At 45.3% G+C, this 123260-nt stretch overlaps 6 protein-coding genes, 2 long non-coding RNA genes and 1 pseudogene across 13 annotated transcripts; 6 read left to right on the forward strand and 3 right to left on the reverse strand.

The window, feature by feature from the left end:
* Positions 1 to 8457: 8457 nt before the first annotated feature.
* On the forward strand, positions 8458 to 10129 carry LOC309326696 (uncharacterized protein). Its single transcript, XM_081835572.1, has one exon. The coding sequence runs from the start codon at positions 8873 to 8875 to the stop codon at positions 9536 to 9538; it is 666 nt and encodes a 221-aa protein (XP_081691698.1). The 5' UTR covers positions 8458 to 8872; the 3' UTR covers positions 9539 to 10129.
* A 2297-nt stretch (positions 10130 to 12426) lies between these two features.
* LOC309328218 lies at positions 12427 to 13921 on the forward strand (annotated as a pseudogene). The gene has a single exon. The product of its transcript is annotated as an uncharacterized misc_RNA (transcript).
* Positions 13922 to 16615: 2694 nt separating this feature from the next.
* Positions 16616 to 49941, reverse strand: CALCOCO2 (calcium binding and coiled-coil domain 2). Of its 4 annotated transcripts, none has more exons than XM_081837984.1 (13): positions 49819 to 49941; positions 34432 to 34631; positions 33134 to 33236; positions 32813 to 32946; positions 30181 to 30306; positions 27751 to 27909; positions 27393 to 27520; positions 26195 to 26285; positions 24810 to 24932; positions 23313 to 23399; positions 21151 to 21271; positions 18864 to 18892; positions 16616 to 17071 (listed from the first exon to the last, which is right to left on the reverse strand). In XM_081837984.1, the coding sequence occupies exons 2-13, from the start codon at positions 34621 to 34623 to the stop codon at positions 16895 to 16897; spliced, it is 1470 nt and encodes a 489-aa protein (XP_081694110.1). In that variant the 5' UTR covers positions 34624 to 34631; positions 49819 to 49941; the 3' UTR covers positions 16616 to 16894. The 4 variants fall into 4 exon arrangements, with proteins under 4 accessions (XP_081694110.1, XP_081694109.1, XP_081694112.1 ...); XM_081837983.1 differs by lacking the exon at positions 49819 to 49941 and adding an exon at positions 45451 to 45606; XM_081837986.1 differs by lacking the exon at positions 49819 to 49941 and adding an exon at positions 40985 to 41123.
* Positions 21278 to 23411, forward strand: LOC309328346. Its single transcript, XR_014150801.1, has 2 exons — positions 21278 to 21785; positions 22704 to 23411. It is a non-coding gene; the product is annotated as an uncharacterized lncRNA (long non-coding RNA).
* Positions 49942 to 50158: 217 nt separating the features above from the next.
* On the forward strand, positions 50159 to 56193 carry ATP5MC1 (ATP synthase membrane subunit c locus 1). 2 transcript variants are annotated; one of them, XM_081838319.1, is made up of 5 exons: positions 50159 to 50260; positions 51704 to 51752; positions 52812 to 52889; positions 54544 to 54719; positions 55957 to 56193. In XM_081838319.1, exons 2-5 carry the CDS (start codon positions 51714 to 51716, stop codon positions 56069 to 56071), a joined length of 408 nt encoding a protein of 135 aa, XP_081694445.1. In that variant the 5' UTR covers positions 50159 to 50260; positions 51704 to 51713; the 3' UTR covers positions 56072 to 56193. The 2 variants fall into 2 exon arrangements, with proteins under 2 accessions (XP_081694445.1, XP_081694444.1); XM_081838318.1 differs by having other exon boundaries at positions 50209 to 50347.
* A 5427-nt stretch (positions 56194 to 61620) lies between these two features.
* Positions 61621 to 82363, forward strand: UBE2Z (ubiquitin conjugating enzyme E2 Z). Its single transcript, XM_081835055.1, has 7 exons — positions 61621 to 61997; positions 67525 to 67597; positions 69241 to 69428; positions 74745 to 74856; positions 75450 to 75562; positions 76958 to 77048; positions 79587 to 82363. Exons 1-7 carry the CDS (start codon positions 61636 to 61638, stop codon positions 79755 to 79757), a joined length of 1110 nt encoding a protein of 369 aa, XP_081691181.1. The 5' UTR covers positions 61621 to 61635; the 3' UTR covers positions 79758 to 82363.
* Positions 82364 to 84186: 1823 nt separating this feature from the next.
* Positions 84187 to 95248, reverse strand: SNF8 (SNF8 subunit of ESCRT-II). The gene is made up of 8 exons (XM_081836649.1): positions 95128 to 95248; positions 92056 to 92106; positions 90707 to 90845; positions 89994 to 90098; positions 88849 to 88921; positions 86483 to 86624; positions 85732 to 85806; positions 84187 to 85120 (listed from the first exon to the last, which is right to left on the reverse strand). The coding sequence occupies exons 1-8, from the start codon at positions 95179 to 95181 to the stop codon at positions 84983 to 84985; spliced, it is 777 nt and encodes a 258-aa protein (XP_081692775.1). The 5' UTR covers positions 95182 to 95248; the 3' UTR covers positions 84187 to 84982.
* Positions 95249 to 95311: 63 nt separating this feature from the next.
* On the forward strand, positions 95312 to 98860 carry LOC309328334. The gene is made up of 4 exons (XR_014150787.1): positions 95312 to 95338; positions 95994 to 96078; positions 97989 to 98070; positions 98300 to 98860. It is a non-coding gene; the product is annotated as an uncharacterized lncRNA (long non-coding RNA).
* On the reverse strand, positions 98822 to 105993 carry GIP (gastric inhibitory polypeptide). Its single transcript, XM_081838315.1, has 6 exons — positions 105885 to 105993; positions 105001 to 105090; positions 103679 to 103819; positions 102704 to 102835; positions 101515 to 101607; positions 98822 to 98955 (listed from the first exon to the last, which is right to left on the reverse strand). The coding sequence occupies exons 2-6, from the start codon at positions 105072 to 105074 to the stop codon at positions 98946 to 98948; spliced, it is 450 nt and encodes a 149-aa protein (XP_081694441.1). The 5' UTR covers positions 105075 to 105090; positions 105885 to 105993; the 3' UTR covers positions 98822 to 98945.
* Between the last annotated feature and the right edge of the window lie 17267 nt (positions 105994 to 123260).

Here is a 123260-nt window from a genome sequence, read left to right on the forward strand (position 1 = left end):
TTTGAAAACCAGAACACTTACTTCCGGGTTTTCAGCGTTTGAGAACGAAAGCATTTAAGTACCAAGGCGTTTGAGAACCAAGGTACCACTGTACTGAAGAAAAGTGGTGCCTTTATTCAGCACCTGACCATTTTATCACGACATAAGCTTCTTGTGGACTAATGAAATCTGGCCAGCCCAGGGGTTCCCAGGCTGGTCTAGGGGCCACCAGGGAATCTGCAAGTTTCATTCAGGGTGGGGTGTCTGTAAAAAAAAATACAGTTTAAAATCAAACAGCAACCAGCCAGCACACAACTATTCTTGCTTGAATGTTTAGATACAAAATGTCATTTCACAGCTTTGTTAAACACACACTCCATCTCTTCACTTCCTATTTGTATAGCAAATGTTGGCTGAATGTCCACGTGCAGGACAGAAGGTGAGTAGAGAACAGCCTTCACCAAAAGCCAATGTGAGAACAGAGATTATGTGTGACCCTACACACACACACACACACACACACACACACACACACACACACACTCCTGCGTTGGAGTGCAATAGACGCTTTCCAAGCTGGTCATCACAATTAAATTTATGGTCTGTACTGGTGATGCTGGATTGGACCCAGACCTAGAGTATAGGTCCATTAAGTTAGTTTAAAAATAATTATTATTTTTTATCAAACAGCTCAGTTATAACCATGCCCACTTAGAAATGAGTTCCAATGAATTCAATATAATAATAATAATAATAATAATAATTTATTATTTATACCCCGCCCATCTGGCTGAGTTTCCCCAGCCACTCTGGGCGGCTCCCAATCAGTATTAAAAACAATACAGCATTACATATTAAAAACATCCCTGAACAGGGCTGCCTTAAGATGTCTTCTGAACGTCAGGTAATTCTTTATCTCTTTGACATCTGATGGGAGGGCGTTCCACAGGGCGGGCGCCACTACCGAGAAGGCCCTCTGTCTGGTTCCCTGTAACCTCACTTCTCGCAATGAGGGAACCGCCAGAAGGCCCTCGGCGCTGGATCTCAGTGTCCGGGCTGAACGATGGGGGTGGAGACGCTCCTTCAGGTATACAGGACCGAGGCCGTTTAGGGCTTTAAAGGTCAGCACCAACACTTTGAATTGTGCTCGGAAACGTACTGGGAGCCAATGCAGATCTCTCAGAACCGGTGTTATGTGGTCCCGGCGGCCACTCCCAGTCACCAGTCTAGCTGCCGCATTCTGGATTAATTGCAGTTTCCGGGTCACCTTCAAAGGTAGCCCCACGTAGAACGCATTGCAGTAGTCCAAGCGTGAGATAACTAGAGCATGCACCACTCTGGCGAGACAGTCCGCGGGGAGGTAGGGTCTTAGCCTGCGTACCAGGTGGAGCTGGTAGACAGCTGCCCTGGACACAGAGTTAATCTGCGCCTCCATGGACAGCTGTGAGTCCAAAATGACTCCCAGGCTGCGCACCTGGTCCTTCAGGGGCACAGTTACCCCATTCAGGACCAGGGAATCCTCCACACCTGCCCGCCTCCTGTCCCCCAAAAACAGTACTTCTGTCTTGTCAGGATTCAACCTCAATCTGTTAGCCGCCATCCAACCTCCAACCGCCTCCAGGCACTCACACAGGACCTTCACCGCCTTCACTGGTTCTGATTTAAAGGAGAGGTAGAGCTGGGTGTCATCTGCATACTGATGAACACCCAGTCCAAACCCCCTGATGATCTCTCCCAGCGGCTTCATATAGATATTAAAAAGCATGGGGGAGAGGACAGAACCCTGAGGCACCCCACAAGTGAGAGCCCAGGGGTCTGAACATTCATCCCCCACCACCACCTTCTGGACACGGCCCAGGAGGAAGGAGCGGAACCACTGTATAACAGTGCCCCCAGCTCCCAGCCCCTCTAGACGGTCCAGAAGGATGTTATGGTCGATGGTGTCAAAGGCCGCTGAGAGATCCAGCAGAACTAGGAAACAGCTCTCACCTTTGTCCCTAGCCCGCCGGAGATCATCAACCAGCGCGACCAAGGCAGTTTCAGTCCCATGGTGAGGCCTGAATCCCGATTGGAAGGGATCCAAATGGTCAATTGGACTTACGCGCAGGTAAGTGAGGTTAGGACTGCAACCTTAGTCTGGATCCAACCTCTTCTGGTGCCCATAATTGTAATGTTTTATTTTGAAATCTTTAAGATAGTATTTTAGTTTTCTGTTATGTTGCTTTGACTGTATACTCTATATTTTACTTTCTTCAGATTGTTTTATTTATGTTTTATTTATTTAATATGCTGTAAACCGCTTTGAGGTTTTTCTTAAAAATATAAAGCAGTATAGAAATTTTAAAAATAAATAAACTGTGAGCCCCTTCTCTGCCCTTTTGAGAATAAAAACAGCTTACAGCTTAATATATAAAAGCTATAACTTTTAGAGGGAAAAGCTATCTCTAATATTATTATTTTTTCATTTCATATTACAGGATTAAACTTGAACCAGAACAAATACAAAACAGCAATTGCATGGGATGCACTTTTTGCAAATTGAGACAAGAATGCCACCACATTTAATCAAGAATACTTTACATCAGCCACTCCTGTGAACTGGTTAAAGTTTTTATAGTTTTTGTGAATTTGATGCCAGACTTCTGTTGAGTGATAATCAGACAACCACCACCAGGCTGAAACCCATGGGATTAAAAATAAATAAATTTTTGATTCTACTCTTTACTTGTATGAATGCTAGTTTCTATGATTGACAGCAGAAAAGAAATCAACTATAAAAATGTAGGTTTTGTCTTTGGTCTTTTGCTTTTGTCGCTATATTTCATATGCCTTATTACTAGGCTCTGCAGGCTCTTAAGCATTTTATTTTTTAAAAAAAATTATTAAAGCAGCCTGTTAAAACTGAAGTGAAACTGGTTCCACTTTCCCAAAGAGGCTCTGAGGATCTTAAAGAGTGGTCTTCTTTGTGGTATAGCAAACCTCTTTCTAAACTGAGGAGAATTTTACAAGCAATTTGTGTTGTTGGGGAGTTTCTTGTTCAGGGCGGCGGCGGCGGTTTAAACAGCAAAAGATGCCCAAGCCCACGTAAACTGTGAACACTTAAAAGTAGCTCACTGGATCGTCTTGATCATTAAATTTCTGCCCCATCCTTTGGCCTTCAAAAAGACATATTGAAAAGCAACTTTATACAGCAGGAAGTAAAAGAAAGACGGGGGAAGCATCGCTTTTATCCATAAAGCTCTGTGGTTGCCCAAGATTTACAAGCATGCAGAGTGCGATTGTGTAAACTGTGGTACATTCTGCCTTTATCCCCCTTCAACCTTCCCGGTGATGTTACCCTGCCATTTCCTACTATGAAATCCCCCACCCCCTCTGAAGTATGAAAGGGGTCAGGTGACTCTAACCCGCCACACAACAGCTGCTTTCCCATTACCAACTGTTCAGATTTCCTAGCTCCTGCTCAGGGTCTCCCTCCCCTGTGTGCTACCAATCTATGTTGCTTGATACATGCTGCAGACTCGCGGTCCCCAAGGAGTGATGGAGTGATGGAAATGAGGGAGAGCATGCAAGGCAGAGCTGCACAGATTTACAGTGCTCACAGGGTTTCCATTAAAATCCTTGACAACTTGTAATTGATGAGAGAGCCCTCCTGCTTCACTAATAGCCCAGATCCTACTCCCATGATGCTGTCTTTGGAAGGAAAAAGGCTGGGCTAGACCATAGCAGTTAGCTCTGCTAGCAAAGTGTTAGAAATCTGGCCTGGCTTTCCAAGCCAATTGAGTGTTTGCGAGCCACATGCTTTGATTGAGAAGAGGCTTTGCATTTCATCATGCAGACTCCTCCTTTTGGAACAAGAAATCTACAAGTCCATTGATGAAATAAGGCACAGGTTGATACAGAGTTCTTGCAAAGCAGATCTCTCTCAACAGATTTGTCCTAGTCTAGTGAACCCAGCTTTTTAAGTTTTCTCCATAGTTCTCTGATTCATGCTCTGATATCCGTAGTATAAAACTAGAATCCTGCCAGTGTGCTGCAACACTGTGGAATAATTGAAAACTGCTTAAAGTAATTGGTCTCCGACAATCCAAATCCCATACAGTCACAGGGTACAGATACACAGTCTATTGGGTCCTTAGAGACCTATAAAAGAACATGCTCTTGTTTATGAGGTGTTCCTTGTAACTTTCTATTAGAATTTTTATCTAATAATAAATTAGTATTGTGCTGATAAAGAACATAATTATTCAGAGGGCAGAAATAAATAGTGTACCTAATTAGCAATCTTATTATTTTCCCTTTCTCTCACACTTTTCCTAACACCCAGTTACAGCCTAACATACACAACTTGCGTACTAAATACAGAGTATTTGTGACAAATGAAAGTTAGCAGCTGAAAATTTATTGCCTGGTGGCTGAAACATTTACTGAAAGCAGACATGTACTATGGCCTGGGGATAAATGTCAAAATCAAGCTTCATGTCTTATCATTTCTGTCATTTACTAGTATATCTGAAGAACCAGCAAATACAGTACCCTCGTTAAATGTCCCCATGTTCCCCCTCTTTCCCTTCAAGTATATATGCAGCTAAATGTTTGAAAAGCAGTTCCTTTCTTTATAATTCTGAACATTTGACTATCCTGGCAAATGCTAACATTCAGTCATCAGTGAATTTGCCAGTGGACAGTCAAGTTGGGAAATGTCCAGAATTCTTAAAAAAACAAAAACAAAACACTGCTTTTCTGGCATTTAGCTGTATATATTCTTAAAAAGAAGGAACCAACTGATTTACAAATGGCTGTGTATTCCAAGTCAATGTCAATAGACATGTAAAAATGTAGTAATAATTGACGGACAAGTAACTAAGAACAAAAGGAGGGCTGAGTGGGGCAGTTGCCCATGAATAAACTTGCCTCTGGGTAGGTGTACCATCCTGTTGTCTCAGTGCCCCAACCCCCAACACGCTGAGTCACTCTAGAAGGATTTGCAGTCAATGATATCAAAAGCTGCCGCGAGGTCAAGAAGAATGAGCAGGGCCGTACTCCCTGCATCTCTTTCCTGTCCTGACAAATATCATCAGCGAAGGCAATGAAGGTCATTTTAGTGCTATGAAATGGAGCCACATATTCAGTTTCCTCCAAGCATGCTAGATTGCCACTCCTGTCTCAAGTAAAAAGGTAAAGGGACCCCTGACCATTAGGTCCAGTCATGGCCGACTCTGGGGTTGCAGCGCTCATCTCGCTTTATTGACCGAGGGAGCCAGCAGACAGCTTCTGGGTCATGTGGCCAGCATGACTAAGCCGCTTCTGGCGAACCAGAGCAGTGCATAGAAACGCCGTTTACCTTCCCACCGGAGCGGTACCTATTTATCTACTTGCACTTTGAGGTGCTTTTGAACTGCTAGGTTGGCAGGAGCAGGGACCAAGCGACGGGACGGGAGCTCACCCCGTTACGGGGATTCGAACCGCCGACCTTCTGATTGGCAAGTCCTAGGCTCTGTGGTTTAACCCACAGCACCACCCCTTGCCCCAAAAGAGGATAATTGTCACCGCGTGACACTTGCAGGTCCAGGAAGCTCCTCCTAAGGAGGGGAAGCACCACCACATCCTTCAAGGTGGTGGTACCTCCCTCTCCTTCAATGAAGCATTGCTTACTCCCTGGATGCATGAAATCAATCCTATCTGACTAGTTATAAGAAGCCAAGGTGACAGTGTCAGGTGTGCATGCAGGAGCCAGGCCCTGTGACCAATGGGAGTCTGCAGGACTGGGGCCTTCCTAAGTTTGTTCTGAAGAGGCAAGGTGAGGTTGATTAGTAACCCACAGCACCTGATGGCAAAAGCCGAGAAGGGATATAAGGTCAGCATTTTCCCTTTGGCTCTTTGCCACAGCAACATATTCCTTGCCTTGCTGCATTTGACTCCTTGACTCATTGCTTCTTGATCCTCAGACCCTTAACTTTGTGACTCCTTGCTTCTTGTTCCTCGGACCCCTGACTTCGTGACTCCTTGCTTCTTGCTCCTCGGACCCCTGACTTCATGACTCCTTGCTTCTTGCTCCTCGGACCCCTGACTTCGTGACTCCTTGCTTCTTGCTCCTCGGACCCCTGACTTCGTGACTCCTTGCTTCTTGCTCCTCGGACCCCTGACTTCTTGACTCCTTGCTTCTTGCTCCTCGGACCCCTGACTTCATGACTCCTTGCTTCTTGCTCCTCGGACCCCTGACTTCATGACTCCTTGCTTCTTGCTCCTCGGACCCCTGACTTCGTGACTCCTTGCTTCTTGCTCCTCGGACCCCTGACTTCGTGACTCCTTGCTTCTTGCTCCTCGGACCCCTGACTTCATGACTCCTTGCTTCTTGCTCCTCGGACCCCTGACTTCATGACTCCTTGCTTCTTGCTCCTTGGACCCCTGGCTTTGTGACTCCTTGCTTCTTGCTCCTTGGACCCCTGACTTCGTGACTCCTTGCTTCTTGCTCCTTGGACCCCTGACTTCGTGACTCCTTGTTTCTTGATCCTCTGACCCCTGACTTCGTGACTCCTTGCTTCTTGCTCCTCAGACCCCTGACTTTGTGACTCCTTGCTTCTTGCTCCTCGGACCCCTGACTTCATGACTCCTTGCTTCTTGCTCCTTGGACCCCTGACTTCGTGACTCCTTGTTTCTTGATCCTCGGACCCCTGACTTTGTGACTCCTTGCTTCTTGATATTCGGACCCTTGACTTCTTGACTCCTGGCTCTTGGGTTTCTGACTCCTGGCTTCTGGACTCCTGTTCCTGCTCCCACCCCGCCATCTTGCCTCCCGGTCCCAATGTCCCCAGCCGGGACTTCGATCACCCATAAACCGGACTGTGACAGACAGGTGGTCAGCCACAATTCTTCAAGCAGCTTGTCTATATCCTCAGGTCACTATAATTGAAACTGATTCAGTTCAGATGCAACAAACAATGTCTGGATGAAGTGCCTGGATGACTTCACTGCACTGGCTCTGGCTGTGGCACCCAACTCTGTCCAAATCTGAGTTATGTTGTCCCTAAAGTACATTGCAAAGCTTGTTACATCAGGCTCCTGAGCATGTCAGAGCAACGTTGTCTTGGCCAGATGACAAAAGCCCATTCCCCGCTTGGAGAAGCTCTGCCAGCCAGCTACTTGGAGATGCAATGGTGGCAGAGATATGGTAGGCATGGTAGTGTGACTTCACATGTGTTCGGTCACATACAGACCAAGATTTATGCCATCTGCACACTAGCCACGAAGCCTCCTGTTTCATCACACACAGGTGACTAGAGGTAAGGTAAAAGGCAAGGAACCTCATGGCAGTTCAATCCAGTCAAAGGCGGCTATGGCGTTGCGGTGCTCATCTCACTTTAACGGAACACTGTAACATCAGTTTACCTTCCCGCTGCAGTGGTACCTATTTATCTACCGGTGTGCTTTCAAACTGCTAGGTTGGCAGAAGCTGGGATAAGGCAATGGGAGCTCACCCTGTCGTGGGGATTCAAAGCACCAACCTTCTGATCAGCAAACCCAAAAGGCTCAGTGGTTTTAACCACAGTGCCACCCGCGTCCCACCGACTAGAGGATGTGCTCCACAGCAACAGCAAGCACACTCAGGAGCGATTGTGTAGATGGTTCTATGCATTTTACCATTCCAAATTAACAAGAGCCCTGACAGGAGCACCAGCCATGTTAACTCCCCAGAACATTCAAGAATCCATTAGATTCCTTAAGCCTCCAGGGGCAGAGGAACACAATTGGTCCCTGCAGCTTGAAGCAGTCCAAACCTCACCAGGGAATGTTCCATCTGTGAAAAATGAGCCCCCTCCCCCAATCAACAGAATATTAGCAATCCGCCCTGTGGGAAAGACCAGTTCAAGGGCATCTCCATATATGTTGGGACAGTGATGTACTAAGAGAGCCCCATGGTTGTTACAGAGGCCGTGAAGTCTTGAGCTGGCTATATAGGCACACATTTCACATTTGGGGGTCATAGGACACCGAAGGCTTGTGCTAAATCATTTAATATTAATTAGGTTTATTATATGTACATGTCACTTCACATACCCAGAGGCATCCCATACAATTTACAATAATAAAACACAAAATTATAAATACATGTTCTTTCTTTTTTTAAAAAAAACTGTAAAATATTATAAAATGTGTTCACTCTAAAGAAAAAATATAGACCTCTAAACCTGCACAATATATCCACTCTCTCTGCATAAACAGGTATCTTTGAGAAAGCAGCTTAGGCTGCAATCTTAAACATACTCCCAAAGGAATAAGTCCTATTGAACTCCCAAGTAGAAACACATGGAGCTGAATAGTCAATAAGATCACAATTTTTTAAAAGACAATACAATTTCAATTTATTTTTAATCATCAGTTTTTATTCATCCTGCTGCATCATGTTTTCCACCAGATCAGGATGGGGGGAATTATACATAAAAGGAAAAGACTGTATTCTAAATGCATGGTGCATGTTCGTTATCTGCCAGATTTTGCCTGTGGTTTCAAGAGATATGGGGATACCAACCAATCAAGCCAGAACTTTGTGGGTCTTAAGAAGCTCTGCTTTTCAGATGATGAAAAACTGCCAATGGAATTTTCACATTATTAAAGAAAAGAAAAACACTGTCACCATGCCAAAAGGCTTTGCAACCAATTCAAATAACCATAGCAAAACTGGATTTGCTGATATGCTATTTGCAACACAAGCAGCAGCAAAACTCACTCCATGACTCGTACTGTCAGAATGCGGAACCGGTCCTATTAGCCGTCCAGGTGCTGGTTACATCAAAACTTCCTGCATCAGAGAAGCTACTCTGCAAAACTTCCAGCATGCCTGCTGCCAACAAGACAGTAATGACAGTTACACATCACACCCTCTAGAGTTGAGCCAATGAAACAACAGCCGACTAACTATAAAAAGGAGGGAGATTCTTCCCCACGCTACACATTGCCTGTGTCTGGAGAAGAACGGCGGTGGTGTTTCACCATGGGACTTCTACTCAGCCGGATTCAGAGTGCTTTGCAGAGCTTCTATGGGACGGAGGCTCGTATTCTCCTGCTGGGCCTGGATGCAGCTGGCAAAACCACCCTCCTCTATAAGCTGAAGCTGAACGAAACCGTCACGACCATTCCCACCATCGGCTTCAATGTGGAAACGATTCAGCCCATCAACAACGTCTCTTTCACCATGTGGGATGTGGGTGGTCAAGACCGGATCAGAGTCCTGTGGAGGCATTACCATCCCAACTCAGATGGGCTGGTCTTCGTGGTGGACAGTGCAGATTGCACTCGCTTTGAGGAGGCCAAGTCCGAGTTGGAAGCCCTGCTGGAGACCAAGGACTTGCAAGACGTGCCCGTAGTGCTGCTGGCCAACAAGCAAGACTTGCCTGGAGCGTGGCCCCCACTAGAAGTGGCCGAAAAAATGGGGCTGAGGAAACTGCGAGGGCACCGGTGGCATGTGCAGGGCTGCTGTGCCGTGAACGGAGATGGAATCCCCGAGGCCATGTGGAAACTGTCCGAGATGGTCAAGGTGTATCGCAAAGCCCAGGGTAAATAGTCAACTGGGCAGGCATATAAAGACCCCCATGTTGCATGGAGGACACAAGACATCCTGCTAATCAGTTGCTTCTTCTGCCTCAGATGCTCTGGAGATGCCTTCATCTGTGCAAGGTCTATATGGGACTCTGTCCTGCTTATCCAGTGCTGCCATGGGATTTGGGAGAAGGTGCACATGCCTTAGTGTGCTTCTTGGACACTGAACATGGTATACTATTGAACTATTCACAGGACTTTTGTGATCCACTGTCTGGACTGATACAAAGGCACTCTCTTAATTCAGAATGTTTCTTATGGGCCAACACTGCTGCTTTTCCTTTTGTTCAACACATCGTTAACCAAAACGAAAATTCCTGGACTTTAAAACTTGAATAATCAGCCGCACCACTATAATCTCTGGATCCTAGGTTATCTGAGTGCTGCTGTAATATAATGTTGATCATATTCCATTCTACTTCGCACTTGTGTATTGGAAAAGTCCTTCTTTTCCCTCCTATTTTGTACCCATAGCTCAGCTCTCTTCTCTCTTCTTTAATGTCGTAGGATTGTATTTTGCCACTTCTGTTTTTCAAAATGTTTTATTACTGTTATGTCAAACCATTTTAATTTAATTGAAAAGAAATCTCTGTTTTCTATAAACAAAATGAATAATAAATTTTAAAAAGACAAAATAAAATATCCTGGCATTTTCTTTATCTCCAGTGTGTGGCTTATGACTTGGTCTTTAAAATACGTTAGGGCTGCCAGCGGTTCAAGAAATGGGATTCACAGTGTATTGGAAACCAGATTTGAGGTCTTTATGGTAAAAGCTGCTAATTCATGGGTCGTATCGGATGCTAGTTGGATTATGACTGAAGCTTAGTTATGTCTAATAACTTCCGTGAGTCTACTCAGAGAAGGGCAAGCATTGGGTGCAACCCTAATCTCCATTTCGCTCTCAGAGGCCCCGAGTGTGAATATAGCAATGCTATCTGCTCAACACATTTAGCTCCTTCAGTGTTTGTGTACATCTCCTTCTACTTGATACCCTCGTATGGTTTAGTTGTAATAATCTGGGCTGGCACAGAGTGAGGTGGCAGCTCCCATTCCCTTTCGTATTGTGCTTACAGTGATGAGACTTGATCTTTATTCTCACTGTAATACATTGAGCTGTGCTCCATGGGGTGGCGGAATGAATTAAGTTCATAACTAAAGGTACCACTGTATGGGACTCTATCCTGCTCATCCACTGCTGTCATGGGATTTGGGAGAAGGTGCACATGCCTTAGTGTGCTTCTTGGACACTGAACATGGTATACAATTGGACTAGTCACAGGACTTTTGTGATCCATTCTCTGGACCAATAAAGGCATTCTCTTAATTCAGAATCTTTCTTATGGGTCAACATTTCTGCTTTTCCTTTTGTACAACACACCATTAACCACCACCCACCCCACTCACAGATGAAAACAAAGATCACCACAGCCAATCACAAACAAACAACCACACTCTAGGCCAAGCCCAACCTCTCTCACCACCAAAGGAACACAAGTGAATAGCACAGAACCTGCACAAGCGACGCTGACACAAAACCCCACATATATTAAGTATAATAGAAACATTGCCACCCGACCCCACCCCCACCCATCTCTCCCCCCTTTCCCCTTCTTCTGAATGTCTCAAGAAATGAAACTGATCTGTAAAAAATGTTTCTTGGAGAAATATAGAGAGATAGAGAGACATTGCACATATTTTTGTAAGCTAAGAAAATCTTTAATAAAAACACATTTTTATAAAATCAACCATTAACCAAAACGAAATTTCCTGGACTTTAAAACTTGAATAATCAGCCCTACCAGTATAATCTCTGGATCCTAGGTTATCTGAGTGCTTCTGTAATGTAAAGTTGATCGTTTTGCATTCTACTTCCGCACTTGGGTACTGGAAAAGCCCTTATTTTTCCTCTTAATTTGTACCTATAGCCCATCTGATTTCTCTCTTTTTTAATGACGTAGGATTGTATTTTGCCACTTCTGTTTTTTAAAAATATTTTATTACTGTTATGTCAAACCATTTTAATTTAATTTAAAAGAAATCTAGGTTTTCTAAAAATAAAAAGTAAGAAAATGAATATTTTTTTAAAAGACATATTAAAAGCTTTTTATCTATCACCAGAGTCTGACTTAAAACTTGGTCTTTAAGATACATCAGGGCTGCCAGCGGTTCAAGAAATGGGGTTCATAGACAGCATATTGGAAACCAGATTTGAGGTCTTTATGGTGAAAGCTGCTAATTCATGGGTTGTATCGGATGCTAGTTGGATTATGACTCAAGCTTAGTTATGTCTATTAACTTCCGTGGGTCTACTCAGAGAAGGACTAGTATTGGATATAACCCGTAATCTCCATTTCGCTCTCAGATGCCACAAGTGTAATATAGCCATGCTATCTGCTCAACACATTTAGCTCCTTCAGTGTTTGTGTACATCATCTTCTACTTGATACCCTCGTATGGTTTAGTTGTAATAATCTGGGCTGGCACAGAACGAGGTGGCGGCTCCCATTCCCTTTCGTATTGTGCTCACACGGAAGAGACTTGATCTTTATTCTCACTGTAGTACATTGAGCTGTGCTCCATGGGGCAGCGGCGCTCTTTTTCTTTGTCACTGCTGTGTATATTGCTTTAAGCTGCCAAGCTGCGGCATATTTGAAAATCAATATATGATTCTTCTTTTTTTAAGGAGCAGATGCAGGGCATTTTGGGGAAAGGAGTGGCAGCAATGTATTAAGAGGACAGAGCTGGGCTTGGAGGGGCACTGGGAGACGTTTCCTCATTTGTACCATTTAAATAAGATTGAAAAGCCAAAGAGGTCATGGGCATACCAGGTAATATTGCAACACAAACAGCAGCAAAACTCACTCCATGACTTGTACAGCCAGAATGCAGAACCGGTCCTATTAGCCGGCCAGGCGCTGGTTACATCAAAACTTCCTGCATCAGAGAAGCTACTCTGCAAAACTTCCAGCATGCCTGCTGCCAACAAGACAGTAATGACAGTTACACATCACACCCTCTAGAGTTGAGCCAATGAAACAACAGCCGACTAACTATAAAAAGGAGGGAGATTCTTCCCCACGCTACACATTGCCTGTGTCTGGAGAAGAACGGCGGTGGTGTTTCACCATGGGACTTCTACTCAGCCGGATTCAGAGTGCTTTGCAGAGCTTCTATGGGACGGAGGCTCGGATTCTCCTGCTGGGCCTGGATGCAGCTGGCAAAACCACCCTCCTCTATAAGCTGAAGCTGAACGAAACCGTCACAACCATTCCCACCATCGGCTTCAATGTGGAAACGATTCAGCCCATCAACAACGTCTCTTTCACCATGTGGGATGTGGGTGGTCAAGACCGGATCAGAGTCCTGTGGAGGCATTACCATCCCAACTCAGATGGGCTGGTCTTCGTGGTGGACAGTGCAGATTGCACTCGCTTTGAGGAGGCCAAGTCCGAGTTGGAAGCCCTGCTGGAGACCAAGGACTTGCAAGACGTGCCTGTAGTGCTGCTGGCCAACAAGCAAGACTTGCCTGGAGCGTGGCCCCCACTAGAAGTGGCCGAAAAAATGGGGCTGAGGAAACTGCGAGGGCACCGGTGGCATGTGCAGGGCTGCTGTGCCGTGAACGGAGATGGAATCCCTGAGGCCATGTGGAAGCTGTCTGAGATGGTTAAGGTGCATCGCAAAGCCCAGGGTAAATAGTCACAATCCCAGAATAGTCCGCAACTGGACTTAATGGTCAGGGGTCCCTTTACCTTTTTACAAAGACCCCCATGTTGCATGGAGGACACAAGACATCCTGCTAATCAGTTGCTTCTTCTGGCTGACATGCCCTGCAGATGCCTTCATCTGTGCAAGGTCTATATGGGACTCTGTCCTGCTTATCCAGTGCTGCCATGGGATTTGGGAGAAGGTGCACATGCCTTAGTGTGCTTCTTGGACACTGAACATGGTACACTATTGGACTATTCACAGGACTTTTGTGATCCATTGTCTGGACCAATAAAGGCATTCTCTTAATTCAGAATGTTTCTTATGGGCCCTTTTGTTCAACACATCATTAACCAAAACGAAAATTCCTGGACTTTAAAACTTGAATAATCAGCCCCACCACTATAATCTCTGGATCCTAGGTTATTTGAGTGCTTCTGTAATGTAAAGTTGATCATTTTCCATTGTACTTCCACACCTGGGTCCTGGAAAAGCCCTTCTTTTTCCTCTCATTTTATACCTATAGCCCATCTCATTTCTCTCTTCTTTAATGACTTAGGATTGTATTTTGCCACTTCTGTTATTTTAAAAATGTTTTATTACCATTATGTCAAACCATTTTAATTAAATTGAAAATAAATCTCTGTTTTCTAAAAAATAATAATGCATAATTATTTTTAAAAGACATATTAAGATAATCTGGGCTGGGCTTTCGTATTGTCCTTACACGGAAGAGACTTGATCTTTATTCTCATTGTAGTACATTGACCTGTGCTCCATGGGGCAGCAGCGCTCTTTTCCTTCGTCACTGCTGTGTATATTGCTTTAAGCTGCCAAGCTGCGGCATATTTGAAAATCAATATACCCTTCTTCTTTTTTTAAGGAGTTGATGCAGGGCATTTTGGGGGAAGGAGTGGCAGCGAGGTGTTAAGAGGACAGAGCTGGGCTTGGAGGGGCACTGGGAGACGTTGCCTCCTTTGTACTATTTAAATAAGAATGAAGAGCCAGAGTGTTCATGGGCATACCTGTATATGGGACTGGAGGGCACCCTCTTGTCCTTCTCCACAGGCAGCAAAACATCTTGGGACAGCTTCTTGTTGAACAGATTGTACCTAAATCACACACTTGTATGAGTCTGAAAATTACCAGGAATCACTGGGGGTGGGAGAGGGAGAGTGTTGTTGCGCTCAGGTTGTTGTTGTTATTGTTCTTTAAATTTGTACACCACCCTATACCCGCAAGTCTCAGGGTGGTTCAGAGATTTTATTTGCGGTCGTCACAGAATGTGGGACTAGATGGGCCTTTGATCTGATCCCATAGGGCTCTTCTTGTGATTTTTCTGTCTGTCTGTCTGTCTCTCTCCCCCCCCCCCCCATTACATATTCTAATCACTGGAATCAAAGGGAAAGAGCGCAGAATGAAGTTCCCAGTTGGCTGCTTTGAAATATAAGATGAGAAAAACTGAAGTCCACTTATTTAATATTACACTGCAGGAGGCCAACCAATACAACTTTACATTTTCAGCATTGGAAGAGGTGTTAACATGCCATGCTTTTAAAAAGCAATCATCAAAAGTAGTTGAAAGCAGAACGCTATTAAAACGCAAAATGGATTTCCCCCACAACATTAGAGGTCTATCAGTAATCAATACATAGTAGGCAATTAACCATGTTACAGCTTTTGGTCTTGCATAGGAGAACACATCAACATCAAAATTAAAAAGATTCTTTTGAACAAGTATTCTACATACGTATTCAGCTCTAATCAGCAGGAATATAAGTTTAAAAAATATCAGAGAATCCAAGTTTTGCATCGAGCTCTGCAAATTCCCAAACAGCATTGAAATCGTGAAGATTCTCTTCTATTAAAAGGTGGGTTTTGTTTTGTTTTTAATGTTGTCACTTTAATTCCTGAGTTACCATTTAGAGGCAGTAGATAAATAAGAGGATTAAAAAAGAAATTCTTAGAACAGAACCGTTTCAAGGCCCCGAGCCTTACATTCCATGGGCTAAAGAGACAGGAGGCTTTCTAAGCAGCCTGGAAAGCAGCCATTGCCTCACAGTCTGGCAAAACAACCCAAAGACAAGTGAATGTGGAAGGGACAAAGTAGCCTACATATCACATATTCTGAATTAGGAAAGTTTCATCTCCTAATGTTTACCTGATGGCTGTTCTGGTGCCCATGGGTTCTTTATACCCGCTATAAGGACATGCACAGACTCCAGTCAGATTTGTTGGGCGGGCTCAGAGACAGGTGTGGCACCAGAGTCTTTGAGACTGCCCTCCTATTTACTTGGAAGTAAGGCTCACTGAAATCAGTGGGGCTCATTTCTGAGTAAATGTGTTTTGGACAGCAGTCGTGCCGCAAAATGTGAATGATTTAGGATAAGTCCTAAACATAAAACGTATCACACAGAGCTTGCCACCACAGAATCCATTTGGCCTACTTCTATCCCAGTATTTTCCCCCCTCATGCCACCACTGTTTTGAACAGAGTTTACCTCAGATGACCTGTGTAAGAGGCGCTGTTCTTAACTGCTCCCATTCATTTCAGTGGGGCTGCACAGAAAACAGCTTTCTGGTGGGTTCTGCCTATAGCGTAATGGTGAGCAATAGGAGAACACACACACACACACACACACACACACACACACACACACACACACATCCAGCATGGTGAGTCTGATTCTGTTCAGAGATGCCAAGCTACCACTCTTTTCCCAGTTCCCTGCCTGGAAGTGAAAGATGCCTGGAGAAAGTAATCCTGTGGCTAACTAAACTTGCTGGCATGGTCACTTTGGGGAATGGCGTGGGGAGTTATGAAATTACGGCCCACCAGCCAATCCTCTTTCACTTCTCAAAATGCTTCCACTCCTTGGAAAGCTAGCTGTTGACCAGAGCAACAGCATCTGCAAAGTGGCTTTTTGATGGTGTGAAGACATTTTGACTTAATTTTCACTTGTGCATCATGCTCCTGTTCAATCACAAAGGCATTTTGGACACTAGTATTTTAGTTGAAACCAAGTTTGAGCTCTCTGCTCCCCCCCCCCCCCAAACACCACCATTCAGAAGCACTTTACCCAAGATGTGATGCAATACTGGCGAGCACATAAACTTTCTTCTCTTCTACTACACTTGTGGGGTGTTTCACAATTATCTACTTCCTTTACTGAGAACAGGACACAAAGCAAGCGAAGGTGGAATTTCTATAGTTTAGACAGCTAGACAAACTATTGTTAACGAAACAAATCTCTTCTGCTGTAGGGGTTTCTGTCAATTGCAAACGCATAGGATGAAAATCACCATTCATTTTAATAAAATGTTCATCCCTTTGAAATAACTTGTAACGAGCTTTAATCTGTTGAAAGATGTACTTAGTCAAGAAATATGCGTCCTTTTCCATAGCGGAAGCATAGTGCGTTTAGCATTTAACAGGTGTGGATAACAGACGGAAGGAAATGCTGCAGTCCCAGCAACAAGTTTTCCCCTGGCATGGCAAATCTAACAGCACAGAAATCCTTCTGTGCCAGTCTCTGTCATAACATTAAAAGGGGGGGGGAGTGGGGTAAGATAAAGAGGCACTATCCCTTTGTAGCTTATGCAAGTAGACCAAAATTTAGTCTAAGCCGTGGCAGTAGACATGGTCGTCATACACTTGCTTGTTGGAGTTGTCAAAGCTCTCATCGCAGTACGGACACTCCAGAAGGTGGCTCCGCACATGATCTGAATACTGCTGCTCCCCGATGTCATTAGGGAAGACTTCGTCGCACATGGGACATTTTCTCACAGAGACCTAAATGGAGGCGAGAATGAGAACGTGGAAGCATAATAATAATAATAATAATTTTTATTTATACCCTGCCCTCCCCAGCCAAGGCCAGGCTCAGGGCGGCTAACAAGCAATAATAAAAACAAGCTGAATGACTACAACTTAAAAACAAGATTAAAATACAACATTAAAATATTGAAACATTAAAATATTAAAATGCAGCCTCATCACAAGAGGATAAAGGGGGGGGGAAGGGGGGAGGGAATCAAATTGGCTCCAAGCCAAAGGCCAGGTGGAACAACTCTGTCTTACAGGCCCTGCGGAAAGAAATCAGATCCTGCAGGGCCCTGGTCTCATGAGGCAGAGCATTCCACCAGGCCGGAGCCAGTGTTAAAAAGGCCCTGGCTCTGGTTGAAGCTAATCTAACTTCCTTAGGGCCCGGGACCACTAGGGTGTTGCTATTTATGGACCTTGAGGCTCTCAGTGGGGCATACCGGGAGAGGCGGATTATCTGCTGCAAAAATGCAACTGAGCACGGGTACCTGAGGCTGGCTAGGGCAGGGCAATGAGGGCAAGGGCGACAGAACTAAGGGCCTGGAAGCACCACCTCAATTGCTGCCCCTCCTTCTTATGGGTATTTCCTGCCAAAGCAGCTTAACAGTGGACAGATATATATTTTTTTAACCTGGTAGGGTAGGGTGTGGGGGAAGTGAAAAGTGCTAAGAATGAGAACCCATCTGCAATTGCTTTATTAGGGTTGTAAGGTCTCAGGCTCTTACTTAAGTTTCAGAAGTTTAGCTTCCCTCCTTAAGGTAAAGGTAAAGGGACCCCTGACCATTAGGTCCAGTCGTGACCGACTCTGGGGTTGCGGCGCTCATCTCGCTTTATTGGCCCAGGGAGCCGGCGTACAGCTTCCGGGTCATGTGGCCAGCATGACTAAGCCGCTTCTGGCGAACCAGAGCAGCGCACAGAAACGCCGTTTACCTTCCCACTGGAGCGGTACCTATTTATCTACTTGCACTTTGACGTGCTTTCAAACTGCTAGGTTGGCAGGAGCAGGGACTGAGCAACGGGAGCTCACCCCGTCGCGGGGATTCAAACCACCGACCTTCTGATCGGCAAGTCCTAGGCTCTGTGGTTTAACCCACAGCGCCACCCATGTCCCTTAGCCTCCCTCCTTAGGATCACCTAAAAAAGGAGTTAAAAGTGCGAGGAAGAGAAGCCAGTCCATTTCCCTGCAGATGATCCATCCCCAGCTTTCTCTGCCCTTCTCAAGCTTTCCAACACTTTCTTCCAGGTGGTACATCTCTATTATTCTAAAGACAGGGCAACACAGAGGTGGATGGGTGTTGGATATAATTTTGAAAATGGACAGGAGGGAAAAGTTATAGCTCTAAACTGTAGATCAAACAGAACTAGCAGCCTAAGAGCTTTTAAACCAACCACATGTCTGATTCCATGCTGTATGGCTTCCTCACTAAATTCTGAACCTTGGCTTAAGGCACCCTAAATACCATTAATGTGGGCATTAATGTGGTGTTTACTGTGTTATGTATGCATAACAGCAATCATCACATGTTCTTCCCCTTGTTTAATCCCTGCCTCCAATTCCTTCCCCTTCCTCTGTTGTCTCCCATTGTGTAATTTATAGACTTTAAGCTCTTTGGGGCAGGGACTTGTCCTCTTAAGATTCCTTGAACAAACGTCATGTATCTGGATGGTGACACAGTAAGCAAAAATACTGGGGAACGAATGAAACAGAACAGAACCCCCCCCCCCCGAATCTCATGAAACACACACACACACACAAACTTACCAACTCTGTCTCAGGAATTGCTGGGTTTACTGCAAAACAGATGGCACATCTTAGCCATAACAAGAAAATGTAATGCTCTTACATAAACTGATCTATCTAAAAGTTTGGCACTTTTATTTTGCTATTTATTTTACGTTTTTGAGACTTTTTTGATCAATTTGTTTTTGTGACTGTGTGGAACCCAGTTCAGCTATTGACTGATTGACTGCAGAAATGGATAAAAGCCCCCCATCCAAACAATGACTATTATCAGTGCAGGTAAGAATATTTTTATTTTTTAAAAAAATTATCATCTACAATACTGTCTTATTTATTTTATAGTACAGTACATTGATTATTGCTTTCATTTTATGGATCAATGGTCTCATTAGATAGTAAAATTGATGTTAAATTGCTGTTTTAGGTGTTGTTTTTAAAAGTGTGGAACAGATTAATCCGTTTTGCATTACTTTCTATGGGTAAGCGCACCTTGGTTTTGGAATGCTTTGGTTTTGAAACAGACTTCCAGAACGGATTAAGTTCGGGAACCAAGGTACCACTGTATAGGGAAGGGTTCTGCTTGATCACGGAGGTTCATACTTTGCAAACAGAAGGTTCCATGCTCAATCCCCAGTTGACTCTGGGAAAAGGCTCCTGTCTGAGACTCTGGAGAGGTGCTACCAGTCAGTGAAGGCAGTACTGGACCAATGGTGTGACTTACAATCTGCTGCACAATGTTTCCAGCACTGCAATACATGACTGCATGTGTAGGTCGAGTAACAAATGCACAGAAGATGGCAGTGTATATCTCCTTGCAAATTTCATTTGGATGACAAATCTGTTGCACACAAGACCATCTGATGGAACAGAGTGCATTTCAGGCAAAGGGACTGTGCAGGACTCTGTGCCCATTCCCATTTCAACATATTCCAACTATTCCAGTATACTACTGTTTTCCTGCACCAAAGTTCACTGTGTGCTGTCCACATCGTTCCTTTCTACGCAGGCAAAAAAGCAGTATGGCAGTCTGATAAATATTAAACATGGTTATTAAGTGTCTAGAACAAACCCTAATCACTGTGTAAAGAACAAGCAGGCACAGTCCCTGCCCTTAGGAAAATAAGGGAAAGAAAAGGGTATTTGCAACAGGGGACAAGGTGCCAAGCCCAGGGGAGGTCAAAATCAAAATGCATTCAATAGAAAGGTATGTTTGTAGTTAACCAAAAACTTCTAACCCATGAAACAAGAGAGTTAGAAGTGCCTTATGTTTCAAATTTGAAGAAGCACATTGGGAGATCAGTTAGGGATTTCCCACATAATAACACACAGTTTTGCCCTGAGAGATGTTTGGAACAAGTACAGTGACAGATGGAAAAAGCCGTATTTTAGAGGAAAACTACACAGAAGTGAAAACTGTGGAGTTGAGGGAAGAGTTGCCTCTGAGGAGCAAAAGTTAAAAAGCAAAGATGAAAGAAAGAAAGAAAGAAAGAAAGAAAGAAAGAAAGAAAGAAAGAAAGGCATTGTCCTTGGCTGAAGGACAGACTAATAGGTTGAATTCAGAGAGATGGGTGGAGACAGAGAAATGTGTGCATGTCGATCAAGCTTTCCCAAACTTGGGTCTTCTGCTGTTTTTGGACTACAACTCCCATTATCCTTAGCTAGCAGGACCAGTGGTCAGGGATGATGGGAATTGTAGTCCGAAAACAGCTGGAGGCCCAAGTTTGGGAAACCCTGATGCAGATCATAACAGCACTAGAAGACCCCTGCTGGATCAGGCCAATGGCCCTTTTGGTCCAGCACCCTGTGCTCAAAGGGCCAACAAGATGCCTGTGGAAACTCTCAAGTAGAGGAGGGCTCTCTCCTGCTGTGGTTCCCAGCTAGTGGTATTCAGAAGTATACAGCCTCTGACGGTGGAGGCAGAGCAGTTTGATCATATTTGAGATCAAGGAGAAAACAGCAGAAAAGCAGTTAGCAAATATAGTAAGAACTGATGGGGGGGGGGATGATTGGAAGCATCAGCAGGGGGCAATGATAAAACTAGAGGGCAAGAAGACCAAAACAGATTAAACATATGCATCTGTATGCAATGAAAAGAAGAAGCTCCCTTGTACCAAGTCAGATCATGGGTCCATTGAGGTTAGTATTGTTTATACTGACCTCCAGCGTTTTCAGACTGGAGTCTCTCCCTGACCTACCAGAGATATCAGGGATTGAATCTGGGGCTTTCTGCATGGTAATATCAAGACATAAATGCATGCTCCTTTGCCTCCAGTTGGACTCTTCTAAGTGGATTCTCTAATGCACTCACCAGTATAGGGATTGCCATACACCAGGACTGAGTTTTCTGGTGACTGGGTTAGGACCCCAGGTGGATGATCCAGAATTTCAGGAAGGTGCACCATCAGTTCCTCATTCTCCCGCCTTAATCTCTGCAACGAAACAAATGGTAGAATGAGAAGCCAGGATGACCTGGAGTGACGGTTTGCAAGCAGCTTGAAGCAGTCCCTCAAGTCTGAAATACAGAAAGCCATGGCTAACAATGGGGTCCATATGTTCCTGGACTACAACTCCCATCAGTCCCAGCCAGCACTGCCAATATCAGGACTGATAGGATTTGCAGCCCATCAGCATCTCAACATCCACAGGTTTTCTTCACGATCGCACTAAAGGAAACCTGTTCCTTTCCTATTCCCCCTGTTTTTGTGTTATAATGCCAGACAATTCGTACCAATTCAGGGGAAGGGGATTGGCAAGAATACTTTTGACTGGACAATGCCATTTTTGGTGTTTCAGAAGAAGTGGGAGGCAGGGTGAGAGGCAGGAACCAGCCGTTAATCCAGTGGTAGGGGTTCAGGGAGAAAGGACTACTCTTGGGCAGGGTGCAACAGCTTTGCTGTATTATTATCATCGCTAATTTACTGATGGCTTCTCTTGTCATTCTGGGTCCTTCAAAGCAGCTTCACAAATAAGGCCATGAAAAGTTACAAGCCCATAGACTCTCTATTGCCCCACTTCCTCAGCCATACTTAAATTTGTCCTTTGGAACACACAGACAGTTTCAAAGAACCAAGAGCATTCCAGTTTATGAAAGCTGCTTTGGTTTGGTTTGGTTGCCTGGAAGCACTGCTTGCTTTACATTTCCAGAGGGGTAAACCTGCTAGTCTCTTACAGCAAACACAGCACAGAGACATAAAGTTGCCTGGACTACAGCATACTACATGTGATGGAGTGGATTGTAGCCCATGGAGGCTTATGCTATAATAAAATTGTTAAGTCTTTAAGACGCTGCACATTTTGTTGTTGTTTTGATTTGCTAAAGGAAACCAGGTGAGCAGTTTCTTACAAGCTTGTCTTCATAAATCATTAGACATACCTTGGGTTGAAGTAGCTTCAGGTTGAGCATTTTCGGGTTGCGCTCTGCAGCGACCCGGAAGTAACGGAGCGCGTTACTTCCGGGTTTCACTGCTCACACATGCACAGATGCTCAAAATGACGTCGTGCGCATGCACGGAAGCAGCAAATCACGACCTGCACATGCGCAGACGCGGGCTGCGTTCGCTTCAGGATGCGAATGGGGCTCCGGAATGGATCCCGTTCACATCCAGAGGTACCACTGTATTTATTATTACTAATGTTATTTATTCAACTTATATGCTACCCTTTATCAAAAGATCCCAGGGCAGTGTGCAACATTAAGAACATACTTTACGGAGCATAATAATAAAAACATAATACAGAGCATAATAATAAAACAGTCATAATAACAGTCCCCGTCCCCCCCATTTAACAGACCATAGATTATTAATGGCCAAAGGCCTGGATGAAGAGGAATGTTTTGCATGGCACCCAAAGACATATAAGGATGGTGCCAGGTGAGCCTTTCTGGGGAGAGCATTCCACAGACAGGGAGCCACCACGGAAAAGGACCATTCTTGTGTTGCTACCCTACAAACCTCTTGGGGAGAGGGGACATAGAGAAGGGCCTCAGATGACAAGTGTGGGGTCTGGATCTGTTTGTATGAAGAGAGGCAGCCCTTAAGGTATTGAGGTCCCAAGCTATGTAAAGCTTTACAGGTCAACACTAGCACTTTGAACTGGGCGCGGAAACTAATTGGCAGCCAGTGCAGTTATTTGCTTTCCCAGTGGCCTAGTACAAGGATTGCCAATTCTAGATAAGAACCACCTTGCTGGTTCAGACTTGAAGGTTCATCTATTCCAGTAGCCTGTTTCAGACAGCGACCAACCAGATGCATCTAGGGTGCACATAAGCAGGGCATGAAGGCAATAGCCTTCCTGGCCGTTAACCCGATGCTGTGGGACTACAGCTCCTTCCCATTGGCCATCGTGGCTGGGGCTGATGAGAGTCCAGCAACAGCTGGTTATCCCTGACTTAAAAGAAAGCACATTTCTTTTCAGAGCACTGGAGCATTTATGCATTCCACTCCAACCCCCGCCTAACTAAACTTGTACCTTGTTCTCCTTTTCCATTTCATTCATTTCCTTCTGCAGGGTCTGATGTGAAAGAACTTCCTCTTCCAGTTTCTTCTCCAAATTTTGCTGGGGGGGGGGGTGGTGGTAAAAAAAAATTATTTGTATTTGGACAATGTCGCCTATCATTCTCACACCACACCTCCCTGGAGAAGCTCAGGTTTCCTCACCCACCCCTTAACTACCCCCAATTTTATTGTTAAAACCACCCTATGAGCTAGGTTAGGCTGAGAGATGGTGACTAGCCCAAGCTCACCCATCAGTTTCATAGCTGACGGGAAATTTAAACCTGGTTCTAATCAGTATAAGTCCAAAACTCTAACCACTATAAAGGTAAAGGGACCCCTGACCATTAGGTCCAGTTGTGACCGACTCTGGGGTTGCGGCACTCATCTCGCTTTACTGGCCCAGGGAGCCGGCGTACAGCTTCCGGGTCATGTGGCCAGCATGACTAAACCGCTTTTGGCGAACCAGAGCAGCGCACGGAAACACTGTTTACCTCCCCGCCGGAGCGGTACCTATTTATCTACTTGCACTTTAACGTGCTTTCGAACTGCTAGGTTGGCAGGAGCAGGGACCGAGCAACGGGAGCTCACCCTGTCGTGGGGATTCGAACCGCCAACCTTCTGATCGGCAAGTCCTAGGCTCTGTGGTTTAACCTACAGCGCCACCCATGTCCCACTATACCAAGGTTGGAAACCCTTTTTCATAGCTCAAGGGCCACATCCCCTTCTGGGGAACCTTCCAAGGGCCACATGCCAGGGGTAGGCACAGCCAGAGGCAAAAGTTGCCAGACTGACACATACAATATACAGTAGACTAATTTGCGTACACAGTCACAACCGGCCTTCACTCTATCCCCCATCCAGGCAAACCAAAAGCATCTTCAACAGTTCAAGGACACATTCCAGTCAGGCAAAAACACTCAAGGAGGGATGGTGGGGGGGGGGGTGGCTTGGGAAGGAGATGTGACCTGGAAAAAGTATCCCCGAGGGCCAGATAAAGGCCTGGAAAGCTGTATTTGGCCCCCAGATCTCAGGTTCTCCACCTCTGGAATACACTGAAAAATAAGTCTCACGGAAGAGTAGCAGCCTGCATGAAGAATGTCCAGATTAATATTGCAATGCTCTACTCATTTTCCACACTGAATTCAATAAGACTTGCTTCGGGGTAGACCTGCACAGCATTGCGCTGTATGCTATCTCTGTTTAAGTCTAAATCCATTGGCAGGAGGCCCGGCAGCACAGAAGCTACCTGCTGGTTTTAAAGTCTGAACTTCAGAGAGCAAACCACTTCCTGCATGCTCTAAATAGTCCACCTAAAAGTGAGCTGCTTCCTGCTCAAGAAGTCTGAAACTCTCTCAAGACCTTTAAACATTTGCTTTGGCGGATAAAACTGTGCAGATCCCCTATGTCTGTGTTCTTTCTTTTACCGTCTCCTAAACCACTGTAGCAACGAAGAGGCGGGAGGGAACCTTACCTGTCTAAGCAAGGTGGCATTTAATTGATAATTCTCCTCCTTCAGCTGCTCCAGGTGCCTTGTTTTGTCTTGAACTGCCCCTTGCAGGTCTTCCACTTTGTTCTGTTGACTCTGCACTTGGGACTTAGATGAAAGTAGAGGCACACATGACTCCCCAAACGCAGATGATGCATTGGCTATCAGGCTTAAACTTAGCCCCATCAAGCTTTGTTAAGATTTCTAGCTTTATATTGTAGGTGAGTTAGGTCTGCTTGTGGCTGTCAGCATCTCCAGCAGTCATCTGTCATGTGCATGTTTTGCCCCTGGGCTTAAGGCATATTGCTGTCCAGTAGCTCATGAGGAGTATTTTCTGTTGAATTAACCTCAGTCTAATGTCGTGGGGGGACGCAGGTGGTGCTGTGGGTTAAACCACAGAGCCTAGGACTTGCCGATCAGAAGGTCGGCGGTTCGAATCCCCGCAACGGGGTGAGCTCCCATTGCTTGGTCCCAGCTCCTGCCAACCTAGCAGTTCGAAAGCACCTCAAAGTGCAAGTAGATAAGTAGGTACCATTCTGGCGGGAAGGTAAACGGCGTTTCCGTGTGCTACTCTGGTTCGCCAGAGGCAGCTTAATCATGCTGGCCACATGACCCGGAAGCTGTACGCCAGCGCCCTCGGCCAATAAAGCGAGATGAGTGCCGCAACCCCAGAGTCGGTCACCAGTGGACCTTATCGTCAGGGGCCCCTTTACCTTTACCTAATGTCGTGGGAGGCAGGTGTAATATTATGTACAGCTCTTCCCCATTGTGTAGGTGTTAGATGCGCTTCTAATTCTTTGCCCCACTTATATCTTATTGGGTTCTAGATCTAACTGCTTAGTTAGATCTAGAACATTCTAATGTTCACAGGCGCTCCTTGCATTTTCCTGAGAATAAGGAACTTGCCATTTGAAAGTTTGTCTGCTGCGCTCAGGGCCAATTCCCATCAACCCAAGCCAGCATGGCCAATGGTTAGGGGTGATGCAAGCTGTAGCCCAACAACATCTGAAGGGCCAGAGGTAATCCCACCCTCTAATCCAGGCTTCCTCAACCTCAACCCTCCAGATTTTTTTGGCCTACAACTACCATGATCCCTAGGTAGCAGGACCAGTGGTCAGGGATGATGGGAATTGTAGTCTCAAGACATCTTGGAGGGCCAAGGTTGAGGAAGCCTGCTCTTATCTGAACAAAAACGAATGAGATCAATTATAAATACTTGAATGTATCTGGCCATCTGCTTTTAAAGAACCATTTCATTTCCTGTTTTCCAAAGGACAAATGGGTTTTTAAGAAACCTTCTCAACTACCTATGTTCCCTTCTTGCACTCTCCAGCAGCTTATAAATGCCAAGGAAACATGAAGTTTCCTACCTGAAGTTGATCCACACAATTCAGGGTGTTTCTTAGCTTCTTTTCCAGCTGCTCCTTTTCAGCCAACACCTTTTTGTTCTCTTCTTTGGTTCTGTTTGGGGACAGATGTTGTGGATGAATTCTTGCAGTCAGATGCCAAGGCCCCCTGCCTCCTTGCCACAAGATACATCACCTTGGTGCCTGCTAAATGCCAGCCCACACCTGCACTCTCAGACTCACCAAAAGGCTCAGTTTGTCCCTCTGCAGGTTCAAAGCTTTCAAGACCCTGCAGAGGAGTCAGTGTCCCTGCTTTGTGACTCATACTTGGCGTTACAAGAGAGGTTGCACAGCCTGAATTTTGGCTACCCTCCTGCTACTCTCCTTACACGGAAACATGAGATTCTGTGGAGCCTGAATGGCTTCCAGTTGCTTGTTTTGCTATGTCAACTAAAGGAACATCAAGCACAGAAATGATAATTCTAATTCTAAATCATCCCCTCTATATCCAGCATTCAGGCCTTGGGTGCCATTGCTTCCCTAGCCAAAACAGCCTCTGAAAGAGAGAGGTATCAGCAGTTTGGGGAGAATCTCAAGCTTTGCAGAAGTACTAAAATATATACTGGGGAGGGAGAATAAAAACCTGAGGGAGGAGGTAAACTACACAGTCTAATGAGGTCTGAGCATGCTCAGCAGACACAGTATGTGAACTGTTGGGCAGGGTGGGTGGGGAAATGGTATGTCTGCTATCCTGAACATCAGCATTCCACAATGAAATATTGTTACAGGTCCCACTTGTTAAGAGCTCTAGACTTTCCTCAAGCCCCATTCTCCTCCCCTCATTCACCATCTGGCTTAACTTCTTAGTCCCCATACATTGTTGTAACTAAGCCTAAGTATGCATCTTACTATATAATAAAATGTTAAGACTGTTGACCACCAATAGGCAGCTAAAACATCAAGCCCTGCTTACTCCCAAGTCCATACCTCCACTCTCTCACACTGAACTTAGGGCTCTCCATAAAGGCAGTGACTCCATAAAGTGCAATGAATCTTGATGGTGTTATGCAGACAAACAAATCAGTAATAAAATTACTGGCAGTTGCTTTGCTAATGTTAAGGAACAACTGGGGCCAGGAAAGAAAACTCTTTGGTTTTTTGGAACTGCAAGACTATTGCCATTTAAGCCAACAAACTACAGAAGAAGAAAAAGTGCACTCACTGGAACAGTTCTTCGTCGGTGGAGCTGTTCTGTGTTTCCAGAGCTGCAAACTTCTGTTTGAGAATATTCACTTCTACCTCAAGATTCTCCTTGCTGCTCCTTAAAGTATCTAAGTTCCTCTGCAGATTCTGAAGAGTCAGAGACAGGAAGGTAGAACTGGAGAATCGGAATCACCCAGTTTGCTCTCAGTGTCATAGGAAAACCAAACGTACTTCGCATTTACAAAGATTCAAATATACAAACTCCCACCGTTCACCCGTCCAATTCAAAACTTAAAGCTCATCTCCTCAAGATTTAAATGTTGCCTGCCACCCCCATGGATGATTACCTTCTACTCAACCGGCCTCTATATTTTTACCTCCTTTTCCTTTTGGAGTTCGATACTGTTTTCTGTAACTGCCACCAACTCCGTCTGAGCAGAGGCCATCTGTAAAGCCTGCAGGTCCTGAGCTCTCTGGAGCTCCATGGTCCCAGTCTGCAACAAATGGACTTTATCTTCAAGCTCCTTTGCTTTTTCCTGGACACACAAACACAGGGTAGGGAGGTGAGAACAGCGACTGTAAAATCTGAAGCCGGAGTTTAAATATTTATATGGGTACAACTGCAGCTTGAAGGATTCCTTGAACCAAGGAATGAAGAAAGTTCATCTTTGCAACTAACCATGCATTATTATTATTTTATAAAAAGGAAAATTGCATCATCTGGTGGGTGGTGGTGGTGGAAAGAAGTGATTATAAGCGAGATAAAGAGCAGGCATGTGGGGGGAATTTAACCGTTTCCACCTTCGCTGCTATGACAAGGAAAATCTCTCATCTGAATCTACTATCTACATGGGATATCTGTGTGGCAATAGAGGTTTTCCTCTGAAGCATATACCTGTTACAGAGGAGAAAAGGGTTACATTCTCCCTCCATGCCTGCTCTGATCCCACTAGTGACCACTGCACCAAGATGGTGCAATTTGCAACTCTAAAAAACTTGCAGGACTAGATGCAAAGATGAAGTTAGCCTCATGTGTTGATTGCACCTTCTTCTTCCCCATCCTCATGTGCGTCAACATGAGCAAACGCCTTTGCTTTCTCACCAGCTTCTTGTAAGTTCTGTATCTTTTGGGTTGTATCCTGCTAAGTCATATTCAAAGAAGACCTACTGAAATCAGTGAAATTCGATTTGAGGGGCCATAGGTCCTCCATCTTCAGTCTACACTGACCGGCTGTGGTTTTGCAGGTTTCTCAGGCAGGAATATTTCCTAGTCTAGGGACTGAACCTGAGACCTTTTACGTGCAAAACATTTTGTCCTTTCCACTCAGTCCTTGCCAAAATTACTTCTGATGCACTAAGCAATCAGGATTAACCATACACATTTATCAAAATATATTCCTACTTTGGAGTGTGGGAAGAGCTTCAACTGGAGTAGTAGCCTTACGATGCAATGAAAAACCCATACAGGGGAGAAACCATATAAATGCATGGAATGGGGAAAGAGCTTTAGCTGGAGTAGCAAACTTAGGGTTTAATCACACTTACGTTTTGCCCTGCTCTTTCCAGGAACAGGCCGGTACTTTAAAGCTCTGTGTCTGAGTGCTCTTTTTTTTTTGTGCCCGTGAAAACCCACTCTTTAAAGCTAAAATGCAACCAACAGCAATTCGGGGTTTCTATGGATTGCAGTTTGCTCCAATTCTGCTTTAAAGAGTGGGTTTACGAGGGGAAAGCTCCAGGACAAAAAGAAGAGCATGCAACACAGAGCTTTAAAGTGTGCCTGGAAAGTGTGGAGGAAAGGTAAGAGTGGATAAGTCCTTACTTTACATTGCAAAAACGCACACACGGGAGAAGCCATTAAAATGCATGCGATGTGGGAAAAGCTTTAAGGAGAAAAGCAGCCTCAGCTTACATCTACAAATACGCACGGCAGCACAAACCATTTAAACGCATGCTGTGTGGAAAGAACTTCAGTGTTAGCCTTACTTTGCAACTTCATACTAGACCACTGGTGGGCCGATGCAAAAAAAATTATTTATTAAATTTATATAACTCCCTTCATCAAAAGATCTCAGGGCGGTTCACAGAACACTTAGCAATGCATCATTTAGTATTTACTTTTAACTACTGATTTTATGCATTGTGCTTTTTTTAAAAAAGTTGTTTTTAAATCTTGCCTTTCAGCGACCATTTTAATGTATATTTTATGCTCTTTGTAAACCACTTAAGAAGTTGTAATTACCATTCAGTGGTATACAAATGTTGTTAAAATAAATCTGCAAGTCCTTTATAGCTGCAGCAGTTTCTGCAGAGACTGACTTGCACTTATAAACATAATTCTATGGGAAGGAACAGTGGCGTAGCGTGGGTTGTCAGCACCCGGGGCAAGGCAAGTAATTTGCGCCCCCTAACCCGTGGATTTGCGCCCCCTAACCCGTGGATTTGCCCTAACCCCAGATGTTGCGCCCGGTGCGGCCGGCCCCCCCTGCACCCCCCACGCTACGCCACTGGGAAGGAAGTCTATATAGAGTTATTTGATCCATGCAGAGACCCCAGGCTCAGGGACTGAGTGTGGCCCTCCAGAACACTCCATCTGGCCCTTGAAATTCTCCCCAGGCCACACCCCTCTCTTGCCCTGCTTCACAGCCTCCTTGCCTGGCTGGAATGTGTCCTTGAACTCTGATAATAATGTCTTACTTCCTGAATGGAAGAAAGGGAAAGGAAAGCAGCCCAGGGCACAAACGTAAAATTTATATTAATTGTCCCGCCTACCAATAGCAACCATGCCCTAGTATTTGTGTGTGTCCTACCTCTGCTGCCTTGAGTTTCTTTTGCAGGTCCTCATTCTGGTTCCGAAGGCTTTTAAGGTTTTCCTTCAGTGTCTGGTTTTCCTGAAGCAAAGTTGTGTTTTGCTGCTCGATCTCCTCCACTTCTCCCTGGAAGAGCAAAAGGAAAAAAAGAATGCAGGTTTTTCTTTAGCAAGGTGTTCTGGGAAGAAGAGGAGGAAGAAGAGGAAGAAGAAGGAAGAAGAGAGACCGGAATCCATCTTGGGCAGGCTGGCTGAAGGCTGGCTGCACTGCTGGGAGGCAAGTCACTCTTGAAATAACCATGCTGTAAGATCTAGACTCCCTCCATGCAGGTGTAAATAGGTGAATAAACCATATTTCTTAAAGCTACAACAGTCTTCACCATGTCTTAATTCTCCAAAGGAACACAGACCCTGGGTAAGGGCCTGGAACCCCCTGGGCTCTTGCTATTGCTCAGCAGAGAGTGGGGGTGGCACCCAACTTTTGTAACATTGCTCATCAACAGGCAGCACTTGGGCATCCTGGTCACAGCTTTCCCCACTATTGTGAGCAAATGTCATGCAAAAGCCGTATTTTCTTTGCCTCTCTTGTTGGTGATGTGTATGTAGCCACCCATACAAAACTCTGCGACTAAAATATCAGCACGGCAAAGGCAAGTGGACCATAGCCAGGTTTAATTTCTTTCTCCCTTTTTGTTTTTTAAGGAGGTTGACAGATGAAGCAGCACATGCCTCCGGACATCAGTCTCGGGCAAGTCAGCGTGTGACATAAGGAGGACTGAAAAAGGACCCTCCTGAGATCACAGCTGCTCACGGTGTCAAATGCTTTGATTAAGTCAAGGCACTTGACACTGTGAGCAGATGTGCTCTCTGGGGGCTCCCTTCTTAAAACTTGGCCGACTTGGAAGAGGATGTGTCAGCAGAATTTGATCTTCTCCACAATCTGAAACGTTGGGGAGCTTTGTTACTTTTGACTCTACCCCCTTCAGCCCAAAGGGTTTGGGGGGGGCTGTGTACACACCATACATTCAAAGCATGTAGCTTCCCCCTCAAGGATCCTGAGAACTGCAATTTGTTAAGGGCGCTAGGAATTGTAGTTCTTTGGGAGGGGGAACTACAGCAACCCAGGATTCTTTGCGGGCCACTAAATGCTTTCAATGTATGATGCGTACGCTGCCTTGGCTTCTTAAATGCCTCCGTATTTCCCCATTCTGGCAGGGAAACCCCCTACCTGAGAAAGCACCTCTCTTGCAGCACCATCTCTCCCTGTTCCTCCCGATCCCTCTTCTTCCACAAAGGTAAAGAGGTAAAGGTACCCCTGACTGTTAGGTCCAGTCACGGACGACTCTGGGGTTGTGGCATTCATCTCGTTTTACTGGCTGAGGAAGCCGGCATACAGCTTCCGGGTTATGTGGCCAGCATGACTAAGCCGCTTCTGGTGAAACCAGAGCAGCGCACGGAAACGCCGTTTACCTTCCCGCCAGAGCGGTACCTACTTATCTACTTGCACTTTGACGTGCTTTCAAACTGCTAGGTGGGCAGAAGCAGGGACCAAGCAACGGGAGCTCACACTGTCACAGGGATTCGAACTGCCGACCTTCTGATCGGCAAGCCCTAGGCTCTGTGGTTTAGACCACAGGGCCATTCGCATCCCTTTCTTCGACAGAATGTTAACCTTAATCCAGGTGTGCCCAAACTTTTTTCTAAGAGGGCTAGATTTAATGAAGTGAACATATGTGTGAGGGCCGACCAAAGTTGTTCACTTTTTTAGGATTGAAGTTATTGATATTTTGGGGGGATTTTACCCAAAGGGGGGATTTTTTAAGGATTTGAATTATTGACCTTTATTTTGGATTTTACCCCGGGAAGGAGCTGCCTGTGAGGGCCGTATTAAACCAACCAGCGGGCCGGATTAGGTCCCTAAAACAGACTTTGGACATACCTGCCTTAATCCCTTGGTGTCTTATCCAAAACAAAGCCTAGGTACACAATAGCCACATTTGTGCCTAATCAAACCCCCTCTCCCCATTTGTCCTCTTCAAAGACTGTAAGCTCTTTGGGGCAGGGCCCTTTTTTTTTGCTCATGTGTATTTTCAAGTGCCACCGATACTGGTGGCCTTGCGTCTCAAGTACAGAGGGAAAAAGAACAGTTGCAGGAGAGTACAGAGGCAGAACAGGATTGCTTTTCCATATGGTTTCTTTTCTCAGCTGCTTCGCTGCCTTTTAAAGCAGCGCTGGAGATTGACTCGTCTGCATTAACTACTCACACATAAAACATAAAAAGCAAAAAGCCCTCAGAGAGGTTGGGGCTTCAGCCTGGGATCTTCTACGTACAAAGCACTGTGGTTTTATCACATATAGGAACTCACAGAGATAGTCACTAGAGGTTACTGTAAGGGCACAGATGTCACCTTTAGGATAGCATGGAGCACTCCCTTCCCTGCTCTGAAAATTAGCCTACCACACGACGCAGTGTGAGCCCCATGCAGTGTACAGTGAGGCGTCCTGTTCAGACTACGCATAGTGACAAAGGCAGAAGAAGGGAACAGACAAGGAGCCATAATGGATTGGTAGAGGCTTGGGAATGTCGCAAATGAGCCACTACAAAGCGCAAGGCACAAACGAAGGAAGCGAACCTGCGTGGTAACCACCAACATGTCATCCTCAGTCTCTGCACGGAACTGGAAGGGGACGCTGGCTCCACGGACAAGGCCATCCTGATCCACGTAACAAAACTGGTAATATTCATCGTCCTTTGGCAGGTAGTAGGCTGAAAGAATTAAAAAAGCCACATGTCATTTTTAGCTCCTTCAAGCATGCAAAGCTAACAGAGGAAGTTGACTTCTACCTGGTCAGACTTATTGTACTGAAGTTGAGATTTATTTATTTTTTAGCATGCAAACAATGTCTATTTCAAGAAATAACACCACCCAACTCCTTCCCTTCCTGCCACGGACCTTTAAAGAGCACCTCCTGAAGTTCGTCATCGCTGCTGTCGGGGTTCCTTGGCAAAGGAGCCCACACAAACGTGAAGTATTCGCGAGCAGTCTTCCACCCCACCTGCAACATCAAAATATTTGAGTGGGATCCTTCAACGAACCGAGAAGCAGGCCAGGAGTAGTGACAGTTTAACGAGCTGTCCTCTTTGTGCTTTAATCCAGTGCACTAAAAGCAGCCTGTTCTAAAACAAGGGACGTATTTACATAGCAGGTTTACACTATAGCGTAGCTAGGGGGCAGGGCACCCCTGGCGGCACTTACCTATGGGGCCAGCCTGCTGGAGCCCAAGGTGGTGCGCAAGTCCAGGTGTCCCAGAGCCCAGCATGCCGCTCCTTAAAGTAGCATGGCCCAGGATGGTAGCCGCTGGGTTTATAGGACAAATATACAGTGGTACCTCTGGATGCGAATGGGATCTGTTCTGGAGCCCCATTCACATCCTGAAGAGAATGCAGCCTGCATCTGCGCGGGTCGCGATTTGCCGCTTCTGCGCATGGACGTGACACCATTTTGAGCGTCTGCGCATGCGCAAGCGGCAAAACCCGGAAGTAACGCGTTCTGTTACTTCCGGGTCGCCGCAGAGCGCAGCCCGAAAACGCTTAACCTGAAGCAACTTTAACCCGAGGTATGACTGTATCATGTGTCCACACAGAAGAAGAAAGTCCAACTAAAAATTGTAAGGACATCATCCTTAAACCAGTTTATTAACAACAACAATTTCTCTCTCACTCTGTTGAGATCTCAAACAAAAGAATTCACAGCACTCCCCAGCAGATTATAATTCCCAGGATTGCTTGGGTGAAGCCGTAACAGTGAAAATGGTACAAAGCTGGTATTTGTAGTATACAAACACTTGCAATGTTATGCACACTTGGCTCCAACAAATGCATCATTCTGCTTCCCTCTAGGAAAGGAAAACATTCACGCACAGACACAATTTAATTTCTTAATAGCACTTAAAGGTTTTTAATGCTTTTAAAGGAAAAAAGTGCATATACTACCATCCAAGATCTAAGTTCTCTCAGTGTAGAATACCTTCCTGATAACCTCACCCTGCCTCAGCCAATCAGCTATTATCTCACCTCCTTTTCCGCTCTGACAAACCCCTCAGCTTTCTGGAAGAACTCCGTCCAGAGAACAGTATCTCCTCTGAAGCTTTATAACCCTGCTTTGACTGCTGTGTTACAAAGCAAGAGATTGCAATTTATCATAAGCCAGTTCCAATGTCCACGGTGCACAGCAAATGACAGCAGACTTACCCTGAATATGCCCACCCAGTCCTTCCGGCGTGGGGTGATGTGCCGAGAAATATTGTAATGGCAAGTTATATCTGCTCCAGGGACATAGTATTTGTCTATGTCTGTGAAGATGACCTGATTGAAGGCCCGGCAGTCAAGCAGGACGGCAGAAGTGGGAGGTTCCTCCGAATTGTTACATAATGCAGCTTCCATCCTGGATTCTGTAAAAAGGACAATGAGGGGAAAACAGAAATGGAAAAAAAGAAAACAAAAAAGAAAAGCAAGGGCAGTTAAAAACAACCACAGCTAATTTTGACCTCAGGATGTCATCTCAACTGTATCTTAACAACAAGATATTCATGGCACTGGAGGAATTTTGCCCAATAAAACATTGCTGGCATTGAACACAGGAGCAAAGGAAAGGTTACAGGGCAGGGAAAGGGAACGTTAACCCTACAGTAGGAAAAACACCATTGCCCAAACCCCATCCTTTTTCTTGTAAGGGACCAACTACACATTTGCATGTGGATCCCCAGCATTGTTGAAATAAATAAATAAATAAAATAAAATAAAATAGCAACAACAACAACAACAATAGTAGTAGTAGTAGTAGTTTGGGGAGAAAGGAATTTTGTTGGAGAAACAAAGAGGGGAGGCAGTGTGCTATCCCTTTCCCATCCACCACTCAAAATTACCTTTCCATCAGCTTTCTCTGTGGGATGTATGTATCTCTTCCAGTGTATGTGTTTGATAAAAAGGTAAAGGACCCCTGGGCTGTTACACCTAGTCAAAGGCAACTATGGGGTTGGGGCGCTCATCTCACTTTCAGGCTGAGGGAACTGGTGTTTGTCCACAGACAGCTTTCCTGGTCATGTGGCCAGCAAGACAAAACCGCTTCTGGTGCAATGGAAGACCACGACGGAAACTAGAGCACACGGAAACTCCATTTACCTTCCCATCACAGCAGTGTGTTTGGAACCTCACACGTCTGAGATGTGCATGTATGAAGCACGGTGACAAAGACTGACCTACAAATCAACGTGTGCCTTGTTTTATACCAGGCCTCTGTAATGACGTCACTAGGGCCACATTCACACCATACATTTAAAGGACTAGGGTACCACTGTAAACTTCAGGGCTTCCCCCAAAGAATTCTGGGAGCTGTGGTTTGCTAAGGGTGCTGAGACCTGTGCAGAGCTTGTCTGAGGGATGGCGCGGGAGTCCCTGGTCATCTAGGAGGCACGTGGCATTCTTGGCATGACAGCCAAATTGGGACGCGAGTGGCACTGGGGTCTAAACCACTGAGCTTATAAGCTTGACCATCAGAAGGTCGGCGGTTCGAATCCCTGCAACAGGGTGAGCTCCCCTTGCTCTGCCCAGCTCCTGCCAACCTAGCAGTTTGAAAGCACGCTAGTTCAAGTAGATAAATGGGTACCGCTGTGGCGGGAAGGTAAATGGCGTTTCTGTGCACTTCGGTGTCCATCACAGTGTCCCGTTGCCCAGAAGTGGTTTAGTCATGCTGGCCACATGACCCAGAAAGCTGTCTGTGGACAAACGCCAGCTCCCTCGGCCTGAAAACGAGATGAACGCCGCAACCCCATAGTTGCCTTTGACTGGATTTTTTTTTTTACCCAGCTGCCCCTCGCCCTACATGTGCCTGGGAGACCCCCGTTCCCCTCACAGAGCTACAAATCCCAGAGTTCCCTGGGAAGAGGAATTGTTTGTTAATCCACTCTGGGAATTGTAGCTCTGTGAGGGGAACAGGGGGTCTCCTAAATACGGTTCCATCCTCAGCAACTTGCCTGGGCTACCTGCCAACTGCCTTACGGCTGCTTTCTGTCACCACACTGCAGTTGGCATGGCTGTTTACTGGCGGCCATGTGAACTTCAGTGTGACCACAATTTTTCTCACGGAAATGTAGTGTACGTGAGCACACTTCTTTTGTTATTATTATTCTCTTCCTCCACAGATCAGACTGAAGGCTCGTATTTGAGCATAGCTGTCCACATTCTCGACAAGTCTAACATGCACGCGACACATTTCTGGGGGCTGGCAGTACCAACATGGGAACTGCCCTCATGACTCACCAGACCCATGTACATTTCATTCAGATGTTACTGGAGCAGGATTGGGTGTGGAGCAGGATTGGATGAAACAGCAATATAGCCACATGAATTGGCCTTAAGTTTCTTTTATAGTTAAAGATGGAAAGACAGGATAGTAGTAACATGTCGGGCAATGGCAAACATGAGCATGCCAACTTGGTTATTTCATAATGTCATTTGCTGACCTGAGTAAACAGGGCAAGCCCGTGGACAAACAATAAATTAAATAAGGTTATCTATAATGGGCACCAGTGTACTCTCCAAAGTCCAACTTGTTGAATAGTGAGGTGTTCTATGGAAATGGTTATTACCACAAGACCAGGTGAAACAGTCTCCTCAGGTAGCAGAGTTTAAGCATTATTATAGCAGTGATGTGGAGACAGGTAAATTTGTCCCACAGTGCATAATCCACTGGGGATATCTTAAGCTGGGCTCCCAGAGGAGAATTATCCTGGTGGGTTACAACCTATTCTTCCTTTACACTAATTGAAATCTTCAGTTCCCCAAACACCACTAACTGTTTGTCTAAAATAGTATCACAGACAACAAGGAGCATATTCAAGGGAACCTCCAAAAATTGCAGAAGTACATAGAAACCCACACAATTCTGGAGAGGGGGGAGCAGGGGAATCAAAAGGAGCCAAATTACCCCTGAACAGCCCAATGAGGACTGATTGAATATGCTCAAGAGGGCACCGAATGTGGAAAGTGTCAGGAGTGGGGGAAATGGAAAACCCAAGAGAAATGGAACAGAGTTTCTAAGAAGACGACACAGCTGATTGCCACTGTTAAATGCTCTACACAGCAACATTATGATGCAGGCCCTATTTCCCCCCTCTATTTCCTGACTTCAGGGCCAATGTTTATTTAGCCAAAATGGCACCACCCATGCACTGTGGGGAGGCTTTCCTCCTCTAAGCAGCCTCCGCTCCAAAGAGGGGGGATTTTTGAAAGTGCAAATCAGCCCAGTTGATAGCTAAGCCATAATTTCAAAGGTCCCCCCTCTTCTCACACCCAATAAATGTTTTGTTACACTTGCAGACCTTCCTATGAAAGCTTATACCAAGAACAAACTTAGTTGGTTTCTAAGGTGCTACTGGACAATTTTATATATATATTTCGACTGCATCAGACCAACACGGCTACCTATCTGAATCTAGACCTTCCTTGTGTTAATTAGCAGAAAGGGAGCGTCTTTGGTGCACACCAGCTAAAATGCTGACTCAAGCCAGGGTAGCCAAGATGGAGCCTTCCAGGTGTTGTTGAACTACCAACTCCCATCATCCATGCTGGCTGGGGCACATGGGGGCTGGAGTCCAGCATCATCTATAGGCTACCAGGTTGACGCCTTCTGTCTTGGGCCAATCCAAAATAAAATATTCTCTCTGGTGCTTCAGGAGCAACCTGATCAGTTCCTGGCCAGTCACCAGAGAGGAGGAGCTCTCTCCCCAGACAGCTTTCCTGCTTTCCCAATTCCAGGAAAGCAGAAGCTCGAGTTCCCTGGCTGATCCTCATAGCAGCGGAAGAGCAGCAAGACATGACTGCTCCAGATAACAGAGAGAGAGGGCACACAGGGTGAAGGAAATTGGTGGGGATGCCAGCAGCCAAATATGCATGATTTGTTTTTGATGCTCCGCTTTCTTGCATCACAATCAAGCCATGCTGGTCTTGATGACACCAATATTTAAATACTTAAAAAGGGAGAGAGAGTGAGGGGTTTTGGAACACTCACAGATCTCAAGTTGCACAGCACAGATCCATGCAAAAACGTTGCTTTTACTTTTAAATGTGGTGGGGATGTTTCTTAAGCTAATGTTTATGGAAAGAGAATACGGGAAGCTCTGAAGATTTCCAGATCTCTGTGATCACTTTCCCCACAGCTCCAACAAAGGCAACATTCCAGATAAGGCAACTTCATTAATCTTTTCAGAAATCTGTTCCATCTGCAGGTTCCCTGGTGTCTGGTGGTAGGATTTGGAGTTATTTATAGCAGAAATCTGAATAAACTGAGCCTGGAGGCAATATGCTTAGGGGACATTCTGTTCCACAAATCTGGGGATGAAGGGAAGTCCCCCATCTCAATTTGATGTGGCTTCAAGTTGTAATGCTGCTCCTTTTCCCTGCACACCCTGGAAAAATCCCCTAATAAAAGTCACAGGCAGCTGTCGACAGAAGCAGCCCTATGAGGAAAACATCTCCTCACATAGCCCCGCAGTGTGGCAGACCTTGGGTATCATCAAGGGCAGCAGAACAGCAGATGAACTGATTTGACCCACAGAGGACAACTCAGGGGACGTTCTCCTCCACAAGCTCTGCTGAAATTAACCCAGGATGTGATAAGAGTGCAGTAGTCCTGTTGCACAATTCCATTTCATTACAGTAGGAGTTGTGCTACTGGATTGCATCTTCATGTAGATATGTGCGCAAGGGTAACGTGTGGAGGGGAAAACAGCACTGACGGCCTCTTCACATCTTTAGAACTCCTGCTTCCTCACCCTAAGGGAGGAGTAGACAATGTAGTGCCCTCTAGTTGTCGAATTCCAACTCCCATCAGCCCCAGCCAGCATGGCCAATGGCCAAGGATAATGGGAATTGTATTCCAATGTCTGGAAGGCACCATGTTGGCTACCTTTCCCTGAAGAAAAACTGCCTCCATGAGCAGCTCTTAAGTCAAGGCAAGGCTGTAAGCCATGGGTAGGCAAACTAAGGCCTGGGGGCTGAATCTGGCCCAATCGCCTTCTAAATCCGGCCCACAGATGGTCCGGGAATCAGTGTGCTTTGTGGTACCTCAGGTTACAGTCACTTCAGGTTAGACTCCGCTAACCCAGAAATAGTACCTTGGGTTAAGAACTTTACCTCAGGATGAGGACAGAAATCGCGTGCCGATGGCGGAAGTGGGAGGCCCCATTGGCTAAAGTGGTACCTCAGGTTAAGAAGGGTTTCAGGTTAAGAACGGACCTTCAGAACGAATTAAGTTCGTAACTGGAGGTACCACTGTATTTAAAATGCATCTCTGGGTTATCTTTGGAGCCTGCCTGGTGTTTTTACATGAGTAGAATGTGTGCTTTTATTTAAAATGCATCTCTGGGTTATTTGTGGGGCATAGGAATTTGTTCATTTCCCTTCAAAATATAGCCCGGCCCCCCATAAGGTCTGACGGACAGTGGATAGGCCCCCTGCTGAAAAAGGTTGCTGACCCCAGCTAAGCCCTCCAGACATTGTTGGACTTCAGTCCCTATCAGCCTGAGCCACCACGGCCAATGGCTAGGGATGATGGGAGTTGTGGACCAACGGTATCAAGAGGGCTACAGGTTTCCCACCGTTGCCTTAGGTAATGGAAGGAATGAAGGAAGGGAACAAAGAAGAAACCCCTGAGTTCTGGAAGACATGGTTTGCCAAAGAAGTCATTTCCTCAGCAAGGTTGTTGATGTTTCCTGTGCATTGCTCCTGTGCTCTAGTAAGCATTTGTTGGCTTAGCCAGGGGAGCCAGCATGGTCTAACAAGTATAGAGGGTCAGGCTAGGACCTGGGAGACACAGGTTCAAATCCTGATCAACTACAAAACTCGCTGGGTTGAGTTGCTGCTTCTCAGCCTTACTTACTTCACAGGGTTGTTGAGAGGATAAAAATGAGGAGGCGTGGCATATACACTACCCTGAGCTCCAGGTAAAGGTAAAGGTAAAGGGACCCCTGACCATTAGGTCCAGTCGTGACCGACTCTGGGGTTCCGGCGCTCATCTCACTTTATTGGCCGAGGGAGCCGGCGTACAAATTCCGTGTCATGTGGCCAGCATGACTAAGCTGCTTCTGGCAAACCAGAGCAGCGCACGGAAACGCCGTTTACCTTCCCTCCGGAGCGGTACCTATTTATCTACTTGACTTTGACGTGCTTTCGAAGTGCTATGTTGGCAGGAGCAGGGACCGAGCAACGGGAGCTCACCCCGTCGCGGGGATTCGAACCGCTGACCTTCTGATCGGCAAGTCCTAGGCTCTTTGGTTTAACCCACAGCGCCACCCGTGTCCCTAAGCTCCATGTAGTAAATAGATAATAAAAAGAGAAGCAGAACAAAATAGAAAAAGGAGACAAGATACAGCACCCATCCTGCCCACACCTGTCTCTTGCTGAACAGCCTCTAGATCTCTTCCTTCTACTATCCCAGGACTTGAGAGCTCCCTACAAGAGAGATTCAGATGCGTAACATTCTTCAGCACAAAGCAAAGCCAGTCCTTCTTTATGTGCTGCTCATTTTCATCCTCTTCTGAATAGGCAAACTTTGAGATAAACAGAGCCAGCAGCCAGCTCTGCCATTTCCTGGAATTGAGAAAGCATTTAACAGCATAACCTGCCTAGAGCAGAACCACAATAGCCTGCAGCTTTCACTTTCCATGTGTCACTGAGGAGCCGCACCCTATACGAGTTCCAGCAATTGTCTCTGCTGCAGGGTTTAGGAGACACACCTGCCACCTACCTGTGCCATAAGGCCATCAAATGCCGAGTCCAAGTCAAGTGGCAGAGCTTGGCAGAAGACAGCTGCGTACTTGTTTACTGCTCCAAGTGTGCCATAACAGCAGAATGGCGGGCGCAGAAATGAAGCCGGTGAAGCTTTCCCCATCCATGCCAGGAAAAGCTTCACTGGCCCCGTTTCTGAACAACTGCGCTTCAATATTTATAGAGCTATTGGGTGTTCAGTGAGGCAGAGAGATGCTGACTGACCGATCACTGAATGAGCTGCATGCCTGAGTGGGAATTTGAAACTGGGTCTCCCTGGTCCTAAACCAACACTTTACCTTCTAGCTCACACAAGCTATACTACTTGTTGGGGCTTCTCTTAAAGGCACAGGAGCAGATCCACTGAAATGCCTTAGCGATCTTACTGGAGAACAGGCATCGTCCCTAGCTAAGAGGATCAGTGGTCAGGGATGATGGGAATTGTAAATAATAATAATAATAATAATAATAATAATAATAATAATAATAATAATTTATTATTATTTATACCCAGCCACTCTGGGCAGCTTTCAACAAAACATTAAAATACAATAACCTATTAAACATTAAAAGCTTCCCTAAACAGGGCTGCCTTCAGATGTCTTCTAAAAGTCTGGTAGTTATTTTTCTCTTTGACATCTGGTGGGAGGGCGTTCCACAGGGCGGGTGCCACTACCGAGAAGGCCCTCTGCCTGGTTCCCTGTAACCTGGCGTCTCGCAGCGAGGGAACCACCAGAAGGCCCTCGGCGCTTGACCTCAGTGTTCAGGCAGAACGACTGAGGTGGAGACGCTCCTTCAGGTATACTGGACCGAGGCCATTTAGGGCTTTAAATGTCAGCACCAACACTTTGAATTGTGCTCAGAAACGTACTGGGAGCCAGTGTAGGTCTTTCAAGACCGGTGGTATATGGTCTTGGCGGCCGCTCCCAGTCACCAGTCTCACTGCTGCATTCTGGATTCATTGCAGTTTCCGGGTCACCTTCAAAGGTAGCCCCACGTAGAGCGCATTGCAGTAGTCCAAGCGAGAGATAACTAGAGCATGCACCACTCTGGCGAGACAGTCTGCAGGCAGGTAGGGTCTCAGCCTGCGTACCAGATGGAGGGCCAAGTTTGGGGGTGCCTGCTGTAGAACAAAGCATGGATTGTGAAGTAGCTTTCATATACCTAGACAGCTGGTGGGGGGGGGGGTCAATCCAGAACTAGTGTAGAGAAACCAAAGCATCACTTGCATATTGCTGTGCTGGCACATCAAAAGGCCACACAAGGAATTCCAATCAATCAACTGCTTTGCAAAATCAAAAATTCAGACATCTGAATAATCTGAGCCAGCAAGGGACATGCTTGTAGGACATACTGTTCCACCAATTTGGGATGCATGGAAAGTCCCCATCTCAATTCAACTTGGCCTCTAGTTGTCATGTTTCACATTTTCCTGCACAACCAGAAGAAAATCCCCTACTAACAGTCACAGGCAGCTGTGGGCACCATCAGCCCTATGAGGATGACTTTTCATGTAGCCCCATGGTGCAGCAGATTTTGGAGATCATCAGAGGCAGCAGAGTGGAAGACAGAGCAATCTGTCCCAGGGAGTACAATTCTGCAGAAGCCCTGCTAGAACCAGCAATTAGAGGACTCAGCCTTGTAAATATCCCCGCAAAAATTATTAGCCTACAAGGCTGTTTTTATTACTAGCCTTCTAGTAAACTGTATCTCCATGTTGGCTGCAGAGGAAGGAAAGCCACCTTCTTCCATGGCCAGCATGGAAACATAGGCTGTTGGATTCCATTTATGGCTAGCAGGTGAATTGCCAAATATAAGGTTGGCTCCACCTATATCTAAAGCAACCCTGACAAGCATTTAAGCTTTCTAAGTTCCTTCCTAAGTTTCCAACAGCTTCCCTTTCAGTAGCTGATTTCATTGCCCGAGCATTCTTAGAAATCTCATTTTGAATGGTGTTTGGGGATTTATTTGGATGTATGTCTATAGATGGGGAAACAGAAACAAGTTCTTAGGCCAGCCAGGAAACAGCCCAAATGCTCTCTTTTCCCAAGCTGCCAAGTGGGCTTCCCCACGCTTTGCCTGCGTGGCCTGCTGAAATAAAGCATGCTGATTGTTTTGGTCAACAGGATGTCACTGCAAACAAACACAGGCCAAGGATGGAGGAACATGAAAGGGGGAAGGTAAACAAAGAGGTCTAGAAAGGGAATAAAGGCTATGAGAGAGACCGTGGTTTCAGTCTAGAAAGAATCCAGAGGATGCAAGTAGTTGCGGGGTGGGGAGGAGAGGTCCACAACAGTGCAAGCTGAAAATATGTTTGCTAGTAGTGGTTAACAGCATCACTGCTAACTTGCAAGCATCTATAGTTGTCTTATTTAGCTACATTAGCATCAAGCCTTTATTATCATGCTCTATGGTATTCAAAAGTAATTCAAACAATCCCAGCCACCCTTACAAAAAAAGATAGTACTATCATATACATATTGCAGGTGTGCGGGGTACAATATAAGCTACGAGAGTGGCTTACCTAATACCTCATGGAATAGCGAACTCATGGAAGAGGTTAGATTTTAACCAGTGAACTTAACCACTACATTATAGGAAGTAACTTATGCAGTATATGAATGATCTATGAAAGTGCCGTAGCTTCATAATTGCTGAAATTGTAGGTGGAAAGAATGCGGAGGGCAGGGACTTGCTTTGCTAAATATGAAAAATGTTTTAGGTAATCACGAGTTACACATCCTACTATACTGGCCGTTGGTCCTGTGTGTTCTGTGCTGACCAACAAGGAATCTCTGAGATCTCAGGCAGAGATTTGATATGTGGGATTAAGCCCATGTCTTCACACACACGTACGTGCTGCTTCTGAATTCACAGCCCTCCTCATAATGCTTCATATATATTCTTGCAGTAAAACAACAGTACTGCGAGACAGGCAAGACTGAGGGTCGATGCTGACACATGGCAGCTTGCAACGTTTACAACGGAAAAGATATTTGACCCTGGACTTTCCAACTCATATGCTTATTCACTACGCCACACTGCGTCTTATACATTCTTGTTTCTGTTTCTTTTCAAGTTGCTTCCAGATTACCAGCTCCAGCACAACCAATGTACTACTGCAGTAACACACCATCCCAATGCTTCTGTTGGGGGACATTACATATTTCCTGTGCTAGATGCCTAATTTTTTTTATAAGTGGGGGGATGAATGCTTCCCCAGAAAGCATTTCCTTATAACTTTGCAACTTGAGGCTCAGCATGCAAGTTACACAAAGGCAAAGTTACACAAAGTTACACACTGTTTAAACATGTCACAAGCTGTTCTGTAACGCGACAGAACCAACACAAATATTCCATTCCAAACGCCTAAACCATGTTGTGACTGTAATAATGTATTTAATGCCTTACAGCAGGGATAGGCAGTGTGGTGCCTTTCAGATGTCAGGAAACACCACGGGCCTCCAGCCAATGGCCAGAAATGATGGGAGTTATAGGGTACCACATTGCTACCCCTACTTTGGAGGCTGGATACCACTCATTGACAATTTAGATGTGGGGTCCAAGTGCATGCCCTTATTTCTTCTCACAGAACTGAACAGTGTGACATTCACTCTTATGGGGAAAAGAACGTCATGCTGGGCAGCCTGGGCCTCACGGAAAAAGGACTTCTAACACGGCTAAGATATTTACAAGCCCTTCTTCACCACCCATCATAATGATGGATATTTTGCAGGTAACTTTTTCCAACACTACCTTACTTTAATACAAACAAACAATCTTGTTACCCCAACCCACAACTTATTTTATCCTAAATAATTAGAATGGGAAGTAGAGGTAGAACACATGCTTGTACAGTGTGGATCTGTTCAGTGTCACTCAGAATAGTGACATGTTGTTGTAGGCTGAAGCTCCCATCAGCCACTGTCAGGGCTGGTGAGGGTTGCAGTCCACAACATCTAGAACAGAGCTTTCCAAACTGTGTGTCGCGACACGTTAGTGTGTTGGCTGCAGTGTGTAGGTGTGTTGCGCAAACCCTCCTCACGCTTCTCCCAGGACTGGAAAGGGCTTAGTTTAACCTCTGGCTTGCTAGTAAAACCGAATTAGTGCATCGCGAAATGATGCATGTCTAAAAAGCATGTCACCGACATGAAAAATTTGGAAAGCTCCAATCTAGAAGTAGCCTGATCAAGTGAAAGATTGCTTCCTCTGTGTACTGGCAAAGCAAAACACAAGGCAAGCGCATGACTTAAGATTGCAACCGGTTGCCATCACCGCCTGACCTCCTTCCTGCACTTAGCACCCCCAGTGCGCAGCTAGCTCTCTTCCTCACTTTATAAAATAAATCAAACTACCCCCTTCCCAGTCACAGTCGGAAAAGGGTGTCGCTCAGGAAAGAGATGACTTGTTGCTAAGAGTCGGGGTAACTCTTAACTGCCTACTCACCCTTCCAAGTGGAGAAGAAGCCAAACAGCCCCCTTCCTAGCGATGCGAGAATCTACAGGACAGATCAGTTGCTACTTCCTACTAAAACAGAGAAGCTGACGCCGATTAGCAAAGGGGAGAAACTTGATACTCTCAGTCATCGGACAGCCCCTAGCCTGGAAACTTACAGCTGAAGGCACCACCCTTTGCAGGGAATGCTGGGAAGTGTAGTTCTGTGAAGCAGTGGCAAGAGAGAGCTCTTCAACGCCTGAAGCCCTTTGCGAGCCAAGCTGCTTTCCAAGGCTTATCCACACTTCCTCTTGCCTTGTTGCATTCCTCCAGGGAAAACCGTGCTTTAGTATTCAATTGGAGCAAAAGGCAGTTCAGCTCATAACTGAGAGTGTCACTGGTGAATATCGGTAGTCAGTGTGGGGCAGAAAGGAGAAGGAACCAGTTTAAAACCAGGTGCCCACCTTCACAAATGTAATGTGCTTCTCAAATGACATTGAGTGAGTGGCATTTGCTGGTTGTGCGTCTAAAGAGAATGAGGAACTTCCACTGAACAGTTGTGGGAAACTGCCTTACACCCAGTGCTTTATCTGGTTCAGTATTGTCGACTTTGGCTGGCAGCAGCTCTCCAAGGTTTCAGAAAAGGAGCCTCTCCTTGTCTTACCCAGAGATGCCGGATACTCTACCAACGAACTATGACTAAGCCTGCAACTAGATAGCACATTTATCTGGAACGCAGTGCGATTTACGGTACTTCTGAATAAATGTGCACAGGATTACTCTCCTTAGGACATTTATGAAGTCGAATAGACATTTAATTAAAAATAAATCTAATTTAATTAAGTGGGATTTCCTTCCCAAGTACATATGAACAGGTTCTGGTGAAAATGCCCAAAGGCATACAGCTTTTCATTGGCTTTATAAATGTGAAGAATTCTAATGAGGTTTTTATAGGCCAGTCTTAATTACATTTACTCAAAAGTAAGTCCCACTGAGTTTAATACACAGATTAAAAAACATAAATGGAAAGAGGCATTAACTTATTGTCTCTATAGTCAATTAATGGGGTTCCATTGGCAAATGCATTTTTACATCCTCTCCCCTCACCCTGGTGAAAGTGAGGGCAGCCCATAGAAATCAATGCAGAAACATAAGCTTTTAATATAGCTGTGATTATATAGCAGTGTGATCTTCCATGAAAAGAAAGGTCCATGAAAGACAGGAGCTGCTGCTTTTCCTCACTCGGGAATGGTTTGGCGTGAAATATGAACAGCAAAATCCTATGAATACCTACTGAGATGTAAATGCAACTGAATTCAGAAGTAAATGAAAGTGGAACTTATTCCCAGGTAAATGTGTACAGGTTTACAACCTACATTATTTTTTAAAATCCTAAGTTTTAGATAATAGCCACGCCTGTGCAAATTTCACGGCCAATTCAGTCCATTTCCCACCATATAGCAGGTTGTGGGAATAGAGGCTGTTAACACAGTGGCAATGTAAAGCTATGTTAATAACACAGGTTGGTACTGAAGCTAAGTGATTTACAACAACCCGGCGGCACTGTCAGCCTTGTTATATCCTTATTGCAGGTTGGGGGTGGGGTGTCAGGCTGAGGCAGAATACAGTGGTAGCTTGGTTTACAACCATAATCCGCTCCGGAGGTCTGTTTGTAAACCAAAACAGGTTTTAACCCAAGGCGCGCTTTTGCCAATGGGGCCTCCCCAAAAAATTGTTCATAATCCAAAAAAAAGGGGGGGGGTGTAATCCAAAAAAAGGTTGCAAACCAGGACACACACTTCTGGGTTTGACATGTTTGTAATCCAAAACGTATGCAAACCAAGACGTATGCAAACCAAGGTACCACTGTACAACAACTCTGCAAAACAGTCCAGCTTTAACACTACAGATTGAAGTACTTCGAGTCAAAAATCACCCATACAGAATGCCAGTCAAGCTGTAGCAAAGGTCAGTCTCCTTAAATTGCGCACCCAGACTTGCACCCTGCCAAAATTCAGCATTCAGTTGCACAAAGAAACCTTGTGTTTCATGACCTTGTGTGCAGTCATATTACAGCTTTAAATGTCCAACACACAAAACCCACATTTTCTGTATTTATTCCTAAGGGCAGTTCTTATTTCTATCCTGGAGAAGAAAAAAGAAATGTTCCAGAGCTGGCCCACCCATGAGGCGTACCGAGGCAGGCGCCTCAGGTGGGGACAGCTGGGAAGAGTGGCAAAGGCCTGCCCTGAGGAGCTTGCCACCTCCTGCATTTGTTGCCTGCCTTCTCCACGCTGGCCTCCTTTTTCTCCCCCACCTGTCTTCAGCACACTGGGGCTTTCATGAGCCACCAGTTGCCTCAGACGACTGCAGTGGAGAGCGAAGGTGGCAGGGGTATCATGCTCTGTTTTGTCTCAGGTGGCAAAACATTCTGAGCCAGCCCTGAAACATTCTATTGGAAGTGGAAACCAGACCTGTGTCTCAGTCTAGTAATTACAAGCCTGTGGTTAAATGAGACTTACTTTCTCACAATTATGCTTATGGTTACAGCCGAGTCTTACAGACGTCCACTTTAAAGACATGCAGAACTCAGAATTGCAGCCCCAGTGTCACCTGTGGAAACAACTTCTAAACTATGTATCTACCTTGGGCAGCCATTCTCAAGAAAGGAGTTAACATTAGCTGTTTCCAAAGAAGATAGGTTAATGTCTCCTCCTGCTGGTAGGTGAGTGGACTGACATATCTATCAATAAGATAACTATGGGCATTTAAATCTATGCCAAATAAAGTAGGAATGAGGAATTGGGCTTGACAAGGGTCTCAATTTGGCCTGAGAAGGCATTCCTAGGAAACCATGCCCACCTGCCCTACACCTGATGTCATAGGTGAGGTATGGGGCAGGTACCCAAGTAGCTACAAAGGAATTAGAGGCTTAAAGAGAGTTCCTGATTGCTCTTTTGCTGGAGCAAGGTATATCAACTGATGGGGTAAGTGGAGAGTTCAGCTTGCTCTAGGTTTGTACTGTACAGCAACCGCTCCTGAAACAAAACTTTTAAAACTATGTACAAGGAGATGACGGATCTTTCTTCTGGAGATAGTATCGGTTTGACCGCTCTTTAAAGTAACATGGCAAATCTAGTTGCCAGCCAGGGTAATATGGAGTAAGTTGGGTGTCTCCATGATAGGGATGGAAGTGCAGGGACAAGAGGAGAGTCAGCTTAAACAGAAAACAGTATTTTCAAATGAATTTACATTTTCAAAACTAGTTCACATGCTGAGCTCAGGTAGACTGAAGGGAAACAATAGGCTTAATTACATTCCTCCAATGTGAGGGGAGAGGAACTACCTAATCAAGCCTGGCAGGGCAGCGTACTCTATGGTGCTAACCCCTTCATGCCTTAATTACCTAAGTACAGTACTTTTCTTCTAGAAAAAAAGGTGCTGATACTCACCATGAAGTTGTTATAGTTAAGTGCCACCCTTTTAACTAGTGCTTTTCTTCTAGAAAATAAGGTGCCGGTACTGTGTGACCTTGAGGAGCCTCCCCCCCCCCCCCGCAAGCACTGCTTACATTGTTTAGGCTCCAATCCTAGCCATGGCTACTCGGAATACCTCCCATTGAATTCAATGGGGCTTATTCAAAAACAAATGGGGTTGCAGTCGAAGACTGCGATCCTATCTGGGAAGCAAATCCCTCTGGAGACTATGGGGTTTATTAGACAGCCTGGCTCGGGCATATATCAAGCATCCCTTTGAGAACTGAAGAAGTGATCCTCGTGTGAATGGGCCGCCGAGGCTGCAACACCACCGATAAAACGTCCGTTTCGACTCACACACAATTCTCTTGTGGAGAAACAGCGCTCCACATTCACCAGAGCATAAGTTAGAAAGAACTAAAGCAGGCATAGGCAAACTCGGCCCTCCAGATGTTTTGGGACTACAACTCCCACCATCCCTAGCTAACAGGACCAGTGGTCAGGGATGATGGGAATTGTAGTCCCAAAACATCTGGCGGGCCGAGTTTGCCTATGCCTGAACTAGAGAAAACAAAACAAATTCCTTCCAGTAGCACCTTAAAGACCAACTAAGTCAGTTCTTGGTATGAGCTTTCGTGTGCATGCACACTTCTTCAGATACACTGTGTGCATGCACACGAAAGCTCATACCAAGAACTGACTTAGTTGGTCTTTAAGGTGCTACTGGAAGGAATTTGTTTTGTTTTGACTATGGCAGACCAACATGGCTACCTATCTGTAACCTGAACTAGAGAGATCAAGCCGCGTCCACGTTGGAGGGTATCATCCCTAAGTGTGCACTCATTAGGAGCTCACAACCAATTCCCAGCAACGGAACACCGAGCAAGGCAGACACAGGACGTGCCTGAATCTCTACACACGACACGGGCACGCGCAGTTTCTTCCACGTCACGAGCTGAGGCGCGCCGCTCTCCGCCCCCCCCCCGACATCACGTGACTCCTCGAGCGCTGCTTCGCCGCCGCGCAGTCACCTCCAGCCTGTCAAGAAAGAACAAGAGCACGTGACTCATCCCTCTCGGGTCTCCTTCCTCTGACGCGCTCGGTGGAACGCTCCCGGGAGCAGTGGGGAGGAGAAGGGGAGGGTTTTGCGGCCGGCCAATGGGGGACCCGCGACCCTTCGGAGTTGCCCAATCCGCACGCAGAGGGGCGCGAGCGCGAGGGTCCGGGAGCCAATAGCGGGCGGCGGCGAGGCTCCGTCTCCCGTGAGCCACCGGGGCCCCGCCGGGCAGCGTTCCTTGCGTCGCGGCGGCCAATAGGAGCGGAGGACGCTGTGGTACATTGGCAAGGTGAGCGAGGGCGGGAGGGGCTTGGCTGGGTCCAGTCAGGAGAGCCGCGACTTTGAGGTTGGGTGCAGCCCTTCTTCGTCCCCGAAGGTGAGTCTGTGCAGGGGAAGCGGGGAGGGCGCCCGCCTGGTCCCGGGGCCTCCCGTGAGGGTGAGGCGGCTGCACGGGGAGGCCCCGGTGCTCGGGTCTGCTCCCACGAGCACGCCCTTCGCGGCTGCCTTCATCCCGAAGGCCCGTTTGAATTGGGAACAGCAGTTAAAAGGCGTCCCGTCGGGATCCTTTGTCGCGAGTGAATCACTCGCGGCTTCTTAGGGGCGCCTTTTGACGGCTGACCGACGTAGGTTGCTGCAGTCGCGGAATCGTAGAATTGGAAAAGGGACCGCGAGGGCATCTAGTCCGGCCCCTTGCAATAATGCAGGGATCGTTCGCGCAGCGTGGGGCTCGAAGCCACGACCCCGAGGATGGAAGAGTCTCGCTTGCCCCCTCAGCTCATTGGCCTGCTTGCTAACGGACATGCGAGACTAGATGGTGGACCAAGTCCTCCTTGTGGGCTAGAAACTCCAGGGCGAGGTGGCTTCTAGGGCAACCGGCCTGTTAGTTACCGGTTTTGTCTGCCTGTGAATGTTTCTCTGCAAGGGCAGGGCGAAGGCATAGAGGAAAGACTAGGGGAATCCTGTGGAGCTAAACGGGGTGTGTTTGCAGACGGCAGGTGTTCAAAGGGCAACTAACATGAAGAGAACCGGCCAATGGCTTCTTCAGTGCTGGATGTTAACGAAGGTGTAGATGGTGGAGGCGGTCATTGGGATGCCACCTACAAAATGGGAAAGGATTTGGGAAGCTGGTAGATTCGGGATGGGGCAAAAGGCTTTGTAGCCCACAACGATCCGTTTCCAGATGGGGTTGTTTTCAGGGGGACAGCTGCAGCTTTGAAATATTGGCTAACTTTCTGCAAGTCCTGTTACCTAATTGTGCTTTTTTGTGGCTCCTAGCTAACAGGGGTAGGCACAGTTTCTCTTAAACACCCTTCTTTCAATCAATTACAAAGTCAAATGCCATTTTTGAGTGCCTAATTGCTGTAAGAAGCAATGTTGTATTGGACAAACATAGCTTAGATTGTCATCTGTCTTTCCCCTGACAAGTTTCATGTCTGTCACCTTATCTGTGGTGTCTGTCCATAGTTGGAGGTCACTGATGCACAGTTGCAAGCTATCTGGTTCTTCCTTGCTCTTTGTGAATAACTGGACTCTCCATTAATAGTGTTCCTTCAAGGCCATTCTGCCCTCCTTCTTTAATTCTGGACTTAGTTTGCAAAATCTTAATAAAAAGCTATACCTGAAACAGATAAGGAAATGTACTCCATTTTGTCCACACACTGGGCTTTCCCTCTTAGTTGTGAGAGAATTCAGTGGGTGTTTGTGTAAAATGTGACTTTCCCCCTTTATTCAGGATCATCAGAATGCAGACTCCAGTAGCTCTCCTGGCTTCGCCAGCTCTGGTAAGGAATTTTTGGCTTGCAATTGCCTTAGTGTATCTTGGATTACTTTAGTATGTTACACTCCTTATATTATTCATTGTTACAATGAGTAAAATCTCTAATATTTCTCTTTAAAGAGGAAAAACTAAGAGTGAGCTGTTTGATATGTCATTTGAACTCAGTCAACAATAGTTTCTGAAGGGTATGTTAAACCAGACTTACAAATAGGTTAATAAAAGTTACAAGCCAATAAATCCTTAGTCTTCCTGCCCATGCATTCCTATAATAGTCCTCGGTGAGTGACCAACTCTGTTCCACTTTAGAAAACAAAACAAAACATCTCTATTTTGGAAATAATTCAGACTCTGTAAGGGGAAGCAGCAAATGGTTTTTTACCTATGAGAATGAATTTATGGTAGGTATGGAGGAACTTGTGACCCTCCAGATATTTTTGGACAACAGCTCCCATCATCCCTGACCATTGGCCATGCTGGCTAGGGCTGATGTGAGTTGATCAGAAAGACCTGTTCAGTTCATTGATATCAATTCATGTGGACCCCCAAAGCAGCTAATGATTGTTTTTTTAAAATGGACAAAAATATTTGAGTGCACAAGTCCTGATACAAATAGTATTAGGAAGACTACTGCCCATGTCTAGAGTCTCTAGCTAGGTTTAATAGGCAGCAATGAATACTTTCCCTCTTGCACATATATGTCCTTTCCAGTATGAGAGAAGCTGTGTATTCAAGCAAGATCTAGAATCTCCTGCCACAGAGAATTTACATTACATGATGAATAGGCATACCTGTCTTGAAAGAGAACTGCCTTCTGATCAGCACAAAATTGCCTCATCACCAGTTGGGGGGAAGGCCTTAGCTCACTGATGTAGGATAAATCTTGCAAGTATCTAATATCAAGTTAAATCCTTAAAATCTACCATTTGAAGGATCAAGTGGGATAGCTAGGAAATATATTTGGTTATGATGCTGAAGAGCCACTGTCAGTCAGAACAGATTGCATTGGTCTCTGAATAGAGCAGTTCTTTATATCCTGATATGAATTTAATGTTTTTCTTTCCAGTTCCGCTGCTGTTCTCGAGCTCTAACCAGGCCAGCTTCCCTGTCTATATTGAGCAGGCCAGAGACTCAGACTCTGCAGGTAGGAATAAACAGCATGACTCCTCATTGCTATCTTCAGGTTTTGTTTGCACCTTGATTTTCTTTACAAAAAGGAGCAAAAAAATGGTTAACAGCATCATGCAGTGATACCAAACTACAGCCAAACAATAAAACTCTATGCTAAATAGAAACTGTTTTCTATTAATTATAACTCTATACATTATTTTCTCATGATGTGGGAACAATATTAACTTCTTTGCTTTCAAACTCAAAGGTTAGCACTAGCTGCCTCTTACATTACACTGACAGCTTAGCTTCCATCAGAGTATCTAGAAGAGGAAGCAATGCTGCCATGCGTAATTAAACCAATTTCACCCCTCTGAAAAAGTGTAGTAGTGCTGGTGTAAGACGTCTCTTTCCTTGTGACCTAGAAAAGGTGTGGGGAAACTGTGGCTCTCCAAAAGTTGCTAAACTTCAACTCCCATCATCTTTTGCCATTGGCCTTGATGCAAGTTGGAGTTCAGCAACAACTGGAGCATCTAAGGTTCCCTGCACTTGGCCTAGTGTGAGCAATACTGGAATAAATCCTGCAGAAGCTCTGCAGGATAATATAATATAAGAAGGGACATTTTTTTTCTGGCAGAAGCTACTGTCTTGTTGATTCTTTTAGAGTCCGTTAATATTTTAAAAATTCAAAAGCAAGCAGTACTTCAAAACCATTATGTCCTTCATTAAAAAAAAAAAAGCATGCTGTTACACAGGGTTGAAAAACTTAACTTATGTTTCAACTGGTCACCCTCCTTGCTCATTTTAAAACACCTTTTGGATAGGAAATGGCATAAATTTAACCCTTCATGAACCTTTTGTTGCAATTCTAATGTTTACATTGAGTAGTTTCCCCCAGAATTCCCTTTTACTCCTGCTGGATTGGGGAATATTAAGAATTGGTATTCTTTGTGTGCGTGATAAGCATATCTCTGTTTGTACATCAAACAGATTTTCAGAATCTGCATAGTTGTGGTTCAGTGGTTGCTACAAGGGAGGTCATTTCAAACACACCCTTAAGGTTTCAATAGGGTGACTGAACAAGTTATGTCTGTTAGAGACCTGCATTTCTGTTCCAGCCCATGACCTGGCAGAGACACCTGTGGCATTATTTGCTGTTCTCTCTCCCCACTCCCCCACTGCCAATGCTTAGAAAACTAGTAGTCTGGGTCCAAGGCCACTGCCTCTTCCCTTCTTTCTTCTCTACCCCGTCTTGGGTATGTCCTTCCCCTGCCCTGGAGGTGGGCAGAAGGCAGCCTGGGATCTGTTTGGCAAGGATTCCGGACTCTCTAAACAATATCAGCAACTGTAAAAAGCCCCACCCACATTAGCTTACTGGGAAAAGATTTATTTTCTGAAAGAAATTGCAAGCTTGATTCTCTTGCGGATCACAAATCCATAGGTTGAGCCAGCCCTGTTCTTCATTCTTAGTGATCCATCCAGCTGAGCTGCTATTTTCCACCTGCCCCCAGTGGAGGCCCTGGTTGGCTTCAAGGTTCTAATAAAGAAACAAAGTAGGTCCTGCCAGCCTGATGTCTACCCACCCATTGTTTGGGAACATCTGGATTAAACGCTGTTAGGAAGAGAAAATGATTTGGAGGCTTCAAGTGACTGATATAAATCATGCTAATTACTTGCTTCCTCCACAGCCTTTTGGAGTTTTGAATCGTCAGCTAGCTCATCGGGAATTCCAAACCAGTGCTGTCTCCCGTGATATTGATACTGCTGCTAAATTCATCGGTGCTGGTGCTGCTACTGTGGGAGTAGCTGGTTCAGGAGCTGGGATTGGGACAGTGTTTGGCAGTTTAATCATTGGTTATGCCAGGTAAGTTAGCTGGGGAAAGCATTTCTGCTTTGTTTTAGCAGGCAGTTTAGATATTTTTGTGAAGGCTTTTACCACAAATTCATTCCTCTTGGGAGAAGCAGTTTTTTAAAGCAGCTGACAGTAATTGGAAACTCCAGCTAGGAAAAGCTGCAATAGAAGAGAATTGGTGGAATCTGCATGGAATTTTCTTGTCAAGTGTCTTGATGAGAAAAATACCTTTTTCAAACTAATAGTGTCAAAGGTGTCACTGTTAAAAAGATCATAACCAAAGTTACCTTCAATGTATGAATCAGCTTGTATTGTACACACAGTGCTCATACCAGCTGGGTTATTGTCTTTCCATTCTCAATGTAATATTTTTTGTGTTAAAGAAGCAATTATTGTCTATGTATGGATTAGGGCGCGGGTGGCCTGTGGGTTAAACCATAGAGCCTAGGACTTGCTGATCAGAAGGTCGGCGGTTCGAATCCCCACGACAGGGTGAGCTCCCGTTGCTCGGTCCCTGCTCCTGCCCACCTAGCAGTTTGAAAGCACGTCACAGTGCAAGTAGATAAATAGGTACCACTCCGGCAGGAAGATAAACGGCGTTTCCGTGCACTGCTCTGGTTCGCCAGAAGCGGTTTAGTCATGCTGGCCACATGACTGGAAGCTGTATGCCGGCTCCCTCGGCCAGTAAAGCGAGATGAGCGCCTCAACCCCAGAGTCGGTCACGACTGGACCAAATTGTCAGGGGTTTTACCTTTTTATGGATTGAAGAATATTTTCTCTCAATGTTCCTGCTTGGTAAAGTGTGTCCATGGTTCGAAAGTATGTGAGCACATAAATGTCTGTATTCAGACAAAGTATCTTCACAGATTTTGGAACATAGTATGATTTATTAGAATGTACCCATGTATTTCAAAATTTAAATTAAGGGATGCTTCCCCCCAGTCTTCTGTCTTGCCTCTCCTTCAACTCTCTAAGAACTACAAATTACTAATTACAAGGCTTGAAATATATGGTTCTTTGTAAAGCAGATTTCCATGGTTGTATACCTTTAATCCGAGAACAATCAAAACACCTTTTAAGTGAGATGTGGATATATCTGTGACTGATAGTTAACACAGCTTTCTCCGTGTTCACTCTGAGGTTCTACAAATACATTTTCAAGTGTGGGCTTGGGAAGCCTATTGCAGCTTTTTATTTTGGAAAAGCCAATGGGATTTTACCTTACAGATTTCTTCTGGTCTACCTACAGGAACCCATCCCTCAAGCAGCAGCTGTTTTCTTACGCTATCCTGGGTTTTGCCCTCTCAGAGGCCATGGGGCTCTTCTGTTTGATGGTGGCATTCCTCATTTTGTTTGCCATGTGAAAGCCTTGGAGCTACGCTGCAGCTGCTGTCTGTCTGTGTCCTCTCCAGTTTGAGCCTGCCTCCCTTGCCAGGGTGTTAACAGATTTAAACAAACTTTCTCTAAATAAATAAGATTCAAGTTTTTTGTTTTGTGCTTTTCATCCTAAAAGCTTGCTCGTAATTCTTAAATATACACATATTGAGAAGGGGAAGGAAAAATTATAATGTGCCAAATCAATTTGGCACAGAGTCCTTTTGTAATATACAATAAAATATAGTTGGCTAAAAAGTCAGTGCCACAATTAGCCCCCAGACACTAAGAAATATTGTAGGAAGAGAACAGTTCTACAGCCTGCTTGAAGGATACAACTGGAATGCCATCAGGTCCACATTTCATGAAGTGTTTGCCTAAGGAACAGGAAAGATGATCTATACTGAAATTGCATGCAGGGGAGAGGCATACCTTATTTTCAAATAATCTGTCTCTATACTACTGAAGCAAGTTTACTGCCCTCAGCAACTGGAAAGGGTATGAAAGCCCAGGACCTTTATACTCTGGTTTCACCTAAGATCGTATAAATCTTTCGCCTTTTTTGAAAGCCCAGGACCTTTAAATACATGGTTACAAAAATTAAACAAGCTTATCTGCACCCTGAGAGTAGTAAGTTCCAATCTCTCAAAGTTGGCATGCCAATGAGAATCTCATATTTGAAGACTTTTTAGATCTACAGTCGTACCTTGGTTTTTGAACAGTTTAGTTCTTGAATGTTTTGGCTGGCTCCTGAACGCCGCAAACCTGGAAGTGAGTATTCCAGTTTGCTAACATTCTTTTGGAACCCGAATGTCCAACACAGATTCCACACATTCCAATTGGCTGCAGGAGCTTCCTGCAGCCAATCAAAAGCCGCACTTTGGTTTCCAAATGTTTTGGAAGTTGAATGGACTTCCGGAACGCATTCTGTTCGACTTCTGAGGTACGACTATTTCTAGTCAGGACAATAATTCACTTTAACAAACTAGGCATATTTAAAAACCATGCAGCAGTGGGGATCTGCAGCAGAATGTGCTGCATATCCAGCTCCCAATATCAATGTTGTTAACACTGTCATTTTGAAATACTGTTTGAGGCTTCTCGGGAAGATTCAGAAGAGACTGGGGTGGGGGGTGGGAACCATCTTTCAGAAATGTTAATCTATGCTGCCGTATAGTGTTAAAGGACTCATTTCAGTCTCGTTTTGAGCCCCCAAATTCTGTGTTTTATGACAAAACCTGGAGGGTTACAGAAAACCCTTGTTCAAAACCTCCCCGTATTAAGGCAGTGAGGGCAGTCTGAACCTTAGGACATATAACCCCGTATTTCCATTCGAGGAGTCCTGGCAAGTACCAAATGTGCAGGTTATATCTCCTATGGCCTGATTTTGTATAAGCCCATTTCCTGTTCCTCCTTCAGTCTGTTTGAAATTAATTTTTAAAGTGATTCTCAAGGCCATTGGTTGGAGCCCTTACCTTCGGCAAAAAAAGCTCCTGCACTGCAGGGGGTTGGACTAGATTACCCTCGTGGTCCCTTCCAACTCTACAACTCTATAATTTCTTAAAGCTACAACGAACATACTTTATTTAGTGCGAGGGGTTCCGTTTGAACTTTGCTAACCCTTAAAGGGCAGAACTTCGGTGACCTTCAGAGCTTTCCTGGACTTACTTGGTAAGAGTTCCCATAAATAGTGCAGAGATTTAACTCGCAACAACAGAACGTCACCCTAAAAAGGGGTCCTTTTTCCTTCAGGGGTTTTTAAACCCAGGCACCCCGCCACTAAACACACCCCCAGCCACACCCGGTGCTTCCCCAAGTGCCTGACTACATGGGCGCCGCTGCTGCTTTTGATACCGACGTTTCCGGGAACGCTCTAGGGCGCTCTATGGTGGAGCAAGGATACGCTCTAAGGAATGGAGGACGTGCAGTCTCTATGGTGAATGGCGGTTGAGAGAGAGAGAGCTCTACGTAAGAGGGACGTGAAGAGGTTGTGGGAGGTGCTGGTGTGGAAACTCGAGAGGGAAAAGGGCAGGGAGCGAGGGGCGGGGCTGTACCTCGTTCACGGGGAATTTCCCCGGAGGGCCTAGTTGGTTGCTGCTGCGCATGCGCGAGTCTGAGCTTAGATCCTTTAACTCTCGCGAGGAAAAAAAGTCGCGTGGAAACTCGGCTTTCGAGTACAAATGCGTATAAGGCTGAAAGAGCGGCGCGTTTGAGGCGCAGTGAAATAACGTTTATCAATCCAAACGAGGCGCTCTGTCCCTGAAAGGAAACACTCTTCGGCCACTTCCGGTGTGACGTGATGGAGTGACGTCAGGAAAAGGCGCTTCTGTGGGCAGAGCTTAGAGCTTTGTTGTGCCCCACCCCTCGAAAGCAGATTTCCAATGTTGCTCCTAGATCCAAGAATTTGGGAGGCCCACATGAATTATTACAAAATGGCCGATAAAGTGGGCGGCGTTGAGCCTTTGCCTCCCGCTTTTGCCACAGTACTTTGGGTTAGCCATGCCCAGTCCATCCAAAGTCTCTGCAAAATAAGCTATGCTACAAGGATGGGACCTTAGAGACCAACTAAGTTTGTTATTTGGGGACGCGGGTGGCGTTAAACCACAGATCCTAGGACTTGGTATCAGCAGGTTGGCGGTTCGAATCCCCGCGACGGGGTGAGCTCCTGTTGCTCGGTCCCTGCTCCTGCCAACCTAGCAGTTCAAAAGCACGTCAAAAGTGCAAGTAGATAAATAGGTACTGCTCCGGCGGGAAGGTAAAAGGCGTTTCCGTGCGCTGCTCTGGTTCGCCAGAAGTGGCTTAGTCATGCTGGCCACATGACCCAGAAGCTGTATGCCGGCTCCCTCGGCCAAGAAAGCGAGATGAGCGCCGCAACCCCAGAGTGAGTGACGACTGGACCTAATGGTCAGGGGTCCCTTTACCTTTAAGTTTGTTATTGTATTGGTATGAGCTTTTGTGTGCATCCACACAAAAGCTCATACTAATAACAAACTTAGTTGGTCTCTAAGGTGCTAATGGAAGGAATTTTTTTTATTTTGTTTCAACTACGGCAGACCAATCTTACCTGTTGCAAGGATGGGATTTATTCCCCTGGAAAGGACTTTGCGCTTTTGACAGCGTAATCTTATGCTCTCGTTTTATTGGCCGAGCGACCCGGCGAACAGCTATTTATCTACTTGCACTTTGACGTGCTTTCGAACTGCTAGGTTGGCAGGAGCAGGGACCGAGCAACGGGAGCTCACCCCGTCATGGGGATTCGAACCGCCGGCCTTCTGATCGGCAAGTCCTAGTCTCTGTGGTTTAACCCACAGCGCCACTCGCGTCCCACAAGTAAATGTACGTAGAACTGCAGCCTAAAAGCCTGGTGCCTGGCTGAAAATGAACAGATAGCAATTCAGTGATGAAAAGATTTGCCTGCTGAATTTCTGCCCAGTACCCCAGTCGTAAAGGATTGTATAACATACGAGCTAAGATCCCTTGTGTTGCAATTCTCTATTTATCGCAATTTCCAGCTCCCCTCCTCCAATTAAAGACTGACGGTTGTCAGCGATAAGACAATTTCTGCTTACAATCTAAAAGGCACAAAGTGAAAAGACTGATGGGGGAAAGCAAAGTTGAGCACTATCTCTTAGTTACTTTGTGAGAGAGCAGCTGTAATGGAAAGATTTCAAGTGGGGGGGAGTATGGTCTGTCAGCAATACAGATGGGGCATTTCTCACCCTCTCCTGCAGCCTCATGGAATGGCTGCTGCAGTAATCAACAGCCAAGAGAGGAGCTTGATGGAGATTTGAAAACACCCCACCCTTTTAACACCATCACCCCCGCCGGAGTAGAAAGCAAGCAGCGCGTGTTGGACAAGAGCAGGGCTCCGGTGTGTCTGAAAAGCTGTGCGACTGACAGAAATCCAGCGACAACAGCCCCCACCATGGAGGCCCATGAGGCTGTACCTGTTGAATTGCTGCCTGCTGTGCAGCTCTTTTGAAGCCCTGGAGATTTCTGAAATCTGTAACCACCCTGAGATCTGTGGGTATAGGGGTGACATACAAATTTTAATAGTACTAATCAAATCAAATCAATCTTTATTACGGTCCAGAGACCCAACAAATCATTACAAAGCAATACACAATTCATACAGCCTGTTGTTGTTTAGTCGTTTAGTCGTGTCCGACTCTTCGTGACCCCATGGACCAGAGCACGCCAGGCACTCCTGTCTTCCACTGCCTCCCGCAGTTTGGTCAAACTCATGCTGGTAGCTTCGAGAACACTGTCCAACCATCTCATCCTCTGTCGTCCCCTTCTCCCTGTGCCCTCAATCTTTCCCAACATCAGGGTCTTTTCCAGGGAGTCTTCTCTTCTCATGAGGTGGCCAAAGTATTGGAGCCTCAGCTTCATGATCTGTCCTTCCAGTGAGCACTCAGGGCTGATTTCCTTAAGAATGGATGCGTTTGATCTTCTTGCAGTCCATGGGACTCTCAAGAGTCTCCTCCAGCACCATAATTCAAAAGCATCAATTCTTCAGCGATCAGCCTTCTTTATGGTCCAGCTCTCACTTCCATACATCACTACTGGGAAAACCATGGCTTTAACTATACGGACCTTTGTTGACAAGGTGATGTCTCTGCTTTTTAAGATGCTGCCTACCTCCAGGTTAAACAAGCAATTTGTTCAAAAGATAGGGATCATTGGTTCTTGCAACCACCGATAAAAACTTTGCCACTGCTAATGTTCTAGTGTTTGTCCAGTCTTCTAATAGGAACCTGACATAGTGAGGCTCTGATTTTCCCAGGAAAGTTACTAGCAAGGGTAATATCAGTTCAGCCCTGGCTTGCTCATATTTTGCACAGTGCAACAAAATATGTTTTATGGAATCGATGTCTTGAGCACACGAGCAAAGTCTATCCTTGTAGGGAACTCCTCTCAACCTGCCATCCAACACTGCAGAAGGAAAGACGTTTAGTCTGGCTTTGGTGAAAAGCCTTCCATAATCTGGTACTGTCAGGTTTATAATGTAAGATGTTAACTTAAAGACATGCCCATATTGTACTCCTACTGCCAGCGGACCACAGACTGCGTGTGATCGAGATAGCAAGTCACTGTGTGCCTTATCCCATTATTGTTGTTGTTGTTGTTGTTGTTGTTAATAATAATAATAATAATAATAATAATAATAATAATAAAAGATTAGAATCTTCCCTATGCAGGACATTCGAAAACTCGAATTAGGGTTAATAATAATAATAATAATAATAATAATAGAAAATAGACACCTAAGACTTTAAATCCAAAAGGCGGCATCCAATCGTTCCTAAATCGAGTTTTCGAATGTCCTGCATAGGGAAGCGTCTCATCGGCGCCGGAAGTGGGGGCTTTCGCTGCGTTACCCCTTTGGTTTCCGGGTCTTCCTGTTTCCCGTAGGGGCGCTCTGGGACTCCCCCGCTCTGTGGCCGCCGTGCGGCGGCGCCGTCGACGACGCGGGGCGGCGCTTAGAGGTCCGCTCTGCCCGCCCCTGTCGCTGGCGTCGGAGGTCCCGGAAGCGTAGCCGGGGCTGTTGGCGATGATGGCGGAGAGTCCGGCTGCCGAGGAGGCGGCTGCGGCTGCGGTGCTGGCGGCGGCGCCGCCGTCGAGCGCGGGGCCGGGAGCTGGAGCGGGCGGCGGCGGCGGCGGCGGCGGCGGGCCCGGGGTGTTCTTGCCGGCCGAGATCTGGGCGGTGGCGGGGCTGGGCTCGGCCGGGGCCGCATCCGGAGCGGGTGCGGGAGTCGGGGCTGGCGGGGCCTCGGTGCCCGGGATCCCCAGCTCGGCCGCCGCGGCTGCCGCGGCCGGGGTGCTCCTCTCGCACTCGGCCTTCTGGGACCCCACCACCAGCGGCGACTGGGACGGCGAGAGGCCGAGCCCGGCTTGCCTGCTCCGCATCAAACGGTGAGAGACTTTCCGCTCCCCGGGCGAATGCCGAAACCTCCCACTTTCCAGATTTCTGGCCCGGAAGGTGTGGGTGGGGTAGTGTTCCTGAGCGTGTGCAGAGTGCGTAGTACGCGCCTTAATTCCCCGGGCATCTCATCCTGTCTGTGCATACATCTGAGGGCGGAACGGGGCAGGGAGAGTTTTCCTTCTCCATCAACTCGCCCAGGAAAGATTTAACTGCCCCACTTTCTTGGCAGTGATTCAGCGTCTGCAAGGAATTCCCCATAAGCGAGGGTGGGGGACCGGAGGCCCTCTGGGTGTTGTTGTAACTCCCATCGGCCCCAGCCAGCATGGCCGGTGGTTAGGGATGATGGGAGTTGTAGTCCAACAACTGGAGGGGGGGGTATAGTGTGACAACTGGTGCGGCGTGGCCGGTATGCGGGTGCCGTAGCGGAGGGGACCTGCAGCACCTGTTGCATTTCCATATGGCTTGTAGCTCTTAAGGGAGTGGTGTTGTGCATCTGTTAAGCAAGAGTTTGGGGGTATAAACTCCCTATTACAACAGCCCAGGTAGATTTAAGATCAACAGTGGCTTTCACAGCCCTGAAGGTGATATAACCTTATGCTCAAGCATCCCTGTAAGGAGGATATCCTAGATTGTTTCCACCCTAGGCTCAACTTCCTTGTTCTGTATCAGATTACAATTGGCATATAACATATTTAGAGCCTCGTTTTCAAAATATATATATATGCCTTGCTAGTGTGTAGCATCCAAGGATAAGGCAACTCATTTTTAGAAGTTTCTTTGGAATTAGAATTATTTGGAATTGTTGTTTAAGGTCCCAAATTTTGGCGTTGGCTTTCTCCTTTGCTGAAGTTGGCTTGCTTGGTTTACATGTGATGGAAAGGTGTGAAGTTTTATTTAGGCTGATTTCTTTCCAGCTCCTTCTCCCAGTTCAGAGATCAGGCTCTTTCCTGCTGCTAACCATATAAACTTGGGGAGTGAGAGACATCCCAGTATCTCCCACTATGCTGCACAATTAACAGTGCATTCCAACACATACTCACTTTATTTTATTTAGGACTCGGTCACAAGTTTAGGTTTGCATTCATAATCAACAATAATGTAAAAAAAATTGTTTTGTACTCATAATCAATAACATGACTAAAAATGTTCCTTTAGCCCACCATGCTGTAAAGGATTTAGGGTTAAAGGGGCAATGGGACATTTGAAACATATAAAAATTGTGGAAGTTAAAAATAGCCCTGTTAAATCAGACCAAAGGGTTCTGTTCTCCTTATGGACAGCCAAGAAGCAGGACTGGCTCAATAGCATTCTTCCCCTCATAAGCCCCAGCAGCTAGTATTTTGAGCCGTGCTGCTACTGGAGGTATTGCAGCCATCATAACTAGGAGCCATTAATACCCTTGTCAGCCATGAATTTGTCTTACCCTCTTTTAAAGCACTCCAAATTGGGGACCACACCTGCATCTTGTGGGAACCAGTTCCCTAGTTCAGCGATGCCCTGTCTGCCTTGGTCTTGAATCTTCCACCACTCAGCCCCAGATTCTATCATCATGAAAGAGGGAGGAAAACTGCTCATTTTCTCCATAACTTAATACACCTCTATCATTTCCCCCTTACTTGCCTTCTTTCTAAACCAGACATATCCAAAGTCTGTTTTGGGGGCCTAATCCAGCCCGCCTGTCGGTTTAATCCGGCCCCTGTGGCAGCCTATCTCCTGGGGTAAAATCCTAAAAAGGATGGCCCTCACTCATGTTCACTTCATCAAATCCGCCCCTCTTTGAAAAAAGTTTGTGCATCCCTGTTAAACTAACAAGTCCCAAATATTGTAATTCCTTGATTATTTGAGTTGCCCTTTCCTTTACCTTTCCCAGCTCTTTTTTTGAGGGGTGTTAAGCAGAACTGTACCCAGCTGAATACGATTGTTGTACCCTAGGTTTGTCAAAATGCCTGATGCAGGCAGTTTTATTTTGGAACCCTTTCCTAGCGAACTGTGATATGGAATTTGCCTTTTTCACATCTGCTGCGCATGCTAAGTAATTCTCACTAGGCACCCATAGACGGTAAGCTCTTTGGCAAAGGCTGTTATCAGCAGCACGAAAATACGTCCGTAGCAGCAGCAGTTATTTTCCAGAATGCTTTCCACCTTTGTGTTCCCTGTATCTTGCAATAGCCCTGAGAGGTAGGCGGTTGCCATCTCCGTATAGCTGGTGTGGAATTGCTGTTATGGCCCAAGGACATAAGCTGTGTCCTTGGCAGGCGTGGAATTTGAATGCAGGCCTTGAAATGAACTTCTCTGTGACCTGGGTTACATTTGTTCAGTACTTAGTGTGCTGTTAATTAATGCTTTAACATGTTGTTGTGAGAGGCTGTTCCATCTGCCCAGAAGCTCTCTTCTGGGTATAGCAGAGAAGGAGAAGGCCAGAATGCACTAGCAGTAAGAATTCTTTTAGCGTCCCCTCGGCTAACGTTTTTGGATAATGTGAGGAACTGCAAGGGGAAGGAAAGTCCTCCATTGCAGTCAACAATATCTCCTTTGCGCAAACAATACTCTGTGTTGAATCGTTGCCATCTCCAGTCAGCACAACTAGGTGAGGCCTGCGTAGCAGATTCTGGAGATCTAGATCTTAGGTACGCTATCAAGCAAGTGTTACTAGGCAGATGTTTCGGGTGCTCTGGTAGAAGGAGGCTTCCCAGGCTTGTTTTAAAGCTTGGAAATAACTGGGGGGTGGAGGGAGGGACAGTTTGGGTTTGTTCCTAGAGCTGAACGCAACCACTTCAGGAGCAGTTACGCCAGTTCCACGTTTAATCCCAGGAACAAAAGCCTTATTGTCTGTGGCAAACCAAAACGAAAGTGAACTTGTAGCAGCCTTGTTTCCCAGAAGTGTGCTAGGACTCCTCCCTCCTCCTTCCTCCGCGGAGTGTGCTGTTTGTTATATGCCAAAACAGGTGTTGGTGTTATGGGCCGAGGGCTGCAGTGAGCCTGAGAAGGACTGCAGTTGTTATAATGTGCTGTTGGCACAATTTATATGTACGGCAGGAGATGCCAATTCACCCTGCCTGCTCTTTAACAACTGTCTATTGTTCAGTGAGAAGAAGGAAGTGTGGTCTCCCCACCCACCCACCCCACTGCCGCCCAGCTAACTTTGAGTCCACAACCTCTGACTTTTGATGTAGGTGTGTTCTCGTTAAGCAGAGTTCAAACCAAGAACATTTTCTGTTGTTAGTGTACAGTCATGGGGGAAAAAGAAAGTGCATCCTCTTTGAATTCTGTGTTTTTACATATGAAGACATAATAACAATCATCTGTTCCTTTAGCAGGTCTTAAAACTAGGTAAATACAACCTCAGATGAACAACGGCATGGCATATTGCACTATGTCATGATGTATTTAACAGAAATAAAGCCAAAATGGAAAAGCCATGTGTGAAAAACTTAAGTTCACCTTATGATTCAATAGCTTGTAAAAAGTTAAAGGTAAAGGGACCCCTGACTATTAGGTCCAGTCGCAGATGACTCTGGGGTTGCGGCGCTCATCTCGCTTTATTGGCCGAGGGAGCCGGCATACAGCTTCTGGGTCGTGTGGCCAGCATGACTAAGCCGCTTCTGGCGAACCAGAGCAGCGCACGGAAATGCCGTTTACCTTCCCGCCAGAGTGGTACCTATTTATCTACTTGCACTTCGTGCTTTCAAACTGCTAGGTTGGCAGGAGCTGGGACAGAGCAACGGGAGCTCACCCCGTCGCGGGGATTTGAACTGCCAACCTTCCAATCGGCAAGCCCTAGGCTCTGTGGTTTAACCCACAGTGCCACCCGCGTCCCTTCAATAGCTTGTAGAACCACCAATAATGTGAAGCAATTGTTTCCTGTAGGACTTTTTCTGTCTCTCACATGGTTGTGGAGAAATTTTGGCCCATTCATACTTGTTCAATCTTTTTCTAATTGTACTGTCGCGAACTTTAACATTTAACATGCTAACTGTAGGGCCTGAGATGTACCATAACTTTGGTTTTTTTTTTTTTGCGATTTCTCTGAGCATTACACGGTCTGACCTTGGCGTGAATTTGCTGGGACGTCCACTCCTGAGAAGATTGGCAACTCCAGTTTTGAATAATCTTTCCCACTGTAGACAATGGACTTAAAGTTGGTTGCAAATGGGCAGCAGTACTTGCTTCTCTAAGAGCATTGTGTCCTCTTTCGTCCTTGGCACTGTGTTAAAACACACCTGAATGCTCCAGACCAGCAAACTGCTAAAATTTTGTCTTTTATAGAGGTGGGCACACTTGCTGATGATCAATTAAGCAAGGACATTTGATTAGCACCCCCTGTCTACTTAGCCTCTTAATTCCTATGGAAGCTGTAATGGTGTACAGTGGTACCTCGGTTTAAGAACAGTCCTGTTTACGAACTATATGGTTTACAAACTCCACAAAAACCGGAAGTAGTGTCCCGGTTTGCAAACTTTACCTCAGTCTAAGAACGGAAGCTGAATGGTGGAAGGGCACCGGCGGTGGGAGGCCTCATTAGGCAAAGAGCGTCTTGGTTTAAGAACAGACTTCCAGAACGGATTAAGTTCGTAAACCAAGGTACCACTGTACTTAGTTTTTCACACATGATTTCTTCATTTTCGCTTTATTTCTGTTAAATAAATCATGACACGGTATAATATGACATGTGTTGTTGTTCATCTGAGGTTGCATTTACCTAATTTTAAGACCTAAGGAACAAATGATTGCTATTATGTCCTGATGTGTAAAAGCACATAATTCAAAGGGGGTGTACTTTCTTTTTCCCATGACTGTATGTGTGTGGTAAGAGTTTGAGGAAGCAGTTTCTCATAGGCCAGAGAGGGTGATGAAAATGTGTCTTTTCACGATTGAATTGCCCCTCCCTCCCTCTTCTGGTGTCCCAGCCTAAGCTGTGATATTCACAGTGTTTCAAAATCCTGGGCTTTCCCTTTTCTCTTCATTTCCTTTGATGGGCTATATTGTAATATGTGCTTGATTTGGAGGTGCCCATGTAATGTGCCATGCATTTGGAAGGTAATAAGTTGTGACATAGGAGGAAACGAATATGGATTAAAATGGGACAAAGGAGTGAGGAGGGAGGAGGGCTATGAAAAGCACAACACAACTTTATGGAGAGTCCTTTATAGGGGAGATCTTTATATTTGTTTTCAGGAGTCTTTTAAGATTGACTGCCTGCCTGAAGCCATGAGGACAGAAACTTAGGTTTCTTTCTCTCTCTCTCTTTTTAAAAGCAGGGCTGTTTCTCAAGAATTCAGCAACAGGATTTGGGTACAAAGCTGGAAGCTCCAGCAGTGTTTCTCAAACACTGTTGGAGGTCCCCAGCTGTTGTTGGACTACAACTCCCATCATTCCTAGCTAGCAGGGCCAGTGATTAGGTATGATGGGAGTTGTAGTAGTCCAACAACAGCAGAGGACCCAACTTTGAGAAACGCTGCTCTAGAGAAACGCTTGACTGAGTAATCCATTGCTGCTATTATTATTTTTGTTTCCCAGAGATATCATGTCTATCTACAAGGAACCCCCTCCTGGAATGTTTGTAGTGCCTGACCCCCATGATATGACCAAGGTAGGTGGTATCTGAATGCCTTCCTCTGTAGTGGGTCCTGCCTGAAGGGGTTTCCTGCTGTTTTTAGGAGGGCTGGCATACTGAAGTTCACCTTGCTATGACTTGAAATTTCATTTATGGCAGCAGCCTGTGGGAAAGGGTAGCAGAGCGATTGCCACAGGGGAAATTAGGCAAAGTGAAGTTTGCACAAAGCTTCTTCATCCTTAGGCAAATCTTTTCAATTCATGATCTGCTCACCCTGATAAATGTGTTAGAATGAGGGTTTTGGGTGCCTTTTCAAAAAGGAGAAGGAAGCAATCTCCAGCTCTGTTTCTGATTTTTATTTTATTTTTTTAAAGCGTTTATTAATTTTCCAATTAAAACATCTAATTAACATATCAAATCAAATCCAATGAAAATAAAAAAAAACTAAAATAAAATAAAGTCCAATTGTCTTCCAAATTGTAATAATTTTTGTTTTGGCTTCCCACGGTCTGAATTCCGAAGCGCTTTCAACATCATAGTCCTGCCTCTCAGCATCAATGTTTTCCATAATTCCATATCCGATTTTTTCCTCCACGTTTTGACTCTGTTTATGTGATCCTCATTCATGTCAGAAAACAGATACTTTTTTTCCTATGGAGTGCAGATTTGTCCGTATATTGTACTTTTTCAACTGTTTTTGTTTTTTCATCGCACCGCTTCATTTAATTGCATCCAAATCCAGAGTTCTGTCCAGCTCTTTGAGAATTGTTATTTTGGCAGCTCCCAAATCGTTCATCTTTCCCGTCCAGGTGTTATCAAAGAAACACAGAGAAACCTCCCTCTGAAACTCCTTGTTGATTTATTCTTAAGCATTCTGAATTTTAAGGAGGTCTGCCCCTGAGTCACAATATTTCACTGGCTCTCTTGGTATATCTCAGGGATCTGTTCTTTTTTTTTAAAAAAAAAAGTAGATCTCACATGCCTGAAGTTTGACCACATTGAGTGGCCATTTAGTTGAAGGTCAAATGAGGCCTCGTTCATACAGAAGATGTGGTATACACCCTGGAACAGTTTTTATCACTCCACACCACAGGTGGGGAAAGCTCCTCCATGAAAAGAAAGCCCATGTACGCCTGAGACTGGGCCTTGTGTTTCTTGTCTGCTGCTGTGGCCAAGTGGATAGGAAGCTGTTCTGTGGGTTCAAAGCCCAGGAGTTGTATCTGTTGTTGCCCTTGTTGTGACTGGGGTTCTTATTTGGGGGGGGCGCGTCCGTGCAAAAGGTAAGTGGGAACATTTCTCCCCCGTCCTCCTGATGGTGCTCAGCCCTCACCCCTCGCTCTGCGGAAAGAGCCACTGGGCGCTGCTGCTGTTTAATGGGTGCCTGTCCTTGTGGGGCAAAACCACAAAACCAGTTGCTTTCGCAGTCCTCCACCTGTAGTGTGAAGAAGTGGTGTGCTCCAGAAATAATTTGGGCCTCCTCACCTGCTACCTGTGTGAATTTGAGCTTGATACTTGAACCTGAAGGGGCAATGAGTTTTCCCTAATGCTTTGTAGAGGATCTCTGTTCTCTCCCCCCCCCCCCCTTAACTCTCTTAGCGGCCGGCTTGCGTCCCGCGCAGGCTCTGCCGACGTTGCACCCAGTTGGAAGTTTTTGCGCGAGCTGGGCTTTTCTCTTGCAGATTCATGCGTTGATCACAGGCCCCTTTGACACGCCTTACGAAGGGGGTTTCTTCTTGTTCCTGTTTCGCTGTCCTCCAGATTATCCCATCCATCCGCCGCGGGTCAAACTGATGACAACCGGGAATAACACAGTGAGGTTTAACCCTAACTTCTACCGCAATGGGAAGGTCTGCCTCAGTATTCTAGGGTAAGGAGCTGAGCAGCGTGAGCTGCTTCGGGGAGGTCCACACTTCTGCATGCAATTATCATGTCGATGAAACGTGTGTGTGTGTGTTTCTGTTCAGAGCCAGGTAGGTTGATGATGATCATCTTGCGGGAACGAGAGGGGCAGGCTTTTTCACTGGTAGCTCCCCTTGCTACAATATGGGAGGCCCCCAAAGGTATTGCCACTCCGCCAGCTTTTGAAGTCACACCTGTTTAGACAAGTATTTCCCTGCTCTTCCTAACTTGGATCTCCCAATTTGATTGTTTTTAGCTGTTACGCTTTTTGAAATGGGCTTCCTCATTTATATATATGTTTCATTGCTGTTGTTATGCTATGACTAGCTTGTATTTTTTTTACAGTTGGCTTCATTCTTGTTTTGCTGTTGTCTTTTATTTTTCGTGAACCACGCTAGTATTTCTTCTTAAAATGCGAGGCTTCGAATTAATTATATTCCTATCATCATCATCATTTCCAAAACAGGGCACACTGGGACACATGCTTGTCTGGGCAGAGGGGTCTTCTTGGTAGTGCTCCCTGCCTTGTGGAACGCCCTCCCACCAGATGTCAAGGAAATAAACAACTATCTGACTTTTAGAAGACATCTGAAGGCAGCCCTGTTTAGTGGCTGGCTGCCTTCAGATGGCATAGAACAGGGATGTCCAATAGGTCGATTGCAATCTACTGTTAGATCCCCAGGAGGTTTTAGTTGATCGCGGTCGATTGCTGGGTCCCTTTCCTTAGCGTTGGTAAAATAGAATCCGGCCCCGCCTTCCATTGTTGCACGATCTGCAGAACGGAAGACTGAGTTTACTCAGTGAAGCTGTTTGTTTTCCCAGCGATCTGTTGTTGAGAGACTGTTCCCCTTTCTCCCTGAAAACGGTCAGCAGCTTAGCGTTGAACTCCCCAAAAACGTGGCTTTCCTCCTCCCGTTAAAAAAAGCTTAACCACTTTAACCTGAACCCCCCGAAAACAGGGCTAGATCACTGCCAGTTTTGAATTCTGTGAGTAGATTGCAGTCTCTTGGGAGTTGGCCACCCCGGCATAGATCATTTGAGCATCTCTGGACATTGAAAGGAGTCTCTGCCATCAGCCAGATGCGCGAGAAAGTCATGCACATGGTTGACAGTGCTTCCTGTAACATCCAGAGCTTCTGTTCATTTGGCTCAGCTATCAGCAGCATTTAGTTTTCCTTTCTATATTTGCATGGGTTTTTTGTGGGGGGGAAAGGTTGGTTTCAAATAGCATTACATTTTCAGAAACCACAAAGCATTCTCTTGAAAGTTTGGGGCGTTGCTTTTTCCTGCTGATCCTGTGTGGTCTTCATTTCCAGCCCTCCAGCTGAGAGCTCTTCAAATCAAAGTACGACAGGAAGCGGCCATAGTTGCAGATTTTATACTCTGCCCAGTCGCTTGTGCCCTTCGGCCTGTTTCTGTTCGCAATGGCCAGAGGTTGACAGGCCCCTTGCTTGCGTCGTGCATCGTGGGGGCAGCGCCGGTTTGGGTGGTTTTCTGCCTCTGACTTGGTTCAAAAGATGGTGCTTGAAAAAGAAAATGACGGGAGCTGAATGGAGCTGCTGTATTCAACATCCTTAAGAAAGTTAGATCGGGAATAGAAAATGACCGTCTATGGCAGGCTTCCTCAACATTGGCCCTCCAGAAGTTTTTAGCCTACAACTCCCATGATCCCTAGCTAGCAGGACCGGTGGTTAGGGATGATGGGAATTGTAGTCTCAAAACATCTGGAGGGCCGAAGTTGAGGAAGCCTGGTCTATGGCAGGCATAGGCAAAGTCGGCCCTCCATATGTTTTGGGACTACAGCTCCCATCATCCCTGGCCACTGGTCCTGTTAGCTAGGGATGATGGGAGTTGTAGTCCCAAAACATCTCGAGGGCCGAGTCTGCCTATGCCTGGTCTATGGGCTTCCAGGCTTGAGAAACAGCATCATTTTGTAATATCCCATTGTAGTCTTTCTCAACTTAATGCTTGACAGACGTTGGGCCTTATCTCCGATCATCACTGACAATCTGCTGCGTTGACTGGGGCTGGTAGAATTTGCGCCTGGGCAACACCAGTTTGGAGAAAGCTAACATGACTCAAGCATGAAGATTATGATCTTCCCTAGTAATACTGTCTTGTGTACGAGCTTCAAAGTAACAAAGCATGTATAGAGAGGAGGAATTGGGTATCCCACAGCTAAGCAGGGTGGATTTGATTTAAATCAAATCGATTTAAATCACTAGTAGGTAAGACTTGATTTAAATCATTCTTTGACAGACTCATTCTTACTGGTATAATCTTAATATTTACAACCAGAGGAAGGTTCCGTCTTTGGAATAATAAATTTTCAGAGTAGGTTTTTTTTTTTTACAGTTCTATCAAATATTACTGATTTCGTTATACTATTAGAGTTACATAGACAGATAATTATGAAATTATTGTGAGGTTTAATAAGTTAACTGTTTACATTTGGACAAGTTTTCTGCTGTACTTTATTGGAAGGAGAAAAATTATCATTTCCTTAATAACAATTTAAACAATTTACGTAACAAAAACAGTATAGCATATGTATCCATGTTTGTCAACTGATGTGGGTGAATAGTTTAAAAAACATACAAACAACTTAGACTGAGTTTTAGCACACATTAAAAACTTCAAACAAATCCTTATTTCCTTATGAGTAGCCTTTGAACTATAATGTAATTTAAATAGAAAAGTATCTTTAGAAAGATTTTTCCTCCAAAAGCAATTTATTTTTAAAATCCTATTTAAATTTTTTTTAAAAATCTGGTTTAAATAAAAAAAAATCCTGTTTAAATTTTAAAAATCTTACTTTTTAATTTTTATTTTAAAAAATCATTGATTTTTATCCACCCTGCAGTTAAAGCGTTCTTTTCTTTGTAGGTTCACTAATGTTCAGACATGGCCTTGGGCAAGTAAACCAGATTTACTTGCTACACTTTGTCTGTTAGCCACAAGTGCTTTTTAGGATATATATGGATTTGGAACCTTTTAGGATCTAATTGGATTCGGGGACGCAAGCAAGCACCTTTTACATGTTATTTGGGAAAAATCAGGAAGACCCTCTTGTACTGGCACCCTGAAAAAGCAAGGGGCAGGGACACCGTGCTATGCAACTTCATTATCCTGTTTTGTGTTTCTGGATTTTTATTTCCTGTTTTCATAGTGGAGCTTTTTGCCCTTCATCTCTGGACAGTGGGAATGCTCCAAATAGAATTCCTCAGATATTTCACACAGCTTCTACGAACTGAGGTTGTAGACACAGTGTGTAGCTGGTACTTTGAAAGAAGATGACAATGCCAAGAAACAATGGAATTTCCGACTTGTTTATCACAGACGTTTGCACGCATTTGCTTGATTGCCATGATTTATTCTGTTTCTCCTAATTACGGAGACTTGCCAAGGAGATGCGTGGGGTGTTGACGCCTTGAGCCCTGGCCACTGGGAATCCTGCCCCCTTGTCCCCCTCACTCCCCTAATCAGCCAGCTCCCAAGGTTTCAGAATTCCAGTACGTTTGATAAGAGCTAGACATCTAAACAGAAAAGGAATGTGAATACTTAGGAGGCTGAATTCTCCCCTCACTGCCAGACTATGTGTGTGGCTCTTGTGTGAGACTGAATGCACACAGCCCTCAATTCAGATTGTATACTGGAAAGATGCATAAAAGTTTGGAATGGTTTTATCACAAAACAGTAATTATCCATCTTCATAGCATGTGTGTGTGCGCGCAAACGTTTTCACAACTACCTTCAAAACAAATACAGTCGAACCTTCGTTTACATAACCCTCTGGTTACATAAACTTTGTTGTTGTTTTTTAAAAAATAATATTTATTACTTTTAAACACTACAAAAAAGGAAAGAAAAAAGAAAAAAAGACAATACAATACAATATAAAAAGATTACAGAACACTAACACAATAAACAAAACAAAAACAGTTTTAACACACATCATACAATTTCAATATCTTATCTTTCATTCACTTGTTTCAATGACCTCCTCACACCTCCCTTTTTGTATTCCACTTCTATTAATTGTTTCAGCAATTCCTTTCCATCTTCCTCTATTTTCTGTCCTATAATTATCTTAACATATTCTAACCTTATTTTTCCTTTAATACTCTAATTATCTATTTATACCCAATTCCTTATAACATTTCTACTAAAGCCATATAACTTCATTCCAACATTTTTCTAACATTCATTAATTTTACAATATTTCTATAAATAGTCTTTAAACTTTTTCCAATCTTCTTCCACCGACTCTTCTCCCTGGTCTCGGATTCTGCCAGTCATTTCCGCCAGTTCCATATAGTCCATCAACCTGGTGATCTTCTGTCCGATGCTCTTAGCTCTTTTCCAAGTCCCTTCTGCAGATCCTCTTCGTATTTATACAAAAACTTTATTTTGTCTTCTACTGATCTTATTTTTATTTTCCTTCCTTTGAAGCTGAAGAATAGACCTTGAGGAAACTCCCACCTAAAGATGATTTTAAAAAAGTTTGGAATGGTTTTATCACAAAACAGTAATTATCCATCTTCATAACATGTGTGTGCGCGCAAACGTTTTCACAACTACCTTCAATACAAATACAGTCGAACCTTCGTTTACATAACCCTCTGGTTACATAAACTTTGGGGGGTGCGTGCGGCAAACCCGAAGTATTTTACTGGGTTTTGCCCCCACGCACATGCACAGGTTACAGAAACCTTGGGATCTGACCGGACCTCCAGAACGGATCCCATCTGCAACTGGAGTATTCATAAAATGACTTCCTACCCTCACCTCCACAGTGCTTTTACTGAAACCTTTTTTTCTACTGCATTACATCTTTTTATCTATTGCAAAAAAGTTTTTCGTGTTACAATTATTTTGCTGTCTATCTGCTGTTGATTTTATCTCGAATCCTGCCTGCAATTTCATTTATACCTATACAATTTATCTGCTACATGTGTCACAGAATTGGGCTTTTCTATCTTCTTTGCTTGTTTAGTGGTTCTTGCCATTACGTCTTCAATTTTTTCCCCACCACCCTGAGGCCTGGAAACTGTTTGGTGTTTTTTTACTACCTACCTTACCTACACTGGAAACTGTCTTTTTTTACTACCTACCTACCTACCAACCTACCAACCTACCTACACACACACACACACACACACCTAGGCCTCTCACAAGTTACAAATCGAAGTACATTGAAAGCCACACATCATCCACTCCACTTTACAGAATTGTGTTTGTTTGGCTGTGTGAAAATAAACTCCTGTTTCTTGCTGTCTGGCAGTACGTGGACTGGTCCGGCCTGGAGTCCTGCCCAGAGCATCTCTTCGGTCCTTATATCTATACAGTCCCTGATGACTGAGAACCCTTATCACAACGAGCCTGGCTTTGAGCAGGTAAGTAGCCTGAATAGTGGATTAGTGCCCACTTTACGGAGCTCTTGGTTACAGGGACAGGGAAGTGGCCGTCCCATAACAAACTGCTCTCTTAGAAACGGGAATGTCGGCAGAGCAATAAGACCCGTTGAGGTTTGATCTCCAACCCCTACATCCTTTTAAGTAGACCCTCCCAATTCAGAGGTTTGGCATGTTGCTGCAGGTGGGGCCTGCTTCCCTGTTGTGTTAAAACAGCTGACTGCATTGGGACAGAGTGGAAAGGAAGAATGCCTTGAGCAGCCCTGGATAACTCCATATGCTGCAATCCGTATACACGTATTCGCAACTTGTCTGCAGAGCAAGACCATGCATGGAACCTCTTTGGGATCTTTCATGGACCATAGCTCTGGTTTGAAATAGGATTGTCAATCCACTTTTATCGGCGACTGGCCAATGTTTCCAATGGGTATTGTCAGCCATACTAATTGGAGGCATTCCCAGTCTCTCTCTTCTCCCCCCCCCCCCCCCGCCCCCGACAAGACCAAAGTTGTGGGCCGTGTGTCTTGAACTTCGTAAAAGGTGACTTTTGTTTTTTGGTCACCGATCTCTTGCAGGAAAGACATCCGGGAGACAGTAAAAATTACAACGAGTGTATTCGGCACGAGACTATCAGGGTCGCTGTGTGTGACATGCTAGAAGGAAAATGCCCTTGTCCGGAGCCTTTACGGTATGTTTGGGAGTCTCAATTCATGGGTTTCAGGCATTTAGCATGGAGAAGGGGAGAGGGAGGTACCCCTTAGTCAGACTTCCTGTGCTGTTTGGAGTTTACAGGGTTAACAGCTCTGTGTGTGTCCTGCATCTGGGGAGTTGTTTTTCTCTACATCCGGGGAAAGCTGAGTCCTTTGTCTGTGAGTTACTTTCACTTTTTTGCCGAGAGAGAGAGAGAGAGAGAGAGAGAGAGAGAGAGAGAGAGAGACGCAGAGACACCAAGCCTGCCGTCTCCGATGGTCTGTTTATTATTTTAGCGTTCCGATGTAAATAAAGCTGTTAGGTTAGAGGAACAAGAGCGTGTGGACTCTCTCTTCTGCAAGCTCACTCACACCAGAAGCACGCGTTGTGCTGCTCTGCTGCAGGTCCAGGAATTCTGTTGCTGTGGAAACGTACAGGACCTGAACACTCCCCCCCCCACTTAGAAAAACTGTTTGCCAGCATGAAACCCCTAACTCGGCATTCAAGAAGAAGAAGAGTTTGGATTTGATATCCCTCTTTATCACTCCCCTTCAGGAGTCTCAAAGCGGCCAACATTCTCCTTTTCCCTTCCTCCCCCACAAAAAACACTCTGTGAGGTGAATGGGGCTGAGAGAGTTCAAAGAAGTGTGACTGGCCCAAGGTCACCCAGCAGCTGCATGTGGAGGAGCAGGGAAGCGAACCCGGTTCACCAGATTACAAGACTACCGCTCTTAACCACTACACCACACCTTCATTCATTCATTCATTCTTGCAGCTGCATGATCATTGTCCGCATTCTGTTCCTTCCACTCCAGATTACCACTATGTACCTTGTTAATTCAGACCTTTTGCTGAGGGTATTTGTGCAAGCAAGGCAAACTGCAGTACAGTCGGACCTTGGTTCTCGAACGGAATCCGTTCCAGAAGTCCGTTCGACTTCTGAAAACATTTGAAAACCAAGCGTGGCTTCTGATTGGCTGCAGGAGCTTCCTGCACTCAATCTGAAGCCGCGTCGGATGTTCGGGTTCCAGAGAACGTTTGCAAACTGGAACACCCGCTTCCGGGTTTGCGGCGTTCGGGAGCCAAAACGTCCGAGTTCCAGGGCATTCGACAACCAAGGTAGAATTGTATTCATGGCTCCATAGAAGCTCTCCCTGCTGTCCGCCTCTTAAGGTTGTTGTTTTTTATAGTATTTTGGTCAGCAGGTCATGCATGAGGGAGGGAACCAAAGTACATTGCACTGTGGGGAAATGTTAGCTATTGTGGTTGTTTTTAAGAAATGTGCACGTGACAAACTAATTTTCAAGAGCACGAACTATGGCAGTAGCCCTTTTGTTATAAACCACCTGTCACATCCTTGCTCTGCGGCCTTACGGTTTGTTTTGCTTGCTAGGGGTGTCATGGAAAAGTCCTTCATGGAATATTATGATTTCTACGAGGGGGTATGCAAAGAGCGGCTTCACCTCCAAGGACAGACGATGCAGGTAAGGATCAGATAATGTCTATGACTGCCCACTCCGGAAGGCAGCCTCCGTGTTTTTGTTTTAAATTAAACAATTTGGATTGCCATATTTCCTTCCCTCTTGAGAAGTGGGCTCGTTTGCTCAGCTGAGGGTTTTCCCAAAGGGCAAATTGAAAACCTGAGGTATGGGGGACAAATTAGGAGAAATGACCAATTGCTGGCATTTCTGAAGCACCAGGAACTAGCTGGAAGTATATTGTGGGATGCGGGTGGCGCTGTGGTCTAAACCACTGAGCCCCTTGGGCTTGCAGATTGGAAAGTTGGTGGTTCGGATCCCTGCGACAGAGTGAACTCCCGTTGCTCTGTCCCAGCTCCTGCCAACCTAGCAGTTCGAAAGCACGCCAGTGCAAGTAGATAAATAGGTACCACTGTGACAGGAAGGTAAACGGTGTTTCCACGCACTCTGGCTTCCATCACGGTGTCTTCTTGCGCCAGAAACAGTTTAGTCATTCCAGCCACATGACCCGGAAAGCTGTCTGTGGACAAACGCTGGCACCCTCGTCCTGAAAGCGAGATGAGCGCTGCAACCCCATAGTCGCCTTTGGCTGGACATAACTGTCCAGGGGTCCTTTACGTTTCACCTTTTTTATATTAACGTGAGCAGAACGTTGGAACGAGGGGGTGAGAGGCAGGAGACTTGAATAGATCCTGGTTATTGGGAAAAGAGCATCCAGCAAGGGGGTGGGGATGAAAGATTTAAATTCTCTAATCCAGGAAGTGAGCTTCCATGGCTGTGCTCTGCTTCCACAGTCAGAGGCATTCATGCTTCTGAATACCAGTTTCTGGAAACTACAGGAGGGCTTTTGTGCCCGGATCCTGCTTGACAATTTCCCACAGGCATCTGGTTGGCTACTGTGCAAACAGGATGCTGGACTAGACGGGCCTTTGGCCTGATTCAGCAGGTTCCTCTTAGGTTATAGATAGATGTCAATATACAGTGGTACCTTGGGTTACAGACACTTCAGGTTACATACGCTTCAGGTTACAGACTCTGCTAACCCAGAAATAGTACCTCCGGTTAAGAACTTTGCTTCAGGATGAGAACATAAATCGTGCTCCTGCGGCGTGGCGGCAGCAGGAGGCCCCATTAGCTAAAGTGGTGCTTCAGGTTAAGAACAGTTTTAGGTTAAGGACGGACCTCCGGAACAAATTAAGTTCTTAACCCGAGGTACCACTGTAATAGGAAGCTATTTTTGGAAATTTCAATAAATATATATATATTTTTTTTAAGTAATAGGAAGCTATTTTCCCTTTACCGAATGTCATTTTTCTCAACTGAAGCACATGTTCCAGTCTGATTTGCTAGACTTGGGTTTCCAATCTGATCCAGCAGTAGTTGCCCTGCTCCTCTCGTGGCTTCGGGGTTGTTAAAAAATACTTGCTGCTTAGAATAATATTGATCTTGTCAAGCGTCTATTACTTGAACTGGTTACAAAAAGCCTTGGCCACCCTGTTTCCAGTCCATGTGCAAAGTAACCCTGGCAGATCTTGATGCAAGTTGTTTTCACCCCGATCAGACAGTTTAACGAACTTAAGAAAATGTTCAAATGCTCTTTCCCTAAAAAGCCTGAAGCCTTCCTGCTAGGAATTGCGGGCAACGAAATTCCAAAAAAGCTCAGGAGAGTCTTTATGTATACTACAGTTGCTGCCAGAATTTTATTCGCAAAAGGTTGGAAGGGAGAGGACAACCCATCCAAATTAGACTGGCAAAATAAATTAAGAGAGCACGCTGAATTGGCGAGGCTATCAGCAAGGCTACGAGGCGTTACAGATGAAAAATTTATCAGAGAGTAGGGCATATATATGGGACGCGGTTGGCGCTGTGGGTTAAAATACAGAGCCTAGGACTTGCCGATCAGAAGGTCGGCGGTTTGAATCCCCGTGACGGGGTGAGCTCCCGTTGCTTGGTCCCTGCTCCTGCCAACCTAGCAGTTCAAAATAGGTACCGCTCCGGCGGGAAGGTAAACGGCGTTTCCATGCGCTGCTCTGGTTTCGCCAGAAGCAGCTTAGTCATTCTGGCCACATGACTCGGAAGCTGTACACCGGCTCCCTCGGCCAATAAAGCGAGATGAGCGCCGCAACCCCAGAGTCGGTCACGACTGGACCTTATGGTCAGGGGTCCCTTTACCTTTACCTTTAGGGCATATATATAGAATTTTTGTAAAAGAACATTGTCAAAATATTAATCCGTTGGCAGGTTTCGATTGACTTCTGGGTGCAAATAGGATAAGTTTACGAAATTTAAAGTAAGTTAAATAACAGGGAGAAAATAAAGATAAGTGCGTAATCAGGGAATTTAATCTGGGAACTTCATGGGAAGATCGGAGGTCATGTTAAACTTAATTACAATATGATGTACAAAACAAGTATCAATTAAGAAAAGAATAATTGTGTTTTTTATCATGTCTTTTACATCTGCTGATTATTTCTGTTATACAGTTTTCAACCGATAAAGCATTAAAAAAAAGTAATTTTCATCCCGTCTCCTCTCCTCTCGCAGGATCCCTTCGGCGAGAAGCGAGGGCACTTTGACTACCAGTCTCTTCTGCTGCGTTTGCAAGGAATCCGCCTGAAAGTTCAGGAGAAACACCAGCAGGAGAACCCAGAAATAGACTCAGAAAGCAGCTCCTCTGAGACAGAGACAGACACTCAAGGGAGCATTAAGGCTTAGGTGCCTCCCACCTGACCACTTGAGAACCCAAGATGTAGGGGTGGGATCTTCTGACTCCAGGCACTGCGGAGGAACCCCGGAGAGACCCAAGAACCAGTCCGGTTCTAGAGCGGGGAGAACCTGGGCTCAGCAGCCACCCCTTCATTGCCTCCTCCAGTGCTCTGGTACACGCTGTTTAAAACAAATGAGGATTTGATGCTAAAACTGAACCGGGCTTGTGACAAGCTGTCTTTTGAAAGTGGCTCTTTCTCTGCCGGAGACCCGTGAGCAAAAATGGCATAAAGGCATTCTGGAAGAACCCGTGACGGGTTGGTTTCTGTCCTCCCCATGTTTCTAAAAGAGCAGGAGGTAGAGCTTCCCTCTACACCCCACCGTCTTTTGTTTCAAAACATGCCGCATATACCCTCAGCGCCTCCCTCCCAGCGTTGCCGCCTCGCCCCACAACGGGATGGACTCCCAGCTCTACCAAGTCTGTAAAAGCACCTTTGACCATTTAAATAATCAAGCCCTGTTTTCATATTCACTCTGTTTCCCAGTTGGGTTGGTGTTGCCTGTCCTAGACAGACCAAAGAGGAGGAACTTTGGCCGGAACTGGGCTTTTGTGGCGATTCAAAACGACGACGACGAAAAAGCAGTTTCCAAAGCTTTATTCAACTCTAGAGCTCCTTTTAAATAACCCCTCCCCAAATTCGGAATCCCGGCAGGAAAGAAGGAAGAGACAAAACTGGGAGAGATCCTAAATTGTTAATGTGTCAGCATTGTGAGCAACCCAGCCAGCGGCCTTCAAAAGGTGAAGTTGAGCAGGTTTCATGGCCAGTGTTTTTGTTTTTATTTTTTGTGATCCTTGGAAGGAGTCATCATTCTGGCAGTTCATTTCCTGCAAGTGGCATATAAAAATTTTTTGGAAGGTACAGTATTAGAATTTAGTGAAGACAGGTGATTCTATGCAGCCATTGATTTTGTTTCAAGAGAGAGAGAGCAAATATAAATTAACGCAGCACCAAGAGAGAAAAAAGCAATGCTAATCTTAAGCTTTGGCATAGCAGACTTCTCTGTTCAAAGCAACTCAGATCTGCAGCTTTGGGGGACAGAGTTAGGAGTTCAGTGATGTAGAGGAGGATACAAACTAATGGAAGGACAGCAATAAGCATCAGTCCAAGGCCAGGGCAGAAAACCAGCTGTTGAGATCTGTCGAAGGATTGGCTCTCGTCAGGAGCCTCTATTGAAACCGAAGAAAAGTTGCACATGTGTAAGTCTGCCGAATCTGCCGTAACTCCCTTCTCTCCGAATCACTTTGTCGTGCTACAGACCAAGAAGCACATGCCTTTTGAGGATCGAATTGCGGGAGAACGTCTGGCCACCCTCCCAGCTGGCAAAGTATTTTATTTTATTTTTTACTTTTGAAAGTTCAAGCTGGTTTCTACGTAGAAAGGCTCGGAAGCCTTGTGAGCACCTTTCACTTGCTCTCCCCCCCCTTCTTCTTTTAGAGACCCTTTAAGACTTTTTTTTAAATGGGGGGGGGGGAGCTCCTGACCTACAGATGCACACCCAGATCAAAAACTTGGCAGGGGGAGGTGAGCAGATGCTAAAAGTGGCCAGGCCAGTAGGACGCGTTTCACTCAATAGGTCCAATCCCAGCTGTAGGAACCATGCAGTTCCTACCTGGCCTCTGAAAGGAAGTTCATGTGTGATTATAGGCACTGTTTATCTGCAAGCACAACACCAGTCTTGCAGCTACTCCTGCCTCTCCCATGTAGAGTACGATGTGCTGCTGCTTAAAACTAAAAGTAACCCCCCATACCTGCTTTTTGGAGTGGAATGCCCTATTGTTTCTCTCCCACCCGCAAGGAGACAAGACACTCCCATGGATTACGAATAGCCGGTGGAATCAAAAGCTTTGTAATGCAAGTTTGCATTTAGATGCCTTGTGGAGGGGGACCTGGTGAGGACGAAGGCAATCTTATCATGTTTGTGTTGATCTCATTGGGTGCAATCCAGCAAAACGAAAACAGAAATCAGTCGTGCTTCACCTCCACTGAAATCAAAGGGACTTGAGTGCACATTTAATGTTTTAAGTCTCACCGAAATCAGTAGGACCTAGGTAGGACTTCTATTCTCCGAACTCTGCCGATTGTGTAAGTTTGGCTTTCCCCCAGTCTATAGTCACCAGGACCAGAGGTGTTCCGGAATCAGAGTACCCGTTAACTTCAAGAGACCTTAGCTCCAGATGCATGTTGGCTGTCGAACCATTGCATTACATTTCTTTTAAGAGACAAAACGAAAAGAAAACATGAAAATGCCTTATGTGGTTATTTCTTTTTCACACGGCTCGCATGTGGATGTAAGAAAACAAAACAGAACAAAAAGAAAATATGGTTTTCTAGCTGCCCATAGTCATCTGTTTTCTGAATGTTTTCCATTTCAAAAGTGACAATCCTAGATGACTGATCTAGACAAAATGTTTAGTGACGAGACTTTTAGGCCTAACAAGCTAAACACACTCGAATGCACAAGGGTCTTAAGAAAAATAAGAAATCCTTGTTTATATACAATTGTACATAATTTTTTTTTTTTTTTTTGGTGCAATAAAGTTTGTTTTGGCAGGATCTTTGTCCTTTGTCCTGGATTGGTAAAACAGCGGGGAATACCCAAAAATGGGGTCTTGTTTTCATAAGCAGCTTACTTCCAGGCCCCACATATGCCATTGGTTGGTGGGACCAGTGGCAAAGGGGGCAGGGAGCAATGATTGCTGTACTTCCTACAGAATAAATCAAAAGTTTATGCACACACCTTTCTCCCGGTGTTAGGTAAAGGAACCCTGACCATTAGGTCCAGTCGTGACCGACTTGGGGGTTGTGGCGCTCATCTCGCTTTATTGGCCGAGGGAGCCGGCGTTTGTCCGCAGCCAGCTTCTGGGTCATGTGGCCAACATGACTAAGCCACTTCTGGCGAACCAGAGCAGCGCACGGAAATGCCGTTTACCTTCCCGCTGGAACGGTACCTATTTATCTACTTGCACATGACGTGCTTTCGAACTGCTAGGTTGGCAGGAGTCTCCCGGTGTTAGAAACTCATAAATATAAGCCAGGGGCCAAATGGCTCCTTAAACCAAGGTTGTAGTCACCAAAACAGAATGTCTAGTTGCCATTTTGGGGCAAGACTATATATATATATACATTATATATATATATTTCTTTTATTACTATACTGCCCTATACCCGAAGGCTAGTTGAGCTAGATGAAGAACTTTGAAAACTTACAAGAAGAAAAGTCAATTGATTCAGCGACAGTCCACATATATATAGGCCTATTCCTGCCTTTCCCCCCCTTTCCAGGTCATGTGGCCAGCATGACTAAAGCGCGTCTGGTGCAACGGGACCGTGATGGAAACCAGAGCACACAGAAACTCTGTTTACCTCCCTGCCCCAGCGGTACCTATTTATCTACTTGCACTGGTGTGCTTTCGAACTGCTAGGGTGGCAGGAGCAGGGACCGAGCAACGGGAGCTCACTCTGTCGCGGGGATTCGAACCGCTGACCTTCTGATCGGCAAGCCCAAGAGGCTCAGTGGTTTAGACCACAGTGCCACCCACATCCCTTTACTCTACAGTGGGGTACTAATAGTTCAAAGTGCAGCTCTGAAGCAGGAGTAGGTAAAATGGCAGGCTGCACCCGCAGTACTGGCACCTTTTTTTCCTAGAAGCACTGGTTAAAAGTTTGGAACTTACTGTAACAACTTCATGGTGAGTACAGGCACCATTTCTTCTTTTAAGAAAAGCACAGTACAGTGTTTAGGAGTGTCGGAGGCCCATGTTCAAATTGCCACTGAGACGTGCAACCCACCCGGGTGACTTGGCTCATCTGGTTTCTCAACCTGACTTTTTACCTTACAAGGCTGTGCTGAGGACACAATGGAGAAAAGCAGGATATCTGCTGCTATGATATCCAAGCAGACACCCAAAGCATCTCATTGGAGGGTTTGACCAGCTGCCTAGAACTGCTGAACTTGAGGCCGAGTCACCCAGGGGGACTGCATAAGCATTTCTGCCCAAGTCAGGTCTGTGGTTGATGTTGCTTACCACAATCTATGGCTCAGGATTCCCTCTGTATATGTGAACAGCCGGCAGTTTTCTGTAAGCTGCCTTAAGGTAATTTTTGTGAAGTTACCGGAGGCAGTTCCTCCTCACTTGCCAAGAAAAGCAAATCCGACCTGTGGAAATGACTCCTTTGCTCTGCTGACTCACATGCTTTGATCTAAATGAGCAAGTGCGCACACAGGTGATTTTTATACCTGTAACCACAAAGCCTAAGGTGGAATCTTGGCCCTAGGTGTTTCTCTGCGTAAGTGGATGAAAGAGCTCTTCAAATGCCCAGTCAGATTTCTAGGTTGTTCACAATAATGACACAGGGAAGAATCTTAAGGCAGTTTCGTGAAATCCACATTACTGCATTTGCAAAGAATAAAAGTGAGTAGATTTCACTATACAAAGGTACAAATAATTCTCTTCCTGTCCCCATCCTCTTGTCTTCCCAGTTGTGGAGTTGACAGAATTTGAAAATACATCTAGCGCTGCTAGACTCCAATAATTCAAATAATTTTAAAGCCCTGTCATCGCAGGACTAGAAACTGGCTTTTTAAGAAACACAAACTGAGGACGATTTCAACACTGTAATGGGGCATGAGAGAATGTACAGAATAGTAAAATTATTTGGTCCCTTTCCCAAAGCCCCAGTAAGGAACAGTATAGAATCTTGGCTGTTTCACCATTTAAAGATGGGGTTCTCTCACCTTATTGCGAGATAGACAAAGAACCCTTACTAGGGAAGGCAACCAGTGTACACAGAGTTAAATCAAGTATACAACGATGTAATTAGGAAATGGGGGAAAGGAGGGAGAGACGCTTACAATACATACATTGACTCCAATCATCTCCACTTTCTAAGTCTTCAAGGAGAAAAAAAACCCACATCCACACCTTTCCAGTCATGAGGACTAATAGCTTGCTAACGAAATAAGTCTCTCCATCGTGCAGAAGCCCCAAAATCAGTGTCAAATATACCTGCTTGGCAGTGTTTGGTAACACAGACGTTTTCTTCTAAAGACTTGGGGCAGGGGGAGAGAGAGAATATAGGTATTCGATGTGACTCAGCTTTATCATGTTAATGCAAAAAGTGTCATCCCATTTAAATGAAAATGTTCAGATAAATAAGTCCCCTTTTCGGCTGTCAAGGCAAAGCTTCCTTCGCTTCTTCGGGTGTGATTTCCTGAGAGTAAAGCTCTGTGAAGAGGGCAGGTAGCCAGTACTGTGGTTCCACTGGAGCCTGGGTATCGAGCCACGCCATGCCCTCTTTCAGCAAGTGATCCTGCAAAAAGCCAGAGATTATTATTTGGAGAGGAGGGCTATCACAAGTGGTTTTGCACTCTCCCCCCAACACAATGCAGGCAGGAGAACATACGAAGAACTAAGCCCATCTAGTCCAACATTCTGTTCTTACAGTAGCCAACCAGATGCAGGAACGGAGTGCAACAGGACTCTCCCAGCAGCAGGCTTGGGGAACCCTGAGCTTTGTAGTGGGGAAACCCTAGAACAGGGGGAGGACTGAGCATGCTCAGTGGCCACAGAATGTTGACTTACTGTTGGGGAAGAAACAGAAATCTGCAGGGGGGTTCATGGAATGGATAGCTTAGAATCCTCAACAGAGAAGACTCCATGCTGCAACATTTAGTTTCAAGCAAACATGTATAATGATAGTTACAGATAGGTAGCCGTGTTGGTCTGCCATAGTCAAAACAAAATAAAAAATTCCTTCCAGTAGCACCTTAAAGACCAACTAAGTTAGTTCTTGGTATGAGCTTTCGTGTGCATGCACACTTTTGCCTAACCTACACAACTTCTAATGCAATATTTCACTTTCCTAGCTGCCAAGAGGTGGGCGCTCTTTTCTTTTTATAATGTAACTCGTTGTTGACATACCAAAACTTGCTTCGCCCGTTCCGCCTCCCACTTCAAACTCGACTTGATCTCGCTGATGGTCACATACCCCTTTTTCTGAAACGGAGAGTAAAGAAAGGAGGCAATTTCAAAACAGGTCACTCATCAGAAAAGCCCAGCCAACACTAAAAACAACAAGGAGACGTTCAACGCACACCATCTTGTAGGCAAGGACTTAAGACTTCAGGGGTAGATTACACCTGCAAAATGACCCAGGGTCATGCCCTCAGCATGGGGGGTTGGAAAAGAAGTTTAGGAAGGGCTCCTGACTAGGGAGAAGCAATGTCCGCTTGTCAGGGACTGGACTGAAGAGGACCAGACTGAGGAGAAATGGTGGAGCTCCCCCCGCCCTTCTGTCTCCCAACAGAGGCCAGTGAACTATGGGTGGCCATAAGGATGTCAATGAAACACACACACATACAGTCGTACCTTGGATCCCAAATGCCCTGGAACTCGGATGTTTTGGCTCCCAAACGCCGCAAATCCAGAAGTGATTGTTCTGGTTTGTGAACGTTCTTTTTGGAACCCGAATGTCTGATGGGGCTTCTGCGGGTTCTGATTGGCTGCAGGAGCAAAGCCGCGATTTGGTTTTTGAACGTTTTGGAAGTTGAATGGACTTACAGAATGGATTCTGTTCAGCTTGCAAGGTAGGACTGTATAGGCAAGGAAGGACAAGAACTCTGAATCAACCCCTGGAATAATAGCAGAAACTGAGTCAACCAGGCATGGGTACCTCAGCAAGTTGTATCACAACCGTATGGTCCATATTTAGTTCAGCCGGCACAGACTGGATCAGGTAGGTCCCACCAACAGGAAGGATCCCAAAGCCGTTTCCTAGAACTTTCAACTTCTTAATTGCCCGGATGAGGTCATCTCTGAGGAGCCAGGGAAAGAAGAGTCAGGGCAAAGGATGGTCTCGGTGCATCAGTACCTTCAACAATGTCCAACAAGGTGTGTATTATGCTGTGATTCAGTGGAAGCACAGAAAAGCTATAAAACATAGCACTGGGTGCAGAAATGAGTTACCTGAGAAACATAGTTTTCTTATCTTTCCAAGCACAATTCAAAGTGTTGGTGCTGACCTTTAAAGCCCTAAATGGCCTCGGTCCTGTATACCTAAAGGAGCGTCTCCACTCCCATTGTTCAGCCCGGACAATGAAGTCCAGCTCTGAGGGCCTTCTGGCGGTTCCCTCACTGTGAGAAGTGAAGCTACAGGGAACCAGGCAGAGGGTCTTCTTGGTAGTGGTGCCTGCCCTGTGGAATGCCCTTCCATCAGATGTCAAGGAAATAAACAACTATCTGCCTTTTAGAAGACATCTGAAGGCAGCCCTTAAACAGGTTTGCACCAACACTTTGAATTGTGCCCGGAAACGTACTGGGAGCCAATGTAGGTCTTTCAGGACCGGTCTTGGCGGCCACTCCCAGTCACCAGTCTCACTGCTGCATTCTGGATTCATTGCAGTTTCCGGGTCACCTTCAAAGGTAGCCCCACGTAGAGCGCATTGCAGTAGTCCAGTGTTTCCCAACCTTTTTTGGGCAAAGGCACACTTGTTTCATGAAAAAAATCTCGAGGCACACCACCATTAGAAAATGTTTAAAAAATTAACTCTGTGCCTATATTGACTATATATAAAGTAACTCTCTTTAATAGGCATCAAATAAACACAAAGAAAGTACCGTATTTTTCGCCCCATAGGACGCACTTTTTCCCCTCCAAAAATAAAGGGGAAATGTGTGTGCGTCCTATGGGGCGAATGCAGGCTTTCGCTGAAGCCTGGAGAGCAAGAGGCATCGGTGCGCACTGACCCCTCTTGCTCTCCAGGCTTCAGGAAGCTGTCCGCAAGCCTTGCGCGCCCGGCAGGAGTTCCCGCCCAGCGCGCAAGGCTTGGGGCGGCAGCCTGTTGCCCGAAGCACAGGGAGCCCTCCGGAGGGCTCCCCGTGCTTCGGGCGAGTGTCTGCAAGGCTTGCGCGCCCGGCGGGAGCTCCCGCCAGGCGCGCAAGGCTTGGGGCGGCAGCCTGTTGCCCGAAGCACACGGAGTCCTCCGGAAGGCTCCCCGTGCTTCGGGCGAGTGTCTGCAAGCCTTGCGCGCCCGGCAGGAGCTCCCGCCAGGCGCGCAAGGCTTGGGGCGGCAGCCTGTTGCCCGAAGCACGCGGAGCCCTCCGGAGGGTGCCCCGTGCTTCGGCGAGTGTCTGCAAGCCTTGCGCGCCCGGCAGGAGCTCCCGCCAGGCGCGCAAGGCTTGGGGCGGCAGCCTGTTGCCCGAAGCACGCGGAGCCCTCCGGAGGGCTCCCCGTGCTTCGGGCGAGTGTCTGCAAGCCTTGCGCGCCCGGCAGGAGCTCCCGCTGGGCGCGCAAGGCTTGGGGCGGCAGCCTGTTGCCCGAAGCACAGGGAGCCCTCCGGAGGGCTCCCCGTGCTTCGGGCGAGTGTCTGCAAGCCTTGCGCGCCCGGCAGGAGCTCCCGCTGGGCGCGCGAGGCTTGGGGCGGCGGCACGGGGCGGCCGGCCGAAGCGAGCGGCGATGGGATTTGGGAGGGAGCTCGCTCGCCGCCCCGCGTGTGCTCGCCGCCGCCGCCGCCCCGCCTCTCGCCGCCGGACTCGCCCGCCTCCCTCCCACGGCACACCAGGCAACGTCTTGCGGCACTCTAGTGTGCCGCGGAACACCGGTTGGGAAACACTGCAGTAGTCCAAGCGGGAGATAACCAGAGCATGCACCACTCTGGCAAGCAGTCCACGGGCAGGTAGGGTCTCAGCCTGCGTACTAGATGGAGCTGGTAGACAGTTGCCCTGGACAAAGAATTGACCTGCGCCTCCATGGACAGCTGTGAGTCCAAAATGACTCCCAGGCTGCACACCTGGTCCTTCAGGGGCAGTTACCCCATTCAGGACCAGGGAGTCCTCCATACCCACCTGCACCCTGTCCCCCCAAAACAGTACTTCTGCACTTGTCAATGTGCACAACTGATTTAATTATTTCCGGTGGGCAGCTCTGCTCCATCACCCTAGACATTGCCAGTGAACCTTCGGCAGCCACAACGAATTACGCAAAATGATGCAAAACATATTACACCCCCCACTGCAGTGCAGTTTCAACGCAAGGCTTACTGGCTGACATCTTGCGCAAATTTTCCTCTCCCCTTGAGCACTTGCTGGTGAAGTTCTTCCAGTGTTATCAGGCCTAGCGGGAATGAGGAAGCAAGGTGCGTGTTAACACACAGCCATGTATACAAGGAATTTGAATCCAACCCAATATGTTAGCAGGCTAAGGTTGCAATCCTAGACTTAAGTTGACAGAATAGGCACAACTTGTAGACTTAACATATAGAATAAGAGAACGAGAAGAACATACGTTTTAAGAAGATTGGAAAATGTTTATTGAATATATGGGAAATAGTTGTGCACAGCTGAAAACGCTGGCAGCGTTAAGATAAATTCAACAGTGTAAACAAGTTTTGATGGAGGCAATAATGGAATACTGAATGGTATAGTTTTTGTAAAACATGCAGGGATTTATGATATGTAAAATGAACCATGGAAAGAGAAGAATGGAAGTCATTGATATCTTAAGGATGTAAAGTGAGTATTTTAAATTGTAAAACAGAAAATTCAATAAAATATAGACATACACACACAGTCGTACCTTGGTTTTCAAACAGCTTAGTTCTCAAACATTTTGGCTCCCAAACTCCGCAAACAGTAACTGTTCCAGTTTGTGAACTATTTTAGAAGCCGAATGTCCGATGGGGCTTCCGATTGGCTGCAGGAGCTTCCAACAGCCAATCGGAAGCCACATTTTGGAAGTCGGACAGACTTCCGGAATGGATTCCGTTCAACTTCCAAGATACAACTGTATATATAGAGGGTTGCAATCCTATACACTAGTTTTCCCCAACCTGGTGCTTTCCAGGTATTTTGGACTACAATTCCCATCAGCCCCAGCCAGCACAGCAATAGGTCCCTCCCCTGAGTTCAATGCGGCTTCCTCCATAGTAAGAGTCTTACTCTTACTGACGCATGAAATTCTATGCACAACTACCAAGAAATAAGACCCACTGAACTCAGTGGGATTTACTTCTGAGTGGAGACGCTCAGGGTTGTCTTAATGTTTCTAGGGGGCTGGACTAGCATGGCCAAGAAGCTCACAGATACCGGCCACACATTCAGAGAGTGGCAGGCAGGCAGGCATTAGAGAGAACAGCAAACACACACACACACCCCTGCGAAGATAAGAGATTGGAAGCTATCCTCACCTCCATTTCTGTGCTTTAGAGCTAGACAGACTTCAATAATCTGAACACCGAGCTCGTAGTAAAAATCTCCAACACCCAACATTTCTGACCAGAATCCTTTGCCAGCTGCAGAAGAGGGAATGAAATATGGATATGATTTTATGAAAGACAAAAAAAGAATGCTGCATTATTATTATTTTAGACTCTCAAGGACCCAATTTTGCAAGTTTAGATTTTTTAAAATAAAGGCAAAGGCAAAGGAACTTCCTAGTTTGGCAAGTGTCAAGAATTCAAAGGGGACAAGACCTGTTCTCTGCCTTCCCTATCCATGATTTTTGGAACATTTCCTTGGAGTGATTTTCCATTTGGCAGCGAGAAGTCCACGGAAAGTTCTTTATGCTCATCCAATTCTCCTTCTTACTGACTGTAAATTTAGCTTGCCTCTGAGCAAGGACAGGTTGGGGATAAGGAGATACAGACAGGCCCACCATCCACTCCCAATGGCTTGGGAAGGCAGGGCATGGATAAAAATGGTCCGTCCTCAGAGGGCTTACAACTTACATTATAATGTGATAACTCGTTTTTGATTTGAGAAACAATGCCACTCCTTTTTTTTAATTTTTAACACGGAAGATCGAACTGAAGCGCCAATGAAAGACCAGCAGATTATGCAGAAACCCTTCCTCACCCTGCTTCTCCCCACCCCCTAAATCCCTGCCTCCCCCATTTCTTACAGGCTAGGGGATCAACCCCGATCGTTGCACACATGTCCTGGAACTGGACTCTGAACTGCGGGTTTTTACGGATCTCTTGCTTGTGTTTGCTGGCAAACTCTTCGAGGTTAGTTTTAAATGTATCCAGCTGCTTGGACATCTGTAAACGAAGCCAGAGGATAGAAAGAAGAACCAGATTTAAAACGATCTGCTTGGAAAGGCTACTAATTCGAAATACACCTTTGAGACCCAGAACAGACTGATGTTTCATAAGGGACAACTCTCTGTTGCCATTACCACAAAGAAACGATTTATGGCAAAGCTTTTTTTCTCCAGCGCTGTCTTCTTAATAGGTTGAAGTCTAATGTTGGGATTAAGCCAATGGATTATCCATCTCTGTGTCCCATCCACTGGCGAAAACATGCTGTATATCATAGGGAAGCCGGAAATTATTACTATCATATACCATCAATACACACATATTACCTATGTGTTTTTCTATTCATTTCCCCAAGCTGTTGGTTCCCCCTGATCAGCGCAACACCCTGTGACAATGGGAACCAATGGGTTGATAATGTGCACCGTGTATAGAAGCCTAGGCTCATACAAGAGCTTTTCAGATTCACACATTTTGCAGTGGCCCTCCTTTTAACGCTAAGATCAAACCTTGGTGTTTCCTCATTAAATCTCTGTAGATGTAATGAGGTTGAGGGAACGTTCTTTCATATGTGGTGGACCTGTAAAAGGGTAAAAGGGTACTGGGAAATAATTTTAAATGAACTGAAAAAAATGTTTTAAAGCACCTTTCAAAAAAAAAAAACAGAGTCCTATTTGTTGGGGATAATTCAGATGGAAATTCCCATATGTCAAAAACGGTTATTCACATGTATGCCACTATGGCGTCCTGTGTTTTGTTAGCCCAAAAATGGAAAGGTCCCAGCTAAAGAAGAATGGCAACTTAAGCTGATGGAATATGCAGAGTTTGTGGATCTAAATTACAGAATAACAGAACGAGAATAACACTCGTTTAAAGAAGATTGGGAAATGTTTACTGAATATATGGGTGGATAATTGTGTACATTTGAAAACGTTGGCAGCATTAAGATAAATTCAACAGTCTAAATAAGTTTTGATGGAAGTAACAATGGAATACTGAAAGGTTTAGTTTATATAAAATATGCAGGGATTTTATGCTATGCAAAATGAACCATGGAAAGAGAAGAAGGGAAGTCATTTATATCTTAAGGTTGTCTAAACGAATATTCTAAATTGTAAAACAGAAAATTTAATAAAAATTATATATAATAAAATAATAATAATAATAATAGTAATAATAACAACAACAAGACCTTGGTGTTTCCTCATCTCACCTGGACTAATTGGTCTTCAGCCAAAACTGTCCCACGTTCCTTGTATTTGGCCTACAAAGGAAAAAAAAGTGGTGATAAGACACACAGTGATATATAAGCCATTTCCCCACCCCACCCCCGGATGTGCATCTCTGATTCTTAAACATCATTATGAGAGCCACAACGGCTACATTCTCCTTCCACTGTCAGAGGAAGGATGCTTCTAAATGCCAGTTGCTGGGAATTGTGGCTGGGCAGAGCGTTGTTGCGTTCATGCCCTGCTTGCAGGCTTTGCACGGGCTCTGGTTGGCCACTGTGAGAACAGGATGCTGGACTAGATGGGGCATTGGCCTGATCCAGCATACTCATCATGCTCTTATGAGAATACCCTGTCCACGGGACTGTTTGGCAAGCACCCAAGACTCGGCTGTCTTAAGTTGTAGCATCAAAGTGGTGCAACTCTCCCTTCTCTTGAAGGCCAGCAAGCTGCCTTTCTGCCTACATTTACGCAGCTTTCTAAGAACACAATTAAAATAGTTTCTGAGTCCAACGGACCATGTTGGTGCTGACCTTTAAAGCCCTGAACAACCTCGGCCCTGCATATCTGAAGGAACGTCTCCACGCCCATCATTCAGCCCAGAGACAGAGGTCCAGCTCTGAGGGCCTTCTGGTGGTTCCCGCACTGTGAAAAATGAAGTTACTGGGAACCAAGCAGAGGGCCTTCCTGGTAGTGGCACCTGCCCTCTGGAATGCCCTCCCATCAGATGTCAAGGAAATACAGTAAGTAACTACACAACCTTCAGAAGAAATCTGAAGGCAGGCCTGTATAAGGAAGTTTTTAAGGTTTTATTATGTTTTTATATATGTTGGAAGCAGCCCAGAGTGGCTGGGGCAACCCAGTCAGATGGGTGGGGTGTAAAAAATAAAATTATCATTAATTATTTATTATTATTATTATTATTATTATTATTATTAAATACGACGTCCTTATTTTCATCGGAGAAATGTTGGAAGAGATGCTCCATTAGCCTCTACTGGAACCCACAAATAACTGACTGCACAAATTGTCAAGAGCTGGTGTAGCTTAGCTGCTAAGAGACTGAGCTACGAACCAGGAAGTTTCAATCTCCCTTCTTCCACACACAAGGTGGCCTGAGGCAAACCGCTCTCTCCTAGCCTCAGTCTCCACATCTGCAAAATGGAGAATAACGCTTACCTTACAGGAGCAGAGGGGAAACCTGTGGCCCACCACATGACGTTGGACTACAATTCCCTTCATTGGAGCATTTGCTGGTGCCAATGGGACATGCAGTCCAACAACATCCGGAGGGCCACAAGCATGGATTTTTGTTAGAGGGAGCAGGCTTTAGTTGGGGGGGGGGAGGCAGAACCTCAAATTTGTATTGGTTTTTATTATTTTGGAGGAGGTGCAGCTGCCCCCCTGCACCCCCTCGGCTACGCCCATGGCCACAAGTCTCCCGTCCCTGCTTCATCGTTCTCCTGAAGCAGGGACACATATCTTCAGTACATTTTATTTTATTGCTATGGCTAGTGGCTGATGCAAATAAAGATTCTTCTTCTCTTCCTGTCTCATCAGACAAAAGCGCGAAGGAGGCAAATTCCAGCAAGGGATTTTAAGAAGTCAGGCAGCCCTAGTTTAGGCGAGAGGTGCAGCAGATCGTGAGAAGCAGCAGCAGCGAATGCCTGGGGTGATCCCTGCCAGCTGCAGGATACAATAATGGGCAATGGGACTGAAGATAAATGCCTCTGAGCACGTGCAAAGTGTGTTTCTCCACCACCACCCCTTGCCCAGTCTGGGGTTGAAGCAGGGCCGGGTTGAGGTTTGATGAGACCGTAAGCTACTGAAGGTAATGGGCCCCTTTATATGTCCAGCTGCCCTTTGTCAACAACAAACTGTCGCTGTTTTTTTTGTTGAATATATGCTATATGGTAATTTATGGACCTCACAGGTATCTAAAGCCATTTGTACGTAACAAAGTATGTATTTTATCAAAATAATTGTTGAAATACAATTAAGAAGTATATTCATAGTGAAAAAATTGTTAAGCTCTAACATAAAATGATTTTTCATGCATAACAAACTTAATAATGCAAACACATGTGGCAATAACAAAAGTTTCTTTAGAAACACAATTTACATCACAGGAGCCGACACAACACCAAACACTGTTGCTGTATGTAGGCTTTATTTTATTTGTTTTTTATCTTATATCATGGGTAGGCAAACTAAGGCCTGGGGGCCGGATCCAGCCCAATCGCCTTTTAAATTCAGCCTGCGGACAGTCTGGGAATCAATGTGTTTTTACATGAGTAGAATGTGTGCTTTTATATAAAAAGCATCTCTGGGTTATTTGTGGGGCCTGCCTGGTGTTTTCACATGAGTAGAATGTGTGCTTTTATTTAAAATGCATCTCTGGATTTTTTGTGGGGCATAGGAATTCGTTCATTTCCCCACCCCCCAAAAAAAATATAGTCCGCCCCCCCCCCAAGGTCTGAGGGACGGTGGACTGGCCCCCTGCTTTAAAAGTTTGCTGGCTCCTGTCTTGTATTTTGGAAATGCACATCCAGGTGTGTGTTTTTCCCCCTTTAATTTTTTTGGGGCCCCCAAGAGAGTGGGGCCCTAAGCTATAGCTTCTTTAGCTTATACAGAGTTGTTCCACCTGGCCTTTGGCTCAGAATCTGTTTGATTCCCTCCCCCTTTTTCTTTTTCTTTTTCCTTTCTCCTCCTATGATGAGCTTGCTCCCTAATTGTTTTAATGTTGTATCTTAATCTTTAAATTGTATTTTAATCAACTTGTTTTTATTATTGGTTGTTAGCCGCCCTGAGCCCGGTCTTGGCAGGGGAGGGCGGGGTATAAATAAAAAAATATTATTATTATTATTATTATTATTCGTAAATCCGACACTGGTAAGGGCCAAAGAGCTTACTGGGGAGTGGCAGGAGGCGCAAACTGCAGCCCCTTCCCCTCCTACAAAGGCTGGGCTGGCGGTGGGGGGAAGACAGCAAGCAAGCAATATGGGAATGAAAGGAAGACCAGCTGGAGGAGGAGGAGGAGGAAAAAGAAGCCTGACCTCGGCCAGCTTCTTCTTGGCGATGGCGCCGGCCCCGACTCCCCGGCGGTGCATTGCTGCCAGCGAGCGGCGTCCGGGCTCGAGCCTCTTTAGGGAGATGGTGGAAAGGGAGTGGATTTGGGGTGCGGGGGGGGGGGAGGGGAGGCGGTATTAAGAACATTAGAGAAACCTCTACGTCATCAGCGCGCGACAGGAAGGAAGCTTCTTTTGGGTCGGGGAGGGTTGCCACCTTCCTTCTAGGAGAATGCGGGGTGGGGTTTTTTTGGGGGGGGTGGGGGCATTGCCCCCTCCCATCTGGTGCTGAAATGTCCCCAATAATTAGAGACGTAAATTCACAAATGAGAAACAAACTAAAAAAATTCCTTCCAGTAGCACCTTAGAGACCGGCTAAGTTTGTTATTGGTATGAGCTTTCGTGTGCATGCACACTTCTTCAGAGACTTCTTCAAATTCTTCAAACGAGAATTCGCATATTTTCAGGGTGGCATAGCGGATGGAGTGCTGGATTTGCAATATTTGAATCATAGGTTTTTTGATACCCCCCCCAAAAGAGGATATTGTATTTCTTTTTTAAAAAAGGGAAATGTTTAATGCATACTTTCTAAGGGTTGTGTATAGATTTTTACACTAGTAGAACTTTCAAAAGTCACTTGCATTAAGATGAATAAGGTTTTAAGATTGGACTATTAACAATATAAGGTTTTATGAACAAGCTAGTACAATGGAACCAAAATGGGGAGTGGAGGGAAGTCAATTGAGTTAAGATTTATTACTGTATTTGAATTGCTATAATTGTATTTTGCTTTGTTTTTCTATTGTTTTTTATTTTTGTTTTTTGAAAAAATTAATAAATTGTTATCAAAAAAGAGAGAGTCATAGGTTCAAATCCCTGCTGAAATGACTTCGAAGCAACCCGTTGGCCCCCTCTGGGATTTGTTATACACGCATGCATGTACGTGAATTTGTAAATCTTGTCTCTGCTTGGCTACCCAGAGCTATCCATCCACCCATATAAACACGTGCATTTGGGGAGGATCCCAAACTTGGCAGTGGGTGAGCACATTTGGGCAGCACTCCTAGCCTCACTTAACCTGGAAAAAAGATACCTGACACCCCGTTCTTATTCTATGCAGCTATGTAACCTCATTTATTATTATTTATTTATTGAATTTATATACTGCCCTACACCCAGAGGACTGGGCGGTTCAAAGAAAAGATCAACATAAAAACCACAATATATATAATCAAATAAAAAACAACAACCCAATAACACCCCCCCCCAAAAAAAGAACTGCAACATGGGAATCTGATATTAGGTCAGATAAGCTGCATTGAGTATTTAGGTCCAAAATTTCCGTCGTCAGAAATAGCCCTAAAAAGGAAAGGCAGGATAGCCCAGAGTTTGGAGCACTCCTTAAAAGAATTACTGTAATACGGTAGTGCAATACATGACTTTCTTCTGAAGTCAAGAGTGAAAAGTAATATGTTGACTGGCAAAATTAAAAACCATAAACCATACACTTAACAGTGCTTTGTTTATTAAAACATTTAACATGTATTTTTGCCTGCCCTCATTCATAAACAGATGAATATATCGCCAGAACATTATTTCAGAAGGGGTATTTAAAAGATGCTGGAGAAAGTTATATAATCATTTGCATTGGATGGGACTAAAATAGCAAGATACTCTTTAAACCAGTTCTCTTTCTTTTGAAACTACTGAATATGGGCATTGCAACAGGCTGGGAGGAAGCCCCATTAAATTCAGCAGGACTTGCTTCTGAGTAAGTGAGGTTAGTTTGTGCTGTTAATAAGGCCTAAGTCCCACTGAACTCTGCAGGACTGACTTCTGAGTACAGTGGTACCTCGGGTTAAGTACTTAATTCGTTCCGGAGGTCCGTTCTGTTCTGTTCTGAAACTGTTCTTAACCTGAAGCACCACTTTAGCTAATGGGGCCTCTTGCTGCCGCCACGCCGCCGTAGCATGATTTCTGTTCTCATCCTGAAGCAAAGTTCTTAACCCGAGGTACTATTTCTGGGTTAGTGGAGTCAGTAACCTGAAGCGTCTGTAACCTGAAGCATATGTAACCTGAGGTTCCACTGTAATATACTTAGGCCAGCACTATAAAAGAGGGTTGTGTTTAGATGATTCATTCCCACCTCTTTTCTGGAAACTGAGTTAAATGCGCTGTCATATTGCCCTCTAGTGGCACACTGCAATAACAAATGGACTCAACTTGTGTGATGGTGGGGAAGAGCATGGGCAGGCAAACTAAGGCCCGGGGGCCGGATCTGGCCCAGTCGCCTTCTAAATCTGGCCCACGGTTGGTCCAGGAATCAGCTTGTTTTTACATGAGTAGAATGTGTCCTTTTACTTAAAATGCATCTCTGTGTTATTTGTGGGGCCTGCCTGGTGTTTTTACATTAGAATGTGTGCTTTTATTTAAAATGCATCTCTGGGTTATTTGTGGGGCATAGGAATTTGTTCATTCCCCCCCCCAAAAAAAATAGTCTGGCCCCCCACAAGGTCTGAGGGACAGTGGACCGGCCCCCTGCTGAAAAAGTTTGCTGACCCCTGGTGAATAGCATTGGTCAGTCTTATCATTAGGCAGAGTGCAGTGGCCCTGCAGAAAAAGGCAGCAAATTGTTGAATTTGTGGTTATTGTGTTGTTAATGACAGGGAGCGAAATATATCCATAGACATGGCATTTTCTGCCTCTAATACCAAAATAACTTGGGTGTTAATGCAGCTTGACTTGTAGGAGGGGAGAGAGACCCTTTGCCACTACTCAGACAGCAAAATGTACTTCATCAGTTCTTACAACCACCGAGTAACATCATTATGATTTCACCTAAATTGCAGGTGGGCAGAGTGGGGTGAAGGCTGAGAGACAGCAGTCAACCAAAGGCTAGCTGCAAAGTTCCTGAGCTGAGCTAGGAACCAGGTACTGCCAGGCTCATAGGCTCACATTCTTTCCCAATCACAAAAGTATTCCAGTGGTTGTTGCATACCAGATTTGCACTTAACACTAACACACCTTCTCCAGATGTATCAGTTTGGCTGGCAGTGTACTTAGTTTGCCTCTGGGCATATTAAGATGTGCATGGCTACAGCACACCCATGTGCCCTGTAAGCAAATAAAAATAACAACTATTTGTTGTTGTTTTTTAAAGTGGAAGCGATGGAAATCCAGGACCTGCTGGGGAGGGGGGGAGACCAAACTGCTCCTTTGCATGGAAAACCCACCAAATCTCAACTATCTTCATCGAGCCTTTGTGAACTGCGTTAAGATATACTGGTATTTTATGGAGCCCTTCTACAGCTGAAATAAAGGTTCTGCTTTTTAATAAATATGCAATCATAGTTATGTTTTAGATTTTAAAACATCCTTTTTACTATTGATGCTGGTGGCAATGTTTCACTGTTGTACAACAGCTTTTTAAATCTTCAGGTTTTGTATCTTAAAAATAAATAACCATGCCTGAGCAGGAACCAAATCATTGATCTCTCATGACCCCAGTGCAGCTGTGTGGGGCTGCCCTGAGAACGGATTCTGAATCACCTCCCTGTCATGTACCATACCAGACTGACAGATTAGCACAACCTGTAACTTCTGTTTCTGATGAGAGCACTTACGAATTCTGTTTGGGGTGTTGTTGTTTTAAAAATTGAATAACACTCTTAACACTCACGTCTGAACTTGATAATAAATTGTTTTATTGCTGCTGTCATAATTACTGTTGACACTCATTAGCCAAAGGTACAAAACAAGGAGAGTACAGAAGTTAGTCCATCTTTTCTCCTCAAGGAAGCTGTGAGCTATTGAAGCCTGGAAAAATAGAGGAGAAAAGATGGTGAAATATGTAAAGTTTGCCAAGGAGCCTGGTTTTTTTTGGGGGGGGGGTGTGAAAAATAGAGAAGGGGGGCAACTTTCTGTAAAGCTCTGGGCTGAGCATTCCTAGCTCAGCAATGGTATTTTATTTATTTACTTGGGAAACATATGCCACTTGATTACAATCATTTCTAAGCAGGAATGATTCAAACATACATTCAATGGTATGTGTAGCCTGGTAAAGAGGAGACTGAGAGGAGATATGATTGCCATCTTCAAATATCTAAAGCAGGGGTCAGCAAACTTACCACGCCTCGGGCCGGTGTCTCCAGCGCTGACTGTGTGGCGGGCTGGAGGGCAGGGGAGTGTGTGCCCATATGCACACGCTATTTCTGGAGCACTTCCAAGTCGGAGGAGCACCAGAAATAGCTTGTGCGCATGTGCACGGGCCTCCTCCGACCCGGATGTGCATCGGAAATAACGCTTGCACATGCGCACAAGCTATTTCTGGTGCTCCTCCGACCCGGAAGTGGGCAGCCGCACAGCGCAGCGCCGGTAAGAGCAGGCGGCGGCAACAGGGGTTGCCACAGGCCGGATAAATGAGTCCCTCAGGCCTTACCTGGCCCACGGACCTTAGTTTGGGGACCCCTGATCTAAAGGGCTGTCAAATGGAGGATGGTGCAAGCTTGTTTTCTCCTGCTCCAAAGGGCAGGATCCGAACCAATGGCTTCAAGTTACAAGTAAGGAGGTTACGACTAAACACCACAAGAGCTTTCTGACAGCAAGAGCAGCTTGACAGTGGAACAGACTCCCACGAGAGGTGGTGGACTCAACTGCCTTGGAGGTTTTTAAGCAGAGGTTGGATTATGATCTAGCTGAAATTCCTGCATTGCAGTGGGGTTGCACTAGACCATGGGTAGACAAACTAAGGCCTGGGGGCCGGATCTGGCCCAATCGCCTTCTCAATCCGGCCTGTGGACTGTCTGGGAATCAGCGTGTTTCTACATGAGTAGAATGTGTCTTTTTATTTAAAATGCATGTCTGGGTTATTTGTGGGGCATAGGAATTTGTTCATCCCCCCCCCAAAAAAAATATAGTTCGCCCCCCCCACAAGGTCTGAGGGACAGTGGACCGGCCCCCTGCTGAAAAAGTTTGCTGACCCCTGCACTAGATGGCCCTTGGAGGTCGCTCCCAACTTTACAGTCTTATGATCCACCTTGCGTGGTTTTGTCTATACTGCAGGGCAGTGGCTTGTCAGAGTTTCAGGAAGGGGTCCTTCCTCCTAGCCGTACCTGGAGATACTGGGGATTTGATCCTGGGACCTTCTGCATACTCTTACCACTGAGCTATGGCCTTTGTAAGCAGCGTATGAGAAACTCGGTGCAATTGGGGGGGGGGGGATAGTTAAAGCTATAGAATCAGAATTCAGTTATAATGCCTGCTGAAGTTCAAGAGGGATGGGGTTGTCTGTCTGTCCTCACCTGGAAGGGAGCTCCATAAAACTGATCCCACAATACTGAACTCAAGGGCTCCTACTAAATGCAAGATGTGCATCTGAGCCATGGGGGAATATTTAGCAAGCTTTATATACTGCTTAATCCCCAAAACCCACAAAGCACCTCTCTAAGCAGCATACACAAAAGAACATAAAATATTCCAAGATAATAGCAGTGGAAACAGACACTGCAAACAAGTAAGCACAATAAAATTACCCAAATATAGATTAAAATTCACAGTTTTACAAACAAGCACACATGCTAAAATGACGTGTCTGGGGAGGTGTGCCTAAAGGGAAAATGGTTTCAGCTTCAGAAACTACAACAAAGGCATGGGGAATTGCAGCATGTAACTAAAAGATTGATTTCTCACAAGGGTGGATCAAACATTTCTTTGGCATTTGTAAAAATGCCGGTTCCGTAGACTGATGTGGCCAAGTGGGCATATATGGGGTAAGAAAACTGGTGCAAAGCTGTAGCAGCGTTGATTTACTAATTATAACACTGCCATCTCTTAGCCAAAAGAACCTGAATTCCCACAGGCATCTGGTTGGCCACTGTGAGAACAGAATGCTGGGCTGGATCCTGTTCCTTGTTTAGGGAAGCTTTTAATGTTTAATAGACTATTGTATTTTAATATTATGTTGGAAGCCGCCCAGAGTGGCTGGGGTATAAATAAATTATTATTTGCTATGATGATGATGATGATGATGATCCAGCAAGATTTTCTTATGTAATTATGTAAATGAAACCATTTTTATAGCTCCCAAATTTCCCTTGGATCAACCTTCTGTGGCTACTTCATATTCAATATTAACATTTGCCACCCACTGATTCTGTAGTAGCAGTCAACAGCAGATAAGGAGCAGCGATCACTATTCTGGAGTTTCTGGCATATAGCCATCAACACCGGACCTTGCAGGTGACCAGCTGCTTCTTTGGCACCCATAAAATACGGTTGCCCAAACCACCACGTGGGTTGTCTGTGGAGTCCCAACTCTTTCTTGCCTTTGGAAGGGAAAGGGAAGAGGGGGAAAGGGAGAGGAAGCGATTCACTCACATTGGCCTGCAGAGGTCAGCAGAAATCAGCCATGCCAGATGTTCTTGCCTCCGGACGTCCTTCCAGTCATCTGAACCTTTTGGCAGAGCCAGGCTAGAAGAAAGGGACTGTGAAGTAGACATTTGCTGCCACAGGGATCCCAGAGATTGAGATGGCGGGGGGCGGGGAGCAAAGTTGCAAAAGAGTCATAGTTGGTGGGGAGGAAAATCCCAGGTGCCCAGTTGCCTAGGCAACTAAAAATTTGATGCTGGTAGCTAGGAATTGGAAACAGCTTTCTTAATGCAGTCCTTGTAATAGACCTCCATAGGAATTTCATGCCTGACAGCAATTCCCATCTATATATAATGCAGAAGGCGTGTTGGAATGAGAAAAAGTTGGGTAGACATAAGCAGGTTGGCATTAGTCTGCAGGCGCCATTTTCTAAAATGGCCACGAGACATTTTCCCAGAGCAGCTGTTTATAGTCATACAATTTCTGTCAAAAGATATTTTAAAAAACACCAGCGGTACCTACAACTCCACATAAACTAAGCATTATGTAGAAAATATTTGTTGGCAGGAATGTTCTCCTTGCATATTTTGCTGGCATTTTAAGATTGTTTTGCTTCTGAGCTCTTCAGTTTTATATCTACCCTGGCTTTGTAAATGCTGCTATTTTACTGTTTTATTGTAATGTAGAGGCTTTTTGTACACCACGTTGAGATTCTTGAATGAAAGGTGATATAAAAAATATTTTAATACATTTTTGGCTTTGGCCATTTCTTTTTTTAAAAAATGGGAAGGTATCTTATTTTTATTATATCAAAGTAAAGGCTAACAGTTTCCATCTGATCTCAAAATTACTTTATTACAATATTTAAAAGGCGAGGTAGTACTGGCGCAGTTTTAAACTGAACATTATTTTATTATGTATAGCAAATGTTTGCAAACATCACTTTTTCAACAGATTTTAGATTGACTGAACTATAATATTACCTGAGGTGTATATTTTTAGGGCAACATAACTTATTTTTGTAAGTTGTTTTAATGTTATGATCCACCTTGGGATCTTAGGGTGAAGGATGGGTAAATAGTAGTAGCAATATAATCTGGAGGAGGAGAAAGAGATCTGATTTACTTTGCAGCTGAAATACTTATTCTATGCTGAAATAGGATCTTCTTTTGCAGACCAAACAAGTTGTTGAGCTCACCTCTGTTTCCCCATATTTTGCAGAATGCATTTGATGAAGTCCATTGCCTCCTGAGATACAGCTTCAATGCCTTGATTCCATGTATCTAATTCTGTGGGTTCAGTATCTCTCCTGGACGGGTCAATTCTGTTACTGGGGGAACACACACAAAAGTCATCTCCCTGGGAATCTGGGATTCTGAGGGGTACTATAATGCTTCAGCTCTGTTAAGACCATTTCATCTGCCCCCTGTTTCTCCCCCCACAAACACATTGCTTTTCTTTTATCCCAAGGTATGGCAACAAACCTTGGGCGCAGGTGGCGCTGTGGGTTAAACCACAGAGATAAGGACTTGCCGATCAGAAGGTCGGTGGTTTGAATCCCCACAACGGGGAGAGCTCCCCTTGCTCTGTCCCTGCTCCTGCCAACCTAGCAGTTCGAAAGCACGCCAGTGCAAGTTGATAAATAGGTACCGCTCCAGCGGGAAGGTAGACGGCGTTTCCGTGCGCTGCTCTGGTTCGCCAGAAGTGGCTTAGTCATGCTGGCCACATGACCCGGAAGCTGTACACTGGCTCCCTCAGCCAATAAAGCAAGATGAGCACCACAACCCCAGAGTCGGTCACAACTGGACCTAACGGTCAGGGGTTCCTTTACCTTTACCTTTTATGCCAACAAAGCTGGTCAGAGGCGTCCCAACTACCTAGGTATAACTCAAGAGCAAATAAAAAGCCTGATAAAGGGTGGGGGGGAGGTTATTTAAGTCAGGCTTCCTCAACCACATCCAAACTGATCAGCTCCATTGGACTTACGGTACTTTAAGACTGGTCCATGTTTGAGAATGCTAGCCCATGGAGCGGAACAAGGCAAGATCCTGGACCAGAAAGAAGTGTTCCCTTCTCGTCTGCATTCCTCCATTCCTACTCAGCCTTCCAAACACCAGTTTGACCCAGTGCTTCCCCCAAAATCCTGGATGAACCACCTGTGCTATAGACTTACTCAATCATGCTCTCTCTCCTGTTCAAGAGCCACTCCACAAAGTTCTTCTTCATCATGCTGTCCAAAGTTCGACTGTAATCGCTTGCTAATGTCCCCTCTGAATACCGTCTCTGCAGAAACCTGGAGTTCTTTGTGTTTTCCCTAAGAGCAAAACAGAAACACATAGGGAAAATCCTCACCTCTCGTTTCGAACAGCACTCTAGCTAAAGGATGGGGAATTCCTTTCGGCTCATGGGTCAGATCCCATTGTGGATAACTCTCTGCGGACTATGTGTGAAAGGGGACGGTTGAAATTTGCTGCCAAATGCAAGGCGCACAGCTGATTGGGAGCAAGTTGCACTGCTTTTGGAGACCTCAGATTCTATCAGGAGCATTGATCAGAAAGTCCCGGGTGGGTTTGACTCTGGTAGTGTTGCTTGCATTTGTCATCAAATGTAAATGGCACCAATTGCAAGCCACAGGTGCAAAGGAACAACCAATAATGTTCTATAAGGTTCCTGATTGCGCCTTTGCAACTGCAGCTTAATCTGTGGCTGGTTGGAAATTAGGACAAATTAGGAATATTGGTGGGCCTAATTTAGTCTGTGGACCGGAAGCTGCTTTAGCATAAGGAAACACTTTAGCTTAGCAAGACGCTCAGTTCAGATACAGTGGTACCTAAACAAGAAAATCTTTTTAAAAAAGGAAAAAAAGATACAGTGGTACCTCGTGTTACATCCGCTTCAGGTTACAGACGCTTCAGGTTACAGACTCCGCTAACCCAGAAATAGTACCTCGGGTTAAGAACTTTGTTTCAGGATGAGAACAGAAATTGTGCTCTGGCGGCATGGCGGCAGCGGGAGGCCCCATTGGCTAAAGTGGTGCTTCAGGTTAAGAACAGTTTCAGGTTAAGAACAGACCTCTGGAACAGTGATACCTCTGGTTATGTACTTAATTCGTTCCGGATAACCAGAGGTATCACTGTTCCAGAGGTCTGTTCTTAACCTGAAACTGTTCTTAACCTGAAGCACCACTTTAGCTAATGGGGCCTCCTGCTGTCACCGCGCCGCCAGAGCACGATTTCTGTTCTCATCCTGAAGCAAAGTTCTTAACCCGAGGTACGATTTCTGGGTTAGCGGAGTCTGTAACCTGAAGCGTATGTAACCCAAGGTACCACTGTAAGTTCTTAACCCAAGGTACCACTGTACATGTTTCTCCTCATCCTTGGGAGAACCACGGATAGTTAAATTTCAATCCACACATTTAACCTAAAAAGCACAGATCAGGTCAGTTCAGAACTCACAAGGACTGACTTCCTCAGGTATCCCTGTTCATACACTTACCTTGAGTCATTTTCTTCCATCAGCACAAAGCTGACAGAGACCAAAAGGAGGAAGAGAACTTTGAAGGACTTCATGTTTGAAGCTTGAGTTCTGTGATTTAAAAACAGTACATGGTGTGTCAGATGGGACGGGGTGTGGGGGAGTCCTCTGAAGTGGCACTGAAAGGATTTATTTGATGGCTGTGCTTTAGTGACTTGGGGTGGGGTATCAAATGTTAGTCATACTCAGACACACGGATTTCAGTGTATCTGCTCTGAGTATGACTAATTTTGAGGCCACTTGCGGATGAGCACCCCTCCTGATTTGTTTGCAGGGATATTAGACGAAGTGGGTATTTGAAGAGCAACCATTCTGATGTGTTTGTGGGGAGGTTAGATGATGTTGCTATCCCACAAGTTCCACTGCATTTCCCCATCACTTTACTTTCAGCAGAAAATCTGAACTTTTGGGGGAAGTGTGTTTGTTGCACAAGAACTCCCAATCAATTATAGTGGTGCAATCTGGATTGTGATTCAATCCCACCCCGAAATAATGGCAACCTACAAAGGTTAACACATTCTTCCGGCCTACTTCTTTTCAGCTTCCAGATCACCCCCTCCAGGTTACAGTTATAGTTATTTCATTATTATTTTAATTTTTATTATTTTTATTAATTTTTATTAATTTAAAATATTTATAATCCACACTTTACCCAAAGGTCCCAGGGTGGTCATATACATAATTCAAACAAAAAAATTACACAGTAAGATTAAACAGTGATTAACAGAAAATACGCAGTCCAGTTACAAATAAAACTGGGAGAAGTGATGGAAAATTGGCGTGTTAAGTACATAAGGTGTAGTTCACTTCCTATGCAGTTGAAATAAATTTTAAAGGAGACTTACCTTTTGGATCTGTCAAAGCTGTTCTTGAGGAGCAGAGAGCATATGGCATCCAACAGGAGCCTTGAGGATTCCTTATATATACCCAAGGGTGTGACAAAGCAAAGCCATTTCTGCGAAGCAAAACAGGATGCCCTGCACCTAATCAAACCAGATTAAAAGCTACTCTGGGTTCGTTGACCTTTGGAGCAGGAAAATGCCATTTTAAAGCATGTTTGCATTCATGGCAATTAAACTTTTGCTGTGTTGCTAAAATGAAGATCCGGTGCATTTTCTATAATTAAAGCCATTAAGCATCCAAATTTCCCCAAGACCATTCCTCTGTTAATTAACAGTCCAAAGTAGGCAATGTCCATGCAAGTTGCCTTGACTGTGACCTGCCTCTCATGTTGGCTACTTTTAGAGCTGCCACCTTTTCAGCCAACAAATGATGGACAACCCACCAGTGGCAGACCTACATTTGGGGGGCCCTGAAGCTTAAACTGTTATGGGGGCCCCTTCGCAACCAGCAAACGAGGTCTGGGTAACCACTGTTAACCCCTTCAGCGGAGTTGTTCCACAACAGATCACCACATTAAAAAAACAAACAAAAAACTCCCCCCCTACATTTCAGATTTTGATTAAAATTGCTGTACAGTATTGGATTATCTCACATGTCAAAGTCACTGGTGTGAATCAAATATTTCCTGTGCTTTCTAGTTTTCAAATTATGTGGGGGATGAAAATTAGGGAAATGTTATATACATACATGAATAAGGTTGCTTAGGGGGCATCAGTGCTAACTTGCCCCCCGGCCACATGATGTGTCATGTGACGCACCCCGTGATACTGCCCAGAATGAGAGGGCAGGCGCAGGACACACAGAGGGCGATCTTTGTCTTTGCCCATTCCAGCTTCCACCCAGCTCCTGGGCTCCCCAGTGAAGGGATGAGCGAAGGCAACGTTGGGTTTGGGGTGACCTTTTGACCCCCAGGTTTTCTGTATCAATGACAGTGGAACCTCAGTTTAAGAACAGTCCTGTTTACGAACGATTCGGTTTACGAACTCTGCAAAACTGGAAGTAGTGTCCCGGTCTGTGAACTGTACCTCGGTCTAAGAACGGAATCTGAAAGGTGGAAGGGCAACGGCAGCAGGAGGCCTCATATGGGAAAGCGCGCCTTGGTTTAAGAACGGTTTCAGTTTAAGAATGCACTTCAGGAATGGATTAAGTTCGTAAACCTTGGTACCACTGTACTCTGTTTGTGGGGCCCTGCAAAATGTGGGGTTCGCTGCAAAGCGACTGCAAAACTTTGGCACCAGTTTTGAGGGGATCCCAGATTTGGGGGTTCATAGATAATGAAGCCCCAAGAATCACTACACAGTGTGGATGGTTTAATTTTTCATTTCATCAAAACAGAAGTAACAGGTCACCTAGTCAAACAGAAACAACAGCTACGTAGAACATTTCTGCCTCAGAGTAGTGGGACAGATTAAACAGATTAAACTGTCAAGAAGTTTGCTGCCAGGGAGCCCTGTGGAGGAACCCCAATTTCTCCTAGGAAAACAGCAGAGATGGAAACACAACAGAATGCTAACATTTCACGATGACAGAAAAAGCTATACTGGAAGCTGGATCATTCAGAAGAACTGCCCAAGATTGCCCCATTTCTCCCCACTTTTAGGTTGTCAGGAGACTAAAGTGTACAGTGGTACCTCGGGTTAAGTACTTACGGTAATTCGTTCCGGAGGTCCGTTCTTAACCTGAAACTGTTCTTAACCTGAAGCACCACTTTAACTAATGGTGCCTCCTGCTGCTGCCGTGCCGCCAGAGCACGATTTCTGTTCTCATCCTGAAGCAAAGTTCTTAACCTGAAGCACTATTTCTGGGTTAGCGGAGTCTGTAACCTGAAGCGTATGTAACCAGAAGTGTAGGTAACCCGAGGTACCACTGTATTTCAATTTTTATTTTTGTAAATGCAGAACAGGAAGGTGGACCATGCTGAAATCATATCAAACATCAGTATTCCATAGTGGCAGGAAGATGCTAGAAATTGAACCTAGGCTCTTTTGTGTTCAACACACACGCTCCACCGTTGAGCTGTGGCCATTCCTCTGCATGCGCCTTTTGGCAATGGCTTCCTATCATCATTAGCATGACCACATGCCATGACAACATCTGGCTTTCATTGTTTTTGACACCAATGGCCATGGGAATGATGGGAGCTGAAATCCAGAAACATCTGGAAGGACATTCACTGGCTGCCCCATCCCTACGCTAGAAGTTAAAACTCCAACCGGTGAGAGAATGGACCTGTGACCAATGCATGTGCCTAAACTCTAAGGGTTCACACAGCATGCAGCCTGCCATTTTACCTACTCCTGCTTCAGAACTGTACTTTGAACTATTGGTATCCCACTGCAGAATAAAGGGATGCGGGTGGCGCTGTGGCCTCTTGGGCTTGCCAATTGGAAGGTCAGCGGTTTGAATCCCTGTGATGGAGTGAGCTCCCGTTGCTCTGTCCCAGATCCTGCCAACCTAGTTTGAAAGCACACCAGTGCAAGTAGATAAATAGGTACCACTCCGGCGGGAAGGTAAACGATGTTTCCATGCACTCTGGTTTCCATCCTGTTGCGCCAGAAGCAGTTTAGTCATGCCGGCCACATCATCATCATCATCATCATCATCATCATCATCATCATCATCATAAATTTTATTTATATCCCGCCCTCCCCAGCCGAAGCTGGGCTCAGGGCGGCTAACAACAATCAAAATAATCCAACGATTCTAAAAACATTTCATTATAAAAATCAAATTGATGGCAACCATTAAGCAAAATTCTGTGCAGATTGCCAGAGGAGGGGGGTCAGGCTGCGCCCTGACCAAAGGCCTGGTGGAACAGCTCTGTCTTGCAGGCCCTGCGGAAAGATGTCAAGTCCTGCAGGGCCCTAGTCTCTTGTGACAGAGCGTTCCACCAGATTGGAGCCGCAGCCGAGAAGGCCCTGGCTCTAGTTGAGGCCAGCTTAACCTCTCTGTGGCCTGGGATCTTCAAGATGTTTTTATTTGCAGACCGTAAGTTCCTCTGTGGGACATACCAGGAGAGGCGGTCCCGTAGGTACGAGGGTCCTAGGCCGTATAGGGCTTTAAAGGTTAAAACCAGCACCTTAAACCTGATCCTGTACTCCACCGGGAGCCAGTGCAGCTGGTATAGTACCGGATGAATGTGACCTCGCAGTGAAGACCCCATAAGGAGTCTCGCTGCGGCATTCTGCACCCACTGGAGTTTCTGGGTCAGTCTCAAGGGTAGTCCCACGTAGAGCGAGTTACAATAATCCAGTCTGGAGCTCACCGTCGCGTGGATCACAGTGGCTAGGTCAGGGCGAGAAAGATAAGGAGCCAACTGCTTAGCTTGGCGGAGATGAAAAAATGCTGCCTTTGTTATAGCTGTAATCTGCGCCTCCATAGAGAGGGAGGTATCGAAGATTACACCCAAACTCTTAACGGACGATGCTGGCACTAATTGCACCCCCACAAGAGATGGGAGTTGCCCCCTCAATCCCATATCGCCCCGTCCCAGCCAGAGGACCTCTGTCTTCGAAGGATTTAACTTCAACCGACTCCCACGTAACCATCCAGCCACAGCTTCCAGACATCTGGTCAGTGTGTCTGGGGCCGAGTCAGGATGGCCATCCATCAACAGATAGAGTTGGGTGTCATCGGCATACTGATGGCAACCCAGCCCAAAACTCCGGACAAGCTGGGCGAGGGGGCGCATAAAGATGTTAAAAAGCATCGGGGAGAGAATCGCACCCTGAGGCACTCCACACACCAAGGAGTGGTGCGATGACAATTCCCCCCCAAGCGCCACCCTCTGTCCCCGACCAGAGAGAAACGAGCGCAGCCATTGAAGGACTGTGCCCTGAATCCCCACGTCGGCAAGGCGGTGGTCCAGGAGTTCGTGATCGACCATGTCGAAGGCTGCTGACAGGTCTAGAAGAATCAGCAGCCCCGACCCGCCTCGATCCAGCTGCCTGCGGAGATAATCTGTTAGGGCGACCAGAGCCGTCTCGGTCCCATGACCAGCGCGGAAGCCGGACTGGAATGGATCCAGAGCCGATGTTTCATCCAGAAACCTACCAAGCTGTTCAGCAACCGCTCTCTCAATCACCTTACCCAGGAATGGAAGATTCGAAACCGGGCGGTAATTGGATAGATCTAAGGGATCTAATGTCCCAGAAAGCTGTCTGTGGACAAACACCAGCTCCCTTGGCCTGAAAGCGAGATGAGCGCCACACCTCACAGTCACCTTTGACTGGACTTAACCGTCCAGGGGTTCTTTACCTTTACCTATTCCACTGTAGGACCACAATGTTTTCCTGAGGTGTTTGGAGAGTAAACAAATGCCCAGCACATAAGGCCCAGATGACGCTGGAATGATGCCACGATGCGAAACACTAGCAATGTGCAAATAGCCAATCTAGGTGCAGTAAGCAAGGCTGGTAGTCGGTTAATGGGAACTGTTTAGCCCAATGACTTTATGGCCTGTGTTCCAGGCACTGCACCTCAGGCCAAGCCAGATATCATATCGCGTTTCCGCAAAGTGCTACTGCTTGTGCATTTGCTTCTCCTTCATTAAGTGCTACTGCAAGATGTGGAGTTAATAGCATGAAATAAATATCTAGCCATATTACAGACCTGCTGCCGTGAGCAAGCGTTTGCCCTTTCGTCCTATCAGCTGGGAGGTGGGGTGTGTGTGTGTATGTGGATTTGCTTTGGGAAACACAATATTGCTCTAAAAACATCTTATCGTGCCCTTTTAATATAATGCCTGGGGGAAGGAAGCCACACTGGCAACCGTGAAGTGTTTGGCTATACACCCGTCTAAATGCTCCTATAACTATTATTATTATTATTCCATTTCCCCCCGTCCCCTGGCTCTGCTGTTGGGGGGGGGGGGAATGTTGATGGATCATCATAGGAACATAGGAATAAGCTTTCAACCAAGGCCATGTTCACATCATACATTTAAAGCACTATGGTGGCACTTTATTCAGCCAGGGCTTCCTTCAAAGAATTCTGGGAAGCGTCTTTTGTTTAGAAAGTTGAGAGCTGTTAGGAGACCCCCTGTTTCCCTCACAGAGCTGCAACCGGCAGAGTGGTTCAATGGTCAATCCCTCTTCCCAGGGAACTCCGATGTTCCTCCCAAGTTTTCTGCTTTGCCAGAATTCTGTGGCTGCGTGCTGAACATGATCGGTCTTTATTGGGCTATTTCCAGGAAGCCTGCTGAAGCCTTCCTCCTATGCATAGGAGGTGCTATTTTGGCCACCTGAGCAGTACTGCTCCCTGGATTTCTACAGGTGGAGACTGTGGAGGCAGATCACTAGGGGAAGGTGGGGCAAAGCCCTATCATTCTTCTTTCACACCCTAAGATCCAAAGCTAGACTACAGCTGCCACCTTCATACATTTTCTCTCATTCAAAAACTCCCAGGTGGCTTTTCCATCTCTTTCTCTTGGTGTAAGCAGAACTGGGGGGATGGATCACAGCGTGGTGCTGTGGTCTAAACCACTGAGCCTCTTGGGCTTGCCAATAGGAAGGGTGGTGGTTTGAATCCGAGCGACGGTGATGAGCTCCTGTTGATCTGTCCCAGCTCCTGCCAACTTAGCAGTTCGAAAGCATGCCAGTGCTAGTAGATAAATAGGTACCACTGCGGTGGGGAGGTATACGGTGTTTCCGTGCACTCTGGTTTCCGTTACGGTGTTCTGTTGCTCGAGAGGTGGTTTAGCCATGCTGGCCACATGAGTTGGAAAGCTGTCTGTGGACAAACACTGGCTCCCTCGGCCTGAAGCGAGATGAGCGCCGCACCCCTATAGTTGCTTTTGACTGGACTTAACTGTCCAGGGGTCCTTTCCCTTTTTTGCCTAATGCTGACACCTAGAAGTGGACATATCTAGGGGTTGGTTAGGCTGGCTCCCGCCAAGGGCGCAGACCCGGGGAGGCGCAAAAATTGTGCCTATTCACTCTTGTCTCAGAGTGACTGATGGTGGAGGAGAGGAGGAAGGGCAGAGGAGACGCAACCTCAGTGGCAGCGGAGGAAGTTACTGGCAGAGTGCGAAAAGAGACAAAAAGCAGGTTTTTGAGTTTCTGGTCCATGGTCTCTCCCAGCTTCAGGGGCTGTGATGAAGCTCCTTGCCAAGAGTGCAAGGAAGCCAGCCCAGGTACACCTCGGCCTAGACATTCTAGGTATCCAACTTTTCTCCTCAGTGGCTGGGTCTGAAATATTTGATGTTTGTGTTTGAGAATAACTTTTAAGTGCCCACTCTATATTTGCAAGGGATGCGGGTGGCGCTGTGGGTTAAAACACAGAGCCTAGGACTTGCCGATCAGAAAGTTGAGAGTTTGAATCCCTGCGATGGGGTGAGCTCCCGTTGCTCGGTCCCTGCTCCTGCCAACCTAGCAGTTCGAAAGCACACCAGTGCAAGTAGATAAATAGGTACCGCTCCGGCGGAGGAGAGTGAGTTTGATATCCCGCCTTTCACTCCCTTTAAGGAGTCTCAAAGCGGCTAACATTCTCCTTTCCCTTCCTTCCCCACAACAAACACTCTGTGAGGTGAGTGGGGCTGAGAGACTTCAAAGAAGTGTGACTAGCCCAAGGTCACCCAGCAGCTGCATGTGGAGGAGCGGAGACGCGAACCCGGTTCCCCAGATTATGAGACTACTGCTCTTAACCACTACACCACACTGTAGTGTGGGAAGGTAAATGGCGGGAAGGTAAACGGCGTTTCCGTGTGCTGCTCTGGTTTGCCGGAAGCGGCTTAGTCATGCTGGCCACATGACCCAAAAGCTGTAGGTCGGCTCCCTCGGACAATATAGCGAGATGAGAGCCGCAACCCCAGAGTTGGCCATGACTGGACCTAATGGTCAGGGGTCCCTTTACCTTTACCTATATTTGCAAGGGAGGAGGATGGGGAGAATACCAGAAAAAGTCACCCCTGCCTCCTAACTGCTCACCACCATACAAGTTCCAGCATTTACCAGCCACCACTGAGCAGAGCGAATGATGAGATATTTTACTCTCCGGCTTGACTTTTTTCTTTTTTAAAGAGTTCTTAGCTCTGGCTAAGTCTCCAAAATGTCTGTGCCCGACAGTTCTTTCTCCAAAGTTATTATGTGTTATTTTCTAAAACAACTGATAAAACCAAACTTTTAAAGTAGGGTGTGTGTGTGTGTCTTGATCTTTTAGATCAATTAACCAGGTCAATTAACCCGATGCAGGATAGGATTGCAGAGAGGCTAGATTAATTGTTCGAATTAATGGAAAACGTTGAAGGAGAAAATGCTCTGTGGGTGGGAGTGTTCTGAAGAGCTGTATGGGGGGAAAATTGTGATAAAAGAGGATGTTTTAGAGCTAACTGCCAAACTACGATCTTAATTAGAGCCATATGCCATTGCTAGAGAGTTCAGAAAAATGTGTGGGAGATTGCAGTCAAATACAACTAGCAAGCATAGGGTTATTTTGTGCATGAAGGGTGAGAGTTGTATTGCTACATAGACTCTGCTAGGTCACATCCACTCTCCTCTGGAGAGGGAGGAAGTGAAGACTTTCTACTTCCTTTCTCCATCTCTCTGTGCATCGTGTAACGAAGAAAGGCATGTGTAAGCTTGCTCCTGAGTTTACAGCACGCGTTTGGAAATATATTCTGTATTTGCGACCCAACAGTGTTCTGCCTGTGTTTCTCCTTGAAGCTGCATGGAACAACACATGTATCAGACCTATTAATCTGTAAGGAAAGCATTTTAAACTGTGTGGTCTGTTCCTTTCAATAGGGGTAGAAAGATGAGAGCACTGTAAATGGTATAAAAAGGTCTAACAACATATATTCAGGCATCTGAAGGCAGTCCTGTTTAGGGAAGTTTTTAACATCTGATGTTTTATCTTGTATTTAGTATTCTGTTAAAAATGTTGTTGTTGTTGTTGTTTTCCTAATGTTCTATTGCTGTTCAACATTTTTTGAGTTTAATAATCTGCTACTGACGCTCTCTGTATGCAAGCCCCACATTTTGAATCCAGGCATCCAGACGTTGTTGCTCACCCCACAAAATGAAACTCTCAAACATTTAAGAAAATTTGAAGGACGGAATTTTAAACAGAAATATTCAACCTAGATACAATTGGCCCTTTCATCTGAGTATCAGAAGACTAACAATGTAAGATGTTTTTTTTTAAATGGGGATTTTGTATTTTTATGTTGTGAATCACACTGTGATCATCAGATGAAGAGCAGTATACAAATGTAATTAATGATGATGATGGTGATGATGATGATGAAATTACAGATCTGTCAAACTAACCAATCCCAGGTCAATTGACAGCACTGCAGAACATCCCAGGTCCCACTTCTGGCATCTTCAGGTAGGGATGGGAAAGACACCTGTCTGAAACTCTAGAGAGATGCTATTTTACTGGCAGTGGCTTTCTAGGGTTTAGACAGAGTTTTCTCCCAGTCCTGCCTGGAGATGCCAGGGACTGAACCGGGGACCTTTTGCATGCAAAGCAGATGTTCTACCACTGAGCCACGACCCTTCTGCCAATGTTCAACTCTAGTTGCTTAAGTGCAGCTCCTGTTATCCTGGGATGCTGGCTGCGGCTGATGGGAGTTTGAGTCGAGCATCAGGGTTCCCCATCCCTGATGTAGACATAGACAATTCAGTTGACATATAACCTGGATTTCCAAAAAAGAAATGTTTGAGGAATAACTCAGGGAAATTAAACAATGTTGGGACAAGAGGATTGGCAACTGAATAGCGTACTGAAAGCAGACAGTAAGGAATGGTCATATATTTATTTTACAACAGAAGGAAGGAAGCAGCGGGGTGTTCCAGAGATCAGTATTTCTGAATGGTGCTAGACAACATATTCATATATCTAGACAGTGATAGAAATGCACGATATACAAGCTTGTTGCTAAATGGCTTCTTAAACCAAGGTTACAATCACAAAAATGGAATATTTAGTTGCTGTGATTGATTCTCAGTTAAACATCTGGCTAGTTCGGATGACAACCATGAGCTAGGTTAAGAACTCTGAGAACTTAAAGAAGAAAAGTCACTTGATCCAGGGACGGTCTACATATATATTGGCCTATTCTGACCTCTCTTTCTTAATGATGGCACAGATTATTAAAAATGTGGCTATAGTCAAGTGCAAAATGCCTGGCGCCTGCCTAATTTCCAACACTGTTCCTAGAACAGCGAACCAGTGACCCTCCAGATGTTGTTGCACTATAACTCCCATTATCCAGAACCATGGATGGGTCATCGTGGCTGATGGGAGTTGGAGTCCAGTAACATATGGAGGGCCACAGGTTCTCTGTCTTTGTCATAAATGATCTGGTGTCAGAGGGGAGCGGTGAGACAGTCAGATCTGCAGATGACACTAAATTATGCAGGATGCTGAAATCCAAAGCAGACTATGGAAAACTCCCAAGGATTCTTCTAGTCTGAATGAATGGACAACAGCATGGCAGATGAGATTAGCTAGAAGGAAGTGTAAAGTGCTACACAAAATTAATAATAATATTAATATTAATAACCAGAAACTGAATTTGATATGAAGAAAAAAGTTTTAGGATAGTGGATATCTCAGTGCAAACAGCATTTCAAGTGTTCAGTTAAAAAAAAAGAGGCAATTGTTGGGAATGATAGGGAAAGAGATTGAAAATGAAACTGCCACTATTGGTAATGCTTTTATATAAATCTACAATGCATGTTCATATAGATTACTGTACACAGCTCTCTGGTTGACCTATCTCAGCAACGATGTTTAGCAGAGCAGAAAGAGGAGAAACTGAAATCATTGAGGGGCTGGCACACCTTTTGTATTTTAAAAAAAGAAAGGCTAAAATGTCTAGTTACTTTATGGTTTGGTGGGGAGAACATCATTACAAATGGGACCAAGAGAGCAAATAAGGCTTTTTCTCATATTAGATGGACCCAATGAAGAACAGAGAAAAGGACATACTATTTCACATAATGCATAGCGAACTGGAGAATGCAGAGATAGCGACTCACTAAAATGGTAAAAAACAACACACATTATCAGACAAATTCATGAAAAATAGGTCGATCGGTGGTTCTTGGTGTGATGATAGTTAAATGGAGCCTGCATGTTTAGAAGCAGTATACAGTGGTACCTCAGGTTACATATGCTTCAGGTTACATACGCTTCAGGTTACAGACTCCGCTAACCCAGAAATAGTACCTAGGGTTAAGAACTTTGCTTCAGGATGAGAACAGAAATTGTGCTCCGGCGGCGTGGCAGCAGCGGGAGGCCCCATTAGCTAAAGTGGTGCTTCAGGTTAAGAACAGTTTCAGGTTAAGAACTGACCTCCGGAACGAATTAAGTACTTAACCCAAGGTACCACTGTACCTCTGAATACTGGGTGCTGGTGGGACATACAACGGATGGATGTTGCCTTTGCGCTCTGCTCAGCTTGTGCAGGTGATAAATGTTTGGGCACTGGAAGAAATGCTTCTCTTGCATAAATAGCAGTGGAGGGGAAGCTACCCATCTACCCCGTGGGGAGGCAGGTTTAACTCTTTCCCTCCTTGCACACAGCCTCAAAATAAATCTCTCTGCAGCTGCTGTCCGCATTTCCAGGAAAGCTCCCATTGGTACCAATGGAGGCTTCCCTAGAAAAGCAAGCAGTGGGGTGGAGGTATTTTTGTCCAGGCTGTGGCAGGGAGGGAAAGAGTGAAACCCTTCTGCTCACAGGATAACTTCCCCTCAGCCTGCTGTTTACTTTACACGATTTACCTCAGGTCTAGTGTGGTCTCAAGTTCCCCATGCCTCAACAGGGAGTTTTTGAGTCGCCCCACCCATGAGGGGAAGCTGTATTGCCACAGCAGCTTGCCGTCAGGTGGCAGCCGGCTGATGTTTCAGTGTAGGTGATGGGCAAAAGAAAGATGGGGGCAGACGAAAGCACAGATGTGCTCGCAGGACTTTTTCTTTTCCATTCTCTTCTCTCTCCCTGCTCTGTGTTGTTTTTCTCCTCACAGACATTTCAAGTAGCACCGGGTGGGAGAAAAACAGCCACCGGGGTTGGATAGTGGACCACTCTGGATAAGACGCTGGGCCCTCACCTCCTGTCTCACAAACGAAAGCAGACTGCTTGTAAAACAGGGGTATAAACTCACCATACAATACATATAATGGGAAACATACCACACTTATAAAACATTAAAAGGGGAGGTTAGGGGTGATGTTGCCTTGCATTTCAGAGGCATATCAGAACTCCTAAGCGTAATGATGTTAGGATATATGGTACCTGAGATTCCCACCTTCCTGCTTGCATTTTCCTACATTTTCGTTTGCTCGTGGGGAAATCCCTAAAAATGCTTGTAGGAATTCTGCCGCACGTGTTTACAGTTAGGCTACTGAACATGCGCAACCACAAAACCGTACCGTTGTCAACTCTGGGACTTCCACAAATTAAACAAGGTTGTGGTAGGTTTTATTGCCGGGTTTGGGGTGGGGTAGCTAAATCATGGCAGGCGTTAAGATGCTAATAACATAGGCAGGCTCTCTAAGATGGAAGACACACCAGGGACTGTTGCGCTGCTTAGATCAGCCGATGCTGACAGGGTTGGTAGAGGGGAGTGGATTAAAAGCAGGACGCTGGCATTGGGGAATTTCTTTGCCTTGGTGAATGTGTGAACATGGGTTTACAGGCTGGGTTAATGAGTAAAAGTCGCAGAATCCGATTCTCTCTAGTGGCATCAGTCATGAGGACTACAAGCTTGGTATCTTGATCCCATCTTATCCCACGCCAGGTGAACGTGTTGGAATTTTGCATACGTTTTGAAGTGTAGCCTAAACATACACACCATACATTTAAAGCACCCCCAAAACATTTGTTTAAAAACCTGAGGCATTTTTGTTGGGGATTGTAGGGAAAGACCTGCCAAAAAAGCTGGAAAACATCTTCATGTATGCGACAATGGCCGCGAGAGTTCTGGTAGCACAAGGATGGAAGACTGAAGAAACCCCAACTAAAGAATCACGACAAGAAAAATTGTTGGACTATGCAGAACTGGCAAAACTGACATATAAGCTACGGGACAAGGCTAACTGTGACTTTTGAGATGAATGGGAACCCTTTACAAAGTATCTGAAGATGCAACAAAGTGAACTGGACTCCTTGGCAGGTTTTGAATAAACATTCACAAACTATTTATTGATAATAATCAGCTAAATAGTTTGAGGATCTATACAACTTTGTAACATGCAGAAAACAGCAGGCTCAGAGAAACCAAAGACTGGAACTGAGGGAAGTCGGGGGGGGGGGGTTGTGTGGGAGGGTGGGGGGAGGGAGGAAAAATGGGGGGGGAACAAGGATGATATGTTTTTGGGTATGTCTTGCTTAATTTTGAATTAAAAAACTTTTTTTTAAAAAAGCACCCCCAAAAGAATCATGGGAGTTGTACTTTGCCCCTTGCAGAGCTCCAGTTCCAAGCACCCTTAACAAACTACAGTTCACAGGATTCTGTTGGGGGGCAGAATGCACTTTAAATGTGCTTTACATATATGATGTGTATGAAGCCTTATCAAACCTATGACTCACTAGGAATCTCAACCTGTGTGGTACCCAGTTTCAATTATATGTTTGCATACGACAATTTCCTCCTCTAAAATGACCAGCTACAAAGGACTTCTTCAATTTCAGCAGTGTTGTAGAAGAAAAAATCTCAGGTTCAGTATTACCAATCAGGAATGGGAAAAGCTGTACTGTTTAAAATTTCCTTGGCTACTATTAGAGGGAAGAACTTTTAGAGGGAAACAGAAGCTCCTTTCTAGCCCACCAGTGTGTCTGTATTTTAAAGCTAAGCAATAAAAAGAAAATTGCTACAGTGCCATTGCTTTGACCCACCAAAAGTCACAGCACAACATGCATCTGGGGTCCTGACCTACCCAACGGTCTAGTAGGGGATCTTTGAAACTTGTTTTCGAAAGCTTTATAATGATAAGAATGCTGCCCACATTTTCTTTGAGATTTAATGCCCTCATTTCAATGAATGTGCCCCATACAGAAAAACTTTCTTCAGTTTTTAGAGCAGTCAAACTAGTTCTTTGAAAAAAAAAATCACTTAAGTTGACCAGCAATCAAGCCTATTAAACACAATATAATCAAAAACCTGTAATTAGTGGCAAAACATGAAGATCAGAAGGTGATGTTCATTGCATGGGAGGAGGGAGATTTCCTATTATAGTGACATATTTATTCAAAACGAAATAAAAAAGTCCTTTGTCAGATACACTGAAAACCAGTGGTTTTCAGTGTATCTGAAGAAGTGTGCATGCACACGAAAGCTCATACCAATAACAAACTTAGTTGGTCTCTAAGGTGGTACTGGAAGGATTTTTTAAATTTTGTTTTGACCAAGGCAGACCAATACGGCTACCTACCTGTAACTATATTTATTCAAGGTGTTAAAAACTCTGCTAGTTACTTCCTTTTTTATTTTGAAACATTTGAATAGCTTGATTTAATTACAAAATATGTGCAGTTCTAATTTTAGATCACGTTTTTGGTTTGGCAATTCCTATGTTCTAGCAAAATGTTGACTTAAATTTTGTTAACTTATGGAAGGGGGGAAGCGGGGGGGGGGGACCTATTAAACAAAGTTACCAATTCCATAAAGAGGGAGATTTGAACTAAGCAGACTGCTGCCCTAAGAATGGGTACCTGGAAGTCCAGTTGAAATGAAACAAACATGTTTGGGATCAGTGTGTCTCACAAATGTCTAGAATCAAGTGATGTAATTCTGCAAATTCCAAGCATTAACCCCTTATGTTCCATGCAGAATGTAAAACAAAATGTCTTTGTGAAGCATTTCCTAATAAAAACACTTCCTTTTCTTGTTTTATATCTGAATTGTTGAAATTCAGTTTGTAATCAAATTAACATTAAGGTATGTTAGAGCTTAAATGCCTCATTAGAGCAAAAAATACTATGTTTTATATAATGGGTATTTTAATGCAGTGTACATGTTTTCCTCAAACTCACAGCAAATGTTTTGTAATTAGAAAGTTACTTTTTATAAATGTTGATGAATTTATACCTTCCAGTGGGTCAATTTCAAAACAGTAAAGGTGAAAGCAATGTGCTAGAAATTAAGAACTCTTTGGAAAATCAGTTAAAGGTAGCTAAAATATAAGCAGGAATATCTGATTTGTAATAAATTTGCACCTTTTCCCATTGCTGATTTGTTATGACAAACTCCTAATGGCTTATTGTGAAGGTGGTGAGAAAACAGTTTTGATAATAACAGCCATGCCATGTTTATGAAATATGGAAATAAGTTGTTGACACCTGAAAACCAATGGGGACAACATGGATAGATGGTATTACGAATAGATATAAAAAGAAACCAGGAAAGAAAACATCCTAATGGAAAATGGTTCAAAATAATAATTTCAGTAGAAAAATCACCCAGGGTTTTCCACTTGAAGGCATTCTCATTTAAATGGACTATTCTCTTTCAGCTGTCTAGAGGGACTTTCAGTAATGTAACCAAGTTAAAATAACTATGAAAGGAATAGAGGAAACCCTGAATTAAACTGAGGACAAGAGTGAAATCTGTTTATTGGTTGTAGTATCCAAAACTGGAGTTCTGGTTCAGTTAGTGGCAACATTGCTCTTTAAGGAAGTGGGGGGGGGGGATTAAAGGAAAGGGGAGGAGGGATATTAATTCACTAAAAAATGCAGTGATCAATTTTTAAGCCTCCACCAGTATTTCTGAGCTACTTTTTTGCACTTAATGACTACAGATTGACTCTCCTCGAAAATGCTTTAGCTGCCTCTTCTCTGAGCATTCCCTAAATATCATGTATTTGGAAGAGACATTGATTTCACCCCCCCCCCCAAAAAAAAACTGTCGTTCCTCTTTGGTTGGAAAAATAAGTATTTAAGCATCTTAAAAGGCCAGCAAATTTATTGCAGCATAAGCTTTTGCAATTGACATCTACCGGTATATATGGATTTTAATATTTTAACTTTTAAGAAACAGTTTTACACATTTGGGTCAAGATGTTAAGATTCTTTTAAGGCTGTATACTCTGACTTCAGAATATATGCAATGACTTCAGAATAAATGCATGGTGCACACACATTAAAACAAACCAAAACAATCAAGAATCTTAAATGAGCATGTATAAATGACTTTTATTTTAAATTAGGATATGTATTCCTCTAGTGTGTACTTTTTTTGTCTGTACATTTAAAATCTGGTGTGTATTTTTTAAATACAGATTAGTAACTTTTGTTTGACAAAAGCAATTAAAGATAGCTTAGATTATGCAGTTGAAAGGACCAACAGGCATGTAGATAAAATTTCTCTTGATTACAAGCAACTGTTCTTTAAAGGGAGGGAACAATGAATGATAGAAAAATATTTGAGATTTTAATCAGGAGGGTAAGGCTGGTTTTGGTAGTTTATTCAAAGATAGGATCTCCGTGTTTTCATGCTGTAATGTGCATTTTAAGGGGTCTGCCTACTAGAGCCGGGAGAATATATAAACTTCATTCTATTTTATATTTTTAACTGGGTTGAGAAAGTTGCTAGTTTTCAAGATTTCTCCAAACAATCTTTAATATTTGCATGTTCATAGACATTTCTGAAGTAAAACAATTGTAGAAATAAAAGCTTTTAGGGAAGTTGCAAAATTGCATTGGATACTCATTCATAAATATCTATACTAGTTAAGGACAGAAAAAGTGCATCTATCCATCGAACAATAACCCCCAAGAGAAAAAGTTTAAGTATTTCTTAATATATCTTTATCTCCAAGCCTTGGAACGATTTTGTTTGTTTGTTCTTTTTAAAACTAATCAAAGGAAGGTTTTCATTTTAAGCACATGACCTGGGCTGCAATCGAAACCTGATCTGGTAGGTCACTCTGACTTTCTTAAAGGCTCAAAAACAAATAAATGGCTACGGAAGATCTCCGTGCAAGGAAAACACGTGGCATTTAGGGGATTATGCTTCTATTTACACACAACGTGGGTCTTGCTAATAATGTATCTCCGGAATGTTTTTAAAAGATCAAAGTCCAGCGACTACCATTTCCCCCACTTAAATGGCTAAGTACCTATTTTTCTAGAGCAGAATTTAATTTTAGCAGTGGTGGCGTGCCTCACATTTCTCGTTCGATCAGGAGAATCGATCTTTCCCACTCACTTCACGTTTGTGATATGTGTGTGTGGATTTTTAAGTAATGTTTGTTCTTAAGAAAAGAAAAACGGGAGGGGGGGGAGAGGAATCAGAAACCTGATGATGCTGATAACTCAAATCCTTCCATTCACAACTCTGTGCAATGCAAGCTTCCGAACGAAATAGTTCTGCTCCAGCCGGCTTTTCTTTTCTCTTTCTTCCTTTTTTTTTTTTGGCCATGCACACGCGGACACTCCCCCAGCAGCCATTTAAAGGGCCAGCGCATTCCGGCGAGGCCACCTCTCCCGCCCCATCCCCCACCTTGCCATTTCCCTCCCACCCCCTCCTCCGCCCCCCAGAGCTCCCTTGGATTGGTGGGTTGTGACTGGCATGCTTTAAAGATTCCTCCCCCCACCACAACCACCTTCCGCCCCCCCCCATCCCTCCTGGATAATGGCAGGGACCAGCGTTGCAGAGGGACAATTGGCGCCTCTTCACAGCCAACTTGGCTATTACGCACACACACCCCCCCTTTAATTTCACCCCCCTCCTCCTCTGGAAAGGAGGCATTAAAAGTGAGGGGGAGGCGGGTGGGAAAGGGCTGCGAGCCACCATCTTCCCCTTTGTCCCCCACTCCCTGCTCAGGAAACCATCCTTCGGCTGCTGATCCCTGGCAGAAATACGATTTTGGCGACTTCGCGCGCCTCGCCAAAGGCGCACCACTAGCTATCCATGCCCCGTTTCGCACAGGGGGGACTTACTTCCGAGTAAGCGTGCCGTAGGATCGGGCCGTTAAGAAATAGGGGGGGGGGTTCCCCTCAGATCTCCAGGGTTTTAAACCAGAGCATCGGACTGAGGGGCAATAAAACCAAACTTTACCCCCCCCTCTTTTATTTCAGTAAATTGATCCAGATCTTCCCCCACCCCAAAAAGAACGCACATGGAAGGATGACTTTAAAAAGAAGAAGGAAGAGGAATCGGGGGAGACGGGGCGCACATGTTGCCTCGTGCGAGACAAGGGTTAAGCGGAAGCAGCCGTCCAATCGGCGCCCTTTTGGTTGGTGGAGAAATATATATTTAATTTCGATGGCTTCCCACCGATGTCCATTCATGGAACCAAATGCCTGCTCGCGCAATATTGCAGGCACCGTGTCCAACAACCGCCCTCGCCCTTTCCTAGATCCTAAACTC

Source organism: Podarcis erhardii (genome assembly GCF_964252035.2).
Source record: "Podarcis erhardii genome assembly, chromosome: 13".
Lineage (NCBI taxonomy): Eukaryota > Metazoa > Chordata > Lepidosauria > Squamata > Lacertidae > Podarcis > Podarcis erhardii.

Bases quoted from the DNA above. Each gene is read 5' to 3' on its own strand.
- ATP5MC1 (XM_081838319.1), top strand. From the start codon at position 51,714: ATGCAGACTCCAGTAGCTCTCCTGGCTTCGCCAGCTCTG. The intron at 51,753-52,811 runs GTAAGGAATTTT...TTTTCTTTCCAG, and splicing joins TCCTGGCTTCGCCAGCTCTG to TTCCGCTGCTGTTCTCGAGC. The intron at 54,720-55,956 runs GTAAGTTAGCTG...GTCTACCTACAG, and splicing joins TTAATCATTGGTTATGCCAG to GAACCCATCCCTCAAGCAGC.
- LOC309326696 (XM_081835572.1), top strand. From the start codon at position 8,873: ATGAAACAACAGCCGACTAACTATAAAAAGGAGGGAGATTCTTCCCCA.
- UBE2Z (XM_081835055.1), top strand. From the start codon at position 61,636: ATGATGGCGGAGAGTCCGGCTGCCGAGGAGGCGGCTGCGGCTGCGGTG. The intron at 67,598-69,240 runs GTAGGTGGTATC...TTTCTCTTGCAG, and splicing joins ACCCCCATGATATGACCAAG to ATTCATGCGTTGATCACAGG. The intron at 77,049-79,586 runs GTAAGGATCAGA...CTCCTCTCGCAG, and splicing joins TCCAAGGACAGACGATGCAG to GATCCCTTCGGCGAGAAGCG.
- GIP (XM_081838315.1), bottom strand. From the start codon at position 105,074: ATGAAGTCCTTCAAAGTTCTCTTCCTCCTTTTGGTCTCTGTCAGCTTT. The intron at 103,820-105,000 runs GTAAGTGTATGA...TTTTGCTCTTAG, and splicing joins ATGGAAGAAAATGACTCAAG to GGAAAACACAAAGAACTCCA. The intron at 101,608-102,703 runs GTGAGCTCAACA...CCTTTCTTCTAG, and splicing joins CAAAATATGGGGAAACAGAG to CCTGGCTCTGCCAAAAGGTT.
- SNF8 (XM_081836649.1), bottom strand. From the start codon at position 95,181: ATGCACCGCCGGGGAGTCGGGGCCGGCGCCATCGCCAAGAAGAAGCTG. The intron at 90,846-92,055 runs GTGAGATGAGGA...CTTCGTTTACAG, and splicing joins CTGAAGACCAATTAGTCCAG to ATGTCCAAGCAGCTGGATAC. The intron at 88,922-89,993 runs GTGAGGATAGCT...CATTCCCGCTAG, and splicing joins TCTAAAGCACAGAAATGGAG to GCCTGATAACACTGGAAGAA.
- CALCOCO2 (XM_081837984.1), bottom strand. From the start codon at position 34,623: ATGGAAGCTGCATTATGTAACAATTCGGAGGAACCTCCCACTTCTGCC. The intron at 26,286-27,392 runs GTGAGTGCACTT...GTCCCCAAACAG, and splicing joins ACCGACGAAGAACTGTTCCA to AACCAAAGAAGAGAACAAAA. The intron at 17,072-18,863 runs GTAAGTTTGTGT...GCCTCCATTTAG, and splicing joins CAATTCCTGAGACAGAGTTG to GTCTCTGTGAGAAAATGTCC.